This window comes from Podarcis gaigeae (genome assembly GCF_964106915.1).
Source record: "Podarcis gaigeae genome assembly, chromosome: 1".
Classification (NCBI taxonomy): Eukaryota; Metazoa; Chordata; class Lepidosauria; order Squamata; family Lacertidae; genus Podarcis; species Podarcis gaigeae.
This window is the reverse complement of record NC_139678.1, coordinates 47,026,321-47,158,461: the sequence shown is the minus strand read 5'-3', so window position 1 is coordinate 47,158,461 and position 132,141 is coordinate 47,026,321. Positions and strand designations below refer to the sequence as shown.

The 132,141-nt window shown below is 43.8% G+C and overlaps 2 protein-coding genes and 2 long non-coding RNA genes across 9 annotated transcripts; 1 reads left to right on the top strand and 3 right to left on the bottom strand.

The window, feature by feature from the left end:
* Positions 1 to 11,577: 11,577 nt before the first annotated feature.
* Positions 11,578 to 17,562, bottom strand: LOC310848813. Of its 2 annotated transcripts, XR_014566626.1 has the most exons (3): positions 17,225 to 17,562; positions 16,443 to 16,557; positions 11,578 to 12,396 (listed from the first exon to the last, which is right to left on the bottom strand). It is a non-coding gene; the product is annotated as an uncharacterized lncRNA (long non-coding RNA). The 2 variants fall into 2 exon arrangements; XR_014566627.1 differs by lacking the exon at positions 17,225 to 17,562 and having other exon boundaries at positions 16,443 to 16,648.
* A 3,884-nt stretch (positions 17,563 to 21,446) lies between these two features.
* Positions 21,447 to 66,873, bottom strand: COX16 (cytochrome c oxidase assembly factor COX16). 4 transcript variants are annotated; one of them, XM_083748223.1, is made up of 4 exons: positions 66,436 to 66,589; positions 48,880 to 48,957; positions 36,782 to 36,844; positions 21,447 to 22,922 (listed from the first exon to the last, which is right to left on the bottom strand). In XM_083748223.1, the coding sequence occupies exons 1-4, from the start codon at positions 66,493 to 66,495 to the stop codon at positions 22,830 to 22,832; spliced, it is 294 nt and encodes a 97-aa protein (XP_083604349.1). In that variant the 5' UTR covers positions 66,496 to 66,589; the 3' UTR covers positions 21,447 to 22,829. The 4 variants fall into 4 exon arrangements, with proteins under 4 accessions (XP_083604349.1, XP_083604348.1, XP_083604350.1 ...); XM_083748222.1 differs by lacking the exon at positions 66,436 to 66,589 and adding an exon at positions 66,075 to 66,177; XM_083748221.1 differs by lacking the exon at positions 21,447 to 22,922 and adding an exon at positions 24,547 to 24,702 and having other exon boundaries at positions 66,436 to 66,596.
* Positions 66,874 to 77,173: 10,300 nt separating this feature from the next.
* LOC310848657 (deubiquitinase DESI2-like) lies at positions 77,174 to 124,416 on the bottom strand. 2 transcript variants are annotated; one of them, XM_083748052.1, is made up of 5 exons: positions 108,644 to 108,742; positions 87,722 to 87,794; positions 86,865 to 86,958; positions 84,959 to 85,100; positions 77,174 to 78,184 (listed from the first exon to the last, which is right to left on the bottom strand). In XM_083748052.1, exons 1-5 carry the CDS (start codon positions 108,725 to 108,727, stop codon positions 77,942 to 77,944), a joined length of 636 nt encoding a protein of 211 aa, XP_083604178.1. In that variant the 5' UTR covers positions 108,728 to 108,742; the 3' UTR covers positions 77,174 to 77,941. The 2 variants fall into 2 exon arrangements, with proteins under 2 accessions (XP_083604178.1, XP_083604179.1); XM_083748053.1 differs by lacking the exon at positions 108,644 to 108,742 and adding an exon at positions 124,290 to 124,416 and having other exon boundaries at positions 77,177 to 78,184.
* Positions 124,417 to 125,548: 1,132 nt separating this feature from the next.
* LOC310848830 lies at positions 125,549 to 127,124 on the top strand. Its single transcript, XR_014566636.1, has 2 exons — positions 125,549 to 125,638; positions 126,833 to 127,124. It is a non-coding gene; the product is annotated as an uncharacterized lncRNA (long non-coding RNA).
* The last annotated feature ends 5,017 nt before the right edge of the window (positions 127,125 to 132,141 follow it).

The following is a 132,141-nucleotide window of genomic DNA, read 5'->3' as shown; positions in this document are numbered from 1 at the left end:
AATGACAGGCAGTGGCTTCAGCTGACATGCACAGAGTAGTAAAAGAACAGGAAATTGGATACAAGGCTCTGTACCGTCTTTTAGAAGATCCTCAAATCACCAGAAAGACTGTGAACACTATCCCAGTCCCCTCGGCCTTTGTCATGCGGTTGCGTGTTCAGTTTCCTGCCATCAGTTGTTAATGTCTGTTACTCAGCCACAGAACAGGAGTAGGAAGACAGGTTGATTTGGAGATTTCCCTGAACAAAATGCCAGCTTGTGTGCACAACGCACAACTGAGTAAGAAACAAGCAGGGTTGCCGTTTTGCTTTTAGACCACAAGCTCCCCAGAGTCAGTACCGAGGAGGAGGAGGAGGAGGAAAGTCAGGCTGAGATGGAGCCAATATAACCTCTCTGCTGGTTCTTGTACAAAGGCAGCATCCTCATTTGCAAGGATGGGCCACAGGAAATTGGTCCTGGAGTCAAGCAGGTCCTAGGAACAAAGGAAACTGTCTTAAGATGAATCAGACCATTGGTCTATCTAACTCAGTATTGTCCACTCAGCCTGGCAATAGCTCTCCCAGGAGTTTCAAGACAGGTACATGGAGATGCTAGGAACTGAACTGGAGGCCTTCTGCATGCATCTACCGCTGAGCTGCAGCCCTTCCCATGAGATCAGTACACCATCTTCTTGATTCAACCAATAGAGTGCCTTGTAAATATTCCATCTTCTTTTCCTCTAGCTGCTTACATGCAGGCTCCACAGTGATCACACAAGCCTTGTTATCTTCACTCTGCTGCCTTCAGTACCCTGGAGGGGAAACTGAATTCCCAGCCAGAGAGAGAGAGAGAGAGAGAGAGAGAGAGAATATGAGGTAGCTATTTCAGAGCTGAGGACGTGGGAAAGACTTTAAAAAGTAGCATAAGCCAAATAGTATTTGCAGAGAGTAACTTGTATTTGCCCTGGTGGTCGATAAGACCCAAAGTCTGTCTATTCCAAGCAGCAGCCCGTCTCGGACCCTGAATATTCAAATGCCAGCGACAACTCGCAAGAGGGATGGCCTTCTCTGCAGCCTCTGAATACGGAGATTTCATTTAGATGTGAGACAATCCTATTGCTATAGGCAGAGCTCTCCTGTTTTAATTAGGCCTGGTCTTTTAAAAAGCCATCTAAGCTACTGGCCTTTTTACTGCATCTTACAGCTGAGGCTTCCGTAAAGTACATGAAGAAATACTTGTTTTTGTTTGAACTAAACCAGTTTAATTGGCTCACTTGTTCAATTCTAGTGTTTCAAGAGAGAAACATTTCTCTCTCTCTTTTTTGGAGGGGTACATTCAGGCAGGTGCTTTATGTGGAATACAGGCATTTATTATTATTATTATTATTATTATTATTATTATTATTATTATTATTTGCAGCACAGGACACTGCTGGCATTTAATCCAGATTTACCCTTCCCATGGAAAATCTGCTATGTAAAAAAACCCCAGCTGTTGGCAATGATCCATTTGGGATATCTAAATGACCCGTTTGTCACATTTAGCCTCATGGTGGCTCTGCTCCACTTACCTGGTCAGAGGCAGTAATGCTTCTGAATAGCTGCTGCTGCAAACCACAGGAAGGAAGAGTTCTCTTGGGCTCAGGTAGGTTGCAAACCTCCCACAGGCATCTAGTTGGAGATTGTGAGAAGAGGATGTTGGAAGAGATGGGCCACTGTGCTGATCCAGCAGGGTCTTCTCATGTCATTATGTCTGGAAGCACCCATTGCCTCTCAAAACCGAAGTGCTCTTTGCCCCTCCTGTGCCCTCCACCCTCAAAGTTTTTTCTTTCATTCTGCCACAGCACATGACACATGCTTCATACAAGGCTGCTGTGAAATTCACAGTGGCAGTGTCTCAAAAAAAAAAGCACAGCTACCATCATGGAAATCACATCATCTCCCATAAAATGGCATTCCGGTCATGCATTAATTGGCATAATGTGTCAGCTCAGCAATCCAGACAGCAGGCTTCAATTTTTGGTCCTGCTGTTGAAAAAACAGGCAGGAACCAGCACATCCAGAGGAGTACCTATGGAAGGTGAAAACTGCCAAAAGGATTGATCAAATACAGGAAGATGTTTGTTTTTTGTTTTGCTTTTAAAATTGTTTTTCTGTTAACTTTTAAATAGTAAACCTATAGTGTTTAAAATTAAATAATAGCATCTTCTGATCAACATGGAATACAAGCAGGATGTTCAGGGTTTGGCTGTTGTGATATATTGCTTTTCTGAAGGCTCCAGAAGTTCAGTGCATCGTTGTTTAAATTAAAGGCAGAAGTATTTAACTTGGCCTCTTCTAATATGGTTCTTATGCAGATTGTGAAGGAAGCATTGCTTTTTTTCGAAGGTGGGAGGAGATGCACAGCAAGATACATCTCACTTGCTGAACAAATATATTCCAGACCTGTATCTCTCAAATGCATACAGATCTTCATCTCCTACTTTAATGCAATACATGAAGCTACACACAGAGAAGAGCTGGGATTATGCTGTGTTCACACTGTGGAGACAAAATTGCTAAATTCTGTGGAAAATTGAAACTCTCTTTTATTAAGTAGGATGAGCTGAACAATCAAGAGAATATTGATGCGACATCAAACTCATTACGGAGACCTTTGATGTGAAAAAGATGGGCATTGTTTGTTGCGAGCAAATCCATGCTCAGGTGGCCAAATCTGTTTAATATAAGATACTGGAAATTGTCCTAAGGACAGGGCACTTTGGAGCGTGTATGAAGTGCGTTATTTAGATTGTTTTGCATTACTTATATTCAACACTTTCTGGTGTATTTTAATATCATTTTCCATGCAGCAAAACGTCTGGGTTTTGTGGGAAGAGCGGATTAGTTGCACAAGAGCACCAAATCGCCATTAACTGCACAACTTGAATTTGCCAGCATCTCATTGAATCCCACCTGAAAATCATGACAGTCTAGGAGCGCCCCAAGCTAGTTGCCTGCTAGCTGTTGAACTGGTACCGACTGCAATGTCTGTTAATTTGATAAATCCGTGTTAGATAAGAAGTTGAGGCCTGAAAGATCATTTGTTTGTTTGTTTAATAAAATTTATATACTGCTTGATTGTCAAAAACAAAACAAAACCTCAAAGTGATTTACAAATCAAGTGAAATCAAGAAAAAATTACAACCATATTTTAAAACATACAAAAGTTAAAATACTAAAACAGATTAAAGTTACCACCAGATCTGCTGTGAAAAAGACCCAGGAGTTGTCCTTTGCAGTAATGCAGAATAGCTCTGAGTCATGTTGTTGACTATATTTTGGGACCAAACACTATCAGACTTTGGGAAACTGTTCAGGTCAGTAACACATTTTCCTTCCCACTCCAGATGTTTGGGGTTGTTGCTTATCTCCCCACTGCCTGCCCATTCTGTCACCTCTGAACAAAACATATGGTGACTGAATATTTTATTGTGCATGCAATACAGAGCTCGTCTTTTGGTGACATAAGGCATTCAGTGGTTTGCTAAAATAAGACCCTGGCAATTTGGGCATGTCCTACAAATATATGCACACTCCCCCCCCCCCATCCAGCAGTCCATAGGTGTGCAGTCCATTCTCGTGCACATAACTGCTTTTGATTCAAGGTGAAACCCCTAAATTTCAAATCACATGGCTTGTTTCATCAAATACACTCAATTATGGAACAAAGACACATCTGCTCTACAAGCACACATTGTGATTGCTCATAGCTTGTCTTGCACAGATAGACTTGTAGCTTTCTATTTGAAGTAAGTGAGGATTATTCCCCTATGCTGCCCTTCCATCCCAGCTTCCTCCCAGAATGCAACTTGTGTTGTGTATGTGCCATTGTGCTTAGTTCCATAGCAGGGGCAGGGATATCCCTTTTAATCCAATCCTCGGAGCTCTGTCCAGGTCACACCCCTTTGCAGAATCTGTCCCTGCTCTCCAAGCCATGCCCTCTCACTGGCTGTGCTCCATACCATCTTCAAGTGCTTTTGCCTGGCCAGGTCATATCCTCAACAGTGATAATGTTTAGATTATCCTTACCTGGATGGAGGATAGAGAGATGCGTGAGCTGATTGCATGTGTGGCTGGAATGCAGCCTACTGAACAAAGGTAATCCATTGCTCCACACTCTTTTGCCTCTAAAGGTAAAAAGTAAATGACCCCTGGGCAGTTAAGTCCAGTCAAAGGTGACTATGGGGTTGTGGTGCTCATCTCGCTTAAGGTGAGGGAGCTGGCTTTTGTCCACAGGTAGCTTTCTGGGTCATGTGGCCAGCTTGACTAAACCGCTTCTGGCACAACGGAACACCATGACGGAAGCCAGAGCGCACGGAAACACTGTTTACCTTCCCGCCACAGCGGTACCTATTTATCTATTTGCACTGGCATGCTTTCAAACTGCTGGATTAGGAGGAGCTGGGACAGAGGAACGGGAGCTCACCCCGTTGTGGGGTTTCGAACCGCTGACCTTCCTATCAGCAAACCCAAGAGGTTCAGTGGTTGATACCACAGCGCCACCCGCATCCCCTCCAGAGGCCATCTCGTCCAAGCCCCCAGCTCAGTGCAGGATGTACAGTCATGCAGGATGCAACTGGAGTGTCCAGCCTCTGCTTAAATACTCCCCTCCATGAAGAAGAGCTCTCCACCTCCCCAGGCAGTCGCACCCACTGCCAAAGGAACTTGACTCAGACATGCTGCTGCTGGGATGTAGCTGTCAGCTCATCAAACAAGCACAGCAATCCAGGCAACAATAGTGCAGAACCTCAGCAGTCTTTGCACTGAGGCAGAGTTACTGTTGCAGTAGCACATACAGTCAGGAAGGCTTGCAAAAGAAATTGCCACTCCTAACCAGAAGGTAGAGGGAGACACACAGAGTGAGTGACAGAAGATTGGATAAGCTGTGGGGAAGCTCCATAGCTCAGTGGCAGAATACATGCCAGGTTCAATCCCTCACATCTACAGTTAAAGCAAGGCTGGGGCCCCTGGGGCCATACATTATGTTCTTAGACTCCAACTCCAACATCAGCCCCATTCAGCATAGCCAATAGTCAGAGATGATGAGAGGTGTAGCTCAGCAACAGGTGAAGGCCACTGGTTTCCCTGTCCAGGCGCTAAAGGGTTCAGTTAGTGCAAGTCTGGCATTTACCTGGAACTTCAGAAAGTTGCCCCCAGTCCCTGTGGACCAAAGATCTGGCTCAAGATAAGACAGGCAGTTTTATCGACAATGATTTACCCCAATTCAACCAGAGACGGCAAGACTTTGTGACAGGTTTCTACAGAGACCTCATGCTAAGGAGGACTCTAGAAGCAGAATTAGTATTCTTGGGAGGAAGCGGAGCACTGAAGTTGTTGTTATGCTGTCAGAAGAATCCAGATTGGGGGGGGGGGACCCTCAAACAACCTCAAACAAATGTCTTTATTTATTAATCTCAATTATCTCTAAGTAAATAACAGTTCCAACTGTGGAACAAATGCAAAAAGCATTTTGAAACAATTACTGTTCTAGGCAATGCAATATAAATAAAACTTCTGGTGGCTCTGAATTGTAATAAAATAAAAAATAAACAAAAACAAAAACAAAACAAAAAAACCCACCTCAAATGAGGCCCAGAATGCTAAAAGGGTGTTGTTAGAACACACAGAGGATGGTAAGGAATTTAAAAGCAGGTGATCTGGGCCTTTCCATTTGCAAGACACACTGTGAACAGAACAGAAGGAGCAGAACATAATGTTCTCACATGTAGAGAGTTGCTTAGTGGGTGGACACTGTTATCTTCCTTAAAATAATGTTACCTATTCAGACCATCTTTCATTCATTTGTGCCTTATTTGGCTCTCTTTAAATGATATGGAGAACACACTAAATTTAGGGCTAAAATATTGAGACTGGCAGTAGAACTGCAAGTGTCGAAATTTTCAATGGGTTTGTACACACTGGGGCTGCAGAACCCTTTTCAGTGCCGGGGCCACATTCCCACCTGGGCAACCTTTCAGGGGCCACATGCCAGTGGCGGTTGGGGCCTGAGGCAAAATAAGTGTTAATGAAGTTCAAGGACACATTGAAACCTGGCCGAAACCTTTCAGGTACAAAGCAGGGCCTGTGAAGGGTGTGGCCAGAGGCCTGGAGGACCAAATTTGGTTCCCAGCCTTGAGGTGCCCCACCTCTGGAATACAGCTTCTTCTGCGTACATCATTCACCTGCTTACCGAGTCCTGTCTTTCTGCCTCACACTGTAATATGCAGGGTGGACTTTGGCTCATCAGCATATCTGGCAAAGCAAGGCAAAAGAACCCTGTAGGAACCTGCCAGTCTTCTGTAGTTTCATTAGGCCAACTGGAAGGAGCTGTGCAGCAGGAGGCCGAGTAAACATGAAAATGAAGGTTCAGAACAGAGCGAAAACATCGCACCTCGGCCACTGCCAATGCAATGAGGCACAGATCTAGCCTACTGGCCAACAAAAGGAGCAGTCGGAGGGGGGCAGGAGACAAAGGACCTGATCCTGGAGCAAGAATGTCTGTCAAAGTGGTGAGCAACAGAGGTGGATGCATAGGATTAAGAGGGGCTGCTTTTTTAATCCAGGCACTAACTGGGTACAACAGTCACTCAGGCAACTGACTGTCTTTTCACCTACACACTGAGCATAGCAACAAAGCCTGATCTCAGGTGAATGCAGCAAGGGACAGATTCAAACGCAATTAAAACTTCAAGCCAGGGTGCCTAATGTGGGCCTTGAGGCCTCTCTACCTGTCACCTGGGACTCTCCTCAGGCCATGTCCCCTCACCAGCACACAGAGCAGCCCTGCCCCATGGCCCACTGGAGTCTGCCCTCGAATTATAACAAATACCTCTTGTGTATCTGAATGGAGGGGTGTGTGGGTGTGTAGAACTTCTGACTTCCCCCCTCCAAGGCTGGAATATAACCAAGTGTAGCACAGGAACCCTGAAATCACTTACAACAGAAGCAGCTTGGCGAAACCAATGGGATTCCTCTAAAGCTCTGGAACTGTGGCTTACCTGAGCTTCTCCAAACCATTGTGTGGCACCCGGGGTCAAAGCTGTATGTCCTTCAAAAGGACCAGTTAGTATATCTTGCCTAAATGAATGGACTGGCTTGGATTAAACAAAGCAGGTATTTGGGATTTTTTAGGGTGCACTTGAAAGAACACCTAGAGAAACTGAAAAATGAATCCTAATAATAATAATAATAATAAATAGGAACATTGTTTGATGGCAGATTGCATGCTGTTTATGGGGAAAGTTACAATCGTTGGCTAAGTGTTTAGCCACACTTATCTTTGACCCTGCGCTTTTCAGGCACAAGTCCATGCCTTAAAGCTCTGCATCCAAGCACCACTTTCCCCCTTTCCTCCACAGCTTTACCTGCAAAATAAAAACACCAAACAAACAAAAACGCTCTTTAAAACAGTTATTCATGTGTTCCACAGATTGCTGTTTGCTCCAATTCAGTTTTAAAGAGCATGTTTACACAGTGGAAGTTCCAAAACAAAAAAGGGGCAGACAGACATAGAGCTTTAAAATGTGGACCGTGCCTGGAAAGCTCAGAGGAAAGGTAAGTGTAGATAAGCCCTAAGTTACTTACTAACTATTCCACTTCAGGATCTTTGCTTTTGTGTGACTCTAGGATCATGCAACAGAGTAGTAAATTGTCCATAAAGGTAAAGGTAAAGGACCCCTGACAGTTAAGTCTGGTCGCAAACGACTCTGGGGTTATGGCGCTCATCTCACTTTGCACTTTGATGTGCCTTCGAACTACTAGGTTGGCAGGAGCTGGGACCGAGCAACGGGAGCTGACCTCATCGCAGGGATTCGAACCTCCGACCTTCCGATTGGCAAGCCCAAGGCTCAGTGGTTTAGACCACAGCACCACCCGTGTCCCTTTTAAATTTTCCATAGCTAACCACAAAAAACGTTGAAATGATTAAATGTTTATGTCCACAATCCATGGCCTGGTGCAGCCCCTAAAAAGGTAAAGGTACCCCTGCCCGTACGGGCCAGTCTTGACAGACTCTGGGGTTGTGCGCCCATCTCACTTAAGAGGCCAGGGGCCAGCGCTGTCCGGAGACACTTCCGGGTCACGTGGCCAGCGTGACATCGCTGCTCTGGCAAGCCAGAGCTGCACACGGAAACGCCGTTTACCTTCCCGCTGGTAAGCGGTCCCTATTTATCTACTTGCACCTGGAGGTGCTTTCGAACTGCTAGGTTGGCAGGCGCTGGGACCGAGCAGCGGGAGCGCACCCCGCCGCAGGGATTCGAACCGCTGACCTTTCGATCGGCAAGTCCTAGGCACTGAGGCTTTAACCCACAGCGCCACCTGGGTCAATTTCAAGTGGTATAATGGAATCCCATATCATGTCCTGTACTGTTCCATGAACATGACAATCCAGCTTTTGCATCCTCCTGCCTAACAGGACATCTCCTGTTCTGGGTTCTAGCTAGCCATTCCCTCTGATGGCAGCATTTCTCTCCCCGCACCCCATTTCTCCTCCCATTTTCCACATGACACTCAACATTCCATGACTACTAAGCACACTAAGTCTTCAGTTTGGTGTTTTTACCCCCCCCCCAATATGTTGCTTTCATAAGAAGATTTGCTTCTGCAAACATCCCCCCACCTAACATGCTGATATCTCCCTTTCATTTCTGAGTGGGCTCGTTGCAACTCCATAGTCATCAGCGCCCACAACCCACTATTAGAAGGAGTGGTGACTTACACAGAACTAAAATAATAATGCTAATAATCTTGCTCCTCTAGTTGAGTGCAAGGAAGCTGAAGTAAACAACCATCCTGCTGCCAGCTTGCTGATAAATTCCCCCCACCCGCCCCTCCTGTCCCATATGCAGCTTAATACTTAATGGTAGAAGACATTGGAGCATTACGCATTCTCTTGACTTGGAAGCCTATGGCTCTGATCTCATTGCTCATGTAGTCAGAGATCTTGCTGAAGGGATGCTCTCTGAGCAGAAGCCTCATCGTTTTAGTAGGTCTTGCTAAAAATAGCCATCTTTCCCAGAGCGGTCAGTGTTTCCTTTTGTCCCCTCCTTTCTTGCAAGAATGCAGCAGTTCTTTCCCCACAAATGAATGCCTTATTTTGCATTCCCTCCTGTAGCACAGGGCTTTAGAAGATCACTTACAGAACTAAGGAAGCAGCACAAGAAGAGAGGTGACGAAATTCCGAAATTCCTCACTTCTGTGCTGACGTTCTTGAGATCAGCTTCTGATTTTAATCACCAGACTTAGAGCCAAAGTCCATTTCAAGCCATTTTACTGGGTTAGCAAAGTTTGGAACTGTGAGGATTTCTATGGGCAATGATAAACAAGGGAACAATTAGAACTGGCAGCCTTTCTCAGATGAATGGGCTGTGCAAGCTGAAGGTGACTACATGGTGTGAGATGGGGAACCGGTTTGCACATGTGTGTACTTCAAATGATTTCTCATTGGTGCGTTACTTTGCATTTAATGGCCTGCAGGCAATTTGTGTAAAGTCTGATGCTGAAAAGTATTGCTAGTGGAAGTGACAGGAGGGGAAGTTATTAGTGCTCTCTAAAGTGTTCTATCAGTGGCAGGGAGAGAACATCAGTCATTGTGCCCTTAGAATGGAACTCATCATCTGCTGAAAAAGTGAGGGTCCCTCCTCCTCCTCCTTTTTATTTGTATGCCACTTTCCCACAAAATAGTGCCCATCAAGTGAACAATTATGTATAACAATTACAAGTTCAAAACATTAATGTCAATTAAAAAAAAAAATCCATATAAGTTTGTATGCAACACTAGCAATAAGCCAATCTAATTTAACAGCTGAAAACTCAACACGAGAGAGAACAATGCCTAACACATAAATTAAAGAAGTAGTATACAAAACACCCACATGCTCTAGATGGTCTTTCCCATAGTTTGAGTCCAAGACTCAGTCTCCAAACATTCAGGGACCCCATCCCATCTCTCACCTGGGGTACCACAGACACTCCCGCTCTGGCTCTCACCCTATAGGGTCTTATGGTCCTATTATCATGACTCTTGGTCCACACAGAGGTCCTGCACTTGGACCTCTCACCCACTCTCTCTAGTCTGGAAGTGGGCAACCTGTGTCCACCTGCATCCCTCAGTCTTGTCGGAAACCTCAGCATCTCCCAACCACAGGGAGCACAGGACATCCTTTGGAAAGATGCTCCTGTTTCTTTCATGAATGCAACCCAGGATTGGAGGAGGAGGGCACAGAGACCAGGGTGGCAGCAGCAGTTTTCAAAAACAATTTATTCATTTTATTCATTCAAGAATTCTCAACCGTCCCACACATTCACACACGCTCTGCAGAAGTATAGGTACCCAAGACAGATGCTCTGGTCAAACTGGCCAGTCTTGCAACACCAAGGGCTACTCTTGGGGATGCTGCAGAGGTGTTCTCCTCAAAATATATCTGCTTGCAATGGTCTTTTACTGGCTGATGTGTAGATTGTAGATGTGGTTTATGGATTGCAAGGGCTATGTGGCAAGCAAACAAGATGTACTGGTTGCACACAGTCCCCAGCCTGCGAGGCCTGTCATCACCTTTGGCAACTGTCCTGAAATGCAACATGTCTTCGAAGCAATGTTGTTTTCCTTAATCCGATATTTTAAATCCTGTTTATTTAAGATAGCCATCAGCAAGGGCCATGTTCCCTGTAGCGGTTGCATTTATTTCCAATGCTCATCCACCCTTTCATTCACTCCAAATAGCAGTATTACATGAGTATATTCACATAATCTCCATTTTGCAGAATCATAGGTGCGTGAAACAGCTAAGCTCATCGCAGCACCTGCCGGCTCATTTCTCTTTCATTATCCTCATTGCACACCACTCTCTTTCTCTCTTAAGATCATCAGTAACCAACACTGTTTCCTCTCTTAAGACCACCACCACCCCTTGAAGAAGAGAAGAAGAAGAGTTTGGATTAGATCCTACCCAAAGGTGTCTCAAAGCGGCTAACATTCTCCTTTCCCTTCCTCCCCCACAACAAACACTCTGTGAGGTGAGTGGGGCTGAGAGACTTCAGAGAAGTGTGACTGGCCCAAGGTCACCCAGCAGCTGCATGTGGAGGAGCGGAGACGCGAACCCGGTTCCCCAGATTATGAGTCTATCGCTCTTAACCACTACACCACACTGGCTCTCAGTGAGATTCTTAAGGAAGAAAGAGAACCAGTCTGGAGTGGAGGTGGCGGTGAATGTGGGGTGTGTTAGGTGGTAGCAGCACCTGTTTTGTTTAATTCAAACTAATCCATTCTTCCTGCCCACTACTAACTCTACCACTGCCCATTGACAGGCGACTCTCAAGAGATCACCTCTTAGATAATGCAGCTCTCGATGGGAGGGAAAACCTTGTCCATTCTTACTGTAGGGCACAGAGTTTATCAGTGTTCAAGTGTCATACCTTAAGGCCAGTTAAAAGCTCCATAAACATCCACTCTGGCTGACTAGAGATGCAAGGCTGGTCCCTCCACAAGGCCATAACCATTTTCATGCGACAACACTTTCCAAACAAAACGGGAGCCAACAATGAGAAAGCACACAAAACATGACTTACGGAGGGTTTTTATTTACAGTGACTCTTTAAAAGACGGAGAAATACATCCATTTATGGGTGGGTGAATGATGAATTTTTTAACCTTAGGCAGCTGCTGAGACTCCTTTGTGTGTCCTTCTTCTCAGCAGAAAGGGAAAGCTGTGGTAGCAGCCGCCACTGCTGCTGCCTGGGGGATAAATAAATGGGAGCCTGGTACATGATATGATATGTGTAGAGAGGGCATCATCAGATTAACAGCAGATTCTTCAAAGGGCATCAAGAGACAGGTTAGTCTGAGATGCTGTAAAGTGTACTTCTATGATTTACAGAGAGATGGGAGGCAACTTGTGGGGGCCGGCATGGATATGGTACTATCAAGGTATAAAGGCATAAAGCAGCTCCAGGGCTCTTTCACATCTTCAGTGCTTGCAAATACAAGATTTCTGAAGAGGAAAAAGCAGAGGGAAGAAAGGCATTCGGGTATATTAACAGATAGTCAAAAACAGTATGTAAGGCAAATGGGGAAACATGGGTGCTTGATCAGAATCACAGCTACTGAATTTCAGCAAATCAGTCAGTAAGTTCACCCCAGGCTATCGAAGCCCCTTGGACCCAACAGGATGGAAGAGTCTATCAGATCTCTGCCTGGCCACTTGTGAAATGGTTGTGCAGGACACCTTGCAAATGGGATGCTTCTGTAGGACATCTTGCAGATGCTGGGGCAATGCCTGCTGGAACTTCAGAAAAGTCAAGAGGTTCCCAGGAGCTGCTTTAGAGGATAGAGCTTCTGTGTTTTGCTTCTGCTGCTAGTATTTAATAGTACCTAGTGCACCTGGAAACACGCAAATTTAGTAGACCATTAATTATGCAGCACTATATTATGGTTCATAAAGGTAAAGGGACCCCTGACCATTAGGTCCAGGCATGGCCGACTCTGGGGTTGCAGCGCTCATCTCGCTTTACTGGCCGAGGGAGCCGGCGTACAGTTTCCGGGTCATGTGGCCAGCATGACTAAGCCGTTTCTGGCGAACCAGAGCAGCGCACGGAAACACCGTTTACCTTCCCGCCGGAGCGGTACCTATTTATCTACTTGCACTCCGATGTGCTTTCGAACTGCTAGGTTGGCAGGAGCAGGGACCGAGCAATGGGAGCTCACCCCGTCGCAGGGATTCAAACCGCCAACCTTCTGATCAGCGAGTCCTAGGCTCTGTGGTTTAACCCACAGCGCCACCTGCATCCCATATTATAGTTCATAATAATGAGTAATTATAGTTCTTAATATATAGCACATGAACAAGTGTCTGCACTACACCCTCCTCCATTACAGCCATGAGGATAAGGTAGGAAGCATCAGCTTTCTTTTTCAATGAACTAAAACTTACCACTATGTTGTAGTTGGGAACTGTGGTTAGTTTTAACAACGATTTGCTGAAACAAGCCAACTTCAAGCCATCGTTTACGATCCTGGCACATTTGGATAAACCATGTTAAAGCTAACTATAGTTCTTTGTTCTGGCGTAATGACAAGCTGCAGTTGGGTGAAAGTGGAAGCAAATGCTTTTGCCATCATAAAATTATATAATTTTAGAATTGGAAGGGACCTTGGAGATCATCTAATGGCAATTCTTCATTCAGTGCAGAAGTCTGTAATTTTAAGCCAGCCTTCCAAACAGATGGCCATCTCACCTCTCCTTAAAAACCTGGAATGAAGGCAGCCCACTCACCCCATTACATGATTCAAGCGCTTTTTCAGTTAGGAGGTTTATCCTCATGTTAGCCAAAATCTGTTTTCTTGCAATTGCCACCCATTGGTTCTGGTCCAACAGAGATCAAGTTTGCTCCATCTTCTACCTGACAGGCTATGAACACGTCTTAATCAGTCCTTCTTTGCGCTAACTGATTTCAGTTCTTTCAACCACCTTTCATAGGACTTACCACTTACAAATGTGAAGGAAAGAGAACGTGAGGATTTGTGTAGTGCTCAACAACAGTTTATCATGTCTGAATGAGATGCACCAGAGTGCATATTCTGCATGTCTAGGACCAGCCAGTACTGTGGCCCAATGATTAAGGGATCTGGTCTTTGAATCGACCAAAACCTGTTATATTCTCCAAGGAATTCCTCAATCAGCTCCAGAGTCATGGAATTTCATATGTCCCTTCCTTGGGGATGGGGGAAACCAACACAGCTTGTAAAAATTGGGCAAATTTGAGTACATGGTATGATTCATTCTACTTCTACTATGGTTAGGGAATATCAAAGAACTCTGCATGGCTGGAAGTCTGTCCCTTAATCTTCTGCAAATCTTGCTCACCCCCTCCATCCCCAACATGCTTTCTGCAGAATTTCAAAGATGGTTTTTGTTTTTTGGCAGTCTTAAAAAGTAGAAACTTGCTTTTGAAAAAAGCAATCTGAAATCTCTGGGCAGAAAAATAGACTGCTGGGAATGGACTTGGAAAGCTGCTTTTTTACTACATTATTTCCCCTTTCCTTTGAAATATGCAATGACTTTCCTCAAGCTATTTTTTATTTCCTAAGCTGTATGTTATATCACTGTCCTTTGTTCAAGAAAAGATGGGCAACTAAGTCACTAAATCACTATATAGAAGGGAAACAATTTCTCTTAGATTTGACTGGCCTTGAATTACTGTTTCTTCATTTAAAGAAGCAAGTACATATTAGGGGCTTCCAGGCTGTTGCTATTTTAGGCTGGGTTTCAATCCCATATTGGCAAATTCAGGTTGTGCAACTGAAGCTGATTTGGTGGTCTTGCACAACAAGCCCACTCCCCATCTGACTTTTTGCAATAAAGGTGGAAAAATGTAGAAGAAAGTGTGGGATAATCCTTCCTGCATGTAATGTTACCATTGTGTAATATCCTCCCAAACTTTGTACAAAACAAATCAGGATGAATGCTCAATAAACAGGTCATTTGGAAGCAACCCTAGTTTCCTTAGTGCATACAGCACAGGCCATTGTGTAAGACAATCACAGCCTACAGTTGGCTGGACACAACAATTGGGGGAGTTGTAATGGCAATCCTGCATTTCTGGGGACTTTGTATAATATTGTTTTAAACTGATGACCTTAAATTAATTCGGAGAAATGTGCATAGCCAGGATTTTTCTTAGGGGGGGTCAGGCTTTTGTTAGGGGGCAAACTTTTTTTGGGGGGGGGGCAGAAGAATTGCATTGATTTGTATTGATTGGGAGGCAGTTGCCCCCCCCCCCCCCCGTGGCTATGCCCATGTTGGGAGGATTTAATTTTCCTTCTTTCAGAAGACAATTACTATTTTTTCACAAAGACTATTTTTTTCTTATTAACTAAGGCCAAGGTACTGTGATTTGTATTTCAACTGAGCCCAGGATTTGCTGATGGCTCTCTAGCCAGGAGGGACGCCAGTGGCGCTGTGGGTTAAACCACAGAGCCTAGGGCTTACCGATCAGAAGGTTGGCAGTTCAAATCCCAGTGATGGGGTGAGCTCCTGTTGCTCGGTCCCAGCTCCTGCCAACCTAGCAGTTCGAAAGCATGTCAAAGTGCAAGTAGATAAATAGGTACCACTCCGGCGGGAAGGAAAACGGCGTTTCCGTGTGCTGCTCTGGTTCACCAGAAGTGGCTTAGTCATGTTGGCCACATGACCCGGAAGCTGTACGCCGGCTCCCTCGGCCAATAAAGCGAGATGAGCGCCACAACCCCAGAGTCAGCCACGACTGGACCTAATGGTCAGGGGTCCCTTTACCTTTACCTCTAGCCAGGAAAGAAAAAAATGTTGAATAAAAGCATCAGGTGGCTCATGCAAGGCATCTTGATTCATACTAATAGTCATCTTTGAAAAAGATGCAAGTTTCCAGTGTTCCGGGACACAGCATGTGCATCCTCCCATATGGCCTCCAGCCATTTCCCGACTACTATATGTTCTTCCTGCCTATGAGCCAATAGCACATTTCGTTGAGGAAAAAATGTACAGGGATAAGCTTATGCATTCTACAAAAACTCAAAATATTGCCTAGTTTGTCTAATCCAGGGATATGGGATGGAAATTTTTCCAAAACCTGTTTTCCCCCAGTGCTTTATTTTTCCAGTAATCCTCACACCCCCTGGCCACTGTTAGTTCATTAGTAACAATGAATAGATGTCAACTTCAAATGGAATATTAGGTAAGCTTGGGAATTTCAACCATTTAGCTTTGTTTACTAAATGCAAGTTAAATAAACATGCTAATTACATAACTCTCTAGGTTGGGCACGTCCAACAGGTAGATCATGATCTACCCGTAGATCACTGGACGTCTTTGGTAGATCACAGGTAGATTACTGGCTCCCCTCAACAACTTTGGGTCCCCTAAAAAAAAAATCAACAACTTTGACCCAAACCCATAAAAACGGGCTTTCCTCCCTAAAAAAAGCTCAACTTTGACCTGAACCCCCCAAAAGGGGGTAGATCACTGCCAATTTTTAACTGTGAGTAGATCACAGTCTCTTGGGAATTGGCCACCCCTGCTCTAGGGCATCAGAAATTTTCCTGATGCAGGTTACCTTTTTAATATTTCCTGGGAAATCTGTATCACTAATCTTAACATTTCTGGTTTCAGACTGTGGTTTTCTAAATTTCCTTTTTCAAGGCACTCCAAAAATGTCTGGGCCAGGGCTCCTCTTGGAAAAAAGAAATTCATTACATGCATAATCTACATTAACTTATTAAATTTAGTTTACAAATGCTCTTTCGCTTTGACTCTTTAAAAATCATGCTGAAATGTTCATTGTGTGTGTGGGGGGGGGACGTATACACACGCATACATTACTCCAAAAAGGTCACCACATGCACAAGTCTGACTCAGTATGAAAAGGGCAACAATATTCTTCAGCATTATTTATTACATTTGTGCCTTGCTGGTTCATCGTAGGGCTGTTTCCATATGGTTTCAGACGGAAATCACCTCAGGGCCAGACTCCCGCAGCTTTAGCAACAGTTTCCTCCCAGCATTCTCTGAATCTGGATTTTAAAAAACAGTTGTACTGATTCCCTGAAAGGAAAGATCGCACAGAACATATGCTCCCTAGTCAGCCCATTCCAGGACAATTACCGTATTTTTCGCTCTATAGGACGCAACCAACCATAGGACGTACCTTGTTTTAGAGGGGGAGAACAAGAAAAAAAATATCTCCCCCTCTCTGCTCAGCGCCCCTTCAGTGAAGCAGCAGGAGAAATGGAGCCCCTTCCATTTCTCCTCCCGCTTGGCTGAAGGGGGCTGCGCAGCTCTCCCGCTCTGCTGAAGCCAGGAGAGTCTTGCTCTCCCGGCTTCAGCAAAAGGAACCCGAAGCCTTTGGAGCGCAGTGCAAGTTCCCACTGCGCTCCAAAGGCTTCAGCCTGCTATCCCTGAAGCCTGGAGAGCGAGAGGGGTTGGTGCGCCGACCCCTCTTGCTCTCCAGGCTTCAGAGAAAGCAACGCGTAGCCTCCGGAGTGCGGAGGGAGCGCTCCCTCTGCGCTTCAGAGGCTTCGCGTTGCTATCACTGAAGCCAAGGAGCCTGCATTCACTCCATAGGACGCACACACATTTCCCCTTAATTTTTGGAGGGGGAAAAGTGCGTCCTATGGAGCGAAAAATACGGTAGCTTGTTCACAGCCCCTGATGAGCAGATAAAGCTCCTTTGACAAATACCTCTTAAGAAGGAACATAGGAGTCTGCTGAATCAGCCCTGGGCACCCATTCTTACAGTGGCAAACCAGATGCTTGTGGGAAGAGCTCAGGCAGCACCCAAGTTCAGTAACACTCTCCCAGCTTGTGATTCCAAGCAACTTGGCATTCAGGGACACACTGCTTCTGTCAATGGAAGTACAACGCAGGCATTGTGGTTTGTAGGTTGACAGGGAAAGAGCTCATCCTGTACGAGAAAGAACTTGGCAAGTAACACGAGGGGGATAGCAAGAGAGACCCCTTTTATTCTCCCGTGTCCCACATAACAGATGCTGAATTATACTCTCTCGGTTTATATTCCCCAGTCTCTCGGTTTATATTCCTCTCGGTTTATATCCCCCTCTCAGCTGACTTCAGGAAAACGTGGAGCTGAATTAATATGGAACAGGCACAGGGGAACCTGAGCTTTCAGAAAATAGCCCAGCGTAATAATAATAAAAAATGGGACTGGGTGACATTTTTGTTTTGCTGGCATACTTTCTTACTTAAAATATATGTTAGGATATATGGTTTCTGTTGTTTATTTGTTTCTGTAGTGTCTTCTGCTCTTACCTGAGTGAGCATGGCAACATTTTATTAACAAAGGCTTCATTTCTCCATAAGGTTAATTAGTAATTAAAAGCATGATCTATTGTACCATAGTCAAAGGATTTGCTCCTTTTTGATCGATCTTTGAAGCAAAGAAAGGGGCCTGAAATTATTAGACATCTGCGGGCTGTGAAGTTATTTCTGCATCTGTGAAGGCTTCAAAAATTTTAAACCAAGCATTTTCACACACACACCCCCGGTTGAGTGTCATGATTTCAGATATTTAGTGTGAAAAATATTTGTAGCTAAATTGTGCATCTTATATTAAACAGAGCTTATAATTGCACTAAGGAACGTGGGTGGCGCTGTGGTCCAAACCACAGAGCCTAGGGCTTGCTGATCAGAAGGTCGGCCATTTAAATTCTCGCGACGGGGTGAGCTCCCATTCTTCGGTCCCAGCTCCTGCCCACCTAGCAGTTCGAAAGCACGTCAAGTGCAAGTAGATAAATAGGTGCCGCTCCAGGCGGGAAGGTAAATGGCGTTTCCGTGCGCTGCTGTGGTTCGCCAGAAGTGGCTTAGTCATGCTGGCCACATGACCCAGAAGCTGTTTGTGGACAAACGCCAGCTCCCTCGGCCTATAGAGAGAGATGAGCGCGCAACCCCAGAGTCATCTGCGACTGGAACTAATGGTTAGGGGTACCTTTACCTTTACTTGTAATTGCACTAGGAATTTAAAATCTACAAATTTGGGGCAGAATTTATATTTGTGTGTGTGTCATGATAACACCATACCCTTGAAAAAAGCCTTTTATATTTGCCAAATTAGGCCAGTATTAGTCCTCCAGATGTTGTTGGGCCACAGGTTCGTTACACCTGCTTTAGTAGGGTGGATTGGATGCCAAAGAATGGCAGAAGGAAGACAAGAGATCTTCCACAATGCAGGTCTGAACAGTATCAAAATGTGTTGCTCAGAAACTCAAGATCCCTGTGGATTTCCTCTCAGACTTATGCTAGGAGATATCTCAAGGGTAATGACAAAGAAATCCCCAGAGATTGTAAGTACTGTGCTTCCACAGAGACACACTGACGGAGGCCGTCCTTTAAAAAAAAAAAAAGTGGGGGAGAGTGTCCTTAAAGGGAATACTTTTCTATTAAGTCACTCAAGATTTTCTTCTCCTGCAAAGATGGTTTGGGTTTGGGTTTTTTTTAACTCCCTAGGCTCACAGTAATTATGTGTTATGCTCTGCTAAGCCAGAGTTCTCAAAGGCCCAAGGCGAAGCAGCCAACAAGGTTTTAAACCTTTAAATTTCAGATTGCATTTGTAATTAAAACATTCTTCCTAGCAAATGCTTCATGCATAGGATGAAATTTACTCAAATTGGTATGTAAGCTTCCAAGCAATAATCCATATGAATCTCTAATGAAACACTGGAGGAAACACCCCCTCTGTGCCTGAAGACGTGTACCATATAACATAAAATTCTCTCTGATCGCATAATAAAACAATGCCAAGAATCACAGCTTCTAATCTAAGGCAATTCAGGGAAGATTCCCCAGTTTATTCCAGTGTGCAGCCCAAGTCCAATGCTAGGTGCCTCTAGACTTTCAGGATTTTGCAGGAGGGATTCACACGCATACTGTAAATTTAAATGAGGGTTTCTGTGCTTAAAATAGATCATGTTGCTCTGTTGCCCTAGCAGAGGGGTCGGCAAGGTTTACCTCGCCTGAGCCAGTTCACTCCAGTGGAGATCCCGCATCTGTGTCTGTGCAGACATGATTTTTGGCATCTGCGCATGTGCAGACGCGATTTCTGGTGCCGTGGAAGCGAGTCCCAGTGCTGTGCTGCGCCGGTTTAGCACAGTGCATGGGGACTCACTGAGCGGGCAGCTTGGTTTGGGGGCAGCTTGTGGGCCGGTTAAACAGCCCCCGTGGGCTGCTTGTGGCCCATGGGCCTTAGGTTGCCTACCCCTGCCCTAGCACAACAAATCCGCTTTTAAAAAACAGCAATATTTTTTGCAGTTTGGAAAATGATGGGTAAAACGTATTGGCCCCAATGGCTCAGTTGTTTAATGGGATTTGCTTCAAGTAAGCTGTTGGCTTAGTCTCACAAATGCATCACTCATGAGGACCATCCTGCACAACCCAGGACTGATTAGGGGTTATAAATACCAGAAAGTGAGACACTTGGGGCAACAGGCAAAGTTACTATTTCAACTCAGGCCTCCATCACACTCGTACGACGACACACTGGAGTTACTTCTCTGTTGCAGCTGCAAGGCGTGTGTGACACTGCAATCATATGGACAGGATGTGATCCTCCTGCCAAAAGGAAGAGTGCCAATTGTCTGGGGGCAAGGCAAACAATTGGTCCTGCTGTTCTGGCATTTACCCAAATTGGAAATGTATGGACTATCAAGCTGGGCGGGGGGGGGGGAGGGGGTATGACTCCCACAGTTGTGTGTATGCAAACAGATCCCCACACATCTGGGGACAGTTTATAGAAAGGTGATGGTAAGATGCAAAGGTCTGCTGTCAACCTACAGAACTCTGAACACAAGTTGGATATTTGTGGCCCAGCCAGAAAATGGTATTTGGATTCTGGGACAGCTGCTTCTCCTCTGGCTGAGGTGAAACCAAAAACCTGCTTCCAAAATTGTGGGCCAAGGAACATTTTCATGGTGGACATCCCTCTTTTCACTGAACATACGAATGTTCACTGGCAGCTTTATTTTTTGTTCGTTTGCCACCTTGATTTGTATTCATGTCAGGAAAGATATAAATATCTTTAAAATAAATATATTCCAAATATTAATGCAGAAAGAATCACACAAGACAACGGAATAAAACAACCGGGCTTGGCCTCCCTAAATCTCAACAGACAGAGGGGGCATGATGAGAAAATGCTCTTACAAAGTGCCACACTTCAATGTGTATGTGTGTACTGGGTCGCACATCGCATATAAAGACTCTTAGATTTTGCACAGGGAAAAGCTGCCAGCAGCAAGACCACTGCAAAATAAAATATGTAGCAGGCAGAATGAGCCATTCATGAGGCACAACTGAGGCTAATGGAACAACAATAAGTCCTCTGGGAAGTGCTAGACTATAGCATCTCGTAACAGCAAATGGAACTCTCTGTGTAAGAAAAGGTTATCTATGGATCACTGCGAGTTCTTAAGGGATGGTCTTGTCAAGTTCTCCCTGCCCCTCACAGACAGACAGCGAGGAAGCTTGAAACAGGCTTAAGAATCATAGGGTCGTTTAGTTGCAATGCCCTGCAACACAGGAATCTCAACTAAAACATCCATGACCGCAATCCAAATTCCAATAGCCTTTCTAGGCCAATGCTCAGCAGTTACAGCACATGCTTTGCATGCACGCCCCTGAAATAAAGCTTGGAAGAAGCATTCTACTGCAGCAAATAGAATCCATTGTGGAGTATGCCTGTGACAATTTCTCTGGTTTGGAAATGTGCCCACCCCCACCCCCCCAGTTGGCAACCCCTGCATTAAAAGACCTCAAGTACCAAGGCTGAAAAAGACCTGACGGAGATGCCAGGATTGTCAGCTCTGAGCATTTTCTGTTCAGAATAGACAATACCAGGCTAGATGGACCAAAGTCCTGCTGGCCCAAAGGGCATGAACTTAGAAACAAAAGCAACAATTCCAATGATTTGTTGAAGGAAGAAACATGCCCTGAGCAGCACTGAAGCCTTTTGTTGTCCTGCCCGCCCACCTCAAAAACTGTGCCACAGCTTGGATGTATTTAGTTATATTATTGCTATATTATTATTCATAATAAATTTATTGCCCACCCTCACTAAGTGCACGTTCAACAATTTAAAATTAAAAACTGTTAAAATAGAACAGGAACATGGTGGGTCTGGAAAACACGCATCTCAGGTGTCAAAGGCCACACAAAGTGGGGAATCTTCAACATTTGCCAAAACTGTATCGTGAAGAAGCCCATTGAACCTCTGTGGGGTAATATGGTGCTGGCTGCAAGAAATCACCATTTAGATGGCCCAGGGCTGGATTTAGGGGCAGGCATCCCAAGCTACTGACTGGGTGCTACCCTTGGGAGGGGGTTGGACTCGATGGCCCTTGTGGTCTCTTCCAACTCTATGATTCTATGTGTCATGGGCTATCCTCTCAACTATCCACTCAAGAGCTGAACAAATTGCCCGAACAGTGAAACTTCATTATATAGCTGGTAATCCTGGCCTCTGTGACCAGTGTTATGTTTGTGTTCTTTATCATTATTCTTGGGGGAAATTACAATAAATTATAAAAACCATGTTAGTCGCTGGGATCAGATCTGTGTTCAAAATTGTAATGCCTTATATGATGGGGATAAATTGTGTATGCAAGTCATGTATTGAAGTTGTGAAGTGTATTGGAAATGCAATCAAAAATAAAATTTGAAGGTTGGTCCTGAAGGGACTCCTTGCTTGGATCACTGTAAGATCTAGCGCCTGGACCTGACTGGACCTATTAATAAGGCGAGAACCTGGACTGAGTAGCTAAATAGCAATCCACCTTCTGGTGTGAGGATTCTGTCCTTAAATCCACCGAAGAAGCAAAAATAAACTCTTGATGTTCTTAGTGGGAAATGGTCTATCCATTCAAGTAATGTGTGTAGTAGAGGAATCATCAATGTGGTGCTTGCAGACAAACATGAGCTTGCAGAGACATTCCCTGGTACCTATAGGATCCCTCCTATGCTTAAAAGAAGCATTCCTTTGTACCTAACAGAACAGGTTGCAGTGTGAATATGGTGCCGACAGTTTCTTGGGTTTGCAAAGATGCCCATGGGTCCAAAAAGGTTGGCAGCCCCTGGGTAAAATATTGCTAATCATTGGGAAACACAGTACTTCACAGTGTTTATTTACAAGGCTTCTGCTAAGACATTCTGTCAGATCAAAACGGTTCTTTTCATGCTAGGGTTAGCTACTGCTTCACCCGTCTGCCAGAAAGAAACAGTTCAAGGTCACACCAAGCGAAGGCAGTGAGGCTGGCCTCCAGCCAAGGCTTTGCTGGTGCTACCGCTTCTGCTCTTGTGAAGACTTGGAATCTTCCCATGGACGGGGCCCTCTGATGTTCTTCCAGTCGTCAAAGTTGGCATCTTTCAATTTCTGTAGGCATAAACAACAACAACAACAAAATAAACTAGAAGGAAAACATTCTAAACACCCTCAGGTTCTCTTTATAAATTAAAGTGTCTCCTTTGGAACACATAACGACTAAGATTTGTAGAGGAAACCATTAAGGAAGCATCCCAAGATCAACACAAATGAAGCCACAATTCAGTGTCAGCACCACTATTTCTCTAGCTAAAGAAAAACAGGGACTGGAGAAGCAAGATAAGTACCTGACTCTTTGCAGCACCCCTGGAGCATCTCTTACATTTTGCTGTATCTTGCTTTTGACTTCACCCGTTCTCAACTTCTGAAGCAGGTGGAATTTGTGTGGGAAATAAGAAGCAGTACTGCTCCTCTTGTTCCTGGAAGCCGTTTCCCCTCTGAAGTGGCTCTCAACAGCTAAGCTACCTGTTCAGTTACCTACAAAACTGGTGGGTTTGGAGGAGCAAGAGCATACATGTGAATGCACACAAGGGGAAGTCAATGAGGCCCAGCCGTCACATGATGTTTATTTCTTTTACTGTGGCTTTGAAACCACCAGCACCACCACCGCTTCCCAACTCAAACCTAAAGACTCCCATCCCTGCTGGAGAAGAAAATAAGGGGGCTGCTGGGTATTTTTTGTCAGCTGTAGTGCTGAGAATGCAAGGCTCACTGTAATTTTAGTCACTGCCTTATCACGTAGCACAACATACCAAGGATAGCACAGCCACCAACGTTGTTTTCTAAATGTTTTACCCACAACCTAACTATGTGAGGTTGCCCTAACTTCTTTATTCTTGCCCACTAACAATCACGGAGTTCAGATGTAGTCAAAATGGATTAGAAAACGTATTTTATCCAGCTTCGTTTTGTTATGGAGAAAAGGCAAACTAGTGATACCTACCGAAAATATATTTAGGAAGATGTTCCAAGCCCTGTTGAGCTCAAGTTAGGGGGCTTCTGATAGGCATCTGTTTGGCTACTATGAGATTAGATTGACCTTTGACCTGGTCCAGCAGGCTTGTTTATGTTTGTAACCCAGGAGTGGATAAAGAAAGAAGGCAGGCCAAAGGAGAAAAAGAGATGCTTGTACAAAATAGGGTTGCCATACGTCTGTAAATTCCCAGACTTTTTGAAATATGGCAACCCTAGTACAAAATGGCTCCAGCTACTCCAAGTAGGCAGTAATTCCCTGACCGGCTGGCAGGAGCAGTGAAAAGAGTATTCGTTCCTCTGGGGTGGATCAATCAAATAAATTCTTTAATTTACCATATCTTATATGGAAATATTTTTTCTAGCCAAGAAATAAGCAAGCTATTGTACAACTTGCCCAGTAATTACAGCAATAGTAATAATGGTGTGGGATGCAGGAAGATGTAAATGTGTGGGGGGGGGAGAGAGAGAGACCTTTTTCACCTTCAGGGTCTCATTCCCTTTAAGGCAGCCTACTGGCACCCACAGGGCAGTGATGGGTGGGAACAAATGAATGTAAACATTATCTTTGTACAGTGAGCTAGTTTCTACACACAGAGAGGCACCCTCTACCCTTCATCCAGGCCAGCAAGATGAAGGATCAGATTCCAAAGACACATTCTAGCCTGGCCAAAGCACACAAGGAGGGTGCGAAGCAAGCCTGGTGAGGGGGTGTGGCTTAGAAGAGGGCTGTGACCTGTGGAGAGTCCCCAAGGGATAGATAGACTGGGAGGGCAGCCTTGATCTCCCAGACCTCAGGTTCCTCATCTGTGATCTCCAAAGTAGTGGGACCCAAACTACTGACAAGCATTCTCAGGTACTGCAGTAAGGTGAAACATTTTTTAAAAAATGCATGGTTTGGAGTGTTTAAAACCATGGGACTAACAGAGCAAGACATGGCTCTTCGTTTTGCATTCATGGTTGTAAGCTGAAATATACTGGGAGTCGAGAGTGGATTTCATGCTCTTTATTCAGCTCAGAGTGGTGAGGAGGAATGGAAGTTCCCCCAGAATGTCTGCTTTATATACATTATTTACACAATGGGCCCCACGTGATTGGCTAATTCCGGGATTCACCTGTAGGCCAATCAGGTTGCGGATTCACTTCCACCTGGAGCTGGATTGGGTGGCTCCTGTGGACCAATCAGACTGCTGCATTCTGAATCCTATTGTTCTAGGACCAATCAGACTGCTGCCTTTTGGATCCTATTCAACTCAGTATATAACATAAGCCATCGGATATTTCAACAGAGCCACATAAAAAAGAGCCTAGATGAACACAACTGTGGGTTTTAAATGCAGCAAATAAAATCTAAAGGAAATATGAACAGGGGCCAACATACTCCACCTCCCCTTCAATCAATAAGATGTCTTTTATAGCCAATTTATTCTGCTTAAGAAGGGCCCCCATGATTCCTTTTAAGTGAGAACCTCAAACCACCTTCTGTCTGGTTAAGGCATTTTATACTCCCTGAGCCAAAAGGTTTTGTTGCTCTATTACCAACTCAATTTTTCATCTTGCTGGTTTGGGGGGTTTTTTTGTTGTTGTTGTTTTTTTTTTTTTTTTGAGAGAAAGAGACTAAAGAGTTGCTATTTCTTGCTGGGCCAGTGACTGAAAGTTTAATATCTTGTGAATGTGAACTGTTTCTCTCCAACTAACAACCTCCTATGGGGAGGCAAATTCCTTACAGGTCAGGGCTCCTACTAGTGATGCAGACATTCAACTGGTGCAATTTTTTCTGTATGTCAACTGTGCATGAATTGTGCAGAAGCTTTACAGGAGCATAGTCTGCTATAGTCCATTATTTGGCCACTGTGTTAAATACTGTTCTACTGGGAAAGGTAGCATTGAACATCAAATGGCTTCTGGCATTCCACAGAAGATCCTAAACAGAATCTTATTAAGAAATTTCATCAAGATGTAAGACAGGGCAGCAAAAGTGAACAGCTGACAATTCAAGAGCCCTCTGGTAAAACATTCCATGATAAGAATAAAAAGTTCATCTATTATATATTTTGGAAAGCGGTTTGTCTCTTTGCCTGTTCTCTATGCATTTGGACACCTCTTAAGATATTGTAACCAAATTTGCAAGATGGTTCCAAAAATCAAAGAGCAGGATTTCTCTATAAGGTAAAGGTAAAGGTACCCCTGCCCGTATGGCCCAGTCGTGTCAGACTCTAGAGGCCGTGAGCCGGCGCCATCCGAAGACACTTCTGGGTCACGTGGCCAGCGTGACTAAGCGGCATCCGGCAAGCCAGCACAGCACACAGAAACGCCGTTTACCTTCCCGCTATAAAGCGGTATCTATTTATCTACTTGCACTTAAGAGTGCTTTCGAACTGCTAGGTGGGCAGGAGCTGGGACCGAATGAGGGAGCTCACCCCGCCGCGGGGATTCGAACCGCCGACCATACGATCGGCAAGTCCTAGGCACTGAGGTTTTACCCACAGTGCCACCCGCATCCCGGATTTCTCTCTAGTTGCATATAATTGGACACTATTTTGAATTATTGGTTTAATATTTTGATGTTTGGGCTCTTTTGGGAAGAAAGGCAGGATAAAAAAACTAATAAAGAAATAAGATGGCTGACCGATCTTTTCAAAACTGCAAATTTTAAATCATAATCAAAATTTGCACGATGGTGCTTGAAATGAAGGAGCAGTGGTTTTTGTCAGTTTTGTCTAATTGGATGCCATTTTGTATCAAGATGGTGACCCGTATCTTTCAAAACTGTGCAGATTTTAACCACTGATTCCAAAACTGGTATCTTAGAATTCCTGAGCAATGTTATGCACCCTTTGCCAATTCTAATTTGAAATGGGAAAGGAGATAATTATTTCAACCAAAACACACACACACACACACACACACAGAGAGAGAGAGAGAGAGAGAGAGAGAGAGAGAGAGAGAGAGATTGATTATGTCAGGCCACTTATGAGGCACCAATATACTTGGATTGGCTCTGTTGTTAGTTTTGGAAACGAACTTCTTGACTCTGTTGTTAGTTTTGGAAACACAAAAAGGGGAACTAGTGCATAAAGAAATGACTGTGTTCATGTTGGTAGTTACTCAGACAGAAAGAGCATGTCACTGGAAGACAGCAAGCTTTTTGGTAAAGGGATGGACTGCCAAAGTCTGGCAGCTTGCCTTGCCTGAGAAGCTTACACAACATTGCAGAGCTAGCAGAGGACCTAAAGTGAAGGACAAATCTGCAGATACTTGGATGCCTTGCCTAATGTATATTGGCAAAGGTACCCCAGCATTGATCCCACCTTCAGCACATAAAGAGAGGTGTGGCTGCACGTTCGTAATGCTTGAATGTGTTGCAATGGAAGTGTGAACTCAAAGAGGAAAATAGGTAACGGGACAAGAGCATCAGTACTCCAAAGTTCGTTGGAAGTTGTCAAGAGTTCATTGTTGTAACAGAGAATAAAAATACTAATCACAAAGTTTAAACGACCTCCACGAAAAAAGGGAGCCGAGTGCTAATGTTATTGCTCTCCTGTTCTAAGCTAAATGTCACTGTAATTGACAGACCACACAGCTGGGGAGGGGACGAGGATACAGTGTTTTTTATACAGTGGTACCTTGGGTTACATACGCTTCAGGTTACATACGCTTCAGGTTACACACTCCGCTAACCCAGAAATAGTGCTTCAGGTTAAGAACTTTGCTTCAGGATGAGAACACAAATCGTGCTTCAGCGGTGCGGCAGCAGCAGGAGGCCCCATTAGCTAAAGTGGTGCTTCAGGTTAAGAACAGTTTCATGTTAAGTACGGACCTCCGGAACGAATTAAGTACTTAACCCGAGGTACCACTGTATATATATTTCACACTAATGGTGAAAAATAGTTACCCTTGCCCTTTTCTTCACCAAAAGACTGCTAAAGTTCATTCTCTCATGCTCATACAGGGCTTATTGTCCCTTCCCTTTTGCCCTGCTCTTCCCAGGCATAGGTTCCCACTTTAAAGCTCCATGTCCGAGTGTTGGGGTTTTTATGCTCCAGTGCTTTCCCTGCAAAAACCTGCTCTTTAGCACTCAGTCAGAGCAAACATCGATTCGCGTTTTCTACTGACTGCTATTTGCTCCGATTTAGCTTTGCAGTGAGGGTTTTCACAGAGACAAAAAAAAGGGGGCATTCGGACACAGAATTATAAAGTGCAGGTGGGCCTGGAAAGAGTGAAGGAAAAGTAAGTGTGGATAAACCCTCTTGCACACCCAAGAGGCAAAACAGTTGAGTAGTTATGTAAGAGAGATTTTCAACTCTGCCAGAAGAGTGGGTAGCTTCTTATTTTCTTTATCAACAGTGCTGAGTTAGCACTTTCCATGCCTCATGCAACTGCTCCTAGTCAGCCAGGATCACCATCCTTCTAATCTTCCTTTGCTCCTTAGCTCCTGGAGAGGGAGAAGTGGCTGATGGGCTGAGAAAGTGGCTCGTGACCCTGCCTTCTCCCCATGGTTCAGGCTCTCACCCATTCACAATGCTGTGGTTGGAATTCATTATCTCCTGCAGTACCTGCAGTTAAACCATTTCATTAAGAAGGAACAGCACAAGTTTAAAAATAAAGAAGACCTTGGGGGAGAAGGCACTGGTTATGGATGTGTTGTGACTTTGCTGGTTTGGGAGCAGCAGTGAGGGGATCCGGCAGGAAAAAGAGGGTACTTGCCTGGGGACAGAGCTGCATGCCTCCCTTGGGTGTTCAGGAGGTGGGGGGCCCAGAGAGCTGCAAGGAGAAGCTGCCACTTAATCAGAAAAAGTGACAAAAATAAAATTGCAGCCAAAGACAGGAGACAGGTTCTTCTTTTCTCCCCCGTCTCTTGAACAGCAATCAATCAAGCCAAGCAAGTTGCTCTGAGCAACAGGGCAAAGGATAGGGAAAGACGTGTGCAAAGTGGCGATAGATTTGTCTTCCCTAAATGTCAGTGCACACCCAAAACACACACCTCTTTCAGAAGTCGGAAGGGTGGCACTAAGGCTGTCTCCACTTGAGAAGAATGCACTGCTCTTCTTTTTTAAAAGGTCAAAAAAAATTATGATATGGGAAAAGTTGACAGAACTGGGGGTGGAGGTGGGGAGAAAGTATGGCCGTGTGTCATACGGATACCTCACGCAAAGCGAATGTACAAACCACGGCTCTTGCACATTAAAACACTAGTGTGGCAATACTGATCAGAAGGTCGGCAATTCGAATCCCCGCGACGTGGTGAGCTCCCGTTGTTCGGTCCCTGCTCCTGCCAACCTAGCAGTTCGAAAGCACGTCAAAGTGCAAAGTAGATAAATAGGTACCGCTCCAGCGGGAAGGTAAACTGCATTTCTGTGAGCTACTCTGGTTCGCGAGAAGTTGCTTAGTCATGCTGGCCACATGACTCAGAAGCCGGCTCCCTCGGCCAGTAAAGCGAGATGATCACGCAATCCCAGAGTCGTCCGCGACTGGACCTAATGGTCAGGGGTCCCTTTATCTTTACCTTTACTCATTCAGCAGAAAGAGGTGATGAAGTCTGGACAGAAGGCTTCATGCGGTGGAATATCATTTTTAGAATGCTTCCACACATAAAAGAAAAGAAAGCCAGAAGAAATGACCTTGGAGAATTTGTGGAGATACAAGGTAGAGGCTAGAATCTGCTGTGCGGATTGTATTTCTCTTTTCTCTCAGTAATATCCACTGCAAGCAACCTGAAATGATGCAGCCTATTTCACCAAGGCTTTACCACCTCTTTTATTTGCATGTGTAGATCCAGCTTGAAGTCTAGAGTTTACAGAATGTCTATGTAGACAACTTAGCCTGCTTACACACTATACCTTTAGAGCATATTCAAAGCACATTCCCTCCCTCAAAGAATTATGGGCACTATAGTCTGTTAAAGGGTTGCTGGGAACTGTAACACTGTGAAGGGGTAAACTAGAGTTCTTGGGAGGGGAAAATGAGCTTAAAATGTGCTTTGAAGGTGCAGCATGTGCAGGCTATGGCTATGCCATATATAGCTTGAAATCTTTAGTTCCTTCAGCTCAGTTACTCTAGTATGAGGTATGAACGGCCTCTCTCTCCTTGCCTCAGTTCCCATTCCCCAACTGTGATGTCATCACTTAATGGCTGAGCAAGATCAGCTCCTCCCTTCTAGCATGAAGCTAACCCATCCAGCGGGTACCAGTTGCTTGACAAAAACAATTGTGTGTGGGCCCTGAACACCTTTTTCACGCCTCAGAAGTGCACGTGTCTTCGGGGGGAACGGGGAGAGAGAATGAAGTCACCTAAACTGAGTTTCCCCCTGATCACATGCTGTGTGATCTTGAGTTACACTACATGTCAACAAGGAACTGGAGTAGAGGGGGACAAGTACACACTTTCAGTACAAGAATTGGGGTGTCTTCAACAAGTTTGATTAAGGTGCATATAGGAAGGAGGTAGTTCAAGGAGGATGTAAAAGGTAAAGGTAAAGGTACCCCTGCCCGTACGGGCCAGTCGTGTCCGACTCTGGGGTTGCGTGCTCATCTCGCTTAAGAGGCCGGGAGCCAGCGCTGTCCGAAGACACTTCCGGGTCACGTGGCCAGCGTGACAAAGCTGCATCTGGCGAGCCAGAGCCGCACACGGAAACGCCGTTTACCTTCCCGCTGGTAAGCGGTCCCTATTTATCTACTTGCACCCGGAGGTGCTTTCGAACTGCTAGGTTGGCAGGCGCTGGGACCGAGCAGCGGGAGTGCACCCCGCCGCAAGGATTCGAACCGCCGACCTTTCGATCGGCAAGTCCTAGGCACTGAGGCTTTAACCCACAGCGCCACCTGCGTCCCGCGTCCCAATTAATTGATTGATTTAAGGTGGAGAAGACTGGATGCATCAATACTTTTGAGAAAACATGCATGCCGTAACAGTCAGAGATAAGATGAGAGACTCAGGCAAGGTCGGCTACTTCCCCTGTGATCTACCAATGCTTGTGCTTGGAAGAAAAATGTGGGTGTTCCTTTGCTCCCTCTCCCAATTTTCCATGATATTGCAGGGTCCGTATTTGCTACTTCCCAGCTGGCTTTTCTCCATGCAGATGAGTGTAAGGAAGCAGTCTCTGCACGACGGTAACACAATATAACCTCCTGCAAGCACCATGAATTGGAATAGACAGAGATATGCAACGATTTGACAGTATATGCAACAGAACTGTCACTTTTGGGAAAGGCCTGTGCAAGCTTCCAGGTCAGGTGAGTATCTAGCAGAGGCAAGGCTCAAGAGCCGAGCACACTTGAGATCCAGCTGGTTCCCTCAAGCTCCATCCCAAAGAGAGTTAGCTTAAATGTTCAAGACAAGCAAAGGATTGTTAGGTGGAAGGAGGAGAAAACAACCTCTGCTCAGCTAGACCCTGGGCTATTTTGCACTTTGCAAATGAATAGACATCAGACAAAGTCAGGTACTGTGTTAAGTTATTTATTTTACATCACATTGGCTCCATTTAAACAGGGACAATTTCCCCTGCTGCCAACCATGCCCAAGCAGGAAGGAGCATTGTGGAGCCATTAGTTTAGAGTCTTCAGAGGTACAGCATTAGTGAAACTTGGGTTTTCTTGCCTCTTTCTCTTGTCACATCTATTCAGAAGGGACAGTCTGTTATTGTTTCTTTCTGGAAAACTGTTAATTCGCACATTTACAGGTTCAGAAAGAATGAATGAGAAGAGGCAGAAGCAAGGCAGACCCCAGACCTGGAGGCTAATAAGCTTGGAGGTAAAATTGTCACCTACCCCACTGAAAAAGTGTAATATCGCTTTGAATTTTGTTTGGCTGTTTGTCTCTAGCATTTTTTTTTTATCCTGCTATGGCTGTATGCTAATGCAATAAAGGTTTGATTGATTGATTGACATGAGGAAGTGTGGACAAACAGAATTTGAAAGAGAGGGGAAACAGATTCATTCTTTCAATTCCTTTATACATTATTCTAGTTATAAGCAGGACATATTTAATACACATACACAGTGTGGTACAGGAGTCAGAGTGTTAGGCTTGTTGGTGGGAAGCAAAATACTGCATTGGCCTGAATATAAGCTGCCCCCCCCCCAAAAAAAATTATGACTGTGAAAAGTTAAAATGCGGCTTATACTCGGAGCCATGCACCCCACATCTACTTTTCCCTCTCTGTCCATGTCCGTTACAGCAAAACATGTGGTGACCTGTCTCTTGCTCCAATTCCATGTGAAGGGGCAGGGAAACTCAAAGTGAAATCCTGCAAAGTATTTTGTAGGCTAGTTATTATGGGGTAAGATTCTTACCGTAAGAGAGAAAGAGGTGGCAACAGAAGGCTGCTGCTTTGGAGCTCTTGTGATGTTTGCTTCTGTCCCCACCAGACTCATCAAGGGTCTGGAAACCAAACCTTATGAGGAACGGTTGAAGGAGTTGGGTATGTTTAGCCTGGGAAAGAGGAGACTGAGAGGAGATATCTAAAGAGCTGTCACAGGGGAGAGGGAGCAAGCTTATTTTCTGCTGCTCTGCAGAGCAGGACTCGAACCAATGGCTTTAAGTTACAAGAAAGGAGATTCCGACTAAACATATGGAAAAACCTTATGATGGTAAGAGCTGTTCCGACAGTGGAACAGTCTCCCTCGGGAGGTTGTGCTCTCCTTCCTTTTTAGGTAGAGGTTGGATGGCCATCTGTCATGGATGCTTTAGCTGAGATTCCTGCATTGCAGAGGGTTGGACTAGATGACCCTTGGGTTCTTTCCAACTACGATTCTATGATTTTATGATTGCTGTGAGGCAAAGGCCTATCACTTCAGTCACCAGGTGGACGTTCAAATGACTGAATGCTCCACTGTAACTCCATGTAGAAAGCAGGAATTGAAAGTTTAGGCTACAGCCCTTCTTGCTGACATTCTACTTTTTCTGCAGAAGGAATTCAGCATGGGCAGTATTTAAACAGCACGAGACCCCGCCTGAAGTCTGAAATGGCATAGCCCAGGAACAAATTTGACACCTTTGTAAGGCCTAAATTAAGGTTACCCGTTTCCTGTGGCCAGTCCCCAGGTTTACAGATCAGTCCCATACAAAACCCATTGAAGTTGAAATGTGTCCCCGGATTCATTGAAAAAAATATGGTAACCTTTGCCTAAATGGCTGCTCTTGAGTTCCTCAGAGAAAAAAAGCAAGATAAAAAAGTAACATAAATATGCTACTTTGTAGCTCTGAGGAAGTTATTTCAGGGTGTGTGTTTTTAAGCCTACAGTTCTGTTGACTATTTAAAGCAAATTATCTGTTAGGGATTCATTTGCCACTTGTACCTGTGTTGGTTTATTTTTGGATTTTCACCCTTGCCCCGCCGCTTCAAATAATGTAGACCGTGGTGTCCAAGCATGAAATGCTATGCTTTGCATTTTTACAATCTGCTTTACAAGGTGCATCCCAGAAGCAGAGCTACATTCCCATTAGTTCTGGTGGCACTTATAGAAAGAGCAATGATTTATTAGGCAAATGAGACAGCCAGGCCTAGCTGACTGCATAAGAACATATAAGTGTGTGAGCAGAATGCTTTAAACTCTGTGGGTGGATGTGGGGGTAACTGGGGGAAGGAGCTTACTCCCAGAACACAAGACAGGATAGAATTCATGACAGACCTGAAAGTGCAGTCATTTGCTATACAAATATATGCACCAATTGTAGCTCTCCTTTGAGATCTTGAACACCATATCCAAAGCAGAACTTCGCTCATCTTATACAATTGTTTAGTCGTTTAGTAGTGTCTGACTCTTTGTGACCCCATGGACCAGCGCATGCCAGGCACTCCTGTCTTCCACTGCCTCCCGCAGTTTGGTCAAATTCATGTTTGTAGCTTTGAGAACACTGTCCAACCATCTGGTCCTCTGTCGTCCCCTTCTCCTTGTGCCTAAATCTTTCCCAACATCAGGGTCTTTCCCAGAGAGTCTTCTCTTCTCATGAGGTGGCCAAAGTACTGGAGCCTCAGCTTCACGATCTGTCTTTCCAGTGAGCACTCAGGGCTGATTTCTTTAAGAATGGATAGTTTTGATCTTCTTGCAGTCCATGGGACTCTCAAGAGTCTCCTCCAGCACCATAATTCAAAAGCATCAATTCTTCGGCGATCAGCCTTCTTTATGGTCCAGCTCTCACTTCCATACATCACAACTGGGAAAACTATAGCTTTAACTATACGGACCTTTGTCGGCAAGATGACATCTCTGCTTTTTAAGATGCTGTCTACGTCTGTCATCACTTTTCTTCCAAGAAGCAGGTGTCTTTTAATTTCATGACTGCTGTCACCATCTGCAGTGATCATGGAGCCCAAGAGCTTATACAATACAGCTTTGTAATTATTCAGAGGCATAAGGGCCTTTTTGAAATATATGGTACAAGTACTAAGTTGAAACCTTTTGTAATTCAGAAACAGGGGTGGGCCCAAGGTGGATCAGGATCTACTGGCAGATCTCAGAGCGACCTCTGGAAAACTGGCAAGGATTTCAGACTCCCAACAGCAAAAGCAAAATGTCTATCCCCACTTCCAACTGCTAAAATGAAAAAAGTTATTGGGGCGGCAGTAACCAGGAGTGGAGTTTTGTGTAGAAGCTTGTGTAAGCTTTGTTCTGTTTTTGTTCTCCTAAAAAATTCCTGCGCTCAGAATTCTTTAATTCTAAGTGGATGTCTTTGGCACCAGGTTCCAGCTGACAGGTATAAGAGTTGAGAGGAGGATTGGAGTGGGGGATCAGATTATGCAGATCTGAAATCTGCCCACTCCTTATACAGTGGTACCTCGGGTTACATACGCTCAGGTTACATATGCTAACCTAGAAATAGTGCTTCAGGTTAAGAACTTTGCTTCAGGATAAGAACAGAAATCGTGCTCCAGCGGCACGGCGGCAGCAGGAGGCCCCATTAGCTAAAGTGGTGCTTCAGGTTAAGAAGAGTTTCAGGTTAAGAACGGACCTCCGGAACGAATTAAGTACTTAACCCAAGGTACCACTGTACATATTTTAAAGACTATGTTCCTCTTTGTATTTCAAAAAAGAACTCAATTCGGTGGTGGGGAGCCTCTTGCCTGTGAGTCAGTTTTGACCCAACAGGTCTCCCCATGTGACCCACGAGGCTGCTTTGGGCCACCTGCCCTCATACATTATGTCAGGTGTAGGGTAGGTAAGGAGGGTGCTTGGTCAACAGGGGCCTTGTGCATTGCTTCCCAAATGTCCAACAACCAGCTGAAGCTTCTTCAGCCCTGTGTTCTGTGATTCTCTTTTGGAAAAGCACTATTTGTAGTGTTGGATCAAAAAAAAATTTTTAATAGAAAACCCTCCACTACCAGCTGCTGGCTAGATTGAATTCCCTCTACACAGCCGCATAATTAAAGAAGCCCAACACCTTGTGAGTTTACAGCTCTGTGTACATGTATTTAGCTAAACCCCATTGATTATAAGGTACTTTCAAAACCAAGACAATTTAAATTCCCTTCCACTACGAGAGTTGTTTGGATTTGGCCTCAGTGGGTTTTCAGGCAAAGCAGAAGGATTTTTCAGCCACTTCCTCACCTAGTACAATTCTTGCAAGCATCATCTGAACAGATTTAATGTTTTAAAATTTCATGTTTCTCTGTGCCACTTTTGTGTCATTACTTCTGAATTTCCCATGAGACTCAATACCATTCTGGCAATCTAAATACTGGTCTTCAAGCAGCTACTAAAACTGGGTGGGGAGAAAGTACCGCATATCCAAAGAGGCACACAATTCTGAGATGAGTTGTGTGTCAAGTGTAAAGGAGAGAGCCTCTTCTTTGCATTATATGATGGTTTCTTTACATAAATAAATCAGAGCAGAGTTACAATAACCAGCAAGGGAATACTGTATAGAAGACAAAAGGCTCTTGAAAGGCAACAGAATTGTGTGTTAATGGATTTTTAAGTTATGAGTTTGAGGCAAACAATTTCATTCCACTTGCAAAGAATGATGCTTTCTGTCACGCAAATGATGCAGAATGAAATGCATTTTTAAGCATGCCTCTAAGGATTATTGTTGGGCTCTTGTTTGTTTTTACACCAAGGTGAATAGTAAAGATTGACGTAAAAGGGTTATTTACAGGAAATGCCTAAGAACGTAGGAAGAGCCCTGATGGATCAGCCCAAAGGCCCATCGAGTCCAGCCACCCAGATGCTTAAGGGAAACCCACAACACATAAGCACAATTTCACTCTCTCACTCATGTTCCCCAGCAACTGGTATTAATTTGCACAAGAGACCATACACAAAGACCACAAGAGGGCTGAATCTACATTGGTCCCAACCCTCTTTGGTGTTCCTTGGGACCTGTAACATACTAGGGATTTGGGGAAGGGGGGTAAGATTGAGCTATGGTCAAGTACGAAAAATTTTTTGGAAGCCTCTCCTGACGGAGATGAAATTAATGTTTAATTCCATAGTCTACCCATCACAACTGCCACCAAACATTTCCCAAGGAAATGAAAAACATTTCTTTGAAAGGGTGTATATTCATGCTGTAAAAGAGCCAGAAAACCTGAAATGTTACAAGTGGTTTGAGAGAACAATTATTTAACAGCCAGTGTCACTAAAGCAATCATATGGTTTTGCAATTAGCCACATGGATCCCATTATAATATTAGCAATATAAATGGAGACTCCTGCACATTCCAGTCAGACCTGCAAATCTTTTATAGACTAACCACAGGAACAGTTAAAATGTATTTGCAGTGTTGTATTTGGCAGGCGGACATCAAAGAAGAGGAGTGCTATAAAAGGCTTTGAACTCTCAAATATTGCTTCTATCCAAAAGCAAAGGCTGCTTTTACTGGATGCCCATGAATCAAAGCCAGGGCTGTTTTAATTTTAGCTAGGGGAAGAAACACCATTATTATCACTAGTGAAGGGTAGCAAAGAAAAGCCTTCAGTGCTAGAACATGCAGTGAACCATACCTCATATTCCGATTCCAGAGTCACTTTATTCTTCTTGATTCTTTCTGCCAGAGCTGGATCAATCTGCCAAGTCAAAAAGACCAGAAAATATCTATCAAACACTGTACATTTAAGTTTCGAAAAAACATTCAAAACAGGAAATATCCCCTCCAGTCTGTTGCAGTGTGCTGTTCCTCTGCATAGGAGAAGAATCAAGAACTGCATTTCCAATTGGCTCTTTGTCACAGTAGATTCTGGCAATATCTCTGAAGCAGAGAGACTTCTGCAAAGAATGATCCACTTAAATTCCACAGCCTTTCACCTTGATGGTACTACACCTTAAGCCTAAAGAACTGTAGAAGGGGAAAAATGATCTGCATATGAAAAACAGATCATTGAAGATGTCTCTCATACATTTCCATTCATAAAGTAGGAAACTGGGACATGTACACAATTACCTCTCTCTTCTAAAAATGAAAATGAACTCCTTTAGTTCAGTTTTGATCACAAACTAAACAATTTAAGATTGCAAGAGGCTTGCTTAAACTCAGTGTCTCAGAATGGATCACACCAGGAATATGAATGCAAGAACCCTCCCTTTGGGAATCCACCTTAGAAACTGCAGACTGGCATTCTAGAGACTTGGAAGAAAAGCCCAGCTCTCACATTCAAACACAGCGCTAATGAAATTCAAACAATGAACCGACCATTCGGATTTATCTCCAACGTCTCCTAGGACTTAATAGTTCCTTTTACCAGCACAGTGCTCATTCAGATTTGGTTTCCCTTGGAAGGACATCACTAGAGGCTTATGCTATTTTGTAATATTTTATTTATATACAGGTTGAACACAGGTGGAGTCACAGCTTGACCCTCTAACCGACAGCTAAATTGGACAGAGAGGCAGCCCTAACCCCTGATGCACTTAGCTTACAGAATCTTAAAACTTAAGTCTCTCTATTGATCAGAGTCTCCGACTCAAATTACAGTTTCCCAAATTACATTGTCCTTAGCGAAGAATGGGGGACATGCTCTCTTTTCAGGTATTTCCTAGCCATTCTGAAGAATTAAGTAAGATTGCCCAGCAGTTAGCTCCAAGGAAAACCCACCACCAAGAGAATACCCCCCAGGCTTAGCAAGTTCAAAACTCTCAGACATTGCCTTAAGCTAGGGTTTCCCAAACATTTGGGACATCTAATAGCATATAATACAGCACTAATGCTCTTTCTGTGGTTGGTGCTTTATTGCCATTAGTTTCTGAAAAGAATTTTAGGGTACTGTGAGTACTCTTCATCTTCACTGTCTGGAGCCAATCTCCCCTGAGCCTCTAGCAATAGTCAAAGAGTATGTTGTGGGGCAGAGATGTGCTATTTTCAAATACATCTGTGATCCTAACAATTCCATCTTTGTCTCAATAAAGGAGAGAGAGGACACCTGTGCTTAATTCCCCTTCCAAAATGTCATCTCAGAGCTAGAATACAACTATGATAAGTAGTTATACTTAGGAACCACTGCCCTACTCTCATGTGACTCAGTAAGTGAAGGATGACACACAGAATCACAGCAAGAAACCAGATGAGTGATCGTTAAATGAAAGTGATTATTTATTTATTTATTTATTTATTATTTTAAAGACCAGATTTTGGAGAGGCCTAGCGGGCCACAAATAAAATTTTGTTATTGCAGTTAATTAAAAAAAAAAAGACAAACCTCGTGAGCACAGAACATTTTAAATAAGGAAATTTGCATATATTACTGCTATATATACCCTATGATAGTTAAATCACCACAATGGCTCGTTTTGGTCCAAGAATAATCTAGTTTCAAGCAAGATCTGAACTGCATAAATAGAAACTCTCTGTTTTCAGAAAGAATAAAGAAGGAAGGTGGGGGAGTAAGGCTAGCATAGAGTGCAGGTCTCCAAAGCAGACTGGCAATGTCAGTTTCATTCAGCAATCCGAAATAAGAGGAAAAGATCCTTTGACGTTTGAGGATCCCCACCCCCACGCCTGCTTAGGACACCATCTCTATCAACAACTGCAGTGAATTCATTCCTGTGTTGCAGAAACATTTCATACCCACTATGTATTTATAGATACAATTTCTGGGCCAAAGGACTGAGATTCACAGTAAAACAAAATCTGCTTTGTCTAAGGCCTGGCTGATATTGACCCCATAACATATTACAAAAAGAAGAAGGAAACATGACTTTGGAGGTCAACTATGTGCCCAAGTTCCTAACCAGATCCCTCAGCCCAAGACGTTTTAGTGGACCTTGGACTGTTGTCAGGTAAAACTGGCCACATTCTACCCAGAGGTTGGCAATAACTGAACAAATGTTTGTACTGCAGGATTTTATGGGCTACAAAACTAATTTACACTGCTAGACAGTTCCAGTACATTTAGAACAGTTGTTTTCACCCCAGAAATAATTATTTATAAACAGTACTGTTTACAAATGGAGATCCCTTTCCTGTCATAACCCACCAAGTATAAAGTATAAAATGAATTCAGCTTTCATCCTGAGAGGGGAAAAGAAGTTAATTTATTTCCTTGTCCCGGCATCAATCATGAAAGGAAGCATACACGGTGAATCTTGGTTCCAGCAGAGGTTGCTTTTACTGTGTGCTTTTTAACTCAAGGCTTGAATCTGGGGAACCTCTCAGATAATTGCGTCTATGTAGGCGGCATTGACATGGTTGAAGAGATTGGCTTCAGGAGACTATAAATTAGCCGATCAATTTATTGAGTCAAAAGACAAAGATTATCAATTCACATATCCACTCTTGATCAATGAAATATCGGAGACAGAGCATGCCCGATACCTACCATTATTTGCAACCACCAGGAAACAATCATCTCATTTTGCAAAGCTTTTAGCTTCCTTTTGGTTATCTTCCCCCAAAGCAATATAAATTGCCCAGCAGGCAAAAGTGCCCCTGCCATCTCCCCTTCCTTTTGCTATGTTGCCATATCCAAAGAGGAGAATAGTTTCACACCACTAAAGTTGCATACCAGTGAAGACTTTCATTGAGTCTCGAGTCTGTCCTGCCGTTGATTCTAGTAGGTGTTTTTACCTTATGTCTTTCATAACTTCCTCAAGGATTTACTCATTTTTTCATTTTGCCTTAGAGCAGGAGTGGGGAATCTTTTCCAGATCGCAGGCTGGATCCTCACCTTCCCCAACTCCTGACAAAGCCACTGCCATCAGATGAAGATTTTACTTTGTCCAGGGGGTGGACTTCAAACTGCAAACCCTACTTTTGGAAGGAACTGCATATTTACTTGCTCAACTCCTGACAATGTACCGTATTTTTTGCTCTATAAGACTCACTTTTTCCCTCCTAAAAAGTAAGGGGAAATGTGTGTGCGTCTTATGGAGCGAATGCAGGCTGCGCCGCTATCACAGAAGCCAGAACAGCAAGAGGGATTGCTGCTTTCACTGCGCAGCGATCCCTCTTGCTGTTCTGGCTTCTAAGAGTCAGAATATTTTTTTTCTTGTTTTCCTCCTCCAAAAACTAGGTGCGTCTTGTGGTCTGGTGTGTCTTATAGAGCGAAAAATACGGTATATGGTGTCAGGTGTAGGGCAAGTGGGTGTGGCTTGGGGGAAATGACCTTGTGGGCCAAATTAAGGCTCCTGTTAGGCCCATGGGCTGGTGGTTCCCCACCACTGTTTTATATAGCACACCCATTTTCACATTCATTCATAAAGCATCAAAACGTGCTCTGAATTTTGTGTTCAGAATACAATACAACCCACTCCCTCGTGGGTTTCTGCGTTCCCCCATTTTCAGTGATAAATAGCAATGGCTAAATGTGGTCTTTAAACTGCCCGCACAGTGAGGTCTTAAATACAAGTTTAATCTTCCAAAAGACACTCCATATCATTTTCACACTCTCATTCAATAGAATTTTACTAGCTGTCAGTAGCTATCCCAAATATTCATGATGTGAGGTTCAGAATATCACTTCTATTATCTATTCAGCAAGCAAGTAAAGGAGAGTTAAAATTGTTTGTGAAGTACAGGATGAATTGTTTTTCCACTACCCAAGTCCTCCAAGGGAAAAAGAAGGGCAAGCCTTGGAATGTGTCCTAAATGTTAACAAATTCCACAGTGCATCACCTTTCTCTGGTCACGCTCAGCTACAGAACTTATCCAACTCCCTCGTGTTAAGCTATGAAGTCTAGCCTGTGTGAACCTATTGCACCTTTCTGTGCATTCGTTTCATGGATTTATTTCCTACCTCAGCTATATATGGAAAAAGAAAAAGCAAGCAACCCCTAAGGCATCCCACTACACATACTCAAATGACTATAAAAAAAATAAAATCAATGCTTTACTCTGAAAAGATGTTAAGTAGCAGACGCTTCTCCTCCTGTCCAACTTTCCCCCCTCACTCTCAGCCACCTGTTTGCTTCTTGTCTTTCATGTGCCTGGGATCTGGGCCCTGCCACTCTACAAGGGGAAGAGAGATCTGAATAATACCACCAATATGTGTGTAGTTTTAAATGATTAAATTTAAATAGCAATTATTTATTTAACTAATACACACACGTGACAATTTACCCTATAATGTTTCATATTTGTATATGAATTTATTTCTGTATAATTATTTGTTATCCTGCCCTTCGGTTCTACAACTCCTACAGCTTGCAGTCCGATTAAAAACAAATAAGCAACCAAATAATATCAATTTAAATGAGTATCAAAATAAAATAAAATAGAATAAAATAAAATAAGCTAACTGAAGTAACACTTGTTTTGGCCTATGCAGTCATGGAAATCGCAGGAACCAGCACAATGAAACCTATTAGTGCACTGGATTCCCCCCTCATTCCCCATGTGCCCCCGGATTGGCTCAGGGTGGTCTGGAGTGCCCCCATAACAGTGCATGGAGGTAGGAGAGGAAAAACTGTTCCATCCATGTTTGCACTGATGAATGATTGCCTTAGAACAGGGGTAGGCAACCTAAGGCCCAATCACCTTCTCAATCCGGCCAGCGGACGGTCCGGGAATCAGTGTGTTTTTACATGAGTGGAACGTGTCTTTTTATTTAAAATGCATCTCTGGGTTATTTGTGGGGCATAGAATTTCGTTCTCTCCCCCACAAAAACTATAGTCCGGCCCACCACATGGTCTGAGGGATGGTGGACCGGCCCGTGGCTGAAAAAGGTTGCTGACCCCTGCCTTAGAACAATGTTGAACTTCATCTGATATCTGAGAAAAGCGGAGGAGAATGTGAAATTCAGAAAATTCTGCAAAGAACGGAAATCAATAACAGATATGGGTGAAAACAAATCGGAGTGGAGCAGAATGAAAAAGGAGAAGTGTTATAGAGGAGAAATAGAAAAGGAGGGGTGGTTAACAAAAGGAAGAGTTCAAAGGAAGCTGTGGGGGTGCAAAGAAAGAAGAGAGCACACACTGTGGGACACAGTTAGTGAAATGATGTACCCCTCTCAAATTAACAAGTGAATGTAAAAGAAGCCCTTGGTTTAGAGCAGTGGTTCCCAACTTTTTTTTTTTTGGCCATGCCCCACCAAAGCATCTCTAAAATCGTGATTGCCCACCCCCACCCCGGTGACATATAATTCTTATTATTCAAACTCCTATTCACGTGGAGGAAGCCTAAAAGGCTATTCACTGTTAATAACTCATTCTCAAATTGCCCCCCTTAAAAATCAAATTGCCCCCCTGTGGGGCGAGTGCCCTACGTTGGGAACCACAGGTTCAGAGGAAATAAAATATCCTATTTATCTAGAGCTTCCATTTACTACTTTTTCAATTAAAAATTCTGGGGCTGGCATATACTCTACTGTTTAAAAAAGCAGGACTGCTGTTGAAAAATGCAGAACTCTTTTGGAACTGGAACTCTGCTGCTGAAGAGCCAGCTGACTCATCCTGAACGTAATGGAGGTAGATAGGGCAGGGGAGTAAGAAAAGTAAGACACCTATGTTTAAAATATTAAAAGACAATTCCTCAAGGTGCCTTTGCAAAGCCTCTTTAATATGCTATACCTGTTCTTTTACAAACCACTTAAATAGCCTGAAGTGCAGGATTTAAAATGAAATGCCCTCGAGGCCTGGGCCGAGAAAGAGGAAATGTTACATAGTGCAGTGTTTCAAAACTTCCCTTCTTTTCTTCTGTTCTTCAAAAACGGCGTAATTGTATGAAAAATTCACTGACATTTTCTGCTAGGATTTGAAGTCTTTAAAACGTCAAACTTGCATCTTGAAGTCTCATCTACTGCAGTGTCTTTAAAGAGAAAATCTGCTGGGTCATCACAATTATATCTGTAGCATGTGCTCCTAAGTCTTAAAAAAAAACACCCCCCAAAACCCCAACCTCTGTAGTTGAAACAATTTTTTAATATATTTTCCAGTCTTCCCATTATTCATGTAGCCATCCCTACTCTACACTGGAACAGTTTGTTGTCTTTTGACGCCACAATGGCACTAGAGTACCTGGTAAAAAATAACTGAGGAGGCTGAAATGACACAGTCCAAAGGCCCAGGCCTCCTTGAGTATGTTCAAATAAACAAACAACAATCCAATTCTATCAGGATACAAGTAATTATTGTACAGTATCTAATCAAACACTACTACTACTACTACTACTACTACTACTACTACTACTACTACTACACAGCCACAATAAGTTTCAAAATGGTGCTTATGTGGGAGCAACTTGAAAGTCTAATAGGGTTACATACCCTACATATAGGTTAATAAATTGTGGAATTTAGTCGCAGTCTTTTGGCTGATAAGTCTAGTGAAATGTTCTTCAATATTTCATTGAGGTATCAGGTCTTTAAATCAAACTAATTTGCTTTTCCTTAGGGCTTAAATGGCAAAGCAATAAAGAAGGATTCACTTCAAGATTCACTAAATACCAGTCAAAGTAACTTCTATACTGACATCTAGTGAACTTCTATAGCAACAAGAAATAACACAAGAATTTTAAGCATTTACATAGTACTTTTCATGTTCAAAGTGCTTTACAAATGCTCACTTCCAAATCCTCTGTAGGTAAAATGAGAATGTATGCATTTCTATTACTCTTTTTTATATTTCCAGGAAGCATTTTGATTTTTTTTTTTTAAATACCATTTTGTTTTTGTAGCTAATATTCCAGTTTCTTGGAACGTGTCATTAGAAACATCTAGAGAAGTTATGATTCAGAAAATTTGCATTCAAAATATTATTGATAAAATTGCCAACATTGTTATATGTATATTTTTGGACCACTGCATTCTGGCTTTTTCATTTGAGGCTGGCAAAGATTAGGAGTTTTTAGGAATCACAATTAGCCTGAACCATCATCAATTGCCATGGGTGAAAAGTTGCTATGATTACCAGACACACACAAAAAGGACATACTGACATAATAACCATAAAAGGTACAGCTTCTCATGCAGGTGAAGAAAATAAAAAGCTGCACCTGCCAACATTCAGTCTTCATATAACCATTTGAAGTACATGTACCAGCATGGATTTACTACACCCTGATGTGGCTAACTACATTTTACTCAAAGTAGACCCATTTAAATGAACGGACCTAAGTTAGTCAGGTCCATTAATTCAAATGGATCTACTCAGAGTACAGCATTGGGTACAACTCCAACATTCTAACCCTGATAATGAGAAGATCGTAACAAACTATTAATCTCATCATCGCTTTGGGGACCTTGGCCAAAAAGAGGTATCAAGGAAATATGAAATATACCCCAAATGCGCAGCTGCTTTCATATGAATATAGAAGGGATCTTGGTGGTAAGCTAATTAAAGCAATTCTGAGAATTTGTCACAAACACATAGTTATATCATCAGGAACTTTGAGGCCACTTTATCTCATCTAAAATTATTTCAGCTTCTCTGTATAGAACACAATTTTTGAGCCTCCCCCCGTCATAAGAAGAGCTCTGCTGAAGGCCTATCTAGTTCAGCATTCTGCTCTCACAGTGACTACCTAGATCTTTGAAAATGAATGGGCCTATCTGTCAATTTTGGGTTCGCTCATGTTCTTATTATTCCAATCTTAAATTTATTTTGGTACATATTTTGGTTAGTTTGAGATTTTTTATTTACTTTAAAAGTCTTTATTTATTTATATTTTTGCATTTTAGTGTGCATTTCTCACGCACAATTTTACCCAGTATACACATTTTTGCAAGTACCTTCCCTAATATAGTGCATTTTTGTACATTTAGCGGCACACATTGCCCTAGTACAGACATTTTTGATTGGAGAACTGGATCTCTAAATTCAGAGAAGTGCTGATTTTCAAGGATAGCTGCGTTCTGTTTACATATTGTTTTGCGATGTGTGACCTGGATCTGTTCGCATTAAAATGCAAACCAAATTTCTTCTCCAGCCTTACCTACGAGAAGCCCACAAGCAGAACACAACCGCCATAGCTCACTCCTGCTTGTGATCCCCAGTAATTGTATTCAGAAGCATGCCGCCTCTGATTTTGGAGGTTACCAACATGACTTAGAGATTACATAATGACTAGAAACCTAGAAACCTTATATTCCATGAATCTGTCTAACCCCCTTTTAAAGCTGTTCAAGCTGGTGGCTATCAATACATATTGTGGTAGAGAATTCTACTGCTTAACTATTGTAATGGTTATAGGGGTCGCTCGTGCGTAAGTTGCCGCCACTCCTGGCTAGGTTACCTGGTTGAACCCTTTCTGGCTGGACAGCCCTTCACTTCGTGGCTATCTCAATCGCTGGCAGAATCGTCAGTGGGCGTTTCTTGAACTTCTTCCAGCAGAGAAGTTCTTTGACGCCAAGTCTCCTCCTACTCTCCCTGCATGGAAGTCTTCTGCACAGGGAGGGTGTGGGCAGCGGAGGACCCGTGCTCTCCCCACTGGTCTCCGGGGAAGAGTCCTGGCGCCTTCTCTCCGATGCCCCCCTTCACCCCTGATGTTACGCTGATTTCCTTCCCCAGCAGATGGACTGACTCTCTCCCTGCTGGGACCCTCTCCAGCATCGCTCTGGAGCCTTCCCTCCGCCTCTGGCTCCGATGGCAGTTCCCTGACAACTATGGACTGTGTTAAGAAGTTTTATCTGTCCTGAATATCCCACAGCCTTAAATAGGCTAGATGATCTGATCACAGAACATTCAAAAAGAACACACACAGCCAGCATCCCTGCCACATTTTCTCCAGCTACTGTTATCATGGGAACGGCTGGGGCTCCATCTATGTACAACAGCTTGGGCTCATACTAACACTTCCGCATGTGCCCAAGAGGGACCACTGTAATTGATTGCATGAAAAGGGAAACTCAGTAAAGCCATGATGTATTTTAAAAAAGCATATCATCCCTTCACTCCTCTCTACTGTGCTCTCTTAGCTTGGTTCAAAATGAAGGCTCGAATAGAGTCTAAAATTATTCACCAGAAGCAAAGCCATTTCTATCAACGTCCAATTCTGCATGAAAGGAAAAACAAAAATTGCAGTATTAATTATGCAACTGCATTAAACCTTCCATCAAGTGGGATGTGCAGCAATGAACTAGGCTTGAAAGCAAAATTTATTTAAATTAAGCAAATGACTTTTGTTAGTAGAATTCTGATGGATAACAATAAGCTGCTGTTGTTTGATATGAGCACAAAGAAAGTATCTGTATCACTCACAAACCTTGTATATGCTAAATTGCGCTTCCAAGTTTTCTTAAAAATAAATAAATAAATTAGGGGGTGCAGCCAAGTTGCCATACTAATGAATTTATTCTCTGCAAATCAACTTACACAGAGAAATTAGCAAAGGTTTATCTTCATTAAACTTGGAACATAGGCCTTATTGGATCTGCTTAACAAGAAGGGAGGGGAAAAATGATCAGTGATCATCACCAATCCCCTGCCGCATGAAGTCACTGCAATTAGTTTACTGAAAAGCCAATTAAATGTAGGAAGCCTGGCTAGACAAGACAATAGTAGAGTCTGCTTCTGCTTTACTGGTTATTTACTCCATGTCTCTCTCACTCACATACACACGTATCCAATACAGGGCGGTCCACCGCCAATTACCCTATGGAAATATTTCCAAGTGAGAGAGAAGAAAGTAGGGGGAAAGAGGGAATGGGGAAGAAAATATTTTACATGCAAAAGCTCCCTAGTTCAATTTCCAGCATGTCCAGGTAGGGCTAGGAGAGAATCCTCTCTGAAATCCTGAGGTGCTGCTGCCCGCCAGTACCAGCTGAGTTAGATGGACCAAAGGTCTGAGGTAGGTTCCTAGATTCTATGTATGCAGGTAAAGATCACTTCAGAGCCTGTATCAACTGAACCATCCCTGCCCCTGCTCCTGTCAGGACTTTCTACCACCAACTACCTGTGGGGAAGGATCCCAATGACTTTTTATTAGTTAATTTTTTTAAAAAAATGTAATTTAATGTTTCGGTAAGATGCCTGGGAAGGATTTATATCCTTAATGCCAGGGTAATAAATAAACAACTACAGTGGTGCCTCGGGTTGCATGCGCTTCAGGTTACATACGCTTCAGATTACAGACTCCGTTAACCCAGAAGTAGTACCTCAGGTTAAGAACTTTGCTTCAGGATGAGAACAGAAATCGCGGCACGACGGCAGCGGGAGGCCCCATTAGCTAAAGTGGTGCTTCAGGTTAAGAACAGTTTCAGGTTAAGAACAGACCTCCAGAACGAATTAAGTACTTAGCCCAAGGTACCACTGTAAAGTCTGCCATGAAGTTATAGTTCATACATTGGTTTCCAGTTTTTGATTTGCCTTAATTAAAAAAGCAGGAGATAATATTCCAACATCCTTCTAAGGCCACACTGCCCAGTAGAGCTAAATTGAAGGCAAGTCCACAATGCAACTTCCACAATGCAAGCCTACAAACAACTTCTAAGGAGCAGCAATTTAATGCAATCTGCTCAGCAACCAAAATCATGACTAAACGGTATTACAGATGCCATTCTTGTTTATGTCCTTGCTACTCTCCGATACCAAGGAAATATTTTTATGAATTCTTCTCCAACTTTTTGAAGGCAGCCCAGTCCTGTAAGACTAAACCTCAAAAGAGCTGGTCAAGCCTTTTATTTCTTGTTCACTATCCTTCAGACTTTACCTTCTCATTGCTGCACAGAGTCCATACATATTTTAACACAGAAAGCGGCCTGTGAGGAAATTAAACGTACTGAACCAAAAGGGCAGCTGCCTGGGGTTTCAATGCTCTGAGGGCATACACACAGCTCAGCAAAATGCAAATGTCCTAGTCAATACCAGGGCAAGTTCCAGGTTTGAGGGGGGCATCAGCAAAGTGGCTTTAGGTGGGCTCCCCTCCTACACCGGAGGAGTCTGGTGGGCTTACCTGGCAGTGGCACTTGGCAACAGTGCTGCATCAGCATTGGACAGATTAGAACTGCCATTTAAAATTTCCGACAGTGGTTCCAATGCAATGATGCTCCAGGGCGTTATGGAGAATTTTATATGGTGGCTCCAAACTTCTTGGCAGTGGGTCAGGCAAGTGTCAGTTCAGCAGCAGTGTGCTCTGCCAGCGACAACCCAAAGATGCCATGCGCTGATACTGGGGCTGAGGCAATGCAAATTCAACTTCACAGTTATTTACACTCAGAAACTGGGAATATATAGAACCCAAGAAAACAAAAATAGGCACACCAAGTTCTACGCTAAGAAAATCAAGATGTTGTGCTCAGTGAGTTAATTTCATCTGTAATGAAATTTGCACAAGCTAGAAGCTTCAGTTCATAATTGCATTGCCTATATATTTCAAGCCCAACTCCTCAACCAGAATGTTCAGAAATTTCCTTTTAAAATGCAATGTTTGACAAAATTTGCACCAGATTTCAGATTCGTTGCTCTACAAAAAAATAAAATAAAATAGGACTTGAAGCCTAACTTTCCAAGCTGTGCCTTTGCTTACTGTATGTTGGATTGTTTGCTGCTATTGTGAAATAGACTTTATGGTCTAATCTGGGACTGCAACTTTCAGTAACCACAGCACGTTGGTTAAGAATGTGTTCATGTATGTGTGCAAGCCTGTGCTGATTGGCAGAACCCAGTGTACAGAGTTTGTCTAGTTCTCTTGAAGCTTGCGTTCTCCAAGTACAGGGGAGGATAATTCAGCTTACCTTGCTGTGGAGCTTCTGAGCATCATAGCGAATTTGGGCAAACTCACGGAGCCCAAAAGACCCACCAATTATAAGCACCTGAAATATAAAAAAGGGGGGGGGGAATAACCAGAATAGAAGCAAAGGAGTACCCAGAACATTGTGAGCTAAAATACACTTTCAAAAAAACAAGAGAGGAAAAAATACCTAGGATAAAAGGAAGGAACGAAAAATCTAGAACACTACGTACAAAGCCCAGAAGCTGCTGGCATAAGCTGTTGTAAGGACTCTCAGGATAATGCATGTAAAGGTTTTAAACAGTCTAAAGGTGTTAAAGAAATACCAAGCATGCAATAATACAATAGTGACTCAGACTCATTAGCACAGATTCCATGATGGCCCCTCGGTTTTCCAAAGCACATATATTAAAGTCAAAGCTTAATCTTTGTTCATTGATGCAGGCATGTGCCTATAAGAGAGAGATGCATGGAGAATCTGCTCCAGGGATTTGTTCTAGCTTCTGATAATCTAACTTGATTGACTGTCCATTTCATGTCAAATGGATGGGGCTACTACAGTTTTCATTCACAAACATATCAAAAATGTCTCATTCTTACACAGAGGACTTCAGAAGACTGTTTTTCTGAATCTCTCCTACCTCCCATTATATTTCTGACTGCATGTTTCACCTCCCCCAATGCCTTTTCCCTTTAACAGCATTTAACAGCATTTAGGGAGCCTTAACATCATAGCTCTGGGACTTGTTCTCACCATTTTCAAACTTTTAACAACTGAAGCAACAATGCTCAGCTGGCTCATTCTGGTGCCAAGGTGAAAAGGACCCAATTAAGCTTTTGGAACAAGCCAGCAGATTGGAACCAGAATCCTATGGTATGTTATTATGTAGCTAGATAAATCAGTCCCTTCTGCACCTATATCTTCATTATAGCTAATAGCTCCAAACCTCCAAGACTTATGAATAGGAGCAATATGTAAGAGAGAGAGAGAAATTGATATATCTATAGGAAGGTGACATTTCTAGCTATCATAAAATGCAAATACAATTTTTGAAATCTTATACCAAGGCAAACATAAAGATGACATGCTCATTGTTGTTGTTTAGTCGTTTAGTCGTGCCCGACTCTTCGTGACCCCATGGACCACAGCACGCCAGGCACTCCTGTCTTCCACTGCCTCCCGCAGTTTGGTCAGACTCATGTTTGTAGCTTCGAGAACACCATCCAACCATCTCGTCCTCTGTCGTCCCCTTCTCCTAGTGCCCTCCATCTTTCCCAACATCAGGGTCTTTTCCAGAGTCTTCTCTTCTCATGAGGTGGCCAAAGTATTGGAGCCTCAACTTCACGATCTGTCCTTCCAGTGAGCACTCACGGCTGATTTCATTAAGAATGGATACGTTTGATCTTCTTGCAGTCCATGGGACTCCAAGTTAAAACAGTACAACGCATCATCAGAGATCTACAACCTCTCCTGGACAATGACAGTTCTCTTTCTCAAGCTCTGGGAGGAAGACCTTTCATTGCCTACAGACAGCCACCCAGTCTTAAACAACTCCTAACCCACAATAATACTACAACCAGACCTAACACGGACACTGGCACCAGAGCCTGCAATAAACCCAGATGCCAACTTTGCTGCCACATACACCCGGACAACACCATTACTGGCCCCAACAACATCACACATACCATCTCGGGACTATTTAATTGCTCATCGTCTAACATTGTGTATGCCATCAAATGCCAACAGTGTCCTTCAGCTCTCTATATTGGACAAACAGGCCAGACCTTACGCCAAAGAATAAACGGACATAAATCGGACATCAGGAATCACAAGACAGAGAAACCAGTAGGAGAACACTTCAATCTCCCAGGACATTCTATACAAGATCTCAAAGTAGCTGTTTTACTACAAAGGAATTTCAGAAGTAGACTGGAAAGAGAAGCTGCTGAATTGCAACTTATCACCAAACTTAAAACCATGGAGAAACCTGGTCTGAACAAAGACCTTGGATTCTTATCTCATTATACATGACAAAGCCATTTTTCACCTTTTCACCCCTTGCTTTTTTCTGTAAGACCTATTGCAGTCGTTAAGAGTCGTCAACAGGCTCATCACAGCTATCTGCCAATCACCCATTCCCACCACCCTTCTGAGTAATACCCCTCCCCACCTTCTCACTATATAGAAGGGTCTGGAAACTTCTGTTTCAGTGTATCTGAAGAAGTGTGCATGCACATGAAAGCTCATACCAAGAACTGACTTAGTTGGTCTTTAAGGTGCTACTGGAAGGAATTTTTTTTGTTTTGACTATGGCAGACCAACACGGCTACCTATCTGTAACATGGTCTTAACAGTGAGTCCATAACTGACTTTGGAGGCCAATTCTGGATCCACACGTCCTTCCACAGTGGAGACATAGGTTTCTGGGAGTTGATGACGGTGAGGGTTTGCCAAGCATGCCTTCCTCTTAGCTTATTTCTTCTTTTTGCCCTGAGTTCGAGCTTCTTAGAAGTCCATGACGTCTTTAGTAAGGACTGTTCTCCAATTGGAGTGCTCGAGGACCAGTGTTTCCCAGTTATCAGTGCCTATGTTACATTTTTTTTAGGTTTGCCTTGAGTTGGGAATAGAGTAGTTGCTTTGGTAATAGAGTAGTTGCTAGATGGTAATCAGGCATCTGAACAACATGACCAGTCCAACAAAGTTGATGTTGAAGAATCATTGCTTCAAAACTGGTGATCTTTGTTTTTTTCCAGTACACTGACATTAGTTAGCCTGTCTTCCCAAGTGATGTGTAAAATTGTTTGGAGATACTGCAGCTTTCTCTTTTAATATACAACAAGCGTGCGGAACTCCAAACACTCAGGCCATTTTCCCCAAAATTCACCAGCAAACCACTACTGGCTTTTCAAATACAAGCCTGGTTGGTATAGCCTTTACTACAAAAAGAGGACGAATAGGAGTCTCAGTGTATGACAGGAAATCAAACCATCCAAGTTGAAATTGGGAGGATGATACAGCCATGCCCTCCCCACACAAGCCTTGTACTTAGGAGCCAGAGGATACTTCAGTTCAAATCCCCAATCCCTTTTGATTGGCAAAGGCTCTCCTGAGTTCCTATTTGCCTTATAGCAGCGGTAGACAACATAAGGCCCGTGGGCCAGATGTGGCCCAATTGCCTACTAGATCCGGCCTGCGGATGATCCAGGAATCAGTGTATTTTTACATGAGTAGAATGTGTCCTTTTATTTAAAATGCATCTCTGGGTTATTTGTGGGGCATAGGCATTTGTTCATCCCCCCCCCCCAAAAAAATATAGTATGGCCCCCCCACATGGCCTGAGGGATGGTGGACTGGCTCACAGCTGAGAAAGGTTGCTGAGCCCTGCCTTATAGAGTTCCAGCTCTGTGCTCCAAATACCTGAAGCCATCTTCTCTAACTACTGGTGTTCTACTGCCACCATATAGACACTTACATCTTTGACTGATTTTGTCACAGCCTCAATATGTTGACCTAACAGGAGATGTAGTTTGAATGAACAAATATTTATTATTATAGTAACAGCTGAATATAACAAGTTCTTATTGTTTGTTTTCGATAACAGTGCTTGGATACTTTGTATTACATAACATGTGCCTAGAATTCTATTCCTAATGCAAGTTCTAATCCTATCTTATACTTCCCCCTACTCCTCAGTGCCACACCAGCCAACCTTCTTCTTCCTCCAAAACCCAACTACCTCTTTTCCTCACACACAACTGTTCTAAAAGTCACACTCCACTCTTAGCCAATTAGCGTAAGACATGTGCCAATATCTCATTCACACCTTACTTTATATCTTACAACTATCTCTCTAAATAACATTCTACTGTATATCTCTTAACATACAAATCTGTGCAAGTCAGTGACAATGACAAACACCACAGACACTTTTTGCAAAATAATAATAATTTATTATTTATACCCCACCCATCCGGTTAGGTTTCCCCAGCTACTCTAGGCAGCTCCCAACAGATTAAAAACAGAATAAAACATCAAATATTAAAAACTTCCCTAAACAGGGCTGCCTTCAGATGTCCTCTAAAAGTCAGATAGTTGTTTACACTCACACCTCGGGATGAATACGCTTCAGGTTAAGCGTTTTCGGGTTGCGCCCCGCGGCAACCCAGAAGTAACGGAACACGTTACTCCCGGATTTCACCGCTTGCGCATGCGCAGACGCTCAAAATGATGTCATGCACATGAGCGGAAGTGGCAAAATGTGACCCACAGACGCACAGTCGCGTGTTACGTTCACTTCAGGATGCGAACAGGGCTCCGGAACAGATCCTGTTTGTATCCAGAGATACCACTGTATTTCCTTGACATATGAAGGCAGGGCGTTCCACAGGGCAGGCGCCACCACCGAGAAGGCCCTCTGTCTGGTTCCCTGTAATCTCACAGTGAGGGAACCACCAGAAGGCCCTCAGAGCTGGACCTCAGTGTCCAGGCAGAATGATGAGGGTGGAGACGCTCCTTCAGGTATACTTTCACCCATTTTGTAAAGCATCCCACCTCTTAGTGTGTGTGTTGCAGGGATGAGGGATCTGAGGACCTCCAGATATTGCTGGATCCTAACTCCCATTAGCTGTAGCCAAGCTGGCCAAAGATCAGGAAGGATCAAATTTGTAGACGGGCAACAACTGGAGGGCCACATGTTTCCCACCCCTGATTTACTGGGAGGAGCTGCAAACAAGGGCAAAAAACCATTCAGGATGAAAGAAGCATTGCCTTCAAGCTGAATGACTTTGTGACATTGGTTACCTACATAGCATTGTAGCATCCTTATTTACAACAGGATTTTCAACTGGCTGGGATTAGTCCCAGAAACAATCAGAAACAGTGCTAAGAGGAAATTAAAAGGGGTAACTTGCAGACATTCAACAAAAGCCTAGGAACAAGTATGGGGTTTAATGCAGTGTGTTTGTCTTCCTTTACAAATTTAAAACTGCTTTAAATGAACACACATGCTCATAATTTCTTCTTTAATGGTTATTACCGCAGTAATCATTTGTACAGGGGCTGACATAAAAAAGGTTAACTGAATGCAGTTTTGCTCTCCATTGATTTACTGAGTATATACATTCCAACAAACCCACAAACCCACAGCAACACGCCCATGTGAATAATAGCTGTGCAGGACTGAAACAGCTGTACCAGGAGGGCCTGGCTTCTCAACAGTGAAACTAATTATAAAGCAACGCTTAGCTGTGCTAGATCCATTAAGACGTTGTTTGCCTCTCTTCAAGCTTGCAAAGTGTATGCAGTAGTGTCCATGTTTCTGTTACATTTCATTAGCATATAGATATTGAGTATATCATAACCTGATTTTCCCCCATAAAGAAATTGACCAATATTTCACATACCAGAAAAAGGCTAAGGGTGAAATCCTATACATGTCTATTGAAAACTGGTACTATTGAGTTCAATGGGGATGACGTCCAGGCAAGTGGGCTTTGGATTGGAGACTAATTGAAATAGTGTGTAGATAGATTTTTAAAACTCAGGTGTGTTTAAGGTCCAGAGAGGTGACTGGAGCTTGTGTCTGATGGATGTCTGCAACTGTCTACAAAGATCTGTAGAAACTAAGACAGATGCTACTATTGTGTTTTTAGCTTTTGTAGCGCCTGCTGTTTTTATTGGGGGGTTATTGCCAAAATTTATTTTTTATGATTTTATATAAGCTGCCTTGGGCATCAACTGATGGAAAGGCATAGTGTATTGATTTTTTTTTTTAAAGACCCATAATCTTGGCCTTCCAAAAGGCAGAGAAGAATTTACCGATCATCTTCACACACCATGTATTTTCCTTTCGTCCAGGGGTATACAGTACCATGCTTGTAGCATTATTACTGTAACAGTTAACAGTTAGCATTCTCTACTGTAAGCATTTATGTGTTGGGTCACAGGTTTTTCACATTTGAGATTAACAACATGAGGAGTCTGCTAATAAAATGAGGTCTGTGTGGCGCACAAGAAAACCAGGAGAATTAGGTTTTGAACTTACATGCAGAATTGTCTCACTTTGACTCTGGCTACTGTAAAGCCAGGAAAACATGGCTACGTTAATAGGTTTTTGCATTTTACATCTGAAGGTCACCTTTAACAACACAGAACACCAATACTCCTCACTTAGACCGTGCTTTACAAACTAACCTGGAAACAAGCCAACAGCACAGCTTTCCGAACTATCACTTGATTCAATATTCAAAGAAGGATTTTGTTGATGTTTCAGTGAGTTCACACCAAGACACACACCAAAAGCAACATTTTTAAATGAAATTATATATGCACAGAATGCAAGGTAGAATGAAACATGGGATGCGACACAGAAGCGCCATCTGTCACATATGCTCAGCAACCTCAGTAACTGTTTCATGAAGAAATTGACATTAATTTCTGTTCAATAGCATTGTGAAAAACTAATTTCTGTTATTTTACTGAAAAGCATGTTAAGTAAACAAATACAGAGAGAGCAATGTACACAGAGGATATTAATGCTCATTAACACAAGACAGGCATAAAGAAAGAGTGAATAAGTCAGGCCTCCTCAAACCCTGTGTTCTGCTACAGATTCCAGACTCACCAAATTATTCAGTAAAATCTAAAGCAGCCAACCCTTAGGTTAGCAAAACAACAAGCAGCAATTTCTCCAGCACTGCCTAGCAATTTGCAATGTTAGATCACCTCTGTTGCTAGAGAAACTCATTCCGTTGTTGTAGCACTGATTTCGAAAGCCAGATTACAAAATTACATTCCCTTTGTCATAAATCCCTAAATTAATCACATCACAATATTCACTGCTGGCAACACAGATCATGCACTGGTGAAAAGAAAGCCGGGGAAATGTTATGAAATATTTTACTTGAAGAGGGAATGTGATAATTTTCAAGCCTCTTCTTTAAGACTGTTGTTGTTGAAGCCTCCAGCTATGCATTGTGCAGCTGCAGAACTGGAACAGTCAAATGAAATATTCTCTTTTTACTTCACAGTGATGGGAATTAAAGAGATTTTTTGGGGGGGGGAGTTTTCCTTTTTTAAAGAAAAACTGCTGTGTGTGCATTTTAGAGCTGCTGAAAGGTCCCAATGTGACAGCTCTGAAAACTACAGTTCTTCATTTATTCAAGTACAGCAGGGGCACAAAAAGCAAAACCCAAAAAACCAAATGCTGGCTACCATTATGGCTCAGCCCCAGACACCCTAAAGAGTCCCCAATCTTTTATCTTTCAGAATAATAATAATAATTGCTAGAAGGCAGCTCTCCCAAACAGCTCAGGTATACCTAAACATTTGTAACTGTGTTGTTCCATTCTTCAGGAAGCTATGTGTCATCAAAATGTTTTTGTCCAGGAGACCTTGCTCTGCAATTGCAAGCTTTGAACACATAGATGAGACTTTAGAAATATCACCAACCACTTATCCTGTCACTTTTCAACTTAAATTAAGCACAGCCAACTTTGGGTTTCTCAGCAGCCTCTGAATTCTCAGCAGTCTAGTAGCCTGGATGCATAGCTTGCTGTATGAATCATACTGTGACAAATGTAGCATCATTCCTTAGATGTCGTATCCATATCTACAACTTTGTCAAGACAATTATCTTCGTTGTCTCACACAGGAACATAAGATGGCCTATCTAGGCCATCATCCTGTTCTCACAGTAGTCAACCAGATGCCTGTGGGAAGCCTGCAACACAGACCAGAGTGCAACAGCACTCTGCCCCCCTGCGATTCCCAGCATACTGTCTTCAAAAGTGGAAGCAAAACACAGCCATAGTGGTTGGTAGACACTTCTCATCCCTGAATTCGTCTAATCTTCTTTTAAAACTATCCAAGTTGGTGGCCACCACTGCCTCAGGTGGAAGCAAGTTCCATAGTTTAACTATGCACTGCTTGAAAAAAAATACTTTCTTTTATATGTCCTGGATCTTTCAACATTAAGCTTCATTGTTATTAGAGAGAACTTTTCTTTACTCAGTTTCCCTGGGCCAACCATAATTTTAAAAACAAGAGCCCTCCTTGCTCATCAGCAAGTGGTTCTCAGGCACATTGCCTCTGAACTCTTGAGGTTCCGTATAATCATCACCACACTACTTCTCCATTAATATATCACATCCCCTTTCTAGTTGTGTGAGTGGCCACTGCCTTAGTACCTTGTGGCAGCAATTTACTCCATGAAGAAGCACTTTCCTTTATCTGTCCTGAATCTTCCAACATTCAGCTTCATCAGATGTTATGGAGGAGAAAGAAAAACATTTCTGTCTCCACTTTCTTCATGCCTCATCTCAACTTTTCTCTAAACTAGTAAGTTTAGAGCAAGCTTTCTTTACAGGGGAGTTGCTTTACTCACTTGATCATTTTGGTTGCCCTTTTCTGAACCTTTTCACAGCATAGATCTCTACAGACCTGTCCTATCTCTTCATCTTTCATCTCAAGCAACACTGATGCCAGAAAGTCCCCCTACTATCAGTCTCAGTACAGTATGCAAGAGTCACCTGGGAAATGAGTACAGAAGCACACTCACAAACAAACCAATATTGCTATGTATGACGAGACAAGTCCCTCAAAACACATACAATTGTTTTGCAAACGTGTGGGTACGCTCACATTTCATACACCCCTAAACCAGAGTTTATTTTAAACAGCCATTCCCAAATTCAGCCCTCCAGCTGTTTTGGGACTACAATTCCCATCACCCCTGACCACTGGTCCTGTTAGCTAGGGATGATGGGAGTTGTAGTCCCAATACAGCTGGAGGGCCGAGTTTGCGGATGCCTGATTTTAAACAATTATTTTAAAACGACACGCAAACCTGTGGCCATCAGGTCTTTTGGACTTGCTCTGAATAGCCAGCTTCATGTATTATCATTCTCTCAACTTCCAACTGTAGTCTTTTGTGTTCTTACACAAATATAACCAAACGATGGCACCACCAATACATAGAAGGGCAGTACTCCAAGGTCTGTATGAGTACAACTGAGGGGGAGATACCCCCCCCAAAAAAAAAACCCCAGTCCAATGAGAATTCAATGGCCATAGAACATTGGCTGGTTGAAAGCAAAAAAATCTGAAAACCAACTAGAAGAATAGTTGAAAAGGGGTGTGTCCAACTGACTGGAACAGTGAACAGGAACGTGTCAGGCTGCAGTATTTTTTGCACATCCCACTTATATATGCCATCAGCAAGCTAACATACATAGAATGGTTGGTGGCGCTAATGACTTTTTGCTGTTTTGTGCCACATCTCAAAGCCTTGCTACTTGCAGAAGACATTTCTCCCGATAAAATAAAGATGTAATCAGCAGGCTGGAAAACCATCTAGGTTAAATAAAAAAAGATGTAGACTGACATCAGCCTTATTTGGTTCGCCTAATCTAGTTTATGAGTGTCCTGAGCAATTCTGAGAGTGACAAGCATGAAAGACCACTTGCCAGGCCTTTGGCTCTTCCATTTGGTTGGAAACAAGCTGGTTTTGTCCTTGATTCCAAGAGAGGATCACTCTGGTCATAAGATGCCTATCCTAAAGCAATTTTTATGGATGAATGGGAAATGCTAGCTTCATACTTCCTTCCATCTTGAATGGAGAGGTAAAAACAAAAGCTGCATATTTAATCACAAAGGACTCCCTGTTGAGCAAATAACCTGCTCCTCTGAGCCACACAAGAGAGTTTCTGGATAGGGAGGGGGAACGTGTGTCCCTCCAAAAGTTCACAGAATCATATAATCGTAGAGCTGGAAAGGACCCAAGGGTCATCTAGTCCAAAACCCCCAAAATGCAGGAATCTCAGCTAAAGCATCCATGACAGATGGCCATCCAACCTCTGCTCAAAAACCTCCAATGAAGGAGAGTCCACAACCTCCTGAGGAGTCCGTTCCACTGTCCAACAGATCTTATCATCATTAAGTTATTCCTGATGTTTAGTCGGGAGTGTCCTTTCTTTTAACTTGAAGTCAGAGCAAGAGAAAACAAAATTGTTCCCTCTTCCATGTGACGTGATTGCAACTTCTGTCATCCCTAACTGATGAGCTGATGGGAATTGTAGTCTAACAACATCCAGGGGCCACAGTCCCCCTACCCCTGTTCAGTAAAAAAAGAAGCTCCCTTAGGCAAATTAATGTGATGAAGTACAGAAAAGATATTTTGCAAAGAACACAAAGAACCCTCTAAAAAAAAGGCAGCCCATATGTTCCTCAGTGCAAGCATGAGCAAAAATGGCTCCTTCAACCAGACTGTTGTCATTTTGCATTACACACAGTGCTTGGCCAGGTCAGATAACAAGGGAATTAACACAGCTGCTTGAAGAACAAGTCTGTTTTGGTGGGTCAAGAACAGCTTTCCTGTTAAAAACAGGGCTGTCCCTTTCTTCCTTTAAAACAAGACACGTTGCATTTTAAGAAGTGAAGAATTCTCTCCCATCTTCATTTCAGCTCCATATGCAACCAGCCTGTCATTGCTTTTTTTAAAAAGAAGAATCTGTAGATACCTAAAGACTAGTATTATTTCTTCAGTAGCTTCCACACAACAGGGAAGCGAAACACCACACACCCCAACACAAGGAATTAATATTCCCTTTTATCACCCAGTGTTTCATGATGTAAGAAATACAGGGCAGAAACAAAGGATAAAGATTTGGAGCCCCCCAACTCTGCAGTTAAACACTGCTGCTCTTTCATTAGTTGGGCAGTGACTTTTCCTGGCCAGTTAAATGGACTGCAGCAGAGTTGCTGAACTACAACTCCCATCACCCCTGGCCAATGGGCATGCTTGCTGGAGCTGATGGGAGCTGTAGTTCAGCAACATCTGGAAGGCAAAAGTTCCCCACACCTGGACTACAGGGTAAAATAAGAAGCTGTGGCAAAACAGCCAAATTCTGAAAGGAGAAAAAGGAGTGGGAGGGGCAAAGGTCAAAACTGAGGAACAGACTGAGGAACAGAATGGGATGACAGAAAAAGCAGCTAAGAGTTCCTCTAAATGACAGCATCACCTGCAAAGTACTCATGCTCCCTAAACTTGAGGATGGGATGGAGCAATGCTCAATTTCTGAGAATGGCTGAGCAACAGACTTACTGCGAATGGGCCCCCTTTTCTGTGGTCCATTAAAATTAATGGCATACCACTATCTGTGGTGTACCATGTTTGAATGGCAAAGGCATGTAGAGACAGTTTTCCTTAAGCAGCTGGCTCACAGGTATGGGATGCTCTCCCCTAAGGGCTTAGGGTTCACCTTTGCATGAGCATTTTCTGAGGGCAGCTTGGGATAGTATCTGGATAGTGTTATTTCTTCATGGTTTCCAATACATAGAAATTCCAACATTAAACAGCAGAATGTGTACTATTACACCTTCCACTGCATATATTGCCCATGGCATCAGCCATCACTAACGATAAAAGACAAACAAAAAACAACAGATGACAGTCATGGCAAATACAGAGATGAAAATTTGTTTTTCTAAACACAATTAATTTAAGCAACGGGCGAAGTGTCAGCCAGTGTGATGGCTGATTTTATTTTGTCCTATAGAAGTCATGACAATCATTTCTAGAGGATAATATAAAATAGCTGCAGTCACCAGCTTGTGATTGTGATTAGGCAAAACTTGCCAGCCGGCCCTATAGATGCGCCTAAGCTCAGCAGCTTTATTTTCTTATAGAAGTGAATGGCTTCCATTCACTTCAATGGGAAAGAATAAAGCACCAGCAGTGCATGAGAACCCTTTAGAGAACAGGATGAAAGACATTCCAGTCGTGCTGCCTGCCTAACTAAAAATAAACCACATATGATTGCATAGAGACAATATCAAGATTTTTACACCTATCTTCTGTTGGTTTTAAAGGGACACTTTTCAGATGGAGTTAGTGTTCCAAATATGAAATTCTGCATGTTCAGGAAACAGTATAATAGCAGTTTTATTGTACCAGTGACAAAGAACTTTGCTGTCCCAGTAGAGTATGCAAGAGTCACATGGGGAATGAATCATTGGCAGCTGCAACTATTATCAGAAAAGTGAAATCAACACCATATTTTAGAAACAGGAGCACCATCTACTGTATTTGAGAGCTAGGTACACTTCAAATAGAATTTCAGAAAAGAAAAAGCTCTCATGGCTCTTAGAAATCAGTACAAAGTAGTAAGAGGCAAGGAGATGTGAAAATCCAAGCATGCAGAACAACCTCTTGTGAGACATATAGTACATATCTACAAGGTCACAAGAATTCATCCCAGCATCTGGACAGATGTTCCCATCCTGGTGCTGTGGGACTTCACACCCTGCAGCGCATAAGCTGTTAAACAGTGTTCCATGCCATCTTACATCACTCTCTTAGGTTCTTGCTGGCTTATGCTAGGCACTGATATGATCACACATATTGTCAAGTTCAAAGGTAAAGAAAGCCAGATTGGAGAATTCCCCAGAATAATCATTGTATTCAGCAGATTTACCTGTGTTAGTTATTTTAATCCCCCATAAATCAACTTCTTCTTTGTTCTAAAAGTTTATTTGGTTATTTAATTCACAGTCCTAGCCTTCCTAATCCTGAAATATATGGAAGAGTTACAATAGATTAAAACATAAGCAATATCGGTTTTTATTGGGGGTTTTTAAAGTAAAAGGCAACTGACACATGGTAAAACTTGATTTCCCTAGAACACTACTATCCACTTGGTAAGTGGACTCACTACTCAGAAATGAGTCACACCAGTTGCACAATGGCCATTTTCTAGGACGTTGGTTTTTTAAGGATGTGAAAAATGACAAAAAGAGCAGAAGGGCATATATAAAAGATCCACATTGCTCATGCTATTGTCCTACTAAGCCAAGATGTCATTAAAAAAAAACCAGGCGGGAAAGCAGCAGAGTTTACAATCAGCACCAAATTGAAACAGCATCAAATGTAAGATGCACTTTTAAGGGAACGGAAGCATACACCAAAGCTCCTAATTCTTCCTTTGCAGCTGCAAATTTATTTATCCCATGCTTTGTGTCATATAGGTCACATGCCAGAGTTTCCACACCCATGTGCTCTGGTTTTTCTAAGCAAGAACACAAGAAACTGACAAGATTCCTGTCAAAAAAAATTGTAGCTGATCATAGCCTTGCTAATTTTATTCTCATGATGTTTGTATAGGTTGTTCTATGCACATAAGGCTCAGGAGAGAGACCTTTGCTGGGGTCTCTGAAGGCAGGATACATTAGATTTTACTTACCGTAAATTGAAAAGTCTTCAATGTTATTAGCAGATAGGGAAAGCATGCAGTTCCCATGTCTGATATCAAAGTCTGCTAGACTTTCAGCAAAATCAAATTCACTGTCACTTGCCTTTCTTTGGGACCCCAGAAACTAAGAATTCTACATTCTTCCTGTACTATGTCTACCTGCTGGGTAGAGAAATAAGTATGGAACAATCTAACAAAGCTACAACTGGGAGAATTCTACAAAGCCTTCCACAATTCATTCTTTCCTTTAAAAAAAAAGTTACACACAAACACACAATAGCAGGGGTTTTGGGGTGGGGATTCAAACAACTTTTACCCATAGCTGTCAACTTACAGATTTGAAAATAAGGGACCAGCAGCCTTGAAAAAAAGGGACCAGCAGCCAAAATAAGGGATTTTAGTCTACCAGCTACCAGCTGAAATACGAAGTTAAAAGGGACCAGATAATTTTGGAGAGCAGCGCCGGTTTTTAGCCCTTCGTTTCCAGAGGCTGCTGCTCAAGACACCAGCCGATGAAACACTGCAATTAAATAACTACAAGCAGCCACCACTTTTCACGCAAACCGAAGTCCAAGCTACAAAGATGCTGCTGCAGTTCTGTATCTTTTCTCTCGTGCTCCATCTGCAGCTCTCAATTCCATCAGGTGGGGCGGGAGGAGGGGGGGGGGAAATAGCGCCCAAAGTAAATCCGCAGATCAGACCATCTATGCTAGTCTACCACTACAAATCTATGCGAGAAGCCCTTGCGGTCCTTCCCTTGTAGCCCTTGGAACACCTGCCTGCGTCTCCGCCTCCTCCTCTTCCTCCTCTCTCTGAACTGCTTTCTCTATGGTTGCCCTTGCTCTCCTCTCAAGGCACCTCAGCAATTCATAGGCCATGCCAGGCTGCCCATCTCATCCGGGTCCTTCGGTGGCACAGCCACAGTATGGCCTAGCAGGAGCAGGAGCGGCGACGACAGGCAGAGGGGAGGCCCCAGGCAGAGACGCTCAGTTTGGTGGCCACGAGGCTGTTGAAAGGGGCCGGATGGGGGCAGGCCGGGCAGCCAAGCCACACAGTTGGAGCCTCCCTCCTCCCTGGCTGGCAGGGAGGAACAGAAGCTGCTTCCTTTGAAACCCGGGAAATTTAAGGGACATCCATCAATAAGGGACAGCAGCGGGACATGGCGCTGGGATAAGGGACTGTCCCTCCAAATAAGGGACGCTTGACAGCTATGCTTTTACCCAGTGTGCTATGACTTCCCTATACCAAGTTTATTGTATTATTTTGTATTGTATTAGGCTGAATAGTACTATGGTATTTTTACATCAATTCTTATGTTTTTGTGTGTGCATTTGTGCCTTTAACAGCCCGGGTTGTAGTGCTACTTATCTCAATGACCTGTCACATATATTAACGCTAACAAACAAATAATCCTATTCAGTTAATGACATAGACAGGATTTGTGAATAGATATTGAAGAGAAAGAATCTAATAGGAACCAAGACTGGAATTCAATCATAACACTAAATTCTGTACAAAGTCACATTTGCTGTCTGTTCAGTTTCTGCAGAAGCATGTACCATTGGAACAATGAAAACTGACCAGAATTCTGAAGCTAATGGCACAAAAACCATCATGCAAACAAACCAAAACAAACCCCTTAAGCAAAATCTACTTGTCAGCAAAACAACTGAATCTTAAAAGCCAGCAAACTAAATGTTGTGCAGCCCATCATCTATGCATCATGGCTTTTCAGGTACTCAGCAACTTTTCTAACGTTGGCCCACAACTTATGCACATTTAACTTGTGCACATTCAGTTTTACGCACATGGCAAAAAATAATAATTTTAAAGGCCGGAAAGGGGGCAGGGTCCTGGGAAAAATGACTTTGGCAATCCCATCTACCATTGAACCCAATGGATTTTGACTATATGCAATTTGGCATTAGGCACGATCGCTGGAACATAACCACTGTGTAAATGCAGCCTTACTGTATTCTAAATGCAGATGTCATCCAGCCAAACTCTTGAATTTTTGTTGTGCTTTCCCCCTTGTTCTCACCCCTTTGTTTTGTATAATATCTAGACTGATTAAGAGTTCTGGAGAATTCAAAAGCTTGCTGTTTTCTGACAATTTGGTTGGTCCTCATAAAGGTGCTGCCTTTGCTTTTTAAGCATAATAACCTTACTAAGGCTTCACAATACACGGCTGTTAGGATATCCTACTGAGCTTGGTGACTTGGAAGTGAAGTAGGCCTAATTTCAACTATTAAATTATTGAAACGAAGCACTACAAAGATTTTTGCAGAAGGAAACTTCTACAGGAAAATGAGCATTGCTACACAGTTAACCGCAAACGGAATGGTAGCTAAAATTATTAGAATGTCTGAAAGTCAGCTTATTTATGAAATGAAGTGACATGATTGGCACTTAGAAAGTATGTTTGCTACCATTATAATAGAAAAAGCGTTTTTGCTTTGCTAATGCCAAATTTTAAATTTAACTGTCCTCCCTTTGGTAATACTTGTTGCAGCCAACTGGAAATTGCAGGAAAGAGTACTGTTGTGCTCAGGTCCTGCATGCAGGCTTTCCCATAGACATCTGCTTGGCCACTGTGAGAACAGAGTGCCAGATTAGATGGGCTTTTGGCCTGATTCTGTGGGGCTCTTCTTGCATTTAGTCTCCCTGCAATGGCACGGGTTTCAACTGGATGAAGTCCCTTTCAACCTAGTAATGATACCCCAAAGGCATGTGGAAGTTCCTTTCTTCCCCATGTCGTATCAAAAGGATCTGGAAAGGTCCATCATCTAAGCCGGTACGGGATTTTGAATCTAACGGCATTCGGAGTCTAACGGCAGCCAAGCAGATGCTGCTGGGAAGCTTCCAAGCAGGGCACAAAGACAACAGCCAAGGCATCTGCCGAAGCGCCAGGCACAAAGACAAGAAGGGGGGGAGAAGTTGAAAGAGTGCCACACATCAGCAGCCTTCCAGGGCACTAAGATGGTCACCAGCTGCCTCACATCCGGCTGTGTCTCTCCAATGTCAGGCAGCGGTGCTCTTTCATGCAGTAGTCAGAGCTATGAGCTGTAGAATCGCAGAATCATATAATCAGAAGGGACCACGAGGGTCATCTAGTCCAACCCCAGCGATGCGGGAATCATTTTGCCCAAGCCTTGAGATTAAGTCGAGTCTCCTGCTCTACCAACTGAGCTATCCCACATATGCCTGCTCCATGTATTTCGCTCACACCTGCTTTCCAGTACAGTGGTACCTTGGGTTACATATGCTTCAGGTTACAGACTCGGCTAACCTAAAAACAGTACCTCGGGTCAAGAACTTTACTTCAAGATGAGAACAGAAATCGTGCTCCGGCGGTGCAGCGGCAGCAGGAGGTCCCATTAGCTAAAGTGGTGCTTCAGGTTAAGAACAGTTTCAGGTTAAGAACGGACCTCCGGAACGAATTAAGTACTTAACCTGGGGTACCACTGTACTGGCCAGGATGTGGGTGGCGCTGTGGGTTAAACCACAGAGCCTAGGACTTGCTGATCAGAAGGTCGGCGATTCGAATCCCTGAGACGGGGTGAGCTCCCGTTGCTCGGTCTCTGCTCCTGCCAACCTAGCAGTTCGAAAGCACGTCAAAGTGCAAGTAGATAAATAGGTACCGCTCTAGCGGGAAGGTAAACGACGTTTTCGCGCACTGCTCTGGTTCGCCAGAAGCGGCTTAGTCATGCTGGCCACATGACCTGGAAGCTGTACGCCGGCTCCCTCGGCCAATAAAGCGAGATGAGCACCGGAACCCTAGAGTCGGTCACAACTGGACCTAATGGTCAGGGGTCCCTTTACCTTTACCACTGTACTGGGTTACAGCTAACTAATAAAATTATTGGGGGGGGGGGCGGTTTTCCTTGTTTCTTTACCCGACAAGCACAGCCACCCTCTAAAAACAGGGTCAGTTCTCGAATACTGTACTTTAAAAGTCACGCTGTAATGCGTTTCATACAATGCGGCAAGAAGAATATAAAGAACGACACCCCCCCTCTCCATTTCAGTATATAATCTCATCTGCCCCCGGGGGGGGCTGTCACGTGACCCTAGTTAAGCGGGGGGGGGAGCGCAGAGCGAGCCGTTGCTGAAACGCTAGCGCCGCCCGACGCAAGGCCTCGTCGCGCCTTCCCGAGAAGGTCTCCCCCCCGCGGACGGTCCGGGGCGCTGCAGCCTCCGCCATTGGCAAACGAAGCCCCGCCCTCCGCCAGCGCTTCGCGGCCCCTCTGCTGAGCTAGTTCTAGGCGAGCGTCCCGCCCGCCGCCCCCTTCCCCCGGCCGCCGCTCACCATCATGGGGACTCCATACTGTAGCGTCTTGCTCTTCCGCAACGCTCGCATTCCGACCATGGCTGGAGCGGCCCAGTATCTCGCCTTCTTGGGCCCGGAGGGGGGGGGGAGGCCGTTCCTGCAGCGCTTCCGGCGTCCTACCGAAACGCTGGTCCCTCGGATCCCGAAGCCGGGAGCAGCCGAGTTCCGACTTGCAAAAAGGGAAACGAGGGTAGGGGGGGGGGGTGGAAATAAAAATAAAAAATTCCATTCGTAGGGACTCCTCGAATGGGAACCCGGTTAGCGGTCCAGATGCCTGAAACCGACGGGAGGAGGACTTGGCAGGCAGAAATTCGACGGGTCCAGTTTCCCCGAATTTGGAGGCAGACAGATAAAGGACATAATTAGTAATTAGTGCTGCTTGTGTCCTCGATTTCACCGAATCATTTCGCGGCTAATTGGTTCAATCCTGAAAGCACATTTCAGCACACCACAAACGTATAAACTAAAGCATATGCTGGCGCCGTGCGGACGACGGGTTATTTCGGATCTTTACCCTAAGCATAAGAAATCAGAACAAATCAAACTTATAAGTTCTACACCATCGTGTAAACAGAAGTCCCATGTACTCATTAGAAATTGGGACTTCCAGATCTGATGGGTGGTGTTTCCAGGCAGATTATCTCAGTGTTTCTTTTTCTATATTTTTTAATATCTGTGTATATGAAGCTGGCTGGTGGGCTATACAGTATTCTCTCTCAAAAACTCATCATATATGCTTGGCAGCAGTGACACTAGCCTTAAAGAATGAATAATTGACATACTAAATTAGAGGCTGCGAAAGGAAAATAGATCTGATAAAGCCGTTTTTTAAAGCTGTTATGCCCAAACCTACACACAGCCCCCCCTTTCCCGGTAATGCGACCATCTTAAAATTGGCAAAGCAGATTTGATCACTGTGCTTGCGTTTATCCACTAGATGGCATATTCTTTATACCAAATGTTAAAGCAATGCCTTTTCTCCCTGCTATTTTGCAGAGAATTAACAGCTACAGTGGTACCTTGGGTTAAGAAATTAATTCGTTCTGGAGGTCCGTTCTTAACCTGAAACTTCTTAACCTGAGGTACCACTTTAGCTACTGGGGCCTCATGCCGCCACCACGCAATTTCTGTTCTCATCCTGAAGCAAAGTTCTTAACCCGAGGTACTATTTCTGGGTTAGCGGAGTCTGTAACCTGAAGCGTCTGTAACCTGAAGCGTATGTAACCTGAGGTACCACTGTATTTAAAAAATGGAATGAAATCCTGTCTTCCATGCAGGCTTCTGGATTATACAGAGCTCTGCACCAAACAGAATCAGGAGAGTGTTAAATTATCCTGCTGTTGTTGGCATCCATCTGTCACAAGAGACAATGGAGTGCATCTCTGGGGACGAAGTCAAACTGCTGCGTTAGCAGCACCAAAGTGATCTCCTTGGGGTGCAAGCCTGGGCAGTGTGTATGGAGGTCCTGGGCTGCCCAGATGATAACACACACAACCCTTGGCCTCGCTGATGTGGTCTAAAGGAAAGCAGAGCAATACGTTTGGCACCAGCTTGGCTGCAGGAATTGCCCAAAGGAGGTGTACAAGACACCATCCAACAGTCTTAGGGATTCCACTCCATATTTATGTAGGGTTTACTCCTTAGCCTTCTGTTGTCCTGAAGATATCCCACAAGGCAGCAGAGATTTGGATCAGAGCTTTCCTTCTCCTAGATGGGCTACCTTCCCAGGTTGACGAGCCCCATCTGCCCCTCACTTCCCTCTACAGCACGTGCAGAAATCACCTTCTTGACTCTTGGACCCGCTATTAGTCTTGTGTGCTCAATCTGCCAGAGCTTGTCTTCGCATGCAGGGGAGGTTCCTAACTCATGGAGGGTTTGAGACCCATCGGCTACCCTCACCTGGTTTAGCCGGTTTTGTCCATCTTTCATCCCCACCCTGCACTCAGCTCTCACTTGTAGCTCTTAGAAGCTGCCAGCATGTGACACCAGCACCAGCCACATTCCAGGAATGAATATTATAGATTTGTACTGTTTCAAAATAAACCAGTGGTTAAAAAATAATAATACTCCAAACACTGTAGGGTTTGTTTGTTTTGTACAGCAAATATAGAACTGTAGAGGATGAAGAGTAGCAACACTGCAACATCATATACAAATGTGATTACTACTCACTAACAAACAAAATTGTTGATGCCTTAAATACATAAAGGGTCTATCACAGTAATCTGTATAGAAAAAGAACTGTGTTGAAACAACAGCAAGCCACAAGCCTCATCTTTTCTTAAGGTGCTGTACAGACCAGAGAGAGGACAGGAATATCCAGTACCTGGTTTGTTCCCCTCAATTCACTGAACTCTAATTCACTGAAGCTGTCTGCCTGAGTATGTACAGACCTTAGCTTAAACTGTAGCTTCTGTTTTCTAATTGGATGGAAGTTGATTTGAAGGAAAGCACATCAAACAGGAGTAATCCTCTAGAAGCTATAGGATGCCTAAGGATTGTGGCTAACGTAATGTGTACTCAGCTTCAAACACCAATGGTGGGAACACGCTGGAGTCCATAGTAACGTGTACATGACTTTAGGCTGCAATCCTATGCAGACTATCCTGGGAGTATGTTCCACTGAACTCAGTGCGGCTTATTCCTGAATGGACATGCATCAATTAAAAAAAAATCATGACAGTTTGCGTAATTAAAACAATAAAATTAAACAGAACCAAAAAAAAAGCCTCAATAAAGACCACACCATATAAAACAGCAAATAAAAGGCTTTAAGTGTCTTAAAACCAGAACTGTTAGGGAAAATTGAAAAGGCCTAGGATCTAACCTTCTGGAAAATTTCATTAAGATCAGTCATGTAGTTTAAAGATAACTGTTATGTTTTATCTCCCATTGAATTTCTAAGACAGCCATAAGCAGTCAAGCACTAGTGCTTTGAGGGGACACATTAGTCCAAAGAGCGTGTGTAGAAATAGCTTTTATAGCCAGGATAGAGATAAGCAGCTCAGAATGAACCCTGTTGTTTTGTTAACTCCTCAGAAAACACTCAGCTGCATTGCAGCAAGAACAACAGGACTGCAGTCTGGTATCAATACAATACCAAAGGCCTTCTTCAAACACATTATTGTACAGCATGCGTTGGATTAGGCTGCCCATCATCTTTTCTCTGGATGATCTTCATGTGCCTTAAACCAGAGGGGCAAGTGCAACACATAATTTCTTCAGTTTATCTAAAGCTTTTTAAAAAGGCAAATCCACCCATGAAACAGCAAAACAGCTATGGTTGCTTCCACACAGTGTTTCGTTTGGAAAAGCCTTCATCCAGTCACTTTTTATGGAGAATCCAATCAAACAATGATTACACAAATATGTCTCTACGTATTCAAAAATATAGGGAATTACCCAAACTCTTCTCCAAGAATAGTATGGTCCGGCTGAGGACCCTTTGAGGTGAGACCAGGTGAAAATGTGACAGCTGTTCGTTTCACTCAGCATCTGCATACTGCTGCTTCTTTAAGGTGTCTAGGGGTACTTCCTTTTTGAATTTATTTTCACCTAAAGATGAAGAGAGGATACCAAAAGCAAGCAGAGAATGTTTCCTTACAACTAAGCAGAGCACAGATGTCAAGAAATGGTAAGTTGCTTGAGTAACTGAATCTAATATACCATAAAGGCTTCTTTCCGAGGGAAAGTGACTGTCTTATTGAAAGGAGGCATGTCGGAAGTTTTCCATTTCAAAATTTCTTCCAATTTGTTCAGTTGGCTTCTGGATCATTCCACTGAATTGTCACAGAGCATGTGTGCAATCTCTTCTGTCAGACATGGGGGGGCTATTACCATCATTCAGAATTGAAACCGATGCAAACCAGCTCATAAAAATTATTTTCTGATAAATGTTTTAGAATGCATTGTTATCTATATTTTTACCAGTGCAAAGGCAGCAGACACCCAGAGGAAGTTAGCTCCATAAACTCAACATTGTCCAATTCCCCAGCAAAAACTGGCCAGTGTTTTCACCAGTGTCCACCACAATACGGGCCTGATACACGCCTCAGTGCAGGATAGTGGTTAGAATAGCATTCAGTATACCTCAGTACCAGTTACTGAGGAACACAAGTGCGAGAATGATACCTTGCTTCCCACAGGCATCTGTTAACAGCAAAACCAGACACCGTCATCTGCCCCAGCTGCAACAAAACATGTCTCTCCTGTAGTGTTCTCTACAGCCACAGCAGGCACTCTGGCTCTCCAATGGTTTGACTTTACCCTTGATGGCACACTCTTTCATTGTCTTTCAAGACAGATGGATGCCAACATGCTGTGTCATGCTGAGCACACACACGAGAGAGAGAGAGAGAGAGAGAGAGAGAGAGAGAGAGATGCAGCATACAGATATAGGGATATTGATGTCTGATGATGTACTCTTGGGCTATGATCAACAAAGCTGCCTGCAGTTTTGGTTTCTCCTTTGTCAGCATGGCTATGGGTGTTGTCACAATGAGCTTCTGCATTTCAAAATTCACCTCTAGTTTATTGCTTCTAGGTCAGAGGGCATAGGATGGCAGCCTGAGATTCTTAGATCAGGTATGCTGACACCAGGTGATTCATCTCTGTTTTAATGCAAGGCGTCTCTGTTAGATTCAGCAGCAACTTCCTCTTCATCTTTTTTGAAAGCCTTGGTAGCTGCCTCTTAAGTGCCTCTCATCATGTTTACCAAAAGCTCCCTGATTTTTGCATGCACAAGTTAACTAAATGAGGCCCACTTGAAAAGCGCAATTTGAGTACTGACGAGCATTTCGCATTTTGCGCTGGCAGAATGTATACTTTTGAGGGTCAGCGAGGGCACAGGAGTAGGTACATTACGTCTATTTTCTAAATGAACCAAGGCTGGCAATATACAAGGTAGGGAGCTAAAGAATGAAATGTCACTTTGGTCCGGACACCATCACATCACCCCAGAAGCTGATCTTTGTCATGCTAATGGGTGACTGGAATGATTGAAATACAAATACAACAGCAGAAGAGAAAAAATAAATATCACCACAGGGCACAAAAGGGTAGAAATAAAATTGAGGTGATTGTGTGTGTAACTGAACCAAATAAATCTATGGATACACGCAGCAATAATGGGAATTTAATGTTGCATCGGGTCAAGTGAAGAGATAATAATCACTAGGCTTTTGTTTAGCAAATTGCAAAAAAAATATTTCCCCCCTCTTTCTAATGGCTTTTGGTGGCAGGACAGCTGACGTTATTGGACCCCCCCCCCCACTTTCCAGTCAATAACTGCAAATCAAAAGACCTTGAAACAATGCAAGCACTATGGGCCCGCACGGACCGGTGGGTTTTTTTGCAGTTGTATCCTACAACATAGAATCCTAGAATCCTAGAACTGTAGAGCTAGAAAAGACATATACAGTGGTACCTCGGGTTACAAAGCCTTCAGGTTACAGACTCCGCTAACCCAGAAATAGTACCTCGGGTTAAGAACTTTGCTTCAGGCTGAGAACAGAAATCGTGCTCCACTGGCGTGGCGGCAGCAGGAGGCCCCATTAGCTAAAGTGGTGCTTCAGGTTATGAACATTTTCAGGTTAAGAATGGACCTCCAGAACGAATTAAGTACTTAACCCGAGGTACCACTGTATAGGACTGAGCTCTTAAAGAATGACAACACCCATAAAAATACAGAAAACAAGTAAACAAAAAGTAGGTGGAGTTCAGACTTGACAAGAGAAATGGTATCTACCAGGAGCAGAATGTAAAGAATTGTCTTTTTAAACAAAAAGCCTTGCAATCAAATGCAGAAGAGAAACTCATACTAGGAACAATTTGCTGCTACATCTCACCCCAGATTCCTCTTTCCAAGTGGATATTTTGCAGCAAGCTTTCCTCAGCCCCACCCAGGCAGGACTAAAGCCATGCCTAACAAGCCATTTCACATAATGCAGGTCACACGGCTGTTTGTTGGCAGAGAGTGAGACCTGGGAATGTCAGAGGATGTTTCATTCAACTACTGCTAACTCTCCAGGGCAATAAAGGGGCAACTCAGCCCCATAATCCCCACCTCCCACCCTGAGGAGCAGCTCTAGGAATTTCAAAATAATGACAATCACCATCATGCTGATTCACATAAATATTGCTCAATGAACTTAGGAGGAAAAGACTGTGCGGTGCCAGTTTGGAGGATAAACAGAGAGCAGCAGACAATGTGGAGTCAGCAGCCCTGAACAGCCACAGAAAAAAACTGCATGTGACTGATTCTGGGCATGGCCATCTGCAACGGCAGAGGGTCAACTCATATTCAGTCTAATAATTACTTCCTAATTCAGATAGCGTTGTTTTTTTAAGAGACAATTTATTTAGACCACTTCTATACCACTTAATGTATAAAAAGATAACTCTAAGTGTTGTACAGAAAGGAGCTTGTATTGGAGAGCTGATGCAGTGTGTGTGTGTGTGTGTGTGTGTGTGTGTGTGTGTGTCCGTATATAGTATAGGCTCCATTTTCCTCAGAGACTGCGGTCACTTCCAGATGGCCTGTTTATTGAGAATTCATGATTTGCTTGGACAGATCCTAAATGCAGTTCTCCACATTTCTGCAGCAATCTGTAACTAAAAAAAAAAAAGTCCTCATAAAACTTCGTTAGGACTAGTATACACATTTTCAGGACTCAGTTGTGACTAATATACACATTTTGCAAGACATTTTCTCCAGTATGGTCCATTTCTGCATGTTATTTTCATAAGCGTAAACATGTTTATAAAAAACATTTCCCTACTATATGCATCTTTGCTTGGAGAACTGCATTACAGAATTTGGAGAAGTGTGAATTTCAAAGCACACTTGCCCTTTTGTTTGCGTGTTGATTCAAAGTACGCTACTTAGGTGTTTGCTCATCAAAATGCAAACAAAATCAAATTTCCACCCCACCCCTACTTATGAGTAAAGTATACTGCAACACTGCCAAGATCAGGCTACGGGAGTTGAAGCCCATGAGGACGTGAATTTCCAGCTATCTCCAGAACCGACTTCCTGGAAATTCCTCCTGGGACCTATTTAAGGCCCTAAATGACCTTTAAGGCCCTAAATGACTTGGTCCTCAAATATCTGAAAGAATGGCTCCTTCTAGACCAGACATCCCCAACCTTCAGCCCTCCAGATGTTTTGGACTGCAATTCCCATCATCCCTGCTCACTGGTCCTGTTAGCTAGGGATCATGGGAGTTGTAAGCCAAAGCACCTGGAGGGCCGCAGGTTGGGGATGCCTGTTCTAGACCAACCTGCCCAAAGATCTCCAGGGGAAGCCCTGAAAGTGGTTCCTGCATGTAATGAGGTTTGTGGTGAAGGCCTGCTGGTGAATTTTCTTTGCAGTGACCTTTGGAACGGCCTCCCTCTGAGGAGTGCCTCATCCCCACAATGATTTTCATTTGGCACCCAGTGAAGACGTACCTCTTTGCCCAGGTTCTTTGGGCAGTGTTGAAGTGAATTGGGCACGCTTATGTTTTTGCTGCCACTATTATATTTCATTTGTGCCTTCTTGCTGTTTTACATTTTCAGTTTTTGAAGTTAGTGGCATCAATGAGTCCCATCAGCAGAAGCTCTGTAGAAGGACTTCTGCTTACACATCAGGGTTTTTCCCCCTCCTCCCCCCACTCCGTTCCCCACAAAATTCATAGAATCCTAGAATTTTAGAGTTGCAAAGGACCCTGAGGGTCATTTAGTCCAACCCCCTGTAATGCAGGAATCTCATCTAAAGCATCAATGACAGATGGCCATCCCACCTCTACTGAAAAACCCTCTGATGGTTCAAGGGGATCAGGAAAGCCACTGGAACAGGACTGAAGAGGGAGAAGAAGGGGGTTGTTCTATCAGGGCAGCTGAAATGTTTCCTTCTCACAAGTTGAAAAGCCTAACAGTGTGTGTGTGTGTGTGTGTGTGTGTGTGTGTGTGTGTGTGTGTATTTCCATTTCGGAACCTATGGTTGGATTAGAAGTATTAAAAATATTTTTTTCAATTAAAAAATCCCAGTCCACCATCAAGATTCATCTGTCATTTTTTTACACACCTCGTACTACAAATAGAAGCTTTAGGATTTATGAATATAGGAAGCTGTGCTATACTGAGTCAGATCACCTAAGCTCAGTTCAGTGGTGCCTCAGGTTACGAACTTAATTTGTTCCGGCGGTCCGTTCTTAAACTGAAACTGTTCTTAACCTGAGGCGCGCTTTCGCTAATGAGGCCTCCTGCTGCTCCCGCCGTGTGATTTCCATTCTCATTCTGGGGCAAAATTTGAAACCTGGAGCAACTACTTTGGGGTTAGCGGAGTTTGTAACCCGAAGCGTTTGTAACTCGAGGTACCACTGTATTGTCTACACTGTCAGTGGCTGTCCAGGTTTCAGGCAGGATGTCTTTCTCAGCCCTACCTGGAGATACCAGAGACTGAACCTGGGACCTTGTATGGAATGCAGATGCCCCATGGCTGAGCAATGGCCCTTCTCTAAACATCAGAACCTGAGCAGTAACTGATGTCTGCACCCAGGGGCCAGTGTGCACTCAGACTGAAACCCCATTACGAGGGTTGCCATATTTCAAAAAGTGATAATAAAAAAAAACCATCATGAATTTCTTAAGGAAATTTGCCAAAATCTACACTTTTGACGTGGGTTGTCGTACGTCTGGATTTCCCTGGACATTTCAGCGATTTCCACCAGGACACTGTTTCCAACGGGAAATTCTGGACGTATGGAAACCCTACCTTTACCACCCTGAAAGAAAATGAAGCTTGTACAGGCTTGTATTTAATGCAACGGCACAGGGTAAGAACCCTGTCAGTTCATGAATTTACGCTGGAGCAATTAGACTTCCCTGCTCTCCTGCCCGCCCTGCCCCCGGATTTAGGGGTGTGTGACCATTTCATCCACACTGGGTATCAAGGTAAGAGGGCACTGCAAGGAATGCTGCAACAATGAAAAATCAAAGAAGATGAAAGGCAGCTGGAGGGTAGGATTTGGCGTTGCACAGAGGGCCGCTGAAATTTAAAAACCCAAAGTCTGCCACTGCCCCACACATGCTGAGGAAGATGAACTAGAGGCCTGGTGCAAGGCAATTTACTTTGTTCCTGTCTGGCCTGGGCTGCCTTGGACCATTTGCAATCTTGCCACTCCTCCACTGCATCTCATCCTATGGGCTCTTGTTAGCATTTGAAGATTTGATTTGCAAAAAAAAAAAAACTGGCAGTCTTCACATAAGACGTCTCAGTGGTGTAACTAGCAGTGGAGACCAAGGGGTCTCACCCACAGAGCTGCTACATAGATGGCATTTTGTCTCACATAAAGCACTTTGCCAAAGATCGAGATATTGGAGGGTCACAGTACAAAGCTCACAGAAAAGGACATTTTGGAATGCTGGGAATGAACAAAACCATGCTAGGCATGATTAGGGAAAGGATTGGAAGGAAGGAACCAACACGTCATTATATAAATTTTTGGCTTCGGGGCCAAATGTGGCCTTCTAGTTCTGTCTGTTCAGCTCTCAGGGCCCTTCCCAGGAGCCATGCTGCACACTCTCTTCAAGGGCTTTTGCCTGGCTGGAATGTGCCCTGGAACTGTGATGCTGCCTCTTCCTTCCTGGATGGAGGATGGTGATACATGCATGAGTGCATATATATATGAAACCTATGGCTTTTGCATGACTGGCAGGTAACCTGCTGTAGAAGAAGAAGAGTTTGGATTTGATATCCCGCTTTATCACTACCCGAAGGAGTCTCAAAGCAGCTAACATTCTCCTTTCCCTTCCTCCCCCTCAACAAACACTCTGTGAGGTGAGTGAGGCTGAGAGACTTAAAAGAAGTATGACTAGCCCAAGGTCACCCAGCAGCTGCATGTGGAGGAGCGGAGAAGCGAACCCGGTTCACCAGATTACGAGACTACCGCTCTTAACCACTACACCACACTGGCTCTCTGTACACAGGAACTGCCCACCTTTGCCTCTGGAATGTACAGTTCTATTTGCCTTACCTTTTAAAAAAAAATAAAGCCAAACCTAACATATTTTCAGCTGCTTTCAGCCCATTGGTCTAGCCACCTCAGTACAGTGGTACCTTGGTTGTCGAACAGCTTGGGTGTCAAACAAATTGGCTCCCAAAAGCTGTGAAACCGGAAGTGAGTGTTCCGGTTTGCAAACATTTTTTGGAAGCCGAACGTCTGACGCAGCTTCCACAGCTTCCGCTTGAGTGCAGGAAGCTCCTGCAGCCAATCGGAAGTCGCACCTTGGTTTTCAAACTGTTCCGGGAGTCGAATGGACTCCCGAAACGGAATAAGTTCGACAACTAAGGTACCACTGTATAGTGTATCCTGACTGCCAGTCTTAGACAGAGGTCTTTACTACCTGGATATCCCAGGGATTGAACTTGGGACCTGATTGTGTGGGGAGTGCAGGTGGAGCAACATTTCCCTACGAAGAAAGTCTTAAGAAGTGGTGCTTTTGTTCTGTTGTGAGCACCGGCCCCCACTTAGGTACGTATTCAGGACAGCTCCATGCTGGGCTCAGGCTGAAGGCTTCATGAGACCCTATCTCAGAAGTTACTATATTTGCAGTCATCCTCAGTCAGAGCCTTAAATAGGAGCTGTGACTCTGTTTTGGTAGCTAGCTCTGCATTGGCCGTTATAATTCAGCCACAGCTAGAGGGACACAGGTTCCCGGATTAAAGGCCTGAGAACCTCTGCTCAGAAAGGAGTTACAAACTTGACTATTGTGTGTCTTCCTCTCACTCGCTCTAATAAATAAATAAAAAGTCAGACTCACACATTCATTATTATTTTTTTAGATTAATTTTGCTATTGTAGTTGAAGGGTAACAAGTCCTTCGGTCTCTTATACAATATTCTAACTCACAAAATAATCATAATAATCATAATCTGCGGCGGTAGAAGGGCAGCACCTTTCATTTATCCTTCAGATGGTTTTTAGAACCTAGTGATGACAAAAAGAAAGAAAACTGAGGAGATTTAACTGGAGCTTGTTGCTGGTCTTGGGGTGAGAAAGGTAAGCTCTGATTTTGGTACTTAAAAGAGGTGCACTATGGGTAAGTTGCCACCTCAGAAAAACAGGAGAGAAGGTGTTTTTGTGGTCACTGCTGGAGGAGGCAGGGGATTAAAAGAGTCCCAGGTAGGGGACTTCTCCGTGTGGCTTCCCTTCAGGCCTGCTGTGCCACATCCCCATGATTCCAGCAGTTTTTGTTTCGTTTTGTGTATTTAAAATCAAAGAGTACCACCTAGCCTCAGGAGCTTAAACCCCACACTCTTTGACGGAGTTCTGGAGTGACGCGGCTGAGAAACAAGCTGTCCTTTAAAAAAAGAGGCAAGGGCGTTCATCTTCTCCTTGAGAGGCGAGGCTGTCCAGTGTCCTCGGAGAAGGATGTCAATGGCAAGTGACCAGGCAATGGGGCAGAGGCAGAGGCTGGGCAGGGCGGCTCCTCCAGGCACAGTTCAGACTCTTGTGTGTCTGCAGGTCCGTGAAGGGCCTGAGGCAGAGGCCGCTGCGGAAGTGGACGGGGATTCCTCGTCGGTGGTGTCTCCCTGCTCTTCCTTGTGGAGGCCGAGGCTGATGTGGCTCTGCAGGGCTGCTGGAGTCAGCCATTCCTTGGGCAGGCAGCTTTGCAGGAAGGGAATGCAGGAGCTGAAGTAGGCCAGGCGGTTCACCCAGCGGGGGATTTCCTTCCCACACAGGATCTGGGGGAAATGGACAGAAGAGCGACAACAACAGGTAACCGTTATATCATAGGTGCCTGATGAAAGGTGATTGCTCCTCACACGGTCACCTCCCCATGCCTGTTCATGTGTCCAGGGGTGGGGAGCATAGCTGTCAACTTCTCCCTTTTCTTGCAAGGAATCCTGTTCAGAATAAGGGAATTTCCCTTAAAAAAAGGGAAACGTTGACAGCTATGGTGGGGAGGTGGGAGAGAAGTGATGCCACATATCACTGCAACGTTCTATTTTGGAAGTGAAGCACACAGACCATGTGGAAGTGTCACATAAACTCCGAAAGCAAAGAGGAAAACACTTGGCAAGTTGGCATTTCAACTATTTGGGCAACTTGTGATTGGGGGTGCAGTCAGGTAATTTGAGACTTTGGACTTAATGGTTTCATGGGGGGCACTCTTTAGATCAGGAGATCTAACCTTTGATTTGTAAGTCTCCCCCACTCATAAGATTTTTTTTCTGGACACCTCCCCCCCCCCCCCGCAAGACCCTGCTGACTTTGGCGACAGCAACTGCAAAAGATTTTAATGAAAGCAGACACTGTGCTGGAGTGAGTGGGATGCAGCAACCTGATGAGCATACAGCTTACCCTTCCTGGTCATTAGATCGATCATGTCATGAGCAGAGCGAAGGTAATAACCATAACCCCCTCCTCAGCGTAGCTGCATGGATCAGTTAAGGAATGGGTGTCTGTCTGTCTGTCTGTCTGTCTGTCTGTCTGTGTGTGTGTGTGTGTGCATGTGAGGGTGCTTGTGGAAGAGTTCTATGTCCACCCTTGCAACTGGCATGTGGACTCCAGAAGGTTGGTCAAAGGTGAAAGTGGCCTTCAGGCCAGGAAAGGTTCAGTACTCCTGCTTTAGAGAGTGTGTACTGCTTCTCTTATTTTAAACAGACACTGCTTGCCCTGTTGTGTTAGGCGGCCTTCCTGCTCAGTTTGCTGAGCAGGGCTCTGGACCTTACAGTTTTGTCCTGGCAAAACCACCACTTGCAACCTAAACTGTGTAATCCCCCTATATCAGGGCTCAGCAAACTTTTTCAGCAGGGGGCTGGTCCAGTGTACCTCAGACTTTGTTGGGGGCCAGACTATATTTTGAAAAAAAAGAATGAACGAATTCCTATGCCTCACAAATAACCTGAGCTGGATTTTAAATAAAAGGACACATTCTACTCATGTAAAAACACGCTGATTCCTGGACCGTCCGCGGGCTGTATTGAGAAGGCGATTGGGCCAGATCTGGCCCCCAGGCCTTAGTTTCCCTACTCATGCCCTATATGGAAGATTTCCGGGAAATAAAACATACTCCTCACTTCGTTTAAATACGAACATGCCCACATACCACCAGAATACAGTCCTAAGCTGGATTTGTTCAACATCTACTGCAGGCAGTGGGGTCAAGGAAGGGAAGACCATACACTTCCCTGAAGAGGGAAACAGAAGACCTACAAGAAGTAACAAAACAAACTAGGCAAGTGGCAACAGGCCATAAAATCCATTCTACACGCAAGCTCTAGGGACAGAACGGCCTTCATCTTGCAGCGCTGAGAGAGCATGGCAAATGAGCAGGGGTGGAGAGGCAAGCCCTGCAATGCCTGCTGTGAAACAAGATCCCACAGCGAGAAAAGGGAGAACCAGAAAGCTTCTGAAACCAAGCCAACAGTAGCTGGCCTAGAGACCTCTGCAGTCATCTGGCTTTCTGCTTGGAAGTTGATCTAAAGAAGGTAACATCTCTGCCTGTTCTAGGACTGTGATTTTGTGGAACTAATGTAGGCCTGCCAGATCACCTCCTGGCTGGGGCTTCAGTTTCTATAGAACAGGCCTGAACAACTTCTTAACCAAAGCTAAAGCATCTGACCAGTCATGCCTTGTGGTCTGTGTGACACAGAGCATAGGTCAGAAGCAGAAATACTTCCGAATACTAGTTGTTGGAAACCATGGCAGAGAAGAGAGTCCTCTTGGGCTCAGGTTCTGCATATGGATTTCACACAGGCATCTGGTTGGCTGGCTGCTGTGAGACCAGGATAGTGCACTATATGGGCTATTGGCCTGATCCAGCAGGCTCTTATGTTCTTATTGTGAGGTGTCACACACCAAATCAGACCATTTCTCCATTGAGCTCAGTATTTTCTTCAATGACAAGTAGTGGCTCTCCAAAGTTCCAGACAGAGGCCTAACTTGGCCCTCCCTGGAGATGCCACAGATTTAACTTGGGACATTTAGCAGGAAAAGCATGTGCAACAACATGTCTCAAACATGCCCCCTGGTAAGCTATGGGGGGCTTTGTAGGGCAAATGTTGTGAAGGCCTAGTCTAGATTGTAAGAAGAAGCGCTAAATGGCTTAGAACCAGGTTACCTCAGAAACTGCCTGCTCCCCTACAAAACCAGGCTTGGAGACCTTGCTGTCTTTCCCATCCACATAGGTGGATACAAGAGGCCGAGCCTTCTCAGCAGTGGCCCCACTCAGTGGCAATTCACTAGGCTCCCTCCCTGTCTTTCCGCATTTTGAAGGGAAGCCAGCTTTTAATTGGTGATCACTGTTTTCTTTGGATGTTTGATGATGTTCTTGCTGAAGTTTTAATATTATTGCTTTAATGAGTGCTGTTTTTATGTGTATTCCCCCCCCCCTTACCTTGTTTTTTCACTGTAAGTTTCTTTGATTATTAGTTTTTAAAAGGAGAATGGGTATAAATTCAAGTAGGCTGCTGTGGTGAGTCAAAGTTCTTCAGGCTCTGGGCTCCAAAAATTTAAACCTGCCCCTCTGAATAGAGCAAGGAAGCTTGTCAATGTGAATAACTGCAACTTAACCCAGCCTTCCTCAGCCTGGTGTCCTCCAGATGTTTTAGACTACAACTCCCATCACCTCTGATCAACTCCCATCACCTCTCTGGCCATGTTGGCTGAGACTGATGGGAGCTGGAGTTCAAAACACCTTGAAGACGCCAGGCTGGGGAAGGCTAGTCTAGCCAATAAGGTCTCGGAGAAGCAAGCCTGACACCCTTGCAATATGCATGAGTCCCCACACTTCTGCGATCCAAAGAGCTTGGTTGAAATGCAGTTCTGCTTTTTTATGCATGAAAGTCCTTGAGATGAAGATTTTTAAGTACAGGGAGCAGCTGCAGGATGACAGGGAAGGTAACAAGTGGCTCTCTGGGGAAGGCTTGGTTATAATTAAGACTAAGATTACTGGTGACACTTGAGAATAATGGCTTTGACTCTGAATGGATGAACAACTGTAAGTCATCTTACAGTATGCTGCAAGTTTACTGCATTGACACAAAATGGATTTTCTCCCCCTATCCCAGTAGGTGTTGCTACATGGCCACTGTCAGGACAGCCACAATTAATGGCTAAAGGAGTATTATGATTACACTGTGCTAGATATAAGATGTTATGTATTACGGCTTGGTATTGACCTTGAACAAGTGATGTGGGAAAAGCTGATCTGGCACCTATTGGCCTTGTGCTTACCAAACTGTATTAAAAACAAGGCCTGTAACTCTTATATAGTAATGCAGCCGAAGTTCGGAACTGGAGAGTGCAGAATATGAACTTCCAGACAATCCCAAACTCCCAAATCCAGTTTGGAACTTCCAGATAATCCCAAACTCTTCCAACATTCAGGCTTAGTTCATAATTACATTAGCATCAATCACACTCATTGCTGCAGCTGCCCCCTTCCCTTCACCACTGAAACTTTGCTGGCAGTGGTGGCAGCAATGAGAAAGACTTCTGTGTCAGCTGTCATTAGGCCGCAGCACCATGTTAGGAACCATATCCACGGCGAAATGCCATTTTCCAGGGCTTCTGATTCCTGCCACCACCACTACACCAATGGGACCCAGCACATAATTCCGGGATTGTCCCAGGAATATTGGGCTACTTGGAGAGTATGAGAGGGCCCTCATACAGGATTCAGCTGCAAAAGTGAAAGCTTCCAGCTTGTCTTTTAAAGAGACATTGCACAACAAGGTAGGTGGAAACTGGGTACCAAAACTTGCATGAGTGAAACTGCTTTCTGCTCATGCAAAACTACTACAGCGTAGTATGGCTAGTGCCCATTGAGACTGGCGGAGTGGGAGGCAAGGAGGCCAACAGTAGAAGGCAACAGAGCCAATGACAGCAGAGCCAGCTAATTCTAGTTTTTCATAGAATCAAAGTTGGAAGGGACGAAAAGCACCATCTAGTCCAACCCCCGGCAATGCAGGATACATTTGCCTAACGTGGGGCCCCAACAAACGATCCTGAGATTAAGAGTCTCATTGACTGAGCTTGTCTCCATCCTCTTCATTGTTGGGTTCTGCAAGGGCAAGTGTGAGACTAAGGAAGAGGGAACTGACTGCTCTGGCCACCCCCTGGCCTGGAAGTAAGTAAAAAGGTGGGGCCTGGCTGAGGACAAACTCATCTTCACTGCTATCACAAAGGATACAACTCCCAACATGAGAAACATGCCAGTGCCGTAGGAAGAGAAGTGGCTCCAGTTGCTAAGATGCAAATACTTTCCACAAGTCACTCTATCAATCAAATCCAAGAAGACAATGTGGGGGAAAGGAACCTTCAAAATAATAATTGCACTTGAATCCTGGCCTGAAATATAATCACTTCCAACTTAAAATGCATCTACTCGGTTTGAGAGAGATGATATGGCAATTTAGAAAATGCCTCGAGATGCTTAACGTTCTGAATCGACATCCCACAGAGTCCGGGAAGAAAAGAACACATCACACGCCTACACAGCCCATTTCCCCTCTCAAAGACTTCGGAGGAAATGCAGCTCAGGTATACCTGAGTAATTTGACTTATTAAACTACACAGCTAAGCTGCACCCACATTGAATGAAACCCTACCAACCCCTTTTCCATTGCAAAGTGCCTTTGGGGAGGGGACTGTGCATCTGGGAGGGAAGCAGGTGATTAACCCTCTCTCCTCTCGGTTGCTTTCCTTCTGCAGCACTCTCCAGTTGCAGTAACTCTCCAACAGTTTGACTTCACCCCTGAAAGCACTGTTCCATTGCCTCCTAAGACAGATGGATGCCAGCCAACCCACCAGTGTCCCAAACCTTGTTTACCTTGCAAGTATGAGTTTAAAACCTCACAGGACTAAAAGTGGGGGGGGACGGGGGGGGGACAGGGAGATACCAGTGGAAAAGTGATGGCAGGGGAAGAGTTAAGCAGAAGGGACCATCAGACCTCATTATTCACAGCTACAGTGTGACAAGCAATACTGTATACCCAGCTGTCAAAGGTTTTGCAATTCTTTCACCTGCGGCCTTAGAGGCTGCCGAACAGGTCGGAATGACTGATTCGGCCTTTTCCTCTCTGCCTCTTTCATTATGTTAAAAAAAATGCAGAAGAGTTTTATAGCAGTCAGGAGACACATAAATAGCTCAGGGAATGGGGAGTTGCTGTGTGATAACAGCAGTTTATGACCTTTTCTATGACACTTCATATGGATTGCACATACAAATCTGAAAGATATCACAGTTGAGAGCAGGGCCATGTTGAATTCCCCTCCCCCCTTTTGAAAGTGGAAAGTACAGTAGCAGCTCTTTTAGTGAGAGCAGCTCTACTCTGTGATTTCAAGAAGGATGCCTTTCAAACAAAGCAAGTTTGTGGCTCCTAATCAATTTCCTAATTATGGACACTTCATCTCAAGGATGCATTGCCAAGGGGAGCAGCTGGGAGCAGCAATCAGGAGGAACTGATGAGTAATCAGCGTTAATTTGTGCAACTACAAAAGGGAGCAGGGGAAACATCGGCTAATCGCCAAGTGCCTTTCTGGTCAAAGGTCTTGTGCCCAGGGGTTTCAGGTTTCATTCCTAGTGCAAAGGAGGAATACCAAAGGATTTGCATGGTGAAGACTGGGGCCCCAAATGGCATATCCATTCTGGGGCAGAGCAGCCATGAAAAAAGCTGAGCCTGTGCTGCTGTTTCAAACTTTTCTGGGCTACGGATGACCTGATACTAATGGGAGTCCCCTCCCCTCAAGGCTAATTGCCTCCCCCCCCCCCCCCAAATCCCTAATGGCAGACCTGTTTCAAGAAGTTTTTAATGTTTGATGCTGAATTTGTTGTAAGCCACCCAGAGAGACAGGGGCAACCCAGTCAGATGGGTGGGGTATAAGAATTACTACTACTACTACTACTACTACTACTACTACTACTACTACTACTCCAAAGGCCCTATAATGTAATGTAAGGGTACAGCTCACTGTGAGATCAAGGCACCGTTGTGCTGATTGACAGGGTAACCAATGAGAAGTATGGCTATCGTATTTGCAATGCAAACAGGCAAAGAATAGGAAGCAGCGGTACAGAGCGGTACAGAAGTAACTCAACTCAAGACCTGTCCATACTTTGGCACAATGTGGATTGTGAGCCCCTTGTGACTCCTTTAATTGCCCTTCATCCACGCAGTGCTCTCCTCCAGCTACTGCTGTCCCATACCTTTTCCTCCCTAAATCTGGAGATTCCCTATGCATTGAACATCCGAATAGGAGAGCTACATTGATTGTGTCTTTCTACTTGCACATAGATACATTATGGCCACCCTCATAGCTGCCTAATTACCCATTGTAGACCAACTACTACTCAGTGCTATGCTTGTAAAAGCTCTCAAAGGGTAAATGCCCATCAGGCTAGTGCGAAGGGTGACTGAAGAACAATGTTCTGATCAGAGACCTGTTCACGGCTGGAGGCCAAAGTGCCATACAAGTACACTACACAGAAACAGAATGGAAGATGAACCAACCTCTGCCAGAGCAGCTGAAAAGTGATTGCAATTCTTGTGCATGAGATGGTAGGCATTGCCCTTGTACTCCTTGCCCAGTTCCTCCATGATTTTATCCACATCTTCTTCTGTAAAGTCTGTAGTGCCCAAGGCAATGGATTCTCTGGGTTAAGCAAAGGTAAGCATCAAAAGCAGGGAACATTCAGCAAGATAATCATGAAAGATGTTAAGGCAGCCCAGGAGAGAGTCACTGTAGTACAGATATATTTTACCTGGCAGATAGAGCCAAGGATGGAATCCTTATGGAATGTTGGAACAGAGTAATGCTACAGACTTAAACAGCTTAGAAAGTAATTCAGATAGTGCTCAGCTTAAAAACAACACAATAACCTCACACAATTACCGTATTTTTCGCTGTATAACACGCACCCGACCATAACACGCACATAGTTTTTAGAGGAGGAAAATCCGTAGGCATTCCACCTGTAGGCATTCCCTCCATAACACGCACAGACATTTCCCTTTACTTTCTAGGAGGAAAAAAGTGAGTGTTATGGTGCAAAAAATATGGTAATTAGAAACCATTCTTGCCATGCACACAGGATATAGTACTAGCATAATCTATTTTTATATTCTCTTTTAAAAGAGAAGGAGAGAGGAAAATATGCTAAACAGAGTGTAGGTTTGAGCTCTACTGATATAGTTTGGGGTTTAAACTTCACATAGTTTAAAAATGTTTAATGGTACATGCAACAGGACTGAGTTTGTAATATTTTTTGTAAGCTCTCCATCCTTGAGCCTCTGCATCAGCAACTTATGCACCAGAAAACCAATGGGGGGGATTAAGGAGATGATTTGGGTAGTCAAGACCCCCTCTGGAAATGCAAAAGCCTGGCTCATTTTCATAAGTCTGCCTCAACGTGCACTTTTCTAAATTTACATTCTAGCTTTAAAATTTGAGGTGAGAGCTAAATTTTTAAATGGAACCGAGGTCTATACCATATAGGGTTTTGTACATGAATGAAGCATTGGACTGGATGCAATGGCATATCTGTTTAAGAGGACACTATAGTGGAAGTTTGGGGGACTATACAAAAACACTCTGGGTCTTGTATTCCCTGCTGGTGCTGCCTTTAGCAGATGGATTCATCATGCTGCATGGCACAACTTGCTTGGGCAACATTTATGTATATAAATTGTGATTGCACACAAAAATGTGTGATTACAACAGATTGCCCAAATATTTTCTGTCTCTTGGGCCAAAGTCCTTGGCACATTCATTGCTGTTCATTCTACTTGGCAATAAATGCCCTGGCCCATGGGCGGTAATATGAGAAGTCGCAGACCATTTGGAGGAGAATCCCATGCTATAGTTGCACCCCAAGCCAGTGCCATCCCAAAGTCATAGATGAAGGATGTTGGCATGGGGCAAAGCTGCAGCATGGGCTCCTCACATGTAGTCCAGGGGGGAAACAGTGCAGCAAGTGGTGTCAGCATGAGAAGGAACAACACACTCCAATTCCTGGCTTAGTATTACATCTGAAAACCAGAAGCTGAGTTTTCATTCATTCCAAACAAACTATATTGAGAAGCCAAGGTTTGATCTTGGTTTACCAAGCATGGTTTGTTTGAGGAAAACAAACCAGAAACTATGGTATACTGTGATGTGCAGGTTGACCCAGTGTGTACATAAACCTGCAAGGAGGTGATATGCTGGGAAGATTTTTGTTGCTGTCCATCTTGTGTATTTAATGACATAATTTAAACAGGAACGTGGGAGTCATTCACACATTCATTAACTATGGTTTATTGGGATGTGGGAATGCTGCCACCAGTTGTCAAGTGCTTCCCTAAAAATGCATTGCCCTTTTGACAATTCATGGGCTGCAGGACAGCAGATGTTGAGAGGAGAAGGAAAGGCCCTTACTTGAATTTAAAGGTCTCGCCAAGCTCCACAGCACTGCCTGGTGTGATTTCGAAAATCCCGCTGAAAGGGTAGGGATGCCCTCCATAGGCGAACTCTGGCAAGGAAAGAAAAAGACCGTAAGAAAGGATAAGACCAAGGCTGCATATGAAAAAGGCCACAACTGTCTACATGGCTCAGTGTTAGTATTTAAGTCAAATATCTTCCCATAACTGGTTTCATATGGGCCTCAACTCTGCCCTTCCTGTATAAAGAACATCGTGACAACCATAAGAATGTAATAACAGCCCTGATCGATCAGGCCAGGGACCATCTACTTCAGCATCCTGTTCTCACAGTGGCAGAGGTGTCAAGTTGTGCCCCAGATTGGGCAGCATCACTCGTGTGTGTGACATCACACATGTGTCATGCATGTGTGACATCACCCATGCAATGCTGGGATGTGCACTCGGCCCAATGATGCGTGCACAATGCAACATCCTGACATCACATGTACGACGTTGGGATGTTGTGCGTGCGAAGTCACATGATGCACACCGCCCCTTCTTAGTCAGAAGCTGCCACACATGATAGTGTCATCAGAGAAGTTGCTCTGCTTAAAATCCTGCCTTGCAAAGAGTTTGACCACATGGCTACCTCCGATCTTAGACTTATTTGAATCTGTGTGTGTGTTTAAGGCTGGCAGTTGCAAACTGTGCACTGGAGCACAGCAACTGCGCATGCATGGATGCCACACTCCTCAGAAGGCAAGTTTCCCATCCGCGATGAGCAGCAAAACAGAGAAGCTCGCAGCCTTCAATTCTGGGACCCAGCAGAAGGTTTTACTCATTTCCAGGCACAACTAGCAGAAAGCTTCCTACCTCTGCCATAGATCTCAATCCCAGAGTGAAAGACTCCAATGCCCAACGTGGAAGTGTATTCATTTATCCAGTACTAGAGAAAGGGGGGGGGGGAGAGAGAGAGATTTGAAAGTATTAATGAAACAGACATTGCTTGGACAGTTTTATATTTATGCATCATTTTACGTAGCTATTGCATCTCACTTCATCTTGAAGGCTCTGGATAGGTAGCAAAACATTTAACATAGAAAAGCAAGCCTGTAAAATATGTCTCATAGGGGTGGGGGAATCAGATATAAAATTGCACAAAACCCAACAAATATAATAATAATAGCTCAAGCACAGCTTAACCCCAGCCCACATATTTACCAGTAGGAGAATATGTTCAAGTGCTGCTAGAACCATCACCCGCCCCCCTGGCTTTGAATGCTTTGAAACATTTTCGGATCATGGCTGACTCTGACCCGCAGAACTGAGTCAGAACACGAGGAGCTGTGGAATGTGTCAAAGCAACCCCAAAAGTGGTCTTCCCACTTGGTAGATGCATCACAGGGGAAACTCATGCTAGCAAAAGGAGGTGAGTCCACAGAAAATCTTCAGCTGTCAACCCAAGATAGAACAGACTTGAATGGGGATTTCCCCCAAATTTTGGAAATCAGTGTTATCAAGCAGTTTTCATAACTACAACGAGAGTGGGGAGAGACAGAAAATACCCCCATTGGCTGAAATAGCCAATAATGCTCAAAGACAGCTGAACGCTGGAAGTTTCAGGACAGACGAGGAAGTATTTTTCCACACTGCTCCCTGTTACACTGTGGAAATTGCTTTCACAAGAGGAAGGGATGGCCAGCCACTTGGATGTCTTCAAAACAGGATTAGATAAATTCTGGGAAGATAAGGCTATTCACCCTGATGACTACATTCTACCTCCACTGTCAGAGGTAATATGCTTCTGAATACCAGTTGCTAGAAAAGGCAGTGTTCTCCAGAGGCCACTACAAAAGCACAATGCTGAACTAGAAAGGCCACTGGCTTGATGTAGCAAGGCTCTTACACTGTTGGCATTATAGATTTTGGAGAGACCCCAAAAGGGAAGATTGGAGGCCAGTGGAAAGTACTGGCTAAGCTTTCTTTCCAAGGCAGGGTCTCACATGGGAGAGAAGCATCAACATGACATCAAAAGGTGTCATGTGGCCCATCTGAGAGAAGTTGCCATGGTGATTGGGTGGGGTTCAAAGTGACAGGAAAAGAGCAAGGTGTGCTGGGAAGAACGGAGGTTAAAAAAAAAAAGGACTGGGATCCATCTTGCGCAGGCTGGTTGGGAGAGATGCCTTTGACTCCAGTGCTGCACTGCTGTGGGGAACAAGTCCTGCGTGAGATGATCATGCTGTGCGAGCTGGACTCCCTACACGCGGAATGAAGGTGTAAATAGGTGAATAAACCACATTTCTTAAAGCTACGACACTCTCCGCCACATCTTCAATCCCCCAAAGGAGCACAGACGTTGGGTTAGCACCTGGAACTCCCTGGAGTTTACTACTGCTTGGCAGGGGGTAGCACCCACTATTGTAACATTATGTTATGTTATGACATCACAGTTTAACTTCCCTGTTACTGCTTAAGAAAAAAATCTGCATCTTTGGGGCAGGGTTTTCCCCCTTAAGGTCCAGAAACTTGAGGGGTTTTTTTTTTAAAAAAAAAATAATTCTTAGGATACAGAGTTCAAATTCTGCCTTTCTGTACTTGAGCCACAGAACCCACAATGCCATAGTGATGATGAACTAACTGGTCAGCAACTCTCTCTTTCTCTTCTCTCAGCTAAGTTGCTTTCCGCAAGGCCCTCTGCTTCATTCTCTTCAGTGGTATTTTTCTGCCATCTGGCCTTTATAGACCCACCTGTCTCTCGGTGGCCCTGATATGTAGTAGTATCAACTAGTGTGCTCCTAGTGGATATACTTAATCCACTTTCCTTGCCTCCTCCCTTGCATTATTGATGATTCTGCCAGTCCTATTAGCTCCCTAAGTATCTGGAGATGCATTTTGAATGAACACTCAAGTTCCATATAAAATCAGAGGGAAGGAGGGAGGCTCAACCCAAATAGCATCAGCTCCTAATTCCAAAGTGCCTTGCCAGCAATTTTCCTCCGCTTTACAAGCCCGCTCCCCTGCCAGAAAGCTCCTTAATGTTCCTTGGACTCCAGCTAGAAACTAATGCTCCCATTGTAGGGAAAAGCCTCGCATCAGATCTGAGCCTCTGTGGCCCCCGACCCATCTGCCATATCTTCCACTATGCTTCTAATCCCAATATGCCCGTTATTAAGCAGGCATTTTCCAATCTGAGCAGTGCAGAGCCCTGTGCATATGAAAGCAAAGGAAGGGAGCTAAGATGTCAGAGAATCATAGAATTGAAGAACTAGGGTCATCTAGTTCAATCCCATGCAAGGCATGAAACCGTGTGTGCGCATGCACACACACGCTCTTTTTCAGAGCATTCACACTGCAGTCATTCTGGTCTATGTGTGTTAGAGTCAAGAAAGCAGACACACACACACACAGAGAGAGAGAGAGAGAGAGAGAGAGAGAGAGATCTTCATTTCAGTGGGCTCTGGCTAGGTGAAAGGGACAGAATCATTATAGTGCAATTTCCAGCTAAAGTGGAAATCAGCTGGGTCAGCATTGATTTGTAAAAGCAGGGATGAAGGACCTTTTCAGCTTGAGGACTGCATTCCCCTCACAGGCATACATGAAGGGGCTGCCTGCCAGTGGTGACCGAAGCCAGAGGCAAAAGTACACAGAGCAACAGATACGACTTTTCCCTTTGGACAGCAGCCTGCATTCCAGCCCAACACAGCAGAGGTTTCTACACATACTCCCGACACACTCCTTTCCATCTAGGCCAGCAAGAGGTGTCATCCCAGCCAGGCAAAAGCACTCAAGGAGAAGGGCTGTGCAGGCTGTGGCCTAGAGAGAGGAGGTGTGGCCATTTAGAGAGGGCTGGAGGGGCCACCCCCGCTTTAAAAGTGTGCAGCACTGGCCAACCAACGTGATCCCATCCAGAGCTTTTTTTCAGCCAGGGCTCACCAGAACGCAGTTCCAGCACCTCTCAGGTAGGCACCACTGCCATTCTAAGAGAACGAGTGAGGTGTTCGTGGTGAGTTCTGGCACCTCTTTTTCTAGAATAATAGCACTGATCCCATCCCTCTTCCCTCCAAGCACCAAAGATCTGTAGTGACCTGTTTTGGCCAGAGCTGGATCATAAGAGGTATAGTATGGCAATATCCACTTGGAAAATACTGTAGTCTGAGTAAGGCATATGGCTCTATACATTGACCCCCAAGGCTATGTACACATTAGTGGCTTTAAAAGTAGCAAGGTCACGCAAACAGACACTCCAATGCTTCAAGCCACATTTGCACGTTGCTGCACACAAACCAGTGAGAGGGCAGGGGTGTCTTCACCTCATGTACACCTGATGTTTGGTTTCCTTGCCCCTACAACCCATGAGGCTGTCATCTGCACACGCACTGTCATCTGCACATATGCAATGGGTGTCTCAAATGCACACCTCAGGCGCTTTAACTGCAAAGTGAATGTGGCTTCAGTTTTGCTTTTGGAGTGAAACCAGTTTGAAGGGGAATGCATCAAATAGCAGCATTTCTCAAGAAACTACACAATAGCTCTGCATTGTGGCTAATATCATGTGTTAAGGTAAAGGGACCCTGACCGTTAGGTCCAGTCGCGGATGACTCTGGGGTTGTGGCGCTCATCTTGCTTTACTGGCCGAGGGAGCTGGCGTACAGCTCATGTGGCCAGCATGACTAAGCCTCTTCTGGCAAACCAGAGCAGTGCACAGAAACGCTGTTTACCTTCCCGTTGGAGTGGTACCTAATTTATCTACTTGCACTGCATGCTTTCAAACTGCTAGGTGGGCAGAAGCAGGGACTGAGCAATGGAGGCTCACCCCATCACAGGAATTCGAACCGCTGACCTTCCGATCGGCAAGCCCTAGGCTCTGTGGTTTAACCCACAGCGCCACCCATGTCCCCAATATCAAAAGCCAGCAGTGGATGTGCACTGGAGCCAGAATAACGGGTAATGTGTAAACAAACTAAGTTTTCTGGTAAATGGCCTATAAATTACTCAGCTTTCTCTACTGTATATCATCAGTGAAACTTGTAGCAGAGAACGTCCTAAGAAAAGGAAAAGGAAAATAACTGATTCTTTAACATACATATACCATTGAAATGTACATCCCAGAACTAATTTGGGAGTAATTCGCGTTGATTTCAGCAGAACTTGTATCAGGAAGTAGCTATGCTTACTATGTCAGCCTTATTCTTCCTTTGTTGCTTTACCTCACTTCCAGATTACAGTTCTACAAATACTGTGAGATAATAATCAAACATCAATTTCTCACAAAGGGTTAGAGCTTGTCTGAGGGTAAGCTTGCTCACAAGACAAGTGGGAACTTACCCCAGCATAACAATACAGACTCTGAATCAGTGTCTCCACATATTTCATGGACATATAGCAGTATAATGCCTAACTATACCATTTATTTGCTTGTTTGGCTAATTCTTTCCCATCAGTTTGGCTCCGCTGAGCTCTCTCAGAATCTAATTAAATAATATAGAAGCACATCATGGACCATGATGATGAAAGAATTTGTCCTCTGCCCCTCTGCATCACCAGGAGTCCTCATGGCAGCTAACAATGATACAAACTTAACACAATAAAACACAAGCACAGGGAAGCATCAGTGCAAAACTCCAATCCCATTTTTAAAATTGAAAATTTATTTGTGTGCATGTGGACGCACCACAGTCTCTAAGCAGTGAGAAACCTCACAGCATTATCACTACAACAGATATTATTCCAACCCTTTTAGGTTTCTAGGTTACCCACCTTCCAAATTCATAACTTTGGTTCCAACACAGAGAGCTATTCAGGTGTAAGTGTATTCCATGCTAGCCCTGTTCTCCTGGCCTTAAGATGATGGGGCCTCCAGCCAGACGAAGGAAGGAAAGCTGGCCTCATCCTTCTGGTAGCATTGCTGGCTTAGCTGTTGCTAAGGCAACAGACCTGCTCTTGACCAACTCCTTAGACATGCTGAAGGGGGCCATTAACAAAGAAACTGGTTCCATCACTTCAGCAGTTCCCTCTACTACAGAACCCCATCATACAGCTATAAAACCACATGCTAGGAGAGAATCCAAAGATGGCATCCAAACCAACCAACCCCCCAATCCAATAGCACTGTTCTTCCCCTTGAAGAGGTCTGCCCCAGACCTACAAAGAAACAACAGAATCACAACTTTCCTTGTAAAGTAATAGCAGCGCCTGGCACAAAAAGCATGTGTGATCAAAAGCACATAGTCATAGCATGGTTATGTCATTAACCATGCCAGCTGGCTGAAGAAAGCTGGAATCCAATAATGTCTGGGTGGTCCACACGTTCTCCACTTTTGCAGCATGAGAACCATAAAGGCATTTAAAGGATTTTCATTTTTATTTTGGCCTAAAAATGATTGTATCACAGCATCTTCTAATGCCTGGCACAAACCAGCACTCATTTAATATTTATTTTATTATTAAATTTGTATTTAATCATTTGCAGATCTCAGACAATGACAAATTGGAAATAAATGTGCCTCAGCTACTCTGAGCGTGCAGGTCTCTGCCACCTTCCTAATGTATTTTATTTTATTTCGATTGTTGAAAACAATCATTTTGCATTTTGCTTGACCTACCTTTTCATTTTTAAAAAGTGAGCTCTCAAAAGTGAGATGCATACACACAGACACACAAACACAAACAAACTTAACCACAAAATAATGCTCTCAACATTAAGCGAGAGAGAATGGTGTTGCTTGTTTGTAGGATGAACCAAGGATATTTGGGGGGGGGGGATTAGGACCCCCAGCCTGAGCAGTGATGAGCAGCAACAGCACAGGTCCCAGGGTCACAGCTTAAGGAAGGGCAGTGCCCTTAGGGGGAAGCAAATGAGGCTTGTTGTGTCTCCCTCAAAAGCATGAGATTCCCTTTGAAGTTCAGCAAGGAAGCTAAAAGCAAAGCAGATGAATCAAAGCATCCACTTTGTCCTCCCTTCACCTTCATCTCCAGAGAGCTGCAGGAGGAGTTCAGGGGTGTGCATAACTAAACTGTGCAAACAACTCATGGCTCTTAGGAACAACCCCCGGTATATCTGTAAGGGCAGCTGCTCTGTCACTGTACATACAACCACACAGTTGCTTAGTGAGCTGGAAAAAGCATGGACTCCTTTTTAGAAACCCACAGACACATGGCTGCTTCGACAGCCCAAAGAAGTGTAAGAGCAAAATGGCAGCACAGTTAAATAGAGGGACCTCAGTGCTTTGCTGCTCTCTCCGTAACACTTTCTCAGGTCAGGTGACTGTCAGAAGGCGGTAATGGCAGAGCCTGGAATCCTGCACAGAATTTGGACTCCTCCTGTGGGCCTCTCAACTTCCATGTTTCGATTGGTGTATGTGGCTAGCCCTCGTGGTTTCAAAGCAGAGGCAACAAGTTCCACCCAACATTGGGGGGGGGGGGGCTCATCACATGTGTGTGATGTTACAAGCGGTAGGTCATGTGGTGTCACAAGTGAGACACACATGTGACGTCACGTGCATTGGGAAACCCAACAAGGCCCACCGCCAGGAGGCCAGCAAGGCCCTCAAGATTGGAGAGGGGCTCAGCCCCATCCCCACATACTTGGGGGGGGGGGCTGCCCATACATTTGGTCCCTATGTTTCAAAGACAAACCTGGAAACCTGCCCAACTTGATTTTATGATTCTTTCTCCTGAAGGCTCAGCATTTCATAATGCAAAGCAGCCTTAGAAGTTGTGATCAAGAGCTTGCAACAGCAGGGTGGGATATGGGTGAAGAATGAAGAAACAGGGGCTGCTTAACCCTTCTCCCTCCAATTATTTCCCATACTCGAAATTATTCTCCAAGCTGCTTTCTCACCTGTGGGATGAAAAATTCATGTACCTAGGGAGTGTGATTTAACATAAGAGAGTTTAGACTGTTGCACAAGTGCTTGTACAAACAATAGTGCAAGTGGTGGCATGCAAAGCTTAACTGTCATCAGCACAATGATGGCAGTTACACCAGAGGTTTCACGCCATCTTTTGCAAGTGCAGTGCACCTAGTGGATTCAGCTGTTACTAAGAAGAGGGCTTACTAAGAAGAGGCCTGCTCCTTGGGAGAAAGGCGATGGTAAACCTAGATAGCATCTTAAAAAGCAGAGACATCACCTTGCCAACAAAGGTCCGTATAGTTAAAGCCATGGTTTTCCCAGTTGTGATGTATGGAAGTGAGAGCTGGACCATAAAGAAGGCTGATTGCCGAAGAATGGATGCTTTTGAATTATGGTGCTGAAGGAGACTCTTGAGAGTCCCATGGACTGCAAGAAGATCAAACGCATCCATTCTTAAGGAAATCAGCCCTGAGTGCTCACTGGAAGGACAGATCGTGAAGCTGAGGCTCCAATACTTTGGCCACTTCATGAGAAGAGAAGACTCCCTGGAAAAGACCCTGATGTTGGGAAAGATGGAGGGCACAAGGAGAAGGGGACGACAGAGGACGAGATGGTTGGACAGTGTTCTTGAAGCTACAAACATGAGTCTGACCAAACTGCGGGAGGCAGTGGAAGGCAGGAGTGCCTGGCGTGCTCTGGTCCATGGGGTCACGAAGAGTCGGACATGACTAAACGACTAAACAACAACAACAACAAGAAGAGGGCTCCCCTTTGCAGAATGCCACTTGTATGGGTGAGCTGCCACAATTGCGTATCGCCTAGTATATTCCCCCCCCCCCCCGCAGGTAGAAAAGTTCTGCTGAGAGTGATGTTTAAGAGGAAAGATTTCCAGGGTTGAAAGAGTTAAGCAACCCCTCCCCCTGTCACTCTTTTCACTCTCAAGCACACTCCCCAAGGTTGCTTTTCATTTGGAAAGAAAATATATTGGGGGGGGGGGTTGAGAGATAATCACACAGCTGAGGATCATGTGTAGTTTCAGCCTCAGCCCTGGCTGCAATTTAGCAATGCTGAACAGCTTGGAAATGAGCAACACCGAACATGTGGGAAACATTCCATCAGATCTTTCAAAACCACAGATGTATCACACACGGAACATTTGAAAGCAAGGGTACAGCTGGAGCCCAATAAAATGGTTTGGGGACATTGTGTTTCTGGTTTTTGATCAGCCGAGCCAACGAAGGAAGTAAATGCTGCAAATAGGATATGGGTTTAGATTTGGATTCCAAATACATCTATGAGTTCCCGTTTCAGTATGTTGGCTCCACACTGGCAGCTAAGGCTCAGAGTCCAGGAGCATCGCTATTATTTTGTTAAGGGCCAGTACATTTAACATTTTCCATCTGCGTTATACTTCAACAGGCTAGGAGCCAAGGCTAACTTGAGTGTTACTGGCAGCTGGCACTCGGTTTGCTTTCCAAAGATGCATTGTTGGACTGAATTAGTCAGCCTCTGAACAGTCACATTGTGCCTGGATGTACTCTCTGTGCTGATCATGAGAGCCGTGTTCATGGCAGTGCATTCTTCTTGGGGTCTTGTACAGAGGGAGAAATCCCGAGTTTCCATAGGGAGGTGCATAAGCCATCTCTGCAAGGGGGCACATGCATCTTCCCAGGGCAGACATGCATGATTTGCCCCACCCTACAAGATGTCTAGGAAAAAGTTCCCACGAAGCTAGAACAGCTAGAGGGAGCACTGCGCAGCGCTCCCTCTAGCTATTCTGGCTTTTGGATAGCCCCCGCGAAGCCTCCGTAGGGTAGCGGGATGAAGGCTCCCCACTGCCCTGAGGAGGCTTCATGCGGCTCTTGTGGGAAGTGGGGGGAAGGGACAGAGCATGAGGCTCTGTCCCTTCCCCCACTTCCCAGAAAAGCCCCCAAGAACTGCGCTCCCTGTAAAGAGTGCATGGTTCTTGCGGGAGATGGGGGAAGGGACAGAGGGCAGCCTCTTCCAGGCAGGGGGAGCCTTCATCCCGCTGCCCAGGAGAGGCTTCAGCGGCTATCCCAGAAGCCAGAACAACAAGAGGCTATCCCAGAAGCCAGACCAGATCCCTCTTGCTGTTCTGGCTTCTGGGATTCAGATTTTTTTTTTTCATGTTTCCTCTCCCCCAAACTCTCTTATCGTCTGGTGCGTCCTATAGAGCGAAAAATACGGTAGATAGATGATAAATAGATGATGATGATAGATAGATAGATAGATAGATAATATATGATAGATAGATAGATGATAGATAGATGATAGATAGATATTCACATGTTTATCCTGTATTTTATTGATGTAAAAGGTAAGGGTACCCCTTCCCGTACGGGCCAGTCGTGTCCGACTCTAGGGTTGTGCGCCCATCTCACTTAAGAGGCCGGGGGCCAGCACTGTCCGGAGACACTTCCGGGTCACGTGGCCAGTGTGACGAAGCTGCTCTGGCGAGCCAGCACCAGAGCAGCGCACGGAAACGCCGTTTACCTTCCCGCTATAAAGCAGTACCTATTTATCTACTTGCACTTTGATGTGCTTTCAAACTGCTAGGTGGGCAGGAACATAAAGCCATACCTATTTATCTACTTGCACTTTGATGTGCTTTCAAACTGCTAGGTGGGCAGGAACTGGGACTGAAAGATGGGAGCTCACCCCGCCGCGGGGATTCGAACTGCCAACCATGCGATCGGCAAGTCCTAGGCACTGAGGTTTTACCCACAGCGCCACCCGCGTCCCTAATATTTTATTTTATTGATGTATTATCTTGTAATTTATAAACTGTCCTGGAAGCACTGCTGAAGAATTTCATTGCTTTCCATCTATAATCTGAAAGGGCTGACCTGAAATTCCTCCCTAAAATTATTGATTGGCTACCTGGCGATAGTATGTGATGACAAAGCATTACCACGATGCCAGTTAGAGTGAAAGTAGTGCTTTCTGCCCTCACTCTCAGAAGTGTTGAAAGGAAAAAATAGTGGAAGGTAGCTGCAGAGATTTTGGGAAGCACTATCATTCCCATAACCTTGAAACAGGTGTTGGCAGTGAGAAATGGTAACCTGGTTGTGTATGGAGGGATATTTGCTCCCTTCCCACCTGACCCCCCAAATTGGGGGCATATTTTTGTGAAAGAGCTTTCAGCTCAGCCCAAGTTTGGCGTGGTACAGTTCAGGATCATGTTTATTCTTTGATTATTTGCTGCTTATGCAGAATACGTGTCACTTCTTTTCATTTTGTGTTGAGAAAAGTGTTGAAGGAAGGTTTTGACCCAATCCTGTATTATGGACAAAAATGTTGGTTGAAAACATTTGTACACCAACTTTCATAAAAAATTGATTCCAGTGTTTATGCATGAGAACATGTTTGAAGAAGGCAGATGTAGCTGCAAACACATAATTCATGCGAAACATGGGAAAATCCATTCATGATATCAAGGTTGAAAAGGAGCCAAAATCATTATTAGAGCCAGAGCCATATTGATTGAAGGAGTCGGCTTCAGACATGGAAACAGGAGGTCGGGGTGGGAAGGGGGTGAAGTACAGTCTCGACATTAACTTCTTGGGTTGTATTGATCCTGATGTGAAAAATGAGATCATGGCAAAGGGGAAAGGAGCTACAATATTTTCAAAAAGACAACAACAGTGAAATTGTCTAGCAGTTGTCTCTCACCACCCCTCACCCAACACTAATACTTACTTGAGCCAAAGGCAAATTGTAAACAAGTGAAACCTGCTACAAAATCCTGCAGCGTGGAGTTCTCAAGTTTAAAGTTACAGCCAGCCATGTCCTCTTTTGGAATATTCCATTCCATTGTGCTCCCTGTTCTTTCCTATGCCTCCCCCCAATAGGTCCTCAATATTATATGGCCACTGAGCATCCTCATTCCCCACTAGGCTGTTTTGGGGGTCACCCCCACCTGTTCCGATTCCATCAGTCACCCCCCCAAGTTGATGGAATTTGCATTTTAAAAATTGCATTTTAAAAATCCTGCACATCTGATTCAAACAATCTTGGTGTAATTTGGCCCTCACCTACAGTATAAGACAAACGGTTAGAGAGATTTCGCTATTGTTCCCTCTCTCCCACCACTTCTGTGACTGATAACATTCACCAGCACTACTTCACTTTAGAAATGTGATAGACAACATTTCACAGTTGCAAATCAATCTAATGACACATGTTGGGCTTGGTGTTGTTGTTTTTTTTAAAAAAATCGAGTGGGAGTCAAGTCACTATTGCAACAGGAAAAAAAGTGAGACCAAAGCAAATTATTAAAGATTATCTATTTTTTCATTGTTGGGAGATTCTGCAGTTATCCAGGGAATGCAAAACAGGCTGAAAATGAACATGAAACCATATTCTGTGGCCCAGGTTTTTTTTTATCTCCCCAACTACTCCAAGTAAACCTTGTGCCATATTCTCTGGTGGCAGCAATAATGGGAAGCTATTGACAAAAAACAGCTGTTTCTTTCTCGCAATGAGAACTATTTGCTGAAGGAGGCAATTGGCACTTAAAAATTGCCATGTTGCTGTGGGGAAATTTCATGGCTAAGTGCTGCACATGGAGGGATTATCACAGCAGTGAGATGGCCGGCGAAAGGAGAGATCAGCCAGAAAACGCTTTGTTGAATAGAGCATATTGTGGCACAAATCATAGTTTGCAGAGGGAGACGATGCAAGAACATAAATGCTGTCCAAAAAGTATTGCAACACCTTGCGCCATTGGTTTTCTGAATTGCTGAGCTATTCATGATGTGGTAGAATACGGGTTGGCATTAAGCCTGTTAGTGGAGGCATATCCTAGGTCCTCTATGTTTGAGTAACATGTGAAGAGGGGAAATTTGCTGGAAAATGCCTCTGGGCTGCCCATTTAGCCAACCCCAAAGTTATAATAATACAAATACTAATAATATTTATATTCCATCCATCTGACTGGGTGGCTCAGCCACTCTGGGCAGCTTTCAACAAATTAAAACGGGTAGGCAACCTAAGGCCCAGGGGGCCGGATGCGGCCCAATTGCCTTCTCAATCCAGCTTGCAGACGGTCCAGGAATCAGCGTGTTTTTACATGAGTAGAATGTGTCTTTTTATTTAAAATGCATCTCTGGGCTATTTGTGGGGCATAGGAATTCCTTCATTCCCCCCCCCCAAAAAAAATATAGTCCGGCCCCCCACAAGGTCTGAGGGACAGTGGACCGGCCCACGGCTGAAAAAGTTTGCTGACCCCTGAATTAAAACATCAAACACAGTAAAACACAGCTCCTCCTGCCCCCATCATTGTCACTGTTATGTACTGAGTTGAATAGGATCCAAACTGCAGCAGTCTGATTGGTCCTAGAACAATAGGATCCAAAAGGCAGCAGTCTGATTGGTCCTAGAACAATAGGATTCAGAATGCAGCAGTCTGATTGGTCTTAGAACAATGCAGCAGTCTGATTGGTTGGCAGGAACCACCCAATCATGCTCCAGATAGAAGTGAATCCACAACCTGATTGGCTTACAGTAGAATTCCAGAATTTGCCAATCATGTGCAGCCCATTGTATAAATAATGTATATAAAGCAGATACTTTGAGGGGACTTTCATTAATTCCTCCTCACCACTATGAGCTGAATAAAGAGCATGAAATCACTTTGCGACTCTGAGTATATTTCAGTCACTGTCATGTTGAGTGCAATTATTTGTAGCAGAGAACCATCTTTCTCCTTGTGAGGAGGCTCCCCAAATGATTTAGAATCCTGGTTTACCAGGGTTCATCTTTTCAGCCAGCCCATGGTAACTGAGCCCACTTATTGAACTTCCCACATCACAGACCCAGGGGACAATCTCAACATGTGGCAAATACTCAGAACTAGTTTGCCAGGTGGGGAGAGCTCCTGAGGTCACTAAGGATACACAGAGAAAATTTCACGATAGAGCTAATTCCATGCAGCACTTCCTACCAAGGCTTCCATTTCTGTGCTAGAATAGGCGCATAAGAAGGTGCTATTTGGGGGGGACAGGGGTGTCAAAGCTCTGTGGAAGAGCACATCCTTTGCACACAAAAGGACCCAGGTTCAGTCTTTTCAGGCAAAGACACCTTGCTGAAAAACTTGGAGAACCATGGCCATTCAACCTCAACAATCCTGGCTACATGGATCAATGGTCTGACTTCAATTCCCTTGGACATTTTTATTTAAATAATTTTTTAACATTTATATTTAAATACTTTATCACAGAGCATGTTTTTAAATACATATGTAGATACTAATATACCTCCAGACTGGATGACTACAATGTGCTCTACGAAGGGCTGCCCTCCAGGCTGCCCTAGAAGCTGAAGGTAGTGCAAAATTCGGCGGCTCAACTGCTCTCTGCAGGGGAATCTTACCATCATATTAGGCCAGTTGAAGGAATTGCACTGGCTGCCAATAGAACCAGGACACCTAAAATCTCATCTCTTCCCCTGCATGCCCAACCAATCCCAGCATTCTGCAGGAGAGGGCATCTTGCAGATACAGTGGTACCTCGGGTTACAGATGCTTCAGGTTATAGACGCTTCAGGTTACAGACTTCACTAACCCAGAAATAGTTAAGAAATTTGCTTCAGGATGAGAACAGAAATCGTGCTCTGCGGCGCGGCGGCAGCGGGAGGCCCATTAGCTAAAGTGGTGCTTCAGGTTAAGAACAGTTTCAGGTTAAGAACGGACCTCCAGAACAAATTAAGTTCTTAACCCGAGGTAGCACTGTACCATCCTACCAGGAGGTCTGCTCCACACAATGTCAAAATTAAACACAGAGTATAGCAGCACCTACCCTTTGGAACTCCCTGCCACTGCATATTAGACACATGCCTTTTCAGTGCCTGCTAAAGTAGCCTTTCAAGAAGCCTTCTAAAACCTTTACCCCAGTTGGTATCCGTCTTTGAACTGAATTGAATTGAACTGAGTGTGTGTGTGTGTGTTGTACTTGCTTTAAACTGTCTTTATATTTAAAATTTTTCAAAAATTGTTTTTATATATGCAATTCATTTTAAGTGTTTTTTTGAGATGCAGCTGTTTTATATCTGTTAATCTAAAACTGCTTTAGGATGCCTCATGGAAAGTGATTCAGAAGAATGTTTTATCTCAGTGTGCACACTTGTAAATTTATTTTATTATGAAATATGCATTAGTAGTGCATTTTGGTATTTTTGAGCTGAGAAGTGTATCACAAAATTCAGAGAACTGCAAAAACCGGGAGCTGCAGATCAAGATGGTTTGCATCGGAATTAACAGATACTGAATTCCTCAAGCATCACTATTAGACTTGGCACAGATGATGCACAAAGAGTCCATTGGTGGACTTTTTTACAATGGGAAGGGGGGACCAACTGGCACACTGAGACCCTGCTCACTTGGATTTGCATCCAAGTTGCATGGGCCATTAAAGGCCATGTTGTATAGCTAGGGAGAACCAACACTTAGCAGTCACTGTAGGTCTCTGGTCCTAATCCAGTAAGTGCTACGCATTAGGAAACCTGTTTCCATGCACAGCCATGCTTTGCTGGATCAGATGAGAAAATGGGGTAGGGCTGGAATTAGGGGGGAAGCCGTCTCTTTGATCGTCTCCCTTCTTCTTCTTTTTCTTCTGGAGTGTCATATAATTGAGCGAGAGGCAGGAAAAAATTATGCAAAACACATTCTTCCCTGCCCCTCACCAGCCCAGGTCTACACTCATACGGTATAAATATATAACTCTCTTCAAAGTCTCCCACTGTGACATGCAATTACTTTGCAGCATATTCTTCTACACGTACTGCTTAAGTATACATTTTCAGGATCTTTAAAGCCATTACCAGCGAGGGGAGAATGCATATGGAAATGTAAAAAAATAAAAATACAATTGCATACACTCAATACTTTTTTGTTCCTCTCTGTCTCCACCCATTTTTGCCTGCAGGAATTTATAAAGGAATTGATTTAACGTCTCAATTATTCCTAGTGAAGTCTCACTCACAGTCTTGTCTCGTTTAAGTAGAAAGGAAAGTGTAGAATCATATCTGCTCTGTTCCCAGTGGCATGGTTTACAATTTAAAGGAACGGTCTTTATCAGGTAACGTGGAGTGTAACCCTAAGCAAATTTCTTTGTACTTACTGATCAAATATGTCCAGTAAGATTTAACTTGCAATATTTAGAGAAGACATCAAGCATGACCCCATAATGATGACCTATGTAAATCCCTAAGGGAACATAAGTATGGATCTCACATGCTTGCTCATCACTTGATGACTGCAGCATCAAGGAATCAAGACTGTGTTAACTAATAATCATGTGTAAAAAAATATATCACCTCATCTCTGACACAATGCTTTGTAATAGATTCATTTCACACATTAAGAACATAAGAGGAGCTCTGCTAGATCTGGCCAATGGCCCATAATAGTCAAGTATCGTGGTCTCACAGTGGCCAACCAGAAGCCTATGGGAAGCCCACAATCAGTAGTGGCGAACTCTGGTCTTTAAAATTTCATTGGCACCATGTGCAATGCCAAAATTGGTCAGGCATAGCCAGTGGTCAAGCACTGTGGCAACTGAAGTCTGGGTCACAGTCTGAAGCCCCCTTCACTGTTTTTAAGCCATCTAAAGGCCATCACTGCATCTTGTGGCAGCAAAGACCATAACTTAATGATGCATTAGGTATGTAAAACAGGGGCAGTGCTCTTTTCCTCTTTCCAGAGGCACCCAAGGGTTGAAAGAATGCTGTTGCATAATGTGCTGAAGGACAGAAGTATTTTCTGCATGTAAAAATAGCTCCACAATTTACTGTATTTTTCGCGCCATAGGGCGCACCGGCCCATAAGGCACACCTAGTTTTTTTGGGGAGAAATAAAGAATAAAAAAATTATTCCCCCCCCCAAGGCGCGAGGCTGGGGCGGGGGAAGCCCGAGCTTCCCCCGACCCCAGCCCCCAGAACAGGCTGCTCTCCGCAAGCTGTGGGAGCCCTCCTGCTGCTTGCGCAGAGCTACCCGAAGCCCCAGCACGACTGCTCAGCGCACCGGGACTTCGGGATAAGAGGCAGTGCTGTGCAAGCCGAGGGAGCCCTTCCGCGGCTTGTGCAGCGCTGCCTCTTATCCCGAAGCTCCGGCGTGCTGAGCAGTCGCTTCAGGTAGCTTCGGGATAAGAAGCAGCGCTGCGCGAGCCGGGGGAACCTGGGGGGAACTCCCGCGGGCTCCCACGGCTTGCGGATAGCTTCCTGAAGCCTGGAGAGGGAGAGGGGTTGGTGCACACCAACCCCTCTCGCTCTCCAGGCTTCAGCGAAAGCCTGCATTCGCCCCATAGGACACACACACATTTCCCCTTCATTTTTGGAGGGGAAAAAGTGCGTCCTATAGGGCAAAAAAATACGGTACATTAATTTTCCTAAGGGAGCAAATCCACTGACCACTCACATGTGCACACTTCTGTCCTCGTCAGAGAATGAGTGAACCATGCTAATTTTGCAAGGCACACCATTTATTGATACATTTTTATCATTTCATTTATATATTAATCTTAATTTCTTTCTTTCTTTTTGAGTCACAGACTGGTTTACAGGCAATAACATAGAATACACAACCACAACAACTAATAAGAACAATATTATTAAATCTTAAAAAATAATTTGAAAAAACTCCAGATTTAATCTATTTGCTTCTGGATCAGCAGTGGATACCTTTTTGGTTGTGGTCTGGTGCTGGCATTTCCCTGATTGTTTTCCTTCCCTTTTTTTGCACCCTTGAGGCTACAGCATCTTAATTTTCACAACCAAGTTAAAAAGTGAGAAAAAAATGGAAGTATGAGACTTGGGGTGGCACTTCTCACTGTCTAGGAAGAGTATTTCCACACTTCCACTGAAGTGTGCACAGACGTCAGTGGCATCAGCAGGGCAGGACTTTGGGGTAGACGTTTAAGGCCCCTCTCAGCAGAGTGGGGGTGAGGGCAAATACAGCAGACCTGGCTTGCCACCACTTGGACCATAGAAAAGCTGGCTTACATGGAGTCAAACCACTCATCGATCTAGCTCAAGGCTGTCTACACTGCATGGCAGCGTTTCAGACAGGCATCTCTCCTGCTTCTACCTGGGCATGCGTGAGATTGAACCTGAGACCTTCTGCATGCAAAGCAGTTGCCCTACCACTCTGGCCCTTCCCCATGGAAGAAGAAAAAGAAGAAGAAGAAGAAGAAGAAGAAGAAGAAGAAGAAGAAGAAGAAGAGGAGGAGTAGTAGTTTGAATTTGATATCCCGCTTTATCACTACCTGAAGGAGTCTCAAAGCAGCTAACATTCTCCTTTCTCTTCCTCCCCCACAACAAACACTCTGTGAGGTGAATGAGGCTGAGAGACTTCAGAGACAGCAGCTGCATGTGGAGGAGCGGAGATGCGAACCCAGTTCACCAGATTACGAGTCCACTGCTCTTAACCACTACACCACACTGGCTCTCAAGCAATGACCCTATCAAGAGCACCCATCTCACCATTAGACCACTAACCCCAGGCTCTCTAAAAGGATCTAGCTGCACCCATGGAGAGAGAAGTGAAGAGCTCTATTTAATATTATTGTTTACTGGGCCCCATCAGGTGGCCCTCATTTCAGCCAGGGCTCTCTCCAGCCCCTGCTCCTTATGGAGCAGTGTTGTTAGAAGTTTTCTTGGGTCACAAAAGTATGTCCTGTTTTCAAATCATATTTTTTTTAAAAATATTTTTATTGCTTTTGAGAAATACAGAAAAAAGAATAAAGAATAGTTATAAGAAAATAGAATAGTAGAATAACAAATTTCCATGTTCTTTTTCCATCCAATCTACAAGACTTCCCCACATCCTCCAAACCCTACGTTCCCTGTCTTATAAAGCATCAGCAATTTGTTAACTTATTTCAAAACTTATTGTATCTTCCATTTTATCATGTTCCCTAATTTCAATTTTACTGTAACCCAATTCTTATATGCTTTGTATTAAACACAATAAAGTTGTTTCATTATTTTACCTCTAAATTCTTGTGTCTTAATTTTCATTTCATTAACTTACATTTGCTGAAGCTAGAGTTTCCTGAAAGGTGCATTTTTTTAACATTCATACAGCTTATAGTGTTTTTTCAAATAGTCCTTAAACTTTTCCCAGTCCTCCTCAACTGTTTCTTCTCCCACGTCTCGGATTCTGCCAGTCATTTCAGCCAATTCCATGTAGTCCATCAACTGTGATTGCCATTCCTCCAGCGTGGGTAAATCTTGTGTCTTCCAATGTTTTGCAATCAAGATCCTTGCTGCTGTGGTAGCATACATGAAAAAGGTTCTGTCCTTTTTAAACACTCTCTGGTCTACCATACCCAGGAGGAAGGCCTCTGGTTTCTTAGGTAAGGTAAATCTCAGTACCTTTTTTAGTTCATTATGGATCATTTCCCAGAAGGCCTTCACTTTCGGGCAGGTCCACCAGAGATGAAAAAATGTCCCTTCCGCCTCTCCACATTTCCAACATTTATTGTCAGACAGATGGTATATCTTAGCTAGCTTGACTGGGGTCATGTACCACCGGTATACCATTTTCATAATATTTTCCTTCAAGGCAGTGCATGCCGTAAATTTCAAACCGGTGTTCCATAACCTTTCCCAGTCTACAAACATAATGTTATGCCCCACATCCTGAGCCCATTTTATCATAGCGGATTTGACTGTCTCATCCTGTGTATTCCACTTAAGCAGCAAGTTATACATTCTCGAAAGTAGTTTACTTTTTGGCTCTAACAATTCCGTCTCTAGTTTCGATTTTTCCACCTGGAATCCAACCTTTTTATCTATTTTAAATACCTCTTGAATTTGCGCATAGTGCAGCCAGTCTCGTTTCCCAATATTTAGGCCAATGGGCCTCCATGTTAGGTCTCTTACATGCCTTGGCCTCCACCGGTGAGAGCCACCTCGGAGTCTTACTCTCCAATAAGTCTTTATATTTTGTCCAGACCCTCAAAATTGCTCTTCTGACAATATGGTTTTTAAACAGTTTGTGCACTTTGTCCTTGTCATACCACAAATATGCATGCCACCCAAACGCATTGTCAAACCCTTCCAGATCTAGGACGTCAGTGTTCTCCAATAAAATCCAATCTTTCAACCAGCAGAAGGCTGCAGATTCATAATATAACTTCATGTCTGGCAGGGCAAATCCCCCTCTTTCTTTCGCATCAGTTAGTATTTTAAACTTTATTCGGGGCTTTTTGCCCTGCCAAACAAACTTAGAAATATCCTTCTGCCACTTTCCAAAAACATTCCACCTTGTCCACGATCTGTAGGGCCTGAAACATAAATAACATTTTCGGCAGTACATTCATCTTTACAGCAGCTATTCGGCCTAACAAGGAAAGTTTCAATCTTGACCATGTTTCCAAATCTCTTTTGATTTCTGACCAACATTTCTCATAGTTATCTTTAAACAAATTCAAATTTTTGGAGGTCAGGTACACCCCTAGGTATTTTACTTTTTTAACCACATTCAACTCCGTTTCTTTAGAGAACTCATCTGTTTCTGTAACTGTCAAGTTTTTTGCTAAAACCTTGGTTTTTTGCTTATTTAACTTAAACCCCGCCACCCGACCAAAGTCAGAAATTAATTCTAACACTCTTTTAGTACTGGAGACTGGTTCCTGAAGTGTTAATACCAAGTCATCTGCAAATGCTTTCAATTTATATTGTTTCACTCCGACCTCAATTCCCTGAACCAACCGGTCCTTTCTAATCATGTTTAGCAACACCTGCAGGACTGAGATGAACAATAGGGGGGATAGGGGGCACCCCTGACGTGTCCCTTTTTCAATTTTAAACTCCTCTGTCACCACATTGTTTACTATCAATTTAGCTTTTTGTTCTGTGTAAATTGCTTCTATTCCATTTTCGAACCCCCGCCCCACTCCCATCCCTTCCAAATTTTTCTTCATAAACATCCAAGAAATATTATCAAAGGCCTTCTCTGCATCAATAAAAATTAAAACCGCTCTGGTATTAAGATTTGTTTGTAGAAGTTCCAAAATGTCAATAATGTTTCTTGTGTTATCAAACAAATGCCTACCAGGGAGAAAGCCAGCCTGGTCCTTATGAATCACTTCATTTAGTACTTTTTTAAGTCTACTTGGCAAAATATCTGCAAAAATTTTATAATCCACATTTAGGAGTGAAATGGGGCGGTAATTCTTAAGTTGAGTCTTTTCAGTTTCTAATTTAGGTATCAATGTGATGACCTGTTTTCAAATCATAGAGTCCTTTGTACAGGTCAGTGGCCTTCGGTGTGAGACCTTACTGTTGCAGGCAATATGGGGTTGAAGGGAAAGAGCAGTGGGGAGGGAAAGGAGGGAGGGAACGCCGTAAACTTTCATCCTTTTACATAGTGTGTGAGAAGAGCTTTTGTGTCAAGGTCAGGTAAATAGGTATCTTATGGGCCACTGTGGATCCTTCTCTGGCCAGCCTTCGTCCCTCACCTCCCCCTGCCAGATTTCCAAGCCCCCCACCCCACTGAACTTTGTAGAGAAAGGATCTGTCTGTTAAAATCCCCTTCCGAAGGCAATTAGGAGCTGCCACTCAGCCTGTCCCCTCCAAAGCCCTCCAGCCACCCTCTGGGGCAAGGAAGGGGACAGCGGGAGAGGCAGCTGTGCCCCTGGCCTCCAGGCTTTATGCTTGATTCCCCTTTGTTCCAGCTCCCTCGAAAAGAGGTTCCCTTTTATTCGCAGGGGACCGGCTTTGCTAGGAACTGGCCCACGCACCTGTTCTCGGCCTTTGTCTCCGTCAAGTATTTAGCCGCTGCGGAGAGCGATTCCCCGAGGCGCAGAGCTGCCGCCGCCGCCGCCTTTGTGACAAGGGAAATGTGATTGCAGAGAACTCTCTGCGTCTAACCTGCAGTTTTCTAAATGGGGCGTTTTTTTGAGGGTGGGGGCAAACTCACTTTTTCTGTTCTATAGCCCAGCAGCTCCCAACAGAAAGCGAAGGGCGAGGCACAATGTCTGCGGGTCTTCGGCAAGAGTTTCATGCAGGACAGAGCTTTCAAGAGATGTCATTAAACATGGCCTTTCTCTGTGGTTGGGCCTTTCCCTGCCTGAAAGTGGCAGGCAGATTTCTGGCTTGTCAGGTTGATTTTGGTTTGCCCACTTCACCACAACCTCAAGAGCTCCCAGCCAGAGCTAGGTGCTAAAGTCAACAAGTCAGAATGAAAGCACATTCTGAATTTGTTTCCCTAAGGCAACTGAACACTCCAAAGTCTTTCCCACACCATACATTTAAAGCACATGGCTACCCTCAAAGAATCCTGGGAGCTGTAGCTTACCCCTCGCCAATCTACAATTCCTCGGCAAATGTCAGTTCCCAGGATCCTTTTGGGGGGAGCTGCATGCTTTGCACATGCTTTAAATGTGCTTTGAAATGGTTGTGTGGTGTGGATGCTACTAAGCGTTCTTGATTTCAACTGCCTAATTTAGGTGTTTTGTTTTTGCAGGTAGTGAAATGGTATGTGATGCCTAAATGCTGTGTAAATAAATCATCTCCCCTTAGTTTGCAGCTGGGCAGCCTGTTGCTGAGAGAAACTTCATTGTTCTTTTTATTGTCCTCTCCACTCTTTTCTCCTCCTTCCTCACTCTGTTCCACCTGCTTCCACCTGTCTCATGCCTCCATTCCAGCCACCTGCAATCTGCCTTTTGCTGAGGCCAATTTGTTGTTTTGTGCAGACTGGGCTGCTCATAGAGCAGCCAAGTTTTTGGTTCTGCCTGCCAGGCTTACCTTACAAGGCTGTCGTAAAGTCTACAAAGATAATGTATGTCGAGTGTGTGAACCAACCAACGTGATATATAAATGCCCTGTGAAGAAATAATTTATAGTTTGTATAATGAAACTTTGACTGCACTGATTGGCGTCTGCTTACCTGCCTTCCGAGATTCTGTAATTAGATGGATTAAAAGGACTGTCATTCAAAGAGCTCCTTGCTGGTGAGCAAAGATAATATCAGTTTGTTGTTAATTTAAAATTTACCCATTCCACGGGTTCAAATAGGCTTACACCTTCAAAATATTATGCACCTAGGTACACACGTGCTGGATATCATATCCCACTTCTGATACTCTCTGGAAACACACTGACATATTGTGTTGTGCATAGAAGATGGGATAAACTTGGAAAGGAACTGAGCCATCAAGAGTACATTGGTTTTTAGCTACTGAAAAACACCAAAGATATTATAACCTTGACAGGTGGTAGCAGGGTGGAAGGAAGGACTGGGCCTGATGACTGTGTGGGTGGTCAAAATAATAATCCTCCTCCTCCAAGTGAATTGAAAAAGCAAATCCAGGAGAGGATTTGGATTTTTCTCTAACGGACAAGGAACAAATGCAAGCAAATGCCTTTCTGCACACTATGTCTAATTGGGCAATAGTGCAAAACCTTGCAATGGAATGTATGGTGGTTGGAATTAATATACAACCTTCTTGTATATTATTATTATTAATAGAATAACCTCCTTGATAGGTCAGACATGTGGTCTGTCTATCTTAGCAGGAGCACAGCAAAAAAGGAAAGGGCTACAGTCGTGGGTGCATTAACAGATTGCTCCATTCCTTGCTATTTACTGCTCCAGCCCTCACCCATCTTTTCCTCCACAAGTCTCATTTCTGAAGCAAGATTTATAAATGAAGCACCTGCATGTTTATGTTTAAGCACCTGGAAAGTAGCTTACAACCAACAGCAGTGGTTTCCTACTGGGAAATCCAAACTACTACAGAAGACTTCTTTGGATATTTTTAAGCAGAGGCTGGATGGACACCTGTTACTGGTGCTTTAGCTGAGATTCCTGCATCGCAGGGGGTTGGATTAGATGACCCTCAGGGTTCCTTTAACTCTACTATTCTACGAGTCTATGAGCTACCTGCAAAGGACAGAATATGGGCTTTATTTACTTGCAGACTTAGAAGAAACAATACCAAAGGCCATTTGTCTTCCACAGACTAACAAGCCTTCTACTTTCACCAGAGACACAGGGGGGTTCAAAAGATGCAGGAACGTGCAGGGGCCATGACACCTCTGCATTCTGCACATCATCTAGCACAGTGCTACCCTGTCTAATTGGCTCTATAGGTAGCCAGATGCAAAGGGGAAAAAATGCAGGGCTGCTCTGTTTTGAATAGTTGTGCAGAGGAGGGCATTTCAGCTAGTGTAGATTGCTGAAATGCCTTCTTCTGTACAACTATGGAAGGTGGGGGGGGGGTGCCATCCCCTTCTGCACCTACTCATCTGAGGTATAAAGAAGCAGATTTTGCAGTGATGCAGGCTACCTTGACTTCTATAGGATTTCAGCAGCCTAAATTTGTACAATATTGTAGCCCTTCTGGAAAGTCCCTTTTAATTGATTAAGTAAGCTCCCTATTGCTCCCAGTTCCATTTCTCCACGTTGCCTGTAGAGCATAAACCTCTAGGCAGGACTCTTTATATTTCCCACCCAGTTATTCCCCCACCCCACCCCACCCCACCCCAATTTTTTCAAAGTTTCAAAAATAAAACACAGTTTTTTACACAACCACCCAAACCCCACAATCAATCCGTACCTTTATGGGGTTCCCTGAACCTCAGGACTCCCCCCCCCGCTTCTAAAGTTATTCCTCTTTTAACTGCCTCTAATTAATTGACCAGTTATAAGTACTTTGTTGCCATTGTTGCTTTATTGTTAGGGCCTATTATCAATAACAATATTTATAGCCTACCTTTTCTGCCAAAGGGAATTCAAGGTGCTTACACCTGTTTTTGTATATTTCAGATGTAAGTGATACATCAACCTTTTATTAGTGGGTGTATAAAGCATTCCCTCTTTTAAGGTGCTTGTCTTTGGAGAAGCAAAGTGTTTAGAACATAAGACGTGCCCTGCTAAATTGGACCAAACACCCATCTCGTCCAGCATCTTGTTCTCACAGTGGCCAACCACTGCTATGAGGATGATGAGGATGAGGATGATGACAGCCAGATGCCTACAGAAAGCTGGCAATGAACATGGAAAGATGACCTGAGCATGAGAGCACTCTCTCCATTTGTAATTTTCAGCAACAGGTGCACGAAAGCAAACTGCCTCCGATGGTGGAGGTGGAACATTGCCCTTATGGCTAGTTTGAAACCAATAGTTTCATCCTCTATGAATTTGTCTAATCCTCTTTTAAAGCCCTCCAGGTTGGTGGCTATCACTACATTTGCAGGAGAAGCATCCACAGAAATTGTTCTGATATTTGTGGGAGGCCCAGAATTGCTGCACTTTTTCAAAAGTCCCCAAGAAGGGTGCTGATCCTATTTGTGAGATCTTATTTTATCTCAGTTTCTGCACATCACATAATGATTTTGCTCAGATAACAGCAGAAAAATAGTCTGGGAAATGAGTGTAATCACTGTCTAGAGCTAGACGCCATCCACTTGCTTTCTTTTTTGAACATTTCTTTAAATTTGGAAAATCTGAAATACGTATAGTATGCATTCAGGAAAGCATTTTGTTAAATTGCTAATATTGCTGTTGTGATTCTCCATGCCCCAGTTATTTGTAATTTTGTATGTAATTTTAGTTATTGGTCATTAATCCATTGAGGGCTTTTTTGGCTGACTAGCTTAGAATAAAAAGAAATAATAAAATACTAAGGGAACAGATAGTAAATCAGTGTACATTTTGAATTTCATTCCAAAGCTGGTAAAAGTCTCTCCTAGCTTTTGAGGTCATTTGGATTTTTAATGACAGAGGTGGCTCCCAAAGCACCCTTATACTATGAACCTATACTATGAACCTGCTCCTTCAGGCAATTGCCAACTATATGGACTCAGAAACCACCCACTCAGAGAGCCTCTGTCTTGCCAAGATTCAGAGACACTTTCTTGGCCCTCATCCAGCCACCACTGAGTCCAGGCACCAGTCCAGGGCTTGCACAGCCTCTCCTGATTTGGATGTCACAGAGAAATAGATTTAGGTGCCATCAGCACACTGATGACGCCTCACCTCAAATCTCCTAATGATGTTAAACAGCACTGGAAGCAAGATGGTAGGCTATGCTCCTCACAGCACAACTCTCAGGAAGCCAAAATAAAACCATCCAATACTCTTCTCTGCAACTGACCCTGGAGATAGGATGGGAACGAAAGTGATATTTTTTTTTAGTGCTTCCAATACCAATCTCACCAGGAGGAGATCATGGTCAATGGTATCAAAAGTCACTGAGAGATCAAGAAAGACTAACAGGGTTGCACACACCCTCTCCTTCTCCTGATAAAGGTCATCTGTCAGGGCGACCAAGGCTGATTTAATCCCACAGCCAGGCCTGAACCTAGAAGGGGATGGGTCAAGATAATTACAGTAGTTCCATCCAATAAAACTTGTAGTTGTTGTGCATTTCAGCCCCATTCAAATCATTACATCCAAACATACAACCGGGATACAAACATATGTCTACCTCTCTACAGGGCTAACCTAAAACATTTTGTTGCCCAAGGTGAAGATGAGATGTTCAGTTGAATCTGACTTTAATGCTGGCTTGGATGGTATCTTTCTCCATACCAGAGGGCAGCAGACTAGTTCTGGCGGGTGAAGAGCAAGGTGCATGATCCACACTGGTCTGACCTCTAGTAGGGGGGAACAGCTGGGCTGCCCCTCACATCGATTGCCTGAGGCAATCTCCCCACTCTTCCTAACAGTAGGGCCAGTCCTGCATATGTGTAAGCAACAGAGGTTAGCTTTTATATATAAGTGTTTTACCCTATATAACGATACAGTGGTACCTCAGGTTACATACGCTTCAGGTTACAGACGCTTCAGGTTACAAACTCCACTAACCCAGAAATAGTATCTCAGGTTAAGAACTTTGCTTCAGAATAAGAACAGAAATCATGCTCTGGCGGCGCGGCGATAAGCAGGAGGCCCCATTAGCCAAAGTGATACCTCAGGTTAAGAACAGTTTCAGGTTAAGAACGGACCTCCAGAACGAATTAAGTTCTTAACCCGAGGTACCACTGTATATACCTATAAACATAGGCAGAAAATGCTTCTTTACTTACAAAAGAAAAAGCAAATCAAGTAGCAGTGCGCAGCTTCTTGAAGGATGACCATGTACATTGCTACATGTCTACGCATTTGTCTGGTCACCACCCAAGCAGGCAAAGCAATTCATGCTTGCGTAGACTGAGATAGCAAGCCTGGGGGTCCTATACTCTAAAGTGGCCCACAGTACACTACGCTGCAAATGACCGTAATATCTAATTCTCTTTTAGCAGAAGTGATATTCCTGCAACGCATGACGCTGTGATTGGTTGCCAGGCGATGTTGCTAAGCATAATCTCTCCATCAGTGACAGAAGAGGCTCTGGATGGTATTATGCAGCCACCCACGCAATGTAGCTCATTAAATCCAGCAAGGATTGCATTTATATCTCGCTATCTCCCCATGTTTGAAACACACTAACGACACGCCAGCGTCATCTTCAGTGAGAATCTTCCAGTTCCTTTCCATATTTATTTAATCAGTTTTTTTTATTTTGGGGGAGGGAGGGGGATAGTGTCATAGTTTGTTCTCAGTAGTGATTTATCTAGTAATTAGAGATGGGCGGTGACTGAGACTTCCAAAATGCTTGTGGTTTAGCATTACCCCCATTTGTCTTAAAGTGGAATAGGGTGCCCTTAGGCTGCTTTGCCCTTAGCAGCCGAAACAAGTTTGGCTTAATGTTATTCCCCAAGCAATGACCAGAGGGAAACCTGCCAGCTCTAGGCTAATGGGTGTCCATAACAATCACATGCCATGACCGGTGGGCTGATGGCACTGCAGTCAAGAGCACGGGCTGTGCAAAGCCAAAAGCTGAACATACCCCCGAGGGAAATGTTATTTGGAGGAAGATATTGTAGATTTGTTTTCAGTCTCATGGGGCTGTCAATTCCCAGAAAAGGTAGGATTGATCCATTTGAGGGCAACACAAATATCAGTTGAAGCTTTTGCCATTCCACCTCCCTAGTGTTGCAGCTCAGTGCCCATCACCAAGGACTCTTTGTCATGTGATGACTTCAAGATAGGAACATAGGAAGATGCCTACACAGAGTCAGGCCACTGGTCCATCTAGCTCAATATGGTCTCAGTTGACCAGTCATGGATCTCCAGAGTTTGCGGCAGGGGTCTTTCCAGCCCCACCTGGAGATGCCAGGGACTGAATCTCACATGGCTTGAATTGGGTCTTTTGAGGAAGGGCATTCATTGGAATGAATAGTGCTTTTCAGAATCAGATTTAAAACTTAACGTTCCTGGTTCTGGCAGCATAACAACCACACTGTCATATTAGGAACCAAAATTACAACCCTAAATTAGTTAAACAGTCATAGGTCCCACATTCACTTTGTGGAGGACTAACTTTACACCTGGATAGATCAGTTGGTTAAAGCATGGTGCTGATAATACCAAGATTGCAGGTTCAATGCCTGTATGGGAGAGTTGTGTATCCCTGCATTGCAGGGGGTTGGACTAGATGATCCTGAGGATCCCTTCAAACTCTATGATTCTGTGACTCTTTATTTGACACCCCTGAATTTCTCATACAATTAGAATTCTCTCTTGCCTTCCTCCCTCCTCCAGCATAGACTTACCCAAAATGTCCTGGAGATTACAGACTAAATTCCCCGCACAGTGGATGATTTGGTAAACCTTCCACTTTGGACCATAGGATGGGGCTCACATGACTTAATGTGTGTGTGTGTGTGTGTGCGCGCGCGCGCGCTTAGAAACATAGCAAGGTGGACTAGACTCTGTCTCCTTGACAGATGTTTCCTTTGTGCAGGACTTTTCTCTCCTTTCAGTCATGTGAACACTATCCTGCCATTCAAAGTGGTACACTCCAGAACTCAGGTTTACCCCCAACTGAGCATCATCAGTGCAATTCAATGGCCATTGTTGTTTGCTCATGCTAATTATATTGTAGGTGGTTCAGTGAGTCCTGATCAATGAGCAAATCACTCATGTGTTGTGCCAGGAAAAGAAATTAAAGTAGGTCATAAAATCATTGTGTGTTACTTTTCCATTGATCCTTCATATTGAAGGATACCAGAAAGCTAAGCCAGCTAGAGTGAAGCTGCTAATGTTTTTAAAAGTGTACAACCACTCAAACACCTCTTAATTGTTTTAAGGTAAGAAAGAATAAGAGGCAAGCCCCTCAAAAGACACCCACCTCTCAAAAATACAAAACTAATATGAATTTTGCAGTTTCAGTACAATTCTGGCAGAAAATATAATGAGCCACAGATTTTTCCTTTGTTTTTTCAAAATTAAAAATTAAAGGTGTCATACACCCACACCAGAGATAGTTGCCTGTAATTTGGCAGGCTACATCAATCCACTCTAGAATGGCTCCTGTGTCTGCAAATTTTATCTACTTTTGCCAAAAGTGAACAATTTAAAGCTTCTCATAAAAGTGAATGGGGAACACAGAGCACAGAGTGACTCAGAAACATATCAGATTTTTTTAAAAAACCACAACTACAGATACAATATGACTTCTACAATATACCAGTATGAAACATATTCACTATAAACAGTTGCTTATAGGAATGACTGCCTGATGCCATATAAACTTGCCTTATTTGAATATCATCTTTGGAGGCCCTGACCTAGGTTCCCCTGCTATTGGAGGTTGAAAGGGTAGAGTCTGGGGATAAGAATTTTCTGTAGTGATGTCCCTACTGTGGAACACTCTCCCCAAGGATATTCACTTGGCAGTCCTGATGAGCTATAGGTGCCAGGTTAAAACTATTCAATATGCCCATAAATTATCATTGATGGTTTTTACTGCCACTTCTGTATTTTATTGCTATGCGGTTTTATGATGATGTTACCATTGCTTTCTGCTGGTTTATTGATCTGCTGTAGTATTGGATTTGATTGTGTTTTTATGATGTTTTTTGTCTATTTTAATTGGAAGTCACCTCAAGAGATTTGTTTTGTTTTAATTGAAAGGTAGCATATTAAATAAAACACCATCCCAAGCTGGTTATACCACTTACTATAAGGATATATGGTTTGTCTGAACTTTGTTTGAAGTCCAAAGAAACACACAGTTCCTGGCTAGCAGAGGTTGACATTGTCATGAAGAGGTGCAGCTCTTCAGAATAATTCCTGCTATTAGATCTGGGTTTATTGAACGCTAAGGACATTTCTAAAATCTAGACTGAGATTATTTGAGTCACAAGAAGGTATGGCAAACAGTCAAGTCTTCAAAATCTGAAATATTTTAAAATACAAATATGTAGTTGACCAATCAGATAATAATAATATATTGTCTTTTCTTCCAAAGGAGCCCAGGGCAGCAAATACACAAATATTAAAACATCTTAAAACACATAAAAACCATTCAAGTACAGATGCAGACCAGGAAAGATCTCTACTTAAAAGGCTTGTTGGAAAAGAACAGTTTTTTATAACCTCTATAACTTCAAATCCCATTCTCCCTGATTGGACACAACACTCAGGAGTGTCCTTTCCAATGAAGAAGGAAAATAATCTCTACTGCTAAGTCCTCTTCACTACTGGTTACCTCCTGGCCCTTATTGAAAATAATTTGCTTTGCTTGGAGAGCATCTAGGATGAATGGCTGGTGGGGGAACACATTTTGAGGTGAACCCAAATTCAAAGGGGGCTGGGCTGGCTAAAAAATGGGCAGAGGCCTTTTGAACTTGGGGAGTTTGTATTCTGAATCTTCTCCCCCTGAACTACTCAGTGCATATTTGCCCCATCACTATTTACTATTATAGCTGTTATCCATATTACACTAGATAGGCCCTTAGGTCTGTGAATTAGGCTTTATTTTAGGCAGGCTTGAATCCTGACAGCTCCCTGACTTACAACTGATTGCTATTCCATACACTACCTACTGCTGATAATTATTTCTTTCTTTTAAACCAAAACTTCCCTAGCTGGATATGAATTACTTTCTTGGGCTGACAGGAGCAACTGAAGCTACCAGACCTTCAGAGTCCAGGGATTTTCTTTTCATTTGGCTTCTGTCTCGGCAGCCACAGGTTAACCATTAAAAGAAATCTTCAGAGAATTTTGGATTCAGGTTGATCCAGTTGGAGACAAAAATGCCATTGTTAAGCCCACAATTTCAATTAGCCATCCAATGAATCACCTGTTCCCCACCCTTCACAGGTTTCTTGTCTGCACAGGAAACTTAATATGTTCTTCTCCTACATTGCCTTATTTAAGTAAAGGAAAGGTGAGTGGTTGTGAGTTCTTACTTGATGTGACAGGGGGAAAAATATTATAGGTGTCATTTGTTAACATTTCATTAAAGATGTGGCATTTCATTCTTGTATATGTCCAGCACAATGAAGATAAACAGTTAGAATTCTTGAATAGACAAGACATCAGGGCTTCATGAAGCGGCTATTTCATATGTGCACAGAGGCCATTAATTGAACTTTTGTCCTTAGGCTATGCTTTCCTGTGGCTAAAGTGCTCCCCTGTTACACAGTCAAGTGATATTCTTTCTCAGGCAAGACAGAGCTTTAAATTCATGTTAATTGCTATCCCTGGATGTCACCCCGCTTCCAATAGTCACCGTTACACTACTAAGCAGTTACTGTTTTGTAACTGTTGTTTCACAGCTTTTCCCAGTCCAAAGATATATGTCTGCCATGATGCATGATCATTGTGTATCAAATAGGAGTATGTGCTGAATATAAGATTCAGTTCAGATCCTGCCTGGAAAGAGGGTTGAATCAACTTGGACCAACTTGGATCTGAATCAGAAACTTGGCATTTCCAAGCTACGTACCTAGGCCATTAGAGGAAGCATCCATACTGGCAACTGGTATATATTCTCAACGTGGGAGCCACCTACCCATAGAATCTCCATTTCCCCAGATTCTAACTCAGTTTATTGCACTCAGTCCACCACTCTGTTAAGGCACTGAGCCAGAGCTTGTCCAGTTTCTCCTGAATCAGATTTTAGCTGCATGTCATCAGAGTATGGACATAACCATGCTTCAATTCCCCTACTGGCCATTCCCAACGGTTTCATATACTGTAGATGTTAAATAACATACATGACAAAATGGTGCCCTGAGGAATTCTGTAGTTGAAGGGGCAGTGTTACCTTGCTATTTGAGCTGTAACAATCTGGAGACAAAAGACCTAACTAGGCTTCAGCATTTACTACTACTGCTACCAGTCTCACACCTGAGAGAACCATTACCTTTGTAAAAAAACAAGAAACAAAGAAGCAATTAATATAGTAGTAAAATGAATCCATCTGGAAAGCATACTATTAATTCCAGAACAATTAACTGTTGATTTATAATAAAAAAAATTAAGGGGGTGGAAATCTAAGGAAGGAATAGCAACCAAAATTCAGAGCAAGCCACATTCTGCTCTTACTATATTAAACATTAAGGCTGCAATCCTATACCCCCATACATGGGAGTAAGCCCCACTGAACTTAATGGGACTCACATAAATAAGATTTATTTACTTATTTTACAGATTTATAAACTGTGCCACACAAAAGCTACTAAAGTGACGTACAATAAGACAAAAAGAGATAAAATATAAACGATACAGATTATTAAAAAGGGGGAAAAAACACAAATTATTACAATTGTGCCATAAATTCAAATGCCATAAAATGACTGAGTCATACTTCAGGAAAAGCCTTCTAAAACAAAAATAACTTCAGTGGCTACTAAAATGTCAAGATACTAGGCCCCAGTCTAATTTTAGCTGGTAACTGATTGTAGAGGTCTGGAGTTGCAACACTAAAAGTTCAGTTTATAGTACAAACTAAGTGACCTCTCAGCAGTGTCCCACATGAGGATTGCAGTTGCAAGGAAGGGACATGTGGAGTGAGGCAGTCCCTTAGGTAACTTGGTCCCAAGTTGTTTAGGGACTGCATTTGGGCAGATCAATCCTGAAATGGGAATGGTGGGTGAGTCTGTGGCAGAGAAACAACCACTCATTAAGCTTTCAGTGCATGCCCATGAGGTGCAGGGTAAGGAAAGTAGCTTCTTCTTCTTCTTTTTTTGCTGTGGTCAAGTTTAAAAAACCCAAAACCCTCCCATTGATCACTTTGGACTGTATCTAACTAACCACTGAAATGAGCAGATGTAAGCCAGCCATGCCTATTAGTTTCAAGGGGTCTACTTTGAGCAGGACTAACATTGGATACAATGCAATAAATCTAAGCCAGCTCCAGGACTGGTGTAGTTTTGCGACCAGTTTGGGGGAGTGAGATGGAAACAAGGAGACTTAGGAACCTGCAGATCCATGGCCTCCTCTGATACACCCTGTTTTGGCCGCCACCATTGCCCATGGAACAGTGATGGCAGTGAAGTTGTCCACCAGGAGACTCCCAGCAACAGACCTCTCTTCTCTGTACATAAACCTGCCTCTCCTGCTGTGGAGGAGATCAATGGGATCCAACAGTTCCTCAGCTGATCTTCCCAGGAGCTTCCTAAAGCTACAGTTTTAAACACAATTAATAGGAAGCAAACTTAATTGAGTCCACAAGTGTTTATTTCTCACTAAACACTAAACGTAAGATTTGTATTTCATTTCGCCAAGAATTATAAATCAATCTCTTTATTAATGACCAATATTGCAAATAAGTATATTTTAAGAGCATTCGTTGCAGTAATTTTTCAAGTACCTCCTAAAAAATCGAGACGAGAAGCTCCTAATGTGTTCCTTTGGCTTAAAATGGGAGATGGGGCTTGAGTTAATCCTTGAAAATAAATCACACTTTCTGGGTGCAGTTTCCAACTGGAAGGGCACAAACAATGCAAGAGAAAGGGGAAACAACATGATTTGAGAAGCTAACATTTAAAACAATGGGAGCATTGAGACAGACAGATATTGACATGACACATACTGCTCTTCAGGCCACGTTAGTCTGGTGGGAGCCCCTAAGTACGTCCTGAAAATAACAATGCATTAAAATGACACAGAATTTTTATCTGATTCTGGTTATGGCCAACAAAAAGAAGAGATGAGTAAGCAAGCCTGCTTTCTTTAGAAATGTTTACTTATATTTGCAATAATTTTTTTAAAGAGAGTTCAGTGCCCTGCTAGGTGGGCACTTTGAAGTGTGTCAGCACAAATATCACTAGATGATAGATAGATAGATAGATAGATGATAGATAGATAGATAGATAGATAGATAGATAGATAGATAGATAGATGATAGATATAGATAGATAGATAGATAGATAGATAGATAGATAGATAGATAGATGATAGATAGATAGATAGATAGATAGATAGATAGATAGATAGATAGATAGATATAGATAGATAGATAGATAGATAGATAGATAGATAGATAGATAGAGATAGATAGATAGATAGATAGATAGATAGATAGATAGATAGATAGATAGATGATAGATAGATAGATTAGAGAGAGAGAGAGAGAGAGAGAGAGAGAGATAGACAGACAGACAGATAGATATAGATAATAAACACACACACACACACACACGCTCCTGCCATTTATAAACCCAACACATGGTGAGCCTTTAAATGTCTGGAACAATTTCAAAACAAAACACTGCCTTACAGATGGCTTTGTGGACACAGTTATAGCAACATAACAGATCTGGCGGAAGAGAGCTTCCCGGGAGAGACTGCTCTTTATAAAGGTTAAGGCATCCAGAACTGCCACAGACATAGGCTGTAACTTTAAGAACCTGTTCTTGAGCTTGCTTATCACTCCTTCCTTTCTTTTCCCTTGTGTATCCTGTGTTTTCATATTGTGACCCTGAGGGAAAGGACCACCACAGAGGTGATTTTTTTGTAAGTTGTTCTAAGACATTTATTGGCTAAAGGGGGGTGGGGTATAAGTAAATTATAAATAAATACCAGAACCTGTAAAATGCAAATTATCAAAATGTTGAAACGGTAACCAAACTAAAGTGGCCACCGAGACCACAGAACACCGGCCCTGAAAGACCTACATTGGCTCTCAGTACACTTCCGAGCACAGTTCAAAGTGTTGGTGCTGACCTTTAAAGCCCTAAACGGCCTCGGCCCAGTATACCTGAAAGAGCGTCTCCACCCCCCATCGTTCAGCCCGGACGTTGAGGTCCAGTGCTGCCAGTTCCTTCACTGTGCAAAGTGAGGTTACAGGGAACCAGGCAGAGGGACTTCTCGGTAGTGGCACCCACCCTGTGGAATGCCCTCCCATCAGATGTCAAGGAAATAAACAACTATCTGACTTTTAGAAGACATCTGAAGGCAGCCCTGTTTAGGGAAGTTTTTAATGTTTGATGTTTTATCATGTTTTTAATATTCTGTTGGGAGCCACCCAGAATGGCTGGTGGAAACCCAGCCAGATGGGTGGGGTATAAATAACAAATTATTATTATTATTAAAGTCCAGAATATTTAATATCAAATACTAACCAATTGCCCACATTGTAATCACTCTAATTCAGTGGTGTCCAAACTTTTTTCAAAGAGGGCCAAATTTGATGAAGTGAAGGGCCGTGAGGGCCGACCAAAGGGCCAACCCAAGTTGTTATCCTTTTTTTAGGATTGAAGTTGTTGAGCTTTTTGTATGATTTTACCCCAGGAAATAAACTGCCACAGGGGCCAAATTAAACAGACCAGCGGGCCGGATTAAGCCCCCCAAATGGACTTTGGACATGCCTCCTCTGATTGGAATTCCTGAAAAACCTTTTATCATCATTCTTTAATGAGGGCTTTGTGACTTGTTGCTACAATTTAGCTTTCATTAGTGTAACAGATCCTTCATAAATTTTTCAGAGGTGAAAATGAGCATTTACAAAAAAAAAAAAAAAAGCCAGCTGCTGGGCCTAATTTAACAATAAAATTGAATGATGTTTTGTGACGTCTGACAAACATTTGAGTATTGGATTAGAAAATGCAGGGGAAAACATCACTCAAAGAGGTACTGGCTATATACCACAGCCAAGCCTATTCTTATAAGAGAGAAGTATATTAAGTTATCCTTGAGAGTCCATGAGAAACTGTACATTAAATACCCCCTATGCCTTGATATCTCATTTTAAAAATAGGGGTTAATCAAAATGATTTCCATCATCACCAGGAGAGGACTGCACAGAAAAACAACGAAAGATCAAAGTTAACAGCAAAGGGAGTTCCAAAATCCCCAACTGGGTAAAATCTGAAGAGAGTGTTTCTCATAGACATCACTGGCTGAGAAAGTGCTTTATTATAAACCTGCAAATAGCCTGCTGAATCAGGGCAATGGCAAATCTAGTCCAGCATCCTGTTCTCACAGTGGCCAACTAGATGCCTGTGGGAAACCTGCAAGCAGGACCTGAGCACAAGAGCATCCTCCTCTCCTGCAATTTCTGGCAACTGGTATTCAGAAGCATTACTGGCTCTGACCATGGAGGCAGAGCACAGCCATCATGGCTAGTAGCCATTGATATACCCTTCTCTTCCATGAATTTGTCTACTCCTCTCTTAGTCATCTAAAGGCTATCAGTGCCTCCTGGGGGAGTGAGTTCCATAGTTTAATCACGTACTGTGTGAAGAGGAATTTTATTTTCTCTGTTCTGAATCATCCAGCATTTGGCTTCATTGGATGTATATGAGTTCTAGTGTTACAGTGGTACCTCGGGTTAAGTACTTAATTCGTTCCGGCAGTCTGTACTTAACCTGAAACTGTTCTTAACCTGAAGCACCACTTTAGCTAATGGGGCCTCCTGCTGCTGCCGCCGCGCCGCCAGAGCACAATTTCTGTTCTCATCCTGAAACAAAGTTCTTAACCTGAAGCAATATTTCTGAGTTAGCTGAGTCTGTAACCTGAAGCATATGTAACCTGAAGCGTATGTAACCTGAAGCATATGTAACTCGAGGTACCACTGTATGAGACAAGGAGATGAACCCTGAGGACCCAGTGATAGAAGCTTTGCTACTTAAAATTGGGTATTCCTCTGGTGACAATATTCATCTTCAATTATATCCCATTTGATCAAGGTGTCCCCACCGACTTCACTCATGCTCCTGAGGTCCTAATGTGGAATGTGAACATGAAGGCTGCAATCCTCTGCACACTTACATGGGAGTAAACTTCATTGACCTCTGTTGTATTTTTTTCCACACATGATCAGGTTTCAAGAGGGTCTGACATATTAAATCTCTCTCCCCATTCCTCTAGACTACTAGAGTGTTTAATCGCCTTGAATGTCAAGGGCATCTAGCTATGAAAACAGGCTATTCTGTCATAACTCTCCCGGTTCCATCCCCCCCCCATCCCCAGTTGGGCTTTTGAAAATTAAAGAGGAGGGATGAAAAGCCTTTCCAAGGTACTATCCCCCCCAAATTTCCTGTCATCTTTTTACCTTGAGCTTGCTCTGACAGGCTGTGAAAAAGCAAAGAAGCAAGTGTCGGCGCCAGCATCCCTGTCACACCAATGGCTGTGAAAATCTAGCCCGGCCAGTGCTGTGAGTTGTGCTGCTTGGCTCATCATAATAGAATCTCTTGTCCAATCAACATCCTGGAATCGTCTTCCTCACCGCCCCCCCAACCACCACCACCCCAACAGAGGCATCAGATTGTTTCTTACTCACCATGTCATAAACATTCAGAATCACTGGTTCATTTGCCATTGTCGATTGCAGCGAAGGCTGGATTTTAAGCCTTTAAATCCCTGCCAGATGTGGGAATGCCCAAAGGGATGGGGGTCTTTCTTTCTTTCACTCTTAGCTGCACAGGGAAGAAATGCTTGTGTGAAGAATAGTCAGTTGTGATGGGGATGTCCAAGAAGGGCTTCCCCCGCCCTTTGATGCCAATTTTTTTTGGAAAAGATGCTCCCCTTTCACCTCCGAACAGAACATTCAGTCTTTTGCTTGCTTTCCTCTTTTAATACTGCAGCTGACTGATGTGGCAGCGTTTGTATAGCATGCTCAAGCCAGACCCCGTCCTGCCTCTCTCCTAACTGCAAATCCTAAACAGCACCAAAGGGCTGGATTGTTTGCGTTGTGGATGAACCCTTGTCCTAAATCTCTCAGAATGGGGGGGACCACAGAAGGGAGACGAGAGGATTAAAGGCTGGGTGGGGGGAAGAATCCGGAGCAGACTTTCAGCCAAAGTATAAATATTTATAATGAAGTTCAAAGTGTGGAGTGACATTGGGAGCTGGGAGATGCTCTAGTAAAGAGTAAAATAATAATAATAAAACACCTTAAAGTGAAGCTTAGCACCAGGTTTCTAGACTAGAACAGCTCTCTGACAGGCATTGCACACGAAATAAGAGCTCATCTATGCAACACAGAGAGCCTTTAAATCCAGCTAAGGAGAAAGCAACAACACCACACTGCTTCCTGGGGGTCTCTTCTCTGTTCCCAAAGTTTCGGCACCTGCGGGAGCTCTCCAGGGTCCTGAGGTTTACGTCTTAACACCTTGGCTCTTCAAGGGATGTGTAGCAAGCAAGCCATCTCATAAGATTTCTTTGAAAAAAGCAAGAAAAGGCTTGGATAACTCTTTGAGGCTCTGGTGGTGGGGGGACCCATACTCAGTAGGGGGATGAGTTTTCTTAAAGGGAAGCTGGACGTGAACAAAAGCATTTAGTTCAGCCTCTGGAGCGGTTCGGCGGAGGAGCTGTCCAGAGTGCTGAAGTCCCTCGCGCCGTCCATTCCTCGGAGCCGCACTCTGGAGACCCGTTGACGAGAATCGCGTGCAAAGAGCTCTCCAGATGCTGACGAGAGGACAGCAGTGACCCGGAAAATCCTGAGCGCAAAGACTTTGCTCTTCTCAGCACTTTGCACTGGAGGCTCAGACCCCTGATTTCTGCGCCAGCTCGCCTCAACAGAAGCATCCCTCGGTGGCTGGAAAGAGCAGAAGAGTTCCACTCCATCTTCTCCGAAGATGATGCATCTCCGAAGGGAGACGATTCGACAACCAGGAGCTGGGGAAGCAGGTCAGTCACAGCAGCTGAGACTTCTCGCAGAAGGAGGGGGAGGGGGAGGGAAGGTGTTGTGGACTTTCTCCTATCCCGTCGCTAGTTAGGGCTGCGGGGGTGTAGCGGGGCTGTGCATCCTTGCCGGAGACTCGCAAATCCCGTTCAAATCGGACCTGGAGGCCAGAGTAAAGTATGAATCCATTGCGGTATATTTCTTCCTGTGATCGCTCCTCCCTCCCCTTCCCAAAAAAACATAGTGGGATGTGCAATCAAGAGATAGGGAAGGGAAAGGGGGGGATAAGGAAAGAGGGTGGTCTTTCTGTGTCCGGTGAATTTCAGGGAGGGGAGTAAGCTGACCTGAAAGCTGGGGAAGCGCAGATCCTGCTTGGAGTAGCCAAAAAAGGGAGCTGGGATTACCTCATCTGAGTTGGAGGCGTAGCTGAGGCTGGCTGCCAGCTTGCAGCCAACCACATCTGAATGAAAATTGCAGAGAGCCTGTTACATCAGCATAGCCCAGCATTCCCTGGTCTTTCGCAGGCAACAGCTGAATGCTTTCCCTCAGCTGCATGCGGACCATTCAACAGAAGAGAGAGAGAGAGAGAGCCTTCCTACCTTCCATTTGAGGAATGGCAAGATCCAGCAGGCATATTGATGCTGAGGATAAAAGGTCCGGCTCACCTGCCTAAGCCCCCCCTGGCCCCCCCCTTCTCTGTTCTGAACGAGGGGAGACCCATTTTATTCTTCTGCAGTTTTTTCTACAGAGAGGGTACATTTCAGTGGATTTATCAGGATGGTGGAGATAATTTTATGCACCACTACTTTAAAAAAAAGGAGGGGTGTTCTGAATTAGAATACAGGACTGACAGGGACTCATTAATCCCAATGAATGCTTAGAATGTATAAGATGCAAGGACGTGCTTCATGGGATGTACGAGGAGGTCTGTGTGTGTGTGTGTGTGTGTGTGTGTGTGTTTGTGTACAGCCTACATCCCATCTGTTGGGTTACTCATTAAATCCAAGGATGCAGTCCTGCTCCTGCTGAGCTCAATGGCAAAACTCCCTAGCTTACAAGGGAGATGGCTTGGATCCCAAACTCCTAGTGTTGTGATTGATTGATTGATTGATTGATTGATTGATTGTAATATCCTATGTGACATCATACTCTCTTGGACTGAATAATTTTGACCTAACATTTTTTTTTCCTGCTCCCAGCCCCTTTTCTTTCTGCAGCAAAAGTTGTTTTGTGAAATATCGTCTTCAGGGTGACAGCACAGGATCTTTGAGTGCCATCCAAGAGTGAAATACGACTGGAGAACCTGGGAAATGTGGATTCTACAGCCATCCATCCTGCCCCCTTGAGATTGCAGAGGAACAGCTCAGTCTAACCACTGCAAGCCACTCAGTCCACCCAGCCACTTTCTTTGATGCTCTGTCAGGTTAATGCAGGCTGCAAAAGGCAGCACTGGTTTGAATTAATGGGAATAATAAAGGTTGGGGCAGGCTATGTGCATTGGAATTTTCACTGGAGCAGACTTTCGTCTGAGGTTTGGTGGGAGAAGCTGAAGAGGGGTGAATATCACTCCCTCACCCCCAGCCCTCACTTCAGATCTGGAAGCTGGAGAAAATCTCAGGCAGAGGCAGCAAGCTTCTGAATGCCAGTTGCAGGAAACCACTGAAGGGGAGAGTACAGTCATACCTCGGGTTACAGACGCTTCAGGTTGCACGTCTTCAGGTTGCGCACTGCGCCAGTGGCGTAGCGTGGGGGGGTGCAGGGGAGGCCGGCCGCACCGCGCGTAACATCTGGGGGTTAGGGTTAGGGGGTGCAAATCCATGGGTTAGAGGGCGCAAATCCACGGGTTAGGGGGCGCAAATTACTTGCCTTGCCCCGGGTGCTGACAACCCACGCTACGCCACTGTAATGCGCCGAACCTGGAAGTACCAGAATGGGTTACTTCTGGATTTTGGTGCTTGTGCATGCGCAGAAGTGCTAAATTGCACTTTGTGCATGCACAGAAGTGCCGAATTGTGACCCATGCATGCGCAGATGCGGCGCTGCAGGTTGCGAATGTTGCGGGTTGCAACGTGCCTCCCGCGCAGATCACATTCGCAACCCGAGCGTCCACTGTACTCTTGTGTTTGAATCCTGCTTGCTAGTTTCTCACAAGCATCTGGTTGGCTACCGTGAGAACAGGATACTGGACTAGATGTGCCATTGTCCTGATATAGCAGGCTCTTCTTATGTTCTTATGGAAGCTGGATAAAAATCTCAGTTGGGCAGGGGCAGCAGGAAAGACATAACACCAAGCTTTACACCAAGTCAGACCATTGATCTAGCACAGTCCTATCAACACAAGCTGGCAGCTGTCCAGGTTTTCAGACAGGGAACATTACCACTCCTACCTGGAGATGTCAGGGATTACACCTGGGATGTTCTGCGTGCTAAGAGATGCTCTACCCCAAATCCCGTGGCCCTTCTAGAAGTTGTTAGATATCTAGAGGATGGCAGGTTTAGGTGAAGGTCTGTAGCTCAGTTATAGAGCAACTGTTTTGCAAGCAGAACATCTCAGGCTTAATCCCAGGCATTAAACAGCCAGAAGTTGCCAGGTGAAGTGGTGCTACTACACTAGCTTCCTAGGCAATGGGTTGCTGTTACTTACTGGGAGAGAGCTGGGGTGGTGGTGAAGAGAAAGCTGGTGCAGTGCAAATGCACCAGCAGAGCCACCAATCTGGTGCTTCTGCTAATGTATTTCCACTGCACTGAACTCCTCAACACCTCTATAGCAACCCACTGCTGGGAGGCTGCCCCACCCAGTGAGCTGCTTCTGTTTTCAGCATCCCTAACCATTCACCATGCTCTCTGGGGCTAATGAAACTTATATTCTAATGATCTCTGGAGGGCATCAGGCTCTGATTTGGTTGTAATCTAATAGCAGTGTACCTCCCTTGTAGTGTGCTTCAAGGACTTCGAACTGAAAGCCTCAATTTCAAGTTGCATCTCAGTATCTATTTATTTGATGCATTTACAGTCTAAGTTCTAGGGTAAAACTCTGTGAATAAAATGTCAACAACAACACATCTATTAAACAACAAAACATTAAAACAAGATAAATAAATTGATGCCTAAAACTGCCACAATCAATATATGAAAACTATCAGTTAAATGTCAAGTAGAAGAGAATTTTTAAAATAAAGCTATCAAGGAGAGGGCCAAAGGTAGTACCCATCGGAGGAAGTTCCAGATATGTGGGGCCATCACTGAAAAGGCCTTGCCCTGCCAACAGCTTGTCCTTAACAGTGGACTAGAGAGCTCAGCTTTTGAGGCTGATCTCACAAGTGGTGAATTCACTAAGCACCAATGAACAAGTCATTATCTCTCCATCTGCAAAATGAGAAGAACAGGAAACAAAAGTGAACAGGTGGAAATGGTCGTACTTTTTGGAAGGTTCAATTAATATTTTGCCGCTGCCATGGCCACCATGATCCAAGCTCCCATTTTGAACCAGAATTTATTATTTTTAGCCAATCTATCCAGTCTAATAACACCACACTCTATTAGGAGAAAAGGAGAATTTAAACTTATGCTGAAATGTTAACTAGACTGTTCATTCTCTAACTATTGGTGGGGTTTTTTTAGAGTTACAGTGAAGAACTAAACAGTGCATGAAACTGTAACTGTCAGTTCAATCCTATACATGTTGCCTCTGAAGTAAGCCTAACTGAGTTCAAATGGACTTACTCCCAGGTAAAAGTGTATAGGATTGCAGCCAGTGTCATTTTGTTACAACCTTTATCAGGGATACTGTAAAACAAAGCAACACTATGTTTTATATGTCGTCTGTTAAAATGTGATTTTTTAATAGAATTATTGCTGACATTCAGGTAACTCTAACTTAACTTTGTCTTAATGAAGTGGGCTTTGTCTGCATATTAGAACACAAACAGTGAAGCTCCTGGTTAAATTTTGTAAAGTGGGTGTTTAAAGTAGGTTTTGACAGTAATATGAACTTAGAGTATATATCCTCTAATAGCTTCCAAGAAACCATTACTGTTAATTAACAGATTGCATGCTGTGTGCAATGCTGGCAGTTGCTTCCTTTTCTCAGTATTATGAAGATTTTAGATACTTACCCCCTCCTTTAGCGCCCATTAGGCTATTTGCATGCCCTGTTGTTTTATTTGTGAACTTTATATACCACCCTTCCTTGACAAGACAGTTTACTACATAGCAACATAATAATAAACAATATAATGTACCTACATCATATCCATAAAACAGAAATAATATAAATATAAATATAAATATAACACGTCTTTCTGAAATTAGCCAGGCTTTATCCTCTCAGAAAGAGTAACCCTGCCTAGAATTTGCATTAAATTCTGGCCCAAATTTAAATATTAATGAATTGCTTTAATAACAACAACAATAGAAGACACAATGAAAGGTTCTCTGCACAAAACGCTGTAGATGGATCTACCTGAAATTTGGTAGGCTTAATCAGGGGGTGTAGGGGGGCTCATTAGTCTTCAAATTTTATCCACTTGTGTGAAAAATAGAAAGTTATGGCTGTTTATAGACTCCCCATTCCCTAGTGAATCTCAAGTATAGGAAATCTTCAGAGATGGGTGCTTGTTAGAAATAATAATAATAATAATAATAATAATAATTTTTATTTATACCCCGCCCTCCCCAGGGTGACTAACAAGCAATAATAAAAACAAGTTGAATGAATACAACTTAAAAGCAAGATTAAAATACAACATTAAAATATTGAAACTTTAAAATATTAAAATGCAGCCTCATCACAGGAGGAGAAAGGAAAAAGAAAAAAGAAAGAGGCGGAGGGAATCAGATTGGCTCCAAGCCAAAGGCCAGGCGGAACAACTCTGTCTTACAGGCCCTGCGGAAGGAAATCAGATCCTGCAGGGCCCTGGTATCCTGAGGCAGAGCGTTCCACCAGGACGGAGCCAAAGTTGAAAAGGCCCTGGCTCTGGTTGAAGCTAATCTAACTTCCTTAGGGCCCGGGACCACTAAGGTGTTGCTCTCCGTTGGGCATACCGGGAGAGGCGGTCCCGTAGGTACGAGGGTCCTAGGCCTCTGCACTTTGTGCAGAGAATGGAAGAGGTGTAAATTGGAAGGATTTCCTCTTGGGTTCCTGTTAGACAGATTTAACTAAAGAGAAGATGCTGTTGCGTTTTGGGAAGCGGTCTGCTTGAGGTGCGCCTATTCTGGGGGACAAAGGTATTTCTGAACTTTCTCTTATCGGGTTAGGTCATATTTTCTTGCTCTTCACTTTCAGGAAGCTGGAGGGAGATTGGTACTGAAGCACAGTGAAGTCTATAAATCCAGCGGTAAATCTGTCTTGCAGGCCGAAGGTCCAAGGTTCAATCTTCAGGTAGGACTGGGAAAGATTCCCTGTCTGAAATCCTGGAGAACTGCTGACAGCTAGTGTAGACACTCCTGAGCTAGATAGACCAATGATCTGACTCAGTGTGACTCTGTGTGGCAGCCTCCTGTGTTTGACTTAGCTCTAGGTAGCTGCCCTCTTATTGGGGCTTTGTGGATGGTTGCTTTGGAACAGAGATGGGGAATGTGTGGTTCTTCAGATGTTGTTGGACTACAACTCCCACCATCCCTGACCATTGGTCCTGCTGGCAGAAGCTAGTGGAGAGTTGAAGTCCAGCAATGCCTGCAGGGCTACAGGTTCCCCTACTATTGCACTGGAGGATAGTGCAGCACTGAAGCTAGGTGCTTTCATATCCAGGTCATGGCCATTTGGATCCTGGCCTTTCTTATTTATGCCCATTTGTGAAACAAAATGAAACTCATTTCTCCAAAGTACAGCATATTTGCCTTGTCCAATTCTAGTGCTGTCCAAAACCACTCTCTCCTTCACCTCTCTCCAAATCTCTGTGCTTGAAACTGAAGTTGACACCATCACTCTGAATCTTGCAGGCTCATCTGTCTTTCAGAATGACAGCTTAGCAGCATGTCAGGATGAATCTTCATATTTTTCTAGGGACAAAGGTATTTCTGAACTTTCTCTTATCAGCTTAGGCCACATTTTATTGCGCTGGGCTTTCATAAATTGAGAGAGAGAGAGAGAGAGAGAGAGAGAGAGAGAGAGAGAGAGCGCGCAGTTTGGGTACAGAAACACACTGAAGCCTACAAAAATTCAAGTTTAGTTATATATGATTTGGAAAGGACATCTGCCAACTGTTTTCTAAGTAGATTCCCAACCTATCATTCTGATGCAATGACCCCAGACCTCTAGTAACTTTTCTATACCTTTTTTTAATGCTATACCATAAATTTTCAAACTCTCATGATATACTTTGGCATAGGGATGGGCAAATCTTTCATTTTTGATTTCTCTCAGTTTGAATTTCCCCCCAAACTTTCTTTTCAAATCTTTCTCCACATTTCTGCAGCTATTTATTTATTTATTTATTTAAAACAATCCTCATTAAAACTAGACAAATCAGACCAAAAAGTTTACTTTTCAAAAGGACTTTATATGAGG

Coding starts and splice junctions, on each gene's coding strand:
- COX16 (XM_083748221.1), bottom strand. CDS start 66,495: ATGGTCGGAATGCGAGCGTTGCGGAAGAGCAAGACGCTACAGTATGGA. Junction 48,958..66,435: donor AGTATGGAGTCCCCATGATG/GTGAGCGGCGGC, acceptor TTTATATTTCAG/GTGCTTATAATTGGTGGGTC. Junction 24,703..36,781: donor CTCTGGAATCGGAATATGAG/GTATGGTTCACT, acceptor ACCTTACTGCAG/TACCTGAGAATGCTTGTCAG.
- LOC310848657 (XM_083748052.1), bottom strand. CDS start 108,727: ATGAAACTCTTGCCGAAGACCCGCAGACATTGTGCCTCGCCCTTCGCT. Junction 87,795..108,643: donor TGGGCTATAGAACAGAAAAA/GTGAGTTTGCCC, acceptor CCCTTTCTCTAG/TACTGGATAAATGAATACAC. Junction 86,959..87,721: donor GATTGAGATCTATGGCAGAG/GTAGGAAGCTTT, acceptor TTTCCTTGCCAG/AGTTCGCCTATGGAGGGCAT.